General features: G+C 45.0%; 1 protein-coding gene across 1 annotated transcript; it reads left to right on the top strand.

Annotated features, from left to right (window-relative positions):
• The first annotated feature begins 23,355 nt into the window (after window positions 1-23,355).
• Window positions 23,356-135,666, top strand: LOC119437758 (uncharacterized). Its single transcript, XM_049660848.1, has 4 exons — window positions 23,356-23,390; window positions 115,790-116,013; window positions 129,943-130,077; window positions 134,128-135,666. Exons 2-4 carry the CDS (start codon window positions 115,819-115,821, stop codon window positions 135,391-135,393), a joined length of 1,596 nt encoding a protein of 531 aa, XP_049516805.1. The 5' UTR covers window positions 23,356-23,390; window positions 115,790-115,818; the 3' UTR covers window positions 135,394-135,666.
• Window positions 135,667-144,179: the final 8,513 nt, after the last annotated feature.

Here is a 144,179-nt window from a genome sequence, read left to right as displayed (position 1 = left end):
TCGTCTATCTCCTCCGACTTCAGTCTATTCCTGCCACCTTGCATGTGAATATACCCTATGTCCGATTAGCCTTGCCACCGCTGCTTACGTCTATTTCTTCTCCTACAGACTCTACGTTTCTTGAATCTTGGCTCCTCTCCGGGTCCGTCTTTATCTACACTGGTGGCCTCAGGGCTCTGGGTCCCCCCAAAATAGCCGTAGCTTGGCGCCTTATCCTACTACCTACCCTCCTGCCCGTGGCACCACTGTAGTGAATGCCATCCTGTGCAAAAGGGTCGGAGCCAGACTCGTGCACGTCCAGGTTTATGTCCATACCCGTCGGCTCAGACCCCTAATGACCCGGTTAGCCTCAACCACACTCCATTCCATCCCGCTTGCCTGGCCCTGGACCTCTGGGATTGTGCATATGGTCACATGCACATTCGCAGAGGCTTATCTGAGTTTACGGAATCCAACCTCTAACTGTCTGTTTTGGTTCTGACTCCTTCCCTTCAGCACATCCTTGAGACCAGCATGGATAACAACCAGATTTTCGTGCTCAATGGTGTCCCATACCACCTTCTTAGCTTTTGTCATTGCGTCAACCATGCACTTTCCGGACTGGGCCTCCACCCTCACCCGCCTTCACTTTTGTACGGACGCCCTGCTCAACCCTCGCTACGTTGGAGTCCCCCACCACAAGGACCCTTCGCTCTACATGTTCGCCTCCCGCCTGCGATTGCTGTCCTCCAGTTCGCGGTAGCTGGTTCTCCACCCGCCGTGCGCCACTGACACGCGGCGACGGGCTCCCTGCTGCTCGTCCTGTCTCACCCAAAGCCTGCGGCGTTACATCGCTGTAGCGTTGTCGAGCCCCCGTGTTGCTGCCTGCTCTCGCCCGCTGTTGTACGGCCCCTAGGTGTCCCTCGTTGCTCTCATAGCATGCCTCTACCTGGGACTCCGCGCTGTCCCCGCCGTCAGCCTGTGCCATTAGCGCCTCCACCCGCTCTTCCAGCACGGCCCGCTTTTCCCGTTCTTCTTGTAGCTCGCCAGCTATTCGCTCTACCAGGCTGACCTCAGGCCCCTGCCCATCAAGCAACTCGCCGATCCGAGTTTCGAGCTCTATCCTCCGCTCTCGCTCCACCTTCAGCTCCCCTTTGAGCTCCTCCACACTAGCTGCCCATTCCCCTTCCATCCGCACATTGCCCCCTTAAATCGTTCACACAGCCTGCACGCGAAACTGACCTCCTCAGCGTCGGCTAAGCTTGCGAAGTCCGTCTCGTCCAAATAACACCGACGTTTGCGCTCCTCGCACTGCACCAGCTCGACATTACCCCTGACTTCCCTAGCATGCCGCTCCATCGCCCGCCCGACCACCTGACGAGAAAGCCCGCCAAAATACCTGAACAAAGTCCCACGGTAAGCCCTACGGCAATCTCGCTATCCGGCTACCTCCGCTAGCTTCCCTTAACACGGTTTAAAACTGCCGCCCTACACTGCTTTCACAATGCAACACGTGCGCCACGACCCGCTTCCAAAAAATATTGCCTACAAACATCCAACCAAATTACCAAGAAACTAAAAAAAGCATGAAAACAATATATAATGATATCTCGGTCAACCTAACACTTCTATCAACCAAATAAAATAAACAAAAATTGAACTTATTCTTTGGTATGATGCTCCTGCGACGCTGAGATCCACCAATGCCTCCTATAGGAGGCGTTGGATCCACTCGGCCACCGATTCCACTCGATGGATGGATGGATGGATGGATGGATGGATGAATGGGGCTGAACCCTTTCAATCGGGCGGTGGCACGCACTTAGCCATGACTATTAACATATTTTGTACTTTGTGTTGGATGAAATTTCACCCCTGCCTTGATTTTAACCACCAATCAGATAACCTCCGTTCAAGGAGGATAATTTTTTTTTAATCCTCCTTGCCTCCGTTTGGTTATTTCTACCCGCTTAAAGTCTGTTTTGTCTTCACTGTCCCTAAACCCCAATGCTTTGAAAAAATCAGCCCCATTGATTTGCACTGTAGGGTTAAGCCCTTTACAGGAAAGTATGAGGTGTTCAGCCGTTTCCTCTTCCTCTCCACACGCACAGCACAACTCGCGAGTTTCCGGGGCCTGGTGAGGCGCCCGATGTGGAAAAATACTGTGGCGGCGCTGCGATCGAAGTGAATTGGGCCGCATCAAGGTCTCGCCGTTGGAAACTGCTGGCGATACTGCTCGGCAGGGTCATTCGTACTACTTTGCGCGCTGGTATTTGCGTTCAGACCTCTCAAATGGTGTTCATAATTGCATATGACATGTATTTATGCCTTAAGAATAAATTCCTTTCTTTTACTTATTTTATTTTTTTAATACCGCTCGGTGACTGCGCGTGCATTGCGGCCACAGTGTCGGCTTTCATTCTACTAAGTTATTGTACGGTTCCCTTTCGAGAACAAATATTTATGTCTTTCTTCAAGCCGCATGTATCTCTCGTGTGTGTTGTTGCGCATATAGTTTTCCATCAGTATTTCTTGCGAAACGCAGACGAAGAAACATATGTAACCGTCCTGCTTGCCGCTTGAAACAAGTAAAGCATATCTGCCTCATCCGGCGCCTTGTACTCAGATTTACGGGAAGCATTGTTATAGATAAAAAAAAATAAAGAGTAAACTGCAGCGCAACATTCCATTCAAGTTTCTGCCTTCCTCGCGTAACGGAATGCGGAGTAATTTGTACGGGGTCATTGATTGCGGTCGGACTTCGAGCGCCGAAAGCGGTTTTAGTTTGTCATTCTATATGCTAATATTTAGCCATACGCCGTACGTAGAATTTTTCTTTCTAGACGATACTTCAAAAAGGAAAAAAGAAGAAAAGAAAGAAAGCCTGCGCGGTAGCTTAATTAGTGGCTGTATAGTGGATACGGCGTTGCGCTGCAAACTGGAGCTCGCGGGTTCAATCCAGGTCGCGGCATTCGATGGGAACGAAATGGAAAAACACTCGTGTGCACGTTAAGAATGCCAGGTGGTGAAAACTAAACCGGGTGCCTCATAATCATATCGTGGTTTTACCACGTAAAACCGAAAAATTTAAAAAAAAGCAGGTGGCTGCGTTCATAGGCTTTTTTTAGGGGTGTCAACTTATTCTTGAGTCTGATTTCCGAGAAAAACATGTTACGCTTATCCTATATTTCATACATAAATGTAATGCCATCCCCAAATGTATGACCGCTCAACTCAACAGCTTGTATATTATAAACGGCTGCTCGGAGTTATCTCGTGCATTAATAACGACCATAATGAAACAATTAAAGGAACGGTATGTCTCACATACACGTAGAGATATGTGCAGGTCTGTTGCGTTCGTTGAAGATAAGTGTGGTACCACATGGGGCACCCAGTTTTAATGGGTTGCAAACATGGTGAGACTGTCAAACAAAGTTTTCCGTGTCTGAATCAAGTTAGCAGATTTACAGGTGGCCCCAAAATGACAGCTAGGAACGTATTAAGCAGCACTTATTAACACCCGTGTGTTAATTCTCTCAGGAACTGCGCCTCTGCGCAACAGCCACGACGGGCATTTCCGCTACCACATCCTAAACTCACTAGACCACAATCGTCGGCCTTTCACATGCTCCAAACGGGGTCGTTCCCCTCCAGGGGCCGATTCTGTCACTTCGCGCCTAAAGTCCCACTGTCCCCACTGTCCAGGCTGTGGGGAGGCGTACTGCTCTTTATCTCATATGCTCTGGCAATGCCCTGCGTTACGCAGCTCATCGCTTACCACTCTAACGGACTGGGAGGCAGCTCTTAAGAGCGGCGATCTCTCAGAGCAACTACGGGCTGTCCAGAGGGCCTGCGACAGGGCGGAGGACCACGATCTTCCGACTCCGACGTGGGTGCGGCCCGCGACGGCTACGGGGACTCCCTGAAAAGGGAGGTACCCTAAAGCGGTTCCTCAGGACCACCAATAAAGTTCTTTGTCCGTCCGTCCGTCCGTCCGTCCGTCCGTCCGTCCGTCTGTCTGTCTGTCTGTCTGTCTGTCTGTCTGTCTGTCTGTCTGTCTGTCTGTCTGTCTGTCTGTCTGTCTGTCTGTCTGTCTGTCTGTCTGTCTGTCTGTCTGTCTGTCTGTCTGTCTGTCTGTCTGTCCGTCCGTCCGTCCCGTCCGTCCCGTCCCGTCCCGTCCGTCCCATCCGTCCCGTCCGTCCGTCCGTCCGTCCGTCCGTCCGTCCGTCCGTCCGTCTGTCCGTCTGTCTGTCTGTCTGTCTGTCTGTCTGTCTGTCTGTCTGTCTGTCTGTCTGTCTGTCTGTCTGTCTGTCTGTCCGTCGTCCGTCCGTCCGTCCGTCCGTCCGTCCGTCCGTCCGTCCGTCCGTCCGTCCGTCCGTCCGTCCGTCCGTCCGTCCGTCTGTCTGTCTGTCTGTCTGTCTGTCTGTCTGTCTTGGCTGACTGGCTGGCTGGCTGGCTGGCTGCACAATCATGCGGAATAACAGTCCTCACTTGCATCGGTCACTCACCTTTGAGACTAAAATAGTGCTGTTATGCGTTACATTTGAATGGAAACGACTATTCGGCGGCGTACATATATCTTACCATCTTATATATATATATATATATATATATATATATATATATATATATATATATATATATATATATATATATGATAGTTTTGCCTGTTATAAATATTGTTGCCGCGAATGAGACCTTTATGTGCAGTATTCACTAATACGTGTGTTTGATACTGCAAACACGTGCGCTTAGTTCTCACTTTCTCAATAAGTGCATTTAGAATAGTTGTTATTTTCTCCCTTACATATATATCGTGAATATATATATATATGTCTATGTACCCTTTGATTTAGTTACCTAGAAATAGATTGGTCATTCTTCGCGCCACGCAGTTAATAAACCTGGTTTATTTCACTCTGATATTGTTTTCTTCTATTATTGTCCCTGATCAATATCCACCAACAAGAAGCGCGCGTAAAATGACACGATATCAATCATAAAATTTGCTTAGTAGCTTCATGTTGCAGAGATACCAGTTACTTTCAGGAGGCAGTGGTAAAAACAGCAGTTCACTTGGCTAAAAATACATTTGGTACCGACCGTCAAGAGTCATGGGCGCACCAAAGCAACTAAAACATAAAAAATGTACTGCACAGCCGTTCTGCGATAAAAAACTGGGCGTGCGCGCCAGCGTCCGCGTGGCGAACGCGCGCTCGCTTTAGCAGACGACGCGCTTGACAACGACAGCAAAATTGAACACGTCGCGTTTTATCATCCATGCCTCAAATATATATGTTTGGCAAAATGGTGTAAACATAAATTTGCAGTTGGAATAAAGCACTTATTTAAGAGCGTACTATGAGCAATCGGCGTCAGCGCCCGCAGCGAAAGTACGTTGAATATGTCTCGGAGCGCGTCTCCGCCCCAATCCGGTTCCACGGCCGCTACATTACACTCTAGCTACATAAAAAAATCACAGCATATCGACGGGGTGAATGATGATGAGTGGGCGAAGCTCCGGAGGGAATCATCGGTAAACCGTGAATCTTCCGTGTAATTTGCCCAGTCGATCATCATGTAAAGACGTGAGAAACACTGTGTGTATATATACAAAATCAACTTTAATTTGTTCTTAGACGATGGATAGCTTGCGTTGTCCCTTCATTATGACGGCTTTATGGTCCGTGAAATGAAGGGAGAGCGGTTCCTGTATGGGTTGCAGTGGACAAGGCTGCGGAGCTCGCCGCTCCGCAGCCTCGTCTGCCTCCATCCGGTGACTCCGAGCGAAAGTGAAAGCGCGCCAACAGCGAGCGGGTTTTATTACAACGCTCCCCTAGCGTACGTCGCCGCACTAAATCGAACGATTGACTTCCACCAATGACAAGCGCCGTATGTGACGTCATTCCTATTTTATAACAGCGCCCTTCATTATAATTGCACCATCTCCCACTTAAGGGGACGCTAGCACCAACGCGTTAGAAACGTGCAGTACTCTCTAGTAAGGGGGAGAGGCCACAGCGTCTTACGCAGCCGTTTACAAATGCCGGAACGTGCACCGCGTTTGCCGACGCCATCACATGACTGCTGAGAGAGTATAACCCCCGTATTCATAAACGCTCCTCGACTTGAACTTGACTTGCCACCGCCTTGGGCAGCGCGTTCGAAACGCGTTGAAGGCGGTGGCAAGTCAAGTTCAAGTCGAGGAGCGTTTATGAATACGGGGGTAAGGCGGAGAGGCCACAGCGTCTTACACCAGCTTCTTACACGGGCCGTAACGCGCTAGCACAAACGCGTTAGAAACGCGGTCTTTCGTTAATGTTGGGTATTTATTGTCATCGTGGTGCGTGTGTCCATGTGCACTTCGTGGCGTAGTGGCTAGCGCCGCACGTTCGGAAGCGAGGGGTCCCTGGTTCGATTCCGCGCTACGGACACAACTTTCGGAATCTTTTTCTTTTTCATAAAACTAGACGTGGCTACCTACTACGACGACGACGACTACTACTACTACTACTACATACTACAGAGGAGGGACAGACCCACACCCTAAGGAGCTTCGCCCCTAAAAAAGGTGCGGCCTGCTGCGTGGCGCCAAGACGGCATCTCCACGGCCGCCTGGATCGGCGCGCGCGGCGGGGTTGCTACGGCCGTCCCATTCGACGCGCGCCCCATTGAAAAAATGTAATTGAGGAAGTTGCCCCGCGCGCCGTAAGGCAGCGCTGTGCTCCCACCACAGCTACGGCCAAGCTACGGCTTTTTTGGGGGGACCCAGAGTCCTAAGACCACCAGTGTAGACGAAGACGGACCCAGAGAGGCTCCAAGATTCAAGAAACGTAGAATCGGTAGAAGAAATAGACGTAAGCACCAGGGGCAAGGTCATTCTGACATAGGCTACATTAACATGCATGGTGGCAGGAATAGGCTGAAGTGGGAGGAGATAGACGAGCAACTAAGGCAAGAGAAGCTGATGGTATACGGGTTTGTGGAGACACACCTTAGGGACATGGAGCAACCTCCCTGTAATCCTGACTATGCATGGGAATATTGCAATAGAACAGAGGGCAGCAGAAAAGGGGGTGGAATTGGTGCATTCGTTCATAAAAGTATGAACTGGCAAAGGGTCAAACAGGAATGCAAGGATCATTTATGGCTAAAAGGGAAAGTTGCAGGAGAGCAGACACTCCTTGGCTTTGTATACCTGTGGACAGGAGCAAATGCCAAAGAGGAAAACAAAAAAATGCTGGAATGCATATCAAGTGACATTTATGAACTAGGAGAAGGGTGCGAGATTATTATACTAGGAGATATGAACGCACACATAGAAGACATGGACGGGTACACAGACTCAACAGGCAACATGATGCTGGATATGTCTGAAATGCATGACTTAGTTGTATGCAACAGTACTGAGAAGTGTGAAGGGCACATAACATGGGAGGTAGGGAGCCTGCAGTCGACGATAGATTATGCACTAATGTCACATAGGATGCACGATAGGCTAAATGTAATGAGCATAGATGAATATGGCTCCAGAAGTCTAGGTAGTGATCACAAACGTATTAAGGTGAGTTTTGGATGAGAAATGAAAGTAGGTAGGAGGCAAGATGAACAACCAGGTGGGATATTTTACTCGGAAAAGCAGCTTGAAATAGCAACCCAGCAAATTGAGGAAGTAATTTCAGAGGATACAAAAACAGAATGAACATATGAAAATTAACACGACCATTTGAGCTAGAGCTTACTAAGGTACGAGTCAGGACAAAAGGGAACAGAAGACGTAAACCCAAGAGCTGGTGGGATGAGGAGGTTAAGAAGGCCATAGAGAAACGTCAGGAAGCATCCAGGGAACACAGATATTCAAAGCTGAGGGGTGAACCAGAAGCTGATGTAGGCAGAAAATGGAATAACTTTTTAAACTGTAGAAGGGAAGCATCCAATGTCATCAATGAGAAGATCACAAGAAAGGGGAGCCAATGGTTGTCAGAAGTAAACAAAAAGGATAGAAAAGCAGCGAAGAAATTTTGGAAACATCTCAACTCCTTGAGTAATAAGACTAGCCTAGAGCAGAGGTTTATAGTTACAGCTCAAGGTGTTCGACTAGAGGGAGATGAGGCAATGGAACATATAAGAACAATGATGACAGAAAAATTTGAAGAGCGAAACATAGCATGTGCTCAATCAGGTGAGGATGGACTAGTCAGTGCAGTGGCTCCACTGGCACAAAGCGAGTGGGAAAGGGCAGAGAAGAGGGTTCCTAGTAACACGTCGACAGGTCCTGATGGCATCCCAATTATGTTGATAAAGATATTGGGCCCAAAATCTAAGAAAGCATTAAGAGAGGCAGTGAGCAAAATGATAATGGACGGTAAAGCCCCCGACGGGTGGAGACTGAGCAGGATGAGCATGATATATAAGGGAAAGGGGGACAAAGCCGACATAAACAACTACCGTCCCATAACAGTGACGTCAGTGGTTTACAGGGTGGTGATGCAGATTATAAAGGACAGACTGCAGGCTTGGGTGGAGAGCGAGGAGGTGCTGGGGGAACTACAAAATGGGTTCCGAAAACAAAGAAGGTTAGAAGATAATCTGTTCTCATTGACACAGTGTATTGAAATAGCAGAAAAGGAACACAGGCCCCTATGGTATGCCTTTCTGGATATCAAGGGAGCCTATGACAGTGTAATCCAAAATGATTTGTGGGACATACTGGGCACTCTAGAGGTGGAAGATGGAGTAAGAAATCTTTTAAAAGATATCTATAAAAGTAACAAGGTGCTTATAAAATGGGAAAACCAGGTATCTGGGCCTACAGAGATACAGCAGGGGCTTAGGCAGGGGTGCCCTCTGTCACCTCTGTTGTTCATGCTGTATTTACAAGGATTAGAGAAAAAATTAGAGAGGAGCGGACTTGGCTTCAACGTTTCCTATTTCAAGCAAGGAGAATGGATTAAACAGTCATTACCAGGACTGATGTATGCGGATGACATTGTACTTATGGCTGACAGCAAGGAAGACTTGCAGAGATTAATGGACATCTGTGGTAAAGAGGGAGATAGCTTAGGTTTGAAGTTTAGTAAAGAAAAATCGGCAGTCATGACTTTTAATGATAATCAGGGCAGCGAGCATAGGATACAGGAGGTTACGCTGGAGGTGGTGGATAAGTACAAATATCTTGGAGTGTGGATGAACAATGGGGCTGAGTACCTAACGGAACATGAAAAATATGTGACGGCTAAAGGTAGCAGAAATGCAGCTGTGATGAAAAATAGGGCACTGTGGAATTGCAATAGGTACAAAGTGGTGAGAGGGATTTGGAAAGGGGTGATGGTCCCTAGTTTTACTTTCGGCAATGCGGTCCTGTGCATGAGATCATAGATTCGAGCAAGGTTGGAAGTTAAGCAGCGAGGGGTAGGTAGACTGGCTCTGGGAGCACACGGAAATACACCAAATCAGGGGGTACAGGGTGACATGGGATGGACGTCATTCGAGGGCAAGGAAGCGAGCAGCAAGATAGAATTTGAGGAGCGATTGAGAGAAATGGCAGAAAAGCGGTGGGCAAGGAGAGTTTTCAGTTATTTGTACATGAGGAATGTTGATACAAAATGGAGGAAGCTGACCAGAAAACTGTCAATCAAATATTTGGACTGCAGGAGGGGTGCAAACCAGGAAACAGCGGTTAGGAAAAAGGTTAAGGAAACAGAGAGGGGTCTGTCGAAAACAGGGATGCAGACGAAATCAGCACTGGGAACATACCGAACTTTCAAGCAAGAAATTGCCAAAGAATATATCTACGATAATTCTAGGGGAAGCTCTTTGTTGTTTGAAGCCAGGACGGGAGTATTGCGGACTAAGATGTACCGAGTCAAGTACCAAGGTATAGACACGTTGTGCTGTGCGTGTGGAGAAGAAGAGGAAACGGCTGAACACCTCATACTTTTCTGTAAAGGGCTTAGCTTTGATTAGATTGGTGTGGGTACCAGGGCATAAGGGCCTATTTCTAAACGAAATGGCAGATTCGTTGGCGAAAGCGTCCCTGAATGGCCCGGTAATTCATATCCTACCGATTTCAGCTTTCATCATAGGGGCTAGATTTCGGAGAAAAATGATGCTGCGTGAATTTCACGCCCCTTCTTTAACAAACTCGTCAGATTTTCAGCACTTGTCGCATTATTGGAATAGCGAACTCTGTCAAACGCGATCACTTGAAGTCGCAATCACTAGACTACGCTGCAGAATTCCATTTTTAAACTTTTACCTACACAGAGCTGGTCTGGTTCCCTCACCTAACTGTCCCTATTGTGGACAACATGAAACATTAGATCATTTTTCTCATTATCTGTCAAAGATATTCTGAATAGCAAAAAAGAACCTTAGAAACACCGTTCCGCCTTCTTAGATTAGAATTAAATGTTCAAAATTTACTATCATTGGGGGCCTCTACCCTTGGGCACAGCGACGGGAAGGTTGTCGATGCCATCCAGAATTACATTACAGGGTCAGAAAGATTTAGATGACAGAATCACGGCTTAGGGTACCAAAATATTTTTACAAATTTGATGACTTGCTGTCTACTTCTTTTTTTTATTCATCATTTACTCCTTTATTCTATTCAATTCATTTGATATATTCTAATTATTCATTCTCAGGTGCGTATACATTCCCACATTTATGTTTGTTTTGTTTTATACATCTCCCTTCTGATTGTTATTTCAAACTACCCGGTTCTTGGCCAATCCCCCAGAGTGGGTTTGTGCCAGTAACTCCAAGGCTCTACATCTACATCTACAACCCTACAGTGCAAGGCAACGGGGCTGATTTTTTCAAAGCATTGGGGTTTAGGGAGAGTGAAGGCAAAATAGACTTTAAGCGGGTGGAAATAACCAAACAGAGGTTATCTGATTGGTGGATAAAATCAAGGCAGGGGTGAAATTTCACCCACCACAAAGTACAAGATATGTTAATAGTCATGGCTAGGTGGCGTATGCCACCGCCCGGTTTAAAGGGTTCAGCCTCATCCATCCATCCATCCATCTTAGGGTGCCTCGATGCCAGCGCCGCTTTACAGGGTGGGGACCGCCTTTGAACCGCCCCGCTCCGTCGCTCTGGCTTTTCGGCGCCATGTTGGTTCTTTCGCACTGGCTGTCGAGCTGAACGGACGGCGCTCATTTGCTTTCTTTGTGGCGTTGTGGTGTGAGAGCTCGTGTTTTGTGTAGTGGCTTGTGATGTTCGTGCTTTTTAACGAAACATAACGGGCTGCTTTGTCGCTCTGTGCACTGGATCGACCGCAAAAAGCCGCGGGTACTTGGTTACCACCGCGACATTGAACGAAGGAAGGGCAGCACAAGTAAAACGTGACAGCTGGGTACCGACGGACACAATGAAAATATGCGAGTGAGAATCATGATTTTGTTAAGGATAATGTCCCTTTGTAATCCTTTTCATTTTCACAGAGAAGTTGCTTAGATATGCTGGCGTGCCTTTTCTAGAGATTATAAGGCTGCAGTGTGGTGTGATTGCCGTGTTTGACTTGTTGCAGCCGGCGTAGGTTTATTCCAGACGTTTGTGAATTGACCTTTTTGTTGTAGCTAGAAGTACTGAAGCACTTGTAAACTCGTTTCCTGGATATATATATATATATATATATATAGAGAGAGAGAGAGAGAGAGAGAGAACTTTATTTGGCTGGTAAATATTTTAAGCAGCGGTGGTAGGAGCCCCTCAGTCCAGGGCCCCACTGACCTCTGCCACCTGCCTGACCTGGCTAATTAAGGACTTTTGTCCTGCCAAGTCAGAGCGGGCGAGCTGTGCCTCCCACTGCTCCATTGTGATATTATTAGATGGCCTATGAGGGTGCTTAGTACACTCCCAGTTTACAGGTATTAATGTAGGTATGCCACCGCACCAAGGGCATATGGCCCCATAGCGGGTGGGATACATGGCGTTTAGCAGTTTTAGATGGGGGAATACCCCGGTCTGTATTTTGCGCCAATCGGCGGCCTCTTCCCCGCTAAGTTGTGGGTGAGGTGGCGGGTATTTTCTGCGGACTCCACGCTGATGAGCAAGGATGTCTTTGACATTTAAATTGATGGGATTTTGTGAGGGATAGTGTGAAGGGTTGGGGTTCGAAGAGGACGACATCGCTCGGTTAGTAGATGCTCGACCTAACGCATTAGCCTGTTCGTTCCCCTGTACCCCCGCATGTCCCAGGCACCAGAGTAGGCGATGGCGGTGGTTGAACGATTTGGGGATTATCGCGAGGCTAGCCGCAGTCACGTTCCCCTTGAGAAACATCCTGGATATGCTTGAGAAACATCCTGGCAGGATTCCTGGATATGCGATCGATGACAGTACCTAGCTGGTCGATTTTTTCTCAGCTAAAATTAAACAAGCACAAAGCTTCACTCAGTCAGAAGAGAGTGATGAGAGAAGCGACTTCATTCTCGACTTGGAGGAAGTTTCTTCTCTTAAGGAAGATGTGCTCGCCCACTTGGCAGGATTTTTGTTAAAGCCGATTATCCGCACTGTGAAACACTGCTCTGCATGCTAGCGGCTGAAGAACCTGGACAGGAACACCACCTTGATCAACTAAATTAATATGTCCAAGGAGGCAAATTTTAATTTACGAGCAGGTACGAGCGTGCAGTAGGGCAACCACATTTTAACCATGCAGATAACCTCGCTGAGAGCTTATAAAGTGGATTAATTATTGCTTACTTTTTTAAATAAATTGTTTTTGACTGTTGAAAACTCTTCTCAATGCATTTTTCTTCTTCAGCAGGCACCTGAACTGCTGCAGGCCTACTCACGCGACGGCTCCTAATTTTTCACCCAATTTCATAAATATGACGGGAAAACCATAAGAAGCAAGATTACCATTAAAGGAGCTTCAAACTTAACATTTCATCAAGTGTACAATTCCAGTAATATTTGTGGGTCGTTTACCAGTGATATGAGTAAATAAAAAAGGGGGTAACCTCGCAAACATATCGTGCTACCTTAAGGTTGCGATACACGCGAAAAGTGTCGGACAACCTCTTTTGAAACGAGCATCCTATGCAAGCAAACTGTTTATCAGATGGTAAAGCGGAAAATCTGCATTTAAATCTCGTCGGTGTCGTCCCTAGCACGCCCGCCGCCCTTTCTTTCTGCCCAATGGTTAATCCGCAGCAGCCACACGCCCAGCGCCTCCGCATTGGAAAGAACCAAGATGGCGCCGAAAAGCGTGGGTGTCCCCACCCTGAAAGCGGCGCTGGGCATTGAGGCACCCTAACCCCTCTGCGATGAAGGCGATGATGCGCTGCGGTACATCACAGACGTTATCAGGCATAACTTCGGTACGAGAAAAAGCGTAGTTCATACAACAGATCCAGCAACAACAGAGAGGCCTGAGAGATCAAAATTCAGCATAGAAAGCTTTTATTGGAAAAAGGCAGCAGAAAATGTCCCTAACAACACGGCAGCAGGACCCGATGAAATCCCAATACAGCTAATCAAAAACCTCGGTCCAAAAAGCAAGGCACTGCTGACTAATGCCATAGAGCAAGTGATTAGACAAAGAATATTCCCGTTGGATGGCGTGAAAGCAAGATGAATCTCATCTACAAAGGCAAAGGAGATAAGGATAAGACGAGCTCGTACAGGCCAGTTACAGTAACGTCGGTGATATATAGAATGGCAATGCAAGCCATAAAATTAGAACTGTCGAAGTGGGTGGAGGAAACGGTGTATTGGGGGAACTACAGAATGGGTTCAGGCCAGGCAGACGCTTAGAAGACAATATGTTTGTACTAACTCAGTGCATAGAGATTTCAGTAGCTCAGAAAAGACCTTTATGGATAGCATTTCTAGATATTAAAGGAGCTTATGACAACGTAGACAGGGAATTGTTGTGGGATATTCTTCAATACGAAGACATAGGTGACGATTTCGTGGAGCTGCTGCGGGAGATATATTGAGACAACCAAGTACAAGTGGCATGGGAAGGCCGAAAAGGAAATGAAATGGTGGGAATTCACCAAGGATTGAAGCAAGGATGCCCTTTGTCACCATTGTTGTTCACGCTTTACGTCAAGGGCATAGAAAGACGACTGGAAAACAGCGAATTAGGTTTTGATTTATCCTACATGCGTAATGGACAAATGGTGCAACAGAAGATCCCTGGACTGATGTACGCAGACGGCATTGTGCTACTAGCGGACAATAAAAAAGATTTACAGATACTTGCGAATATCTGTGGGAACGCAGCGACAAATCTAGGCCTTAAGTTTAGCACAGAGAAATCAGGGATTATGAGCTTTAATGAGCACACGAGTAACTTCGTGGTGTCAATTCAACAGCAAGTAATACCCATAGTGAAGCAATATAAGTACCTCGGCGTACACATAAACGAAGGAAAGAATTACTCAAGCAACCACCAAGATAATCTGAAAATAAAGGGGAAGCGGAATGCAGCATTAATGAAACACAGAGCACTGTGGGGCCACAATAAGTATGAGGTGGTGCGTGGAATCTGGAAAGGAGTAATGGTGCCAGCGCTAACATTCGCAAATGCCATTATATGCTTAAAATCGGATATATTGGCGGGTTTGGAAGTTAACCAAAGATCAGTAGGCCGGTTGGCTTTGGGAGCACACGGTAATACGACAAATGAGGCAGTGCATGTGAGACATGGGTTGGGCCTCTTTTGAAGTCAGAGAAGCACAAAGCAAAATTAGTTTTGAAGAAAGGCTCAGGAACATGGATGAAAATAAATGGGCGGCTAAAGTGCACAAGTATCTCTACATGAAAAGCGTGGACACAGAATGGAGGAAGAGGTCAAGGAAGTTGGCAACCAAGTACAGGATAATCGAAACTTGTAAATAGACAACCAGGGGTCATCAGAAAGAAAGTGAGAGAAATAGAGACCGTGAATTGGATGCAAAGAATGGAAACGAAAAGGACAATGGAGATTTACAAGAATGAGAAGAAAGAAATTAGAAGGGAAAATCTGTACGATAACACAAAGGGCAGTGCCTTGCTATTTGAGGCTCGAGCCGGTTGCCTAAGGACGAAAACATATCGGAACAAATATTCGGAATTAGATGAGACATGTGTATGCTGCAGTAAAGATCCAGAGACCACTCAGCACATCCTAATGGAATGCGACGGGATCCACCCAGCGAGAACCGTAGGTAACGTGCAACTCCCAGAAGCGCTTGGGTTTAAAGTGGAAGGAAACATAAACAGATCAGCCGTAGAGATCAGCAAGAGACGATTAGAGTACTGGTGGAAAAAAAGTAGGGAAAAGATGGATGCGACCTGATCTCTTAAAATCATAGGCAGCGGTACAAGGTAAATTTTTGAAAAAGAAAAATAATGATAGGTATACAAAAATGCAAGATAAAGAACATGTATAGTATACCTGATTAAATCAAGCAGGCTAGGTGACTATTTGTCGCCGCCCCGTTTCAAAGGGGATGCCAATAGATCATCATCATCATCATCATCACCAGCCTCGGCGGCAAGGCGCGTACTGCCGCTGCTTCGTCTTCCTGCTTGCATGTGCGGTTGCGCTGTTTTGAAGGCACGATTTTTGTTCGCGTTTGTTTCATGAACTTGTGCTTGGCTATTGTCGCCACGGGCCCTTGACGAAAGTGGCAGCGGCCTTCTGAGGGGCGTTTGAAATGGCTAGAAAGTGCTTCGTTCCGAACTGCAATTCTGGATACCTGACTTGTGCGGAGCGTGTGCCTTTATTCAAAGCGCCGTCCGACAACGGTCGTCTAGAGCAGTGGCGCCGTGCAAATCTGAGGGCAGACCGAACTCTAACGCCTACCCACCATGTCTGCACCAGCCATTTTTGAGAGGATACGATATCGATGGCATATTACGCGGAGCGCTCGATAAAAGAATTCCCACCTTATTTCCAAACTGTCCAAAGAACCTCACACGGTCAAATAAACCTCGAAAGCCGCTGTGGAAGAGAGAACATCCTGTGTGCCGCAGTAGTTTGTGCAAATTTTGCTGCATGTACAAGATATATATGGTTGGTTTACTATCATGCACAAAGATTTGAAAATATGTAAATGTCTCGTAGCTGGACAGAACCAAGGTAATGTTGTCTGCCGTCGCTTGGAGATACTCAGATTATTTTTTATTTCGCTTAATTAAATAATTATTTTCATAATTGATTAATCAACTTTTTAATGCTATAATTGGATAAAAAGTGTGAACGAGAGAATTGTACAGCAGCATGGAAAACTCCCAATATAACTTTCTGTTGCTCAATACGTGATACATAAATGTGTTTTCCGAGAGCGAACGAAACTCGCGAATACAGCAATATTGCTGCGCGACTGGCCGCTCGAGGCACTCTGCGTGTATTCGTGAGCTTCTTTCATGCTCGGAAAAACACTTCTACGTAGCGCGTATTCAGCAATAGAAAGCTGTATCGGGAGTCTTTCATGTTGCTCTACAATTTTCTCATTGACACTTTTAATCTAATTATAATAATTGAGAAGTTGATCAATAAATAAGACTAATTATGTAATTAGGCGGAATGTAAAAAATAACTGAGTATCTCCAAAGGACGGCAACAACATTACTATGGTTCTGTCCAGCTACGTGACATTTGCATATTTTGAAATATTTGTGCACCCTGTAAAATACTGCTGTTTTCTGTGCAGATGTGTGCCTGATTTTCAAATTTGTTCCATCCTGGCTACTGATTTTTTTTCTACAATGCGCGTGCGGCGTATATTACACGCTTGCATGTTTTTACACAACATTTTTCCATTGTGGGAGTGTATGAGACCGCAAGCTTCTGGGATGGTTATGACCTATTAAAATTATCGAGCTGCTTCATGCACAAATTTTTTCGTATTGTGTCTATGCAGAAGAAAAAGGTCTATGGGATTATTGTGTGGTGGGTGTAAGTGTATTTGTGGACAGGCTGTAGCATGCATTGTCAAACACGCTTACATTGGCACATTCTCATATGCAATTTAAGAAACAAGAAACTCACCTCTGTTTTTTTAGATCTTGCAAGAGCCACTCAGACCTGAATGGACGAAAGCCCAATGAATAATATGCACGGTCTATGTTAAGCGGAATTGGAATAAAAAAGGCATTTGCTCAGGTTTTCATCAGTAAACTGTGGTAGTGATGCTCTAATTCAAGATAGACGCCTGCCTTCGTCCCGCCTAATAAATTCCCATTTGATAGAGCTTTTACATAGCTGATGTGCATTCTCATCTTAATTTCTAGCCATGAACAGCCACTTTGCTCTAGTGCATTGCATATCGCAAGCTTGCGCCGTTTCATTTCTCCCACTGTAATGCCTGTAATCCCCCACTGTAATGCCTGTTAAGGCGCCGTGGGTAATAAAATAAAAAAAATAATTAATTAATTTATATCGCGGCCACATTGAATTCGCGCAACGATGATTGAACGGTTTTCTGAGTGTGAATGGAAGCAGCGATAAGCATGAAATACATTTTCTGGTGCAGTCACTACTTTCTTCTGATCGAGGGGTAGCACGTGGGCTAACACTTTCATTTTTTTATGCTTGGATGAACGGCTAGACCGGACGAAACAAATTTTGCGCGAGGGTAACTTCAGTGGGCTTTGAGTGCTGCCCGATTGATCCGTGTTCACGTCATCCACGCCCTGCACAAGGAACCTTCATGTTAGCGAAGCCTGGTACACTTATCACTTTAATGTGAAATAACGACTTTTTTTCGCGCTTTGAGATTTACTCACTCCACTATGAACGAAAATTTAGCGGGGGCAGAGGAATGCCAAGCCGCCGGCGCCGCTAAGCTGGGACCGCTGGCCGTGGCGCCATCTATCTGCTCGCAGCAGAGCTACTCGGTGCGCCCGCGCGCGGCCGAACATAATCTGGACGCTCGCTCGCGCGCAGTGTCAACACCTAAATATTCTTCCACCGTGGTCCATAGCAACCCTGCCGCGCGCGTCGATCCAGGCGGCCGTGGCATCTCGGGCCTAGTTCTCCTCGCGCCCGCTCTGGCGCCACTACTCTGCTACGGCCGTTCACGGAGAAGCACTTCCACAGCCGCGTTGGCACGCACGACAGTGTCTCTAATCAGGCCGTAAATTTATTTATTTATTTATTAACACGAAAGTGTTTTATGCCGGGGTCCACCAAGACTTCACTGACGTATTTCCGTCACGGATATGACGTTCTTACAATGTACACGAACATAATACAAAGAAAGAAACCAGAAGAAAAAGTTCCACAAACATGCAAAATTTGGAAATCGAACCCACGACCTCTCGGTCCGCGACGATAGATCGCCGAGCGTTTAACCCATTGCGCCACAAACGCATTTGCAGAGAGCTACACAGACGCGCCTTATATATCTAACACTCCTCCGCGTACCCGCGCTCTTGCTCGGGGCGGTGCCGCCGCCTACGAGCAGAAAAGAGAAGTACTGCATTATGACACTAACGCGCACCGACAGTGAACGCTTCGGTGGTCTCAGCACTACGACGCCTCGATGCCAGCATTCGAAGGGACGCTGGCATCAAGAAGCACTACCAACGCCACCTAGGTGGCGTTCACCGTACTCAGCACAGCGGAGCGTGGCCTCCGCAATTAGCTCTGAAAATGTTTCTGAAGTTGATCGCGGAGGCTGCAATTACGACGCGCTGTACGCGCTGATTTGACTCGGTGACGATTCAGTTATGTGCTTTGTCTTGCGCGTTGTATTAGTGTGTCAGTTACGTGCTTCGTCTTTCGCGTTGTGCTAGCGTGTGCAGCGTAGTGCAGCTTCCATATGCACGACGGTTGCTCATGGTCATCGACGTTGGTAGTCGTGATGGAGGAGACGTGCCACCAGGCGTCAGCGTGGGTGCATCAACGCCTAAGGGCGCTTTAGCCACAAAACACCAATAGACATTATATATCAATGTGCAATAAACATTACACTACTTCTGTGAAGACACGTTTCACTTTCGTGTTCTATACCGATTCCTATATAAGAGGGATCAACCACATTTTTTTTTATTGATACCTCAAATGCCCCTGGTATGGGGTATTACATGAGGGGTGGGTTACATTAGTACGAGTTCTTCGATGAATGACTTGAAGTGGCACGGGTCGGAGTGGTGCGCAGCGTCGGTGGGCAGATGTTTCCAGTCATTCGCTGTTCGAATGAAGAATGAGTTGAGGTGCGCAGTAGTGCGAGCAGGTGGTCGGTATACAGCTTTAGAGTGACTTTTGCGGAGCGAAAGGCGATGAGCAGGTACGATAATCGAGTGAGCAAGAGACGAGTGATAAAACTTGTGGTAGAGGGACAGGCGCGCTATTTTTCTGCGTGACACAAGACTGGGAAGATTAGCCGTATGTTTTAGATAAGTGACGCTAGAATAGTATGAATAATCTGAGAAGACAAATCTAATAGCACGGTTTTGAATAGACTCAAGAGATTTCTGTAGGTTAATCTGGTACGGGTCCCAAACTGCGCATGCGTATTCCAGCTTGGGACGAATGAACGTTTGGTACGTTAGCAATTTTACGTGAGGAGGGGTAAACTTAAGGTTACGCCGGACATAGCCAAGGACACGGTTAGCTTCATTTGTTATGCTTCCTATATGATGTGACCAGCTGAGGTCATTAGTCACTGTGATACCAAGGTACTTGTACGATGAAGCTAAAGATAATTCGGAGCCAAAAATGACGTACCTATGTGCTTGGTAGGAAGCTCGGCGGTGGAATGAGATCTGCGAAGTCTTCTTGATATTTAAACACATTAGCCAAGTTCTACACCAGTTTTCAACAGTTAGTAAATCGTTTTGAAGGGAAATGTTATCGTGGAAGCTATGGATAGGACGATAAAGGACACAATCGTCTGCGAAAAGTCGAATACAGGAGGAGATGTTTGTCGGTAGGTCATTGATGTAGATTAAAAAAGTAATGGTCCGAGGACGGTGCCCTGAGGAACTCCGGATATAACAGGCGCTAATGAGGAAGTATGCCCATTGATACAGACGAACTGTTGCCTGTTGTGTAGGAAGTCACACAGCCAGTCGAAGACAAAGGGGTTAAGATTTAGGTGTGAGAGCTTAAGGAATAGTCGTTTGTGTGGTACCTTGTCAAAGGCTTTCTCGAAGTCGAGGAACAGGGCGTCTATGGGAATATTGCGATCAATGCTTGAGCTGATGTCATGAGTAAATAATGCAAGCTGGGTCTCACAAGATAAACCTTTTTGAAAACCATGTTGCTATGGGTGAAAGAAGTCAACAGAGATTAGAAACTTGGTTACATGCGAATAAATGACGTGCTCCATTAATTTTGAAGCCACGCACGTTAATGAAATCGGTCGATAGCTATTATGTGATGACGAAGTACCTTTCTTTGGGACTGGGATGATCTTGCCCACCTTCCAATCCTGTGGCACCACTCCTAATGACAGGGACTGTTGGAAAATGTGAGACAGGATGACACTTGTACTATGCTTGGTATTTTTTAACACCTTGGAGTTAATTCCGTCGATGCCTGCAGAAGATGACAATTTAAGATTGTCAATGAGTTTGCTGATGCCATGAGGGCTGACTTGTATATCGGGCATAGTAGGGTAACTAAATTCAGAAAAATTGGGCAGTTCATCATTCGGTTCGAGAGTGAATACAGAAGAAAAAGTTTCATTAAGTACATCAGGAACTACTGCTTCAGGAAGAGGGTTATTGTGATCGTCGCATAAAGAAACAGTTTTATGGTGGGCTGGTTTAATTGTTTTCCAGAATTGCTTTGGATTATTACGCAACATTGTAGGCAATGTAGTAGAAAGGAAACGTTGCTTGGCTTCCGCTGCACAGCGCTGAAATGTTTTTTCAGCCACCTGGTATCTTTCCCAAGCGCATGTGTTGTTAGTATTTTTGGCGGCTCGGAAAAGTCTCTTCTTTTTGTTATTCAGGCGTTTTAAGTTGTTATTGAACCAAGGGGACGATACGCGCTCTGTAACATAAATGGTTGGTATATATCTATTAATTAGGTCACGCATTTTGTTTTTAAACAACGGCCAGTTTGTCTCAACTGATCTATCCAGAAAATCAACTAGGAACCAAGTGCAGAACTCAGTTAGGTCTCTATTCATGCTGCCATAATCTCCTTTATCGTACAGTGTTAATAATTTCTTTTCTTTTTTAGGGAGTAATAGTTTGCAATGAATGGAACCATGAACTATTACGTGGTCACTCAACCCAGGTAAAATTGTTAGTGACGAGACATTATCAGGGTGTGACGTCAACAAAAGATCTAGTATGTGTGCGCTTTTATCAGTAAGTCTCGTTGGTTCCAAGATTAGCTGTGTAAGACCAAATGTGAGGCACATGTTCAAAAATTCGCATTCTTCGTTATTCTTTGATAAAGATGATAACATATCAAGCCAGTTTATGGAGGGAAAGTTGAAGTCGCCGTATAAAATGGTGGAAGCGTTACGGTGTGTGGACGTTATAGAGCAAAGTAATTCGTGTAGCGAAACAATGAAGGAAGGTTCAGCGTCAGGAGGGCGATAGCATACACCTAATATAACAGGTGGATATGAAGTTTTACAAACCAGGAATAAGGCTTCGATTGGCGTAGCAATGTTGATTAATGAGCAGTTAAGACTACGGTGGGTAGCCAGCATAACACCACCGCCCCGTCTACCGCCTCGGTCGTGACGAAAAATGTCAAAATCGGGGAAAGTGCATAACAATAAATAACGCGTTTTATAGTTGCACATTACAGGTTGAAGATTGAAGTCGTTATTAGAAGTGCCGATTACCCTACATATGTGAAAAGTCTGCCCTAGGAGTGCCAATCTTTTGTAGAGTGGGCCTCAATGCTCCCCATGAACGCTGCTCGCTCAACTCACCTGAAATGAAAAGAACTGCTCTATTACGAATTATCGGGAGTGGATTTACGTGTTTCTTCAAGACGAAGCAGTGAGTGATGCAGGCCCTGAGGAGGGTGGCCAAAGGGCCCTGATGCCTTTTCTCCTGAAATATAACTTTTCCTCTATATCTCTGTTCCCTGCAATCTTACAAGTGCACCTGGTTGGGCAGGTTAGTTAAGATGCATGACTTGAAATCAGTAGCGCGTAAAGAAACGGTGGCAAAATAAGATACGTAGAACTGACAATTTAGCGCTTCTTCTGTGTACGTTTTTTCCTTCTGCCTCCGTTTTCTTTTCTTTCTTTTTTTTTTTACGCGCTGCTCATATCTTACATATATGTTGCCCGTGTTTCTGATATTCTTTTTTTGCATGTACTGCGGATAACTGGGAAACACAGTGTGGACCGCAGTCGGAAGCAAGAGCCTAATCTTCGTGTTCTTTTTATAGTCATTTTCAGTAAAATGTAATGAACACATCAGCGACCTGTCGCTTGGCTCCCACTTGCTTCCTTTCCCTGACGGCCATTGGCGAGAAATATTCTTCAGCCACGCTTCTCGACGCTGTAGATCGCAGGGGAATTTGTGGTACTTCACAGTAGCGTCTCTTCTCGCGTTCGAGCTGCACATCGGCACACAACAGCTTCGCGGCATCACACCGCTAAAAAAACCGTCTGCCACACATGCGCACACCAAGGAACCGTACTCAAGCACAAGAAACATGAGGCAAGCTGCTCACACACACGATCACACAAAAAAAGCACACGAGAATGCGCACGCCAAAGCACACCAACACGCATATAAATCCTGAGGCAACCACATTGTAGCACGAACCGGCGTCTGCTTTGCGTATCGGAGCAGTGGCGTCCTCACCAAAAGCAGTGGCCGCAACCGTCAACTCAGCCAAGACGCGCTCGCCCATTGACAGCGACGCAACGCAGCAGGCCACACTTTTTGCAAATATTTTACAACTCTTCGTCGAGTGAAAACCGATCGATACATCCAACATAGTTCACAACACATACACACACCGCGGCTGATGATGCGCGTCGCATTTTTGCACATCCGAGAGAAATTTCGATCCAGATACTGTAGCTACTGCAGCACCTAAAGGAGTGGTTGTTCGACGACCTCGTAAGAACTGACATCCCGTAAATTGCACTCAGAACTAACTAAAACACCTGCGAATCGTTCCGCAGCGCGCGACCGGCAACACATTCAAACCGCGCCGCGCCGGCTCGCACAAGCCAGAGAGGAGGACAGGCTCGTTGCGCGCCTTTTCCTCCTCGCCCGATGAAAGGGTCTATGTTTTCCTTCCTCCATGAGGCGCACGCAGGTCTGCCGTGGCAGCGCCTCCTCTCCGAAACCACTGGCCGTGGTTTCGGATTTGTGAGCAGAGGGGCGTCTTTCCGGTTTTCATCATTTCCGGCGTTTTTCGCTGCTGCGAAGTCCAACCGTGCAGCTAGAGTGACCTAGTTCTAGTACACTCTAGTGCAGCGTTGTGGATTCTCCGGCTCCTGTCAAAGGATTGCACGGTGAGCTCGAATGAACTTGAATTCTTTGTTGTGTCAGAAAGCTGTTCACCAACGAATCACTGATCCACCGCCCGCTCGTGCGCCTGCCTTAACCTCATGCGAGTGCTTTTGTGACGTTCAGCCGTCACTGTTCTTCACCGAACGACGTAGCTTGTTCTATCGCCCGTGGGAATTTAAATTTTGTAGCCAAATCGCCGGTGGGTGCTTGTCACTTCGTCTAGCCGCTCACAGATAGTCGATCGATATATGTAGTTGACGTGCCTGTGCGGTGGTGATTTGCATAGTGTGTCGTCGCACGCGTTTGTACCGGCATTGACGGGGAGCTCGTCACCTGCGTATACCTCACAACTACTAACAATAACAACGCGCGAAAGCGCGGCCTGGGATGCCGCCCGCGCCTTAACACTGGCGCATCGGCGTTATTTTACGCGCCGCTGCTCAGGACGCATTCGAAAGAAAACAAGTCAGCTGCGGTTATCACAGCACGATTATCATTTGTTGGAGCATCGCACATCGTTTCCAACGCTGGCGGCCGACGAGGCGATGCATGGTAAGGCTGCGGGCAAGGTTCTGACTGGTATTGCAGAAGTGAGGCTGCACTACTTCGACAAAAACACCACTCGCAGCGGCGCGCTAGCCGGCACAGATTAGATATCTTGCTGGAATCGGCACTGCGAAGACGACCCGATGAATTCCTTTCGTGCGAGGGTCGAACATGCCCTGAGCAGCGGCGCGCCCGACGCGTGTTCTCGATTACAACGACGGCGCTCGAGTAGCAAATGCGTATGGCATCTCTGGTCTCTCGCTCGCATATTGTTGCTGTTAACGAATCTCAAGTATCTACTTAAACGTTATAGAGAGGCTCGAGGAACTGCTTAGGTCCGGTTGTGAGACACTTTTTTTTTTTTACAGATGACCTGCAGAGAAATCGTCGATGATTCCCCATATTCGATCGATGCAGAAAAGCGGGCCCGTGTCGAAATTTTGGTTTGCCCCTGTGAACGATCCTTGTGATAAAAAGACAACCTTATTAATTTAAAAGACTTGCACACGCTCAGGAATATTCAGAACGACGTTGTGCTCGATTGAAAAATTAACGTGCAGCATACCTGCACTATCCAGCATTTCATAACTGCTAAAATAAATGAAACCGCCTCTGACCAGCGGATCTCGTCATTCATACAGCAGGACAGGAATCGGTTGAGGGTGTTCACGTAAGAACAGAAATACAGGTGTCTCAAATATATTTTTGTTCTTGAATCAAATATTTATTTGATTTGAAGATAGTTGGGAAACAATCGCAGGCACTGACTTGCAACTAAACTTTCAAGCCTGTATTTAACACAATGCAGCAAAGCCCTGTGTTAGATAACACACATGTGCGAGAAGATTAAGAAAATATAACGGGCTTATGTTTATATTCCTATGATGTACCCATGTGCCCAGCTCTTGGTTCTTCCATAATTGCATTTTATGCTCTGCATTGTTTTTTTTTTAAACTTGCAGGGATGCCATTGGTTGGAAGGCTGAGCAGCATACCCAGAAACGCAGCGCTGCTGCTTACATCGGTCGTGCACTCGAGCACTGGGTATTACACATTGCTGGACTGGAGTTTGAAAATAATGCACGTAGAGACCAGTCTCGGTGACAAGGATGCTGCATCGGTCGGTCTTATCCTATTTCAGGATAAGGAAGCAATATCCTACTTCCAAGATGATCTTGGCCAACTCGTACAAGTGCTTGAGGTAAGAGCAGGTGTCAACACGCATGCATTGTAAGCAAATAGTCACATGTGCGCAAGGTTTAGTCAGTCCTAATGTATGATAATTCCTACAGTAATTACTAGAGGCAAGTCTAGTGCTGCAATCGTTCAGCCACCATGGGAATGATGGGAAGCACATGGATTTGTCTGATCTTTGTGCTTGTGGATTCTGACATTCCTGCGGCTTTGTTTATTACGCTTTATATGCTATCATTGTCGTAAATTTCAGAGCAATCTATACTTTTCCAACTGCAGAAGACGCTACGAACACGCACAATCACTACTAATTGCAACAGTTCAGCTTGCCGAGGTGGCCAAATTGATACACGGCAAGCGTCTAACAGCACTTGCTTGCCCGCAATCAGTTCATAAGGGTGGCCCTGGCATCATGGTTTCAATATCAGACTTCTATGCTAGAGGATCTGTGTTCGAATCCTGCCATGGGACAATTTTAATCATTTTTATTTAATTATTTATTAAGCAGCACTTTGTTGAAAATGAAGAGAGTTTGCAACTTCAACTAATGCCTCACACTAGAAGCACGGTGATTGAGGCAAATATTTCTGCTGTTGTAGCAATGGGACTGTGAGGCTAAACGTTATACATTATTGGATCCACAAGGTTGAATTTTCAACACCGAAACTGGAAACACAGTCAGTAGATGGTTATCCAGGCAGGGAAGGTTGTGTGTGTTACTTGTGATGTAATTCGCTCAGTTGGGTGTAGGCCTGTAAGGCTCTGCCATGTTCCACCATTCTTTCTGACCTCAGATGATTGGTTACATTTTACTATTGATTCCCTAGTTGTATCGCAAAGGGCCTCTTCATGAACCTTAGGCAAACAGGTCAAGCTTACAATTATAAGGATTTGAGCACACAAGCTGATCAGTTTCCTAAAGCGGTGCAGTCATAATGAGCATGCTGTTCTGTTTTGAAACAATCTGGATAAATGCTATATGGTTGCTTTGTTCCTAAACTGTTTTGTATTTCCAGCACACACAGGCAGGCCCATTGACAAAATAGAGACCTAATAAACAAGCTGCTTCTCTCGTATGCACTTCTGGATTATAAAAACCAGACATGCATTTGTAGATTATAAAAATAAGTACAATTTCTGCCTCACGGACAAGGTTTCCTGGTCCAGACACTAACAGACCTACAGCACATGTGTTTCAGTAGGAACTAACCAACATTTCACATATAATAAAGTGTTTCATTCTCTAACATTTTATCTGTGATTACTTGAAGCCATGTGGTTGCACTCTGTTGTATCAGGCATAAACAGAGATAACAAGCAATTTTCTTGACACCCTGCTTGTTTGCCCAGTCATAGTTGCATTCAGTGAGCTTTCCAAGCCTTTTTTTTATTTACCAATGTTATAAAATATGTCCTTTACCAAAAGCCCAAAATGCACTGTTCATCACGAAGAAAAGCAAGTAACTGCAAAGGCCGTGAGCAATTTCCTGAATGGCTACACAGTGTATTTCACCAAATGCTACTAACCAAAATCACCGTAATATATCTAATGCCGATTACGCAGCTGTGGCTTCTTGATGGCCCAATTACAGGAGTTGACTTGTTTGGTAGCTGCTTACCAGCCCGACCATCGATAACAGACTAAAAATAGACATAATTGCAACAAAGCATTTAAAAATGGCACCTGGAAAAAAAAGTAAAACCTCAGACTACGATGAATTTCTTCAGCAGAAAGCTGGACTGATTTATCTCAACTTAAGATCAGTCAGCGCAAATGACTAGGCATGTTTGTGGCTTGCCTGTCACGCTTCTTGGTCTATGCCATGTTCTTAAATGAATAGTTTCCACAGAGCAGGCTTCATGCACTTGGTAATGTTGAAGCACTTGTTACTACACTCGTATGTTTCACCTGAATATGTTCAAACAATTCAGAAGCTGTCACTTTTATCAGGTGCCATTTCATCAGAGTTGAGAGTGTACAGGTTTGTGACTAATTATGAAAATGCGCAGCTAGTAGTAGATCGATGTGATGCTGCAGCAGTTGCTGGCACTGAGTATGCAGACCCTTATTAGGGAGAGGATCTCCATCATCCAGAGTTACCGGCACTGTTCGCCACCAGTGATTTACCAAGAGGCTTTCGGCCCATTCGTCAATGCTGTAGCAAGGTGGAGGGCACAGGGGTCTCGCACCTAGGTACTCTTGACAAAGCTAAGACTTGAGTCTTAGCTTCGTGGTTACAAAAAAAAAAACAAGCTGCGTGATGTACTTTGTTCTTATATAAATGGTCTGTAACGTAGCACTGCATCTCAGAATTTCGTGGTTATTTATGCAGCAGTTATTAACTTTAATTTAACATCATTGCAGTTAAGCATGATTACTACAAATTGACCTGAATAATGAAAAGAGCAGCATAGCTTGGCCAGTCTTTTAGTGCGTACATAAATGCATTGTGGATTTCAGTACACGAGAACATCTTGCAATGACTTCAGGAAAATAACCTGTACATTCCTTATCGTGTAACGGGGCTCAGGAAAAACACGAGAAGGCCCATGTACAGTGAGCAAGCAAAGTTTAAACGCGGTGGACACGATGAACATACATCTATTTCACCTAGTGAATCACATCCCCAAAATTATAAGCTAGTGCTCCAACTAGCGCAAAAATAATAAATTTTGTTTATATGTGCTATAAAGTGCTTTAAAATTCAAAGTTTTGTGTTCCAATGATTCCTCCAAACTAGTTTTTCAGTGGAAGCCCAGTTAATCATCGTGCAACCACTTTAGTTAAATGAAGGAGTTGGAGACAAAAATCTGTAGTTTGAAGATTTGCCTCACAGAATGGAACCTTTACAGATAGGACGTAATGTGGTTTGTCATTTAGTTTCTTGGCCATAATGTTGTCGGTACATTGCTCAAACACTCAATTGCCATAAAGGTTTATTTTAAAAAATGTGAAATGTCTTCAAACTAATGGAATATTGTTACACGAACGGAAGGCGTCAAAGAGACGTAGGTTGCAGCTTGGGATGGTGAGTGAACAAAATCAATGCAGCACAGGTGTTTCGGGGGATCACAAACAATGTCAGGTTTATACGGGAGCTCCATTTGAAGAACACCGTCCACGCAGTCAATAAGTGCAGAGTGGGCAGACAAGAGATCCTGGCCAAGGATCACATCACGGGGACACCGTTTAAGAGGGACAAATAAAATGGTAGTCTCGTGACCACTGTTACTGACAGGAACGGTGCGCTGTGCAACAAGCACGAGAGCTTTCCTCAACTGACTGTGAAGGTTAGCCTTCTTGGCTGGTAGCTGAGCGCCAGTGTTGATGAGGGCAGATAAGTGGGAACTTGGAGAGGATTTTCATTGTTCCGGAGACCTCTTAGCTAAATGTTTGTATTTGATTATTTTTATTTGCACTCCCCCACTTCCAGAGAAACTATTTTCTGATCTGCCTGTAATATGATAGTCAGATTTTACTGAAATAGCCTGGTTCAGGTCAACTCCTTTCATATTAACTTATGGAGAATAAATGAGTCAGTGTGTATCAACATAAAATTGTATGTTTCTCACTGTAAATCTGCTTTTTTCCAGGTCAATCCATCTTTCAATGCACCTGCCATCTGCTTGTGGATAGGGAGCTTATAGTACCAAACATTGGCTTGAAGCTGGCTACTACACTGGTGTCCACTACACTGTCCACTACAATGGTGTCCACTACACTGCTTGAACATCAAATATGCTGCACGTGTAGGGGTGACCCTTGAATTTTTTCAGAGGTAAGTGCCTCTTGGTTCTTTGGACATTTGGAGAAAATAATGTTCCAGTAACAAAGCAACTCTCTTCAAGACACCACATAGCCTTAGTCTAGAAGAGCACATTAAGACGTTATCATTCAACAACGCGAAACACTTCCATGAGTGCTACAAACAGATACATTCAAATCAAAGCTGAGCCTTTCGAAAACGAAAAAAAAATGTGCATCTATTTTGGAGTGTATGGTAGTCAAAATTAGCAGAGTTCGGTGCAACTAGTAAAAATTGAAGTTCAAACACGCCACATATTTGTAGTCGGGTTTACCGTGCTTACCGTATTTACTCGAATCTAGGCCGACTCCGATTCTAAGCCGACCCCCCAAAAGTTCGAAGTCCGAAAAAAAAAACTTACCTCGAATGTAGGCCGAACGAAAAAGCGGGGACAGCATTCGCAAAATGAAACAGCATTTATTAAATTTGAACATGCCGAGCTCATTCAATGTCACCGTCGCTGCTAGCCTCGTCGCTATCTTCCTTACTGCTGACATCTTCAAACAGTGCGCTATATTCAGTACCACCCAGCGCATTAGAGATGCTGCATTTTTGGAAGGAGCGCACGTTGCGACGCACGCAAAAACCATCTCCCGTGGCCCCCTCCAACGACAGACCGATGCCGAAGTTCCGCCCGGCTTGAACGTTTGACGACGCCTCTACGGCTAGCTCAACTACCGTATTTACTCGATTCTCACGCTTCCTCGATTGTAACGCGCACCCGTTTTCCGTGAGGAAAAATTTGGAAAAATAGATTTCCTCCCGATGCACAGCTGTTGCGATGAATAAAAAAAGTCGCAGTTTCGCCCGAAAGGCGATGCATCGAATGCGGTAGCAAATTAGTAGACCGCTATTAACAAGCACGGTGTCACGCGCGCTCAAGCAAACATGAACACACCTCGCTCGTTGACCGCGGAAACGAACTGTCAAAACGCTGGAGACGAAGCGCGCCTTCGTGCTAGCATGCCTCTCGCTTCAACGCGGCGAAAACACGGCGCGCGGCGGACTTTACCAGTCGCAGATTGCTTTCAAGATAGGGCCAAGCCTGATTGTATCGCCGGAGTGGATCGTCGCAGATTACGTCCTGCTTCGGTCCACTGAAACCGTTCCGCATTGCTTTGCTGGCGAAAATCCTCTCCTTCTGTTTGCACCAGTCCCGCTCGCAAGTTTCGGATTCTCCAAACGCCCGTGATGCAGCCCGATTTCCGTCCGTCTCCGCACAGATGATCACTTTCCTTTTAAATGCGGCATCATGATGAACTCGGTACTTCATGCTGATAAATAGAGCAGACGCTGAGAACGTGAAGACAGACGGTAGACTATTGCCTAAGCACGTGTACTGCAGTACACGGAGGAAGCTTCCGCATGCTACGGTAGCTAGGCACGACGCGCGTGCGAGGCAGCCATTTTGAAATGCCGACGCAGAATTAGGGTCGTGTTGAAAGTGCGCGTTAGATTCGAGTAAATACAGTATTTGTTTAGAAAGCGGCACTATATAGAAATGGGCATCGCCCATTTGGTGCCATTACGATAACGCCACACCGCGTGCCGATGCTGCACCATACCGATACTACCGATACGACGCAGATCAAAATGGCGACGTCGCTCGTGTACTTCAGCTGGCTACTGGCGCGGCTAGCAGCGGCTGCGATACTGACTTTTCTAGATGGCGCTAACTATGCACCATATTTATCAGTTTCAGTTAAAAACTGGCGCGTTTTTTATAATCCTCGAATCTAAGCCGACCCTAGAGTTTCGTATGTGATTATTTGAAAAAAACTATCGGCCTAGATTCGAATAAATACGGTACTCGCATAATGAATGCACCCCCCACTTTTTCCTTTTCCTTGCATAATGATAGCACCCTGAACTTGCTGCCGTGAAGTAGGTGAGACACGGTAGGATTTGGCGTCCAATAGGCCGTCCGGCAGGTACGGTTGTATCGGACGCCGAATCGTACTATGTGTCTCCTACTTTTCTTGCGATAGCAATCACATGGCACTCCAGTTGCATTTTTGCCATCGGCACCAACGATTGCAGATCACTCGCAATCGGTGAATTATACTGCATAAGCTGTACGTAGTGTACGCATTACAGTGTGTGCTGTCAGCTCCAAAAGTTTATTTGATGAAGGCTTCTTGGAAAATATGTTTTTACAGCGAAGCCGTTAGAACCTCGCTATAATGACCATTCCGTCGTCCACAGCTTCGCAAAGCTGGGGGAGAGAGAGTGAAAACAAAGTATAAAAATGGCATCGCACAGCATAGCGGATACGAGGTGGAGAGGAGGGGTGAGGCAGGTGGTAGTGGGACGCGTAGAGCTGCTGCCAACACCAACTGCGTTTCCCTGCAGTTCGCACCGAACACGCCCGGTGTCCATGGCTGCTGCCGATGCCTCTGGCAGCAGCTCGGCAGGTTTCTACCAGAGAACTGGACACTCGTTGCTTCCGAAAGGCTGAAGCCAGAGCTATAGGGAAGCGGAAGCCAAGTGTCGCAGTAAAGAACATTCAGAGTTTAAATTGAGGGAAGCCGAGAGTTCGTGTAGGCGAACAAATGAAGATCCGGAGGCTCGTGAACGTGGCTAGTTGAATTCATTGCGATACTATGCAGAAAATTTATGCGTGGCTCTGCTATCGCAAATGCCAGAGACCAGTGGAGATGGCAGAAGCCCAGCAAAAGTTAGACTAAGTTTGTGGTTTGCCACTACTTTACTAGGCTTTCCCCAGCTCTGCTGGTCTCTGGTGTTTACGATAGCTGAGCCACGCATAATTTTTTTCCACACACCTTTCGTAAGCAGTGTGTAAAAGAGCAGGGCGTTGTGTTGGTCAGGTGTACCAGCACACTGTGCGAGTCCCAGATGTGTACTCAGACGTTTGAAAAAATCTGCCTTTTCAGTGATCTTCTGCTTAGTAAACTACTGTAAGGTAATGGATTGCATTAGTATATACATAGTGTATTGCAGTTGGAATTGGAGGTTTCAGCATATGCCGAATTATTGTTCTTTGCAAAACCTCGACCGCTTTTTATTGTTGCCATTGCAGAATCTCGGCTGTTGATCTCGGATCTTCCGTTGCAGAAATACTGTGACCATATTAGAGGACTGGTTATGAACTTATTTAAAAATGTGCGAAACGTGCGGTGTGTGACTTCTATGACCATACTATTTGCTTAGTTTTCACAACATTTGCTGCGAAGAATGAAACTGAGTGTGCACACAGTAAACTTTCTTAATTTTCCAGACTTCCAGGTCATTGGGCTGCTTGACGGAAACAAGAATATCTAGGCCTGAATGGCACCACAGTCGGCCAAGGCTGCCATCTTTGGTGCATTGCTTGGGTGCGTGCTGACTTATTCTCACATCTGGTTCTTACAATTTTTATAGCAAAGCTTCCTTTGTCCCTTCCCACTAAGTGTATTTTGGCTGTCTTGCCAAGCAGATGCCGCCAAGAATTTCACACAAGCTGTCACTCAATGAAAAAAAAAATTGCGTAGGCGATGATGGGATTTGAACGGGTGCCTCCAGCACAGTAGTGCAATGCTCCATCCGCTAGGCCACACGCACATTCATGGCATGAGAGAATAACTACGCACCTTACCAAGTGCTTTGAGACGGTGGATGTGTCACATCACATAGCAACAACTTGATTATAAAAGCAAAAGCCTGTCAGCTTTCCCCTGTCCTTCCCTAGTGGCTGCTAGTGCTTTGACCTACTATGTTGCACTGCACCCTCATTGTGATTGGCCCAGTTTACAGAATCCATTATTTTGGGATCAGCGTAATTGTAACGGAAGAGGTTGAAAGGTTTCTCTGCCGAGGTTTTGGTGTGCTTTAAAAATTCCAAGTGTTAAAATTATTTCAGAGCACTCTACTGTGGTGTCCGTCATCCCCAGGGTTACTTTTGCAACGTTAAGGGGGGACGCGGCTTTCGCATCTCTAAAGATGGCCAAGAAAATAAATTTTTTGGCGATCACATTTTCAGTTTCTACAACTCTTTTTCTAATTCCGAAATATCATTCCTGAAAACCATGTAGAAGTGCTCTGAAAAACTAGTTGTATCAGCCAAGGTGCCACAAAATTTTGCGGAAGTCACGAAAGAACAGCATTTTTGAAGCCACGTTATCTCCAGAATGGCACATCTGAGCGCCGCCATCTTGGTCTCGTTGGAAAGCGCACTTCTCCATCTTCAAATTTACCACTTCAGCTATCTCCTCCATACAGAAACAAGCACACAAACAGCAAATGATTCGGAGTCTGCAATTGGCCGCACCCACCACGTGACTTGAGCACGGTTCGCCATTGGTCCAGCGCTCGCTGTCGTCTGCTTTGCTCTGCATCTCGTGAGGTCTGGACAGTCTCCATGGCTGTCAAAATGGGTGCTACGCGAACATTTGCAGTAGTGTGGCCGATCCCTCCGTTTGTAGACGTCTCAGACCCGTGGCTAAGCATTCCGAGCACTCCGACTTTGTGACCAAGCTTCGTGTGCCAAGTCCTCGGACACGTGGCTAAGCCTTTCAGCACTCAGTCTTTCAGAATTCGTGACCAAGCACATTGCGCATGCAATCCTCTCACCCATGGCTAAGCATTTTGCGCATAGGGGCCTCCGACTCGGCAATCAAGCACATCGCGTGCGTACTCCTTGGACCCTCGCTTACGTGTATCAACTCACGGCTAAGCACATCAAGTGTAGACTCCTCGTACCCGCGGCTAGGCATTTCGCACATTGGCACCTCGAACTGTGGGCCTAAGCACATCGAGCGTCGACTCCTTGAGCCCGCAGCTGGGCATTTCGTACGTAGCACCTCGGACCCGCACCAAGCACATCGAGCGTCGATTTCATTGTCATGATGTCAAGATTTCTCGTGACACTGTCTATTATACCACCCCTTGATAAAGTGAACCTCATCATGAGCTCTGTTCACTAGGCCCCTTGGGCTGGCACAGACACCTGGCTGCAAAAGTGAGGCATCATACAAAAGTACAAGCTGGAAAGCACCTAGTAGCTGCATATCTATCACTGGCTCTCTGATCCCAAGTTCCACAGCCATTGTCAAGGGAAGATGACTGGGAAAGCTGCTGAGAGCCTTTATTCAGCAACATGGTCGATTCTACCAAAAGCAAAAAATGCCTCACTGATTGCACTGGAGAATACTATCAATGAGGCAGTCTGCAGGTACAACACTGAAGCTATATTCATGCCTACACAGAGCTCTGCACGTCACTTGGTTAGAAACCCAGGCACCGTGCTCTCTGTAGAGCAGCAGCAAAGACTGCCGTACAAAAAAGGGGGGGGGGGGAATGAAGGCAGACCAGACTGGAGGCCACATGTCCAAGAAGCTGCACATCACAATGCACACTGACTGGAAATTTGGTGCCTTCAATAGAACTGAAGAGAAGGAGAAACATTGAGAGCTGTTTTCTCAAAAGTGCTTTTTTGTCTTTCTGCTCAGTTTTGGGACGCAATTTTTTTTGTTACCGTTTAGCATATTTTGACTTTCTTTTTTTTGGTCAAGTTCCTTGGGCTGCAGTGCAGGTCGTGACAGTCTCACTTTTTTAATGTTGACTGTTTATAAATTTATGATGTGGCTATTCGTTCACTCCGAAATTTGGCTTGATTCGAAGTTAACGTAAAAAATGACACTACAAAAGATTTGGGTTGTGGAAAAAAATAAAACTGTCAGAACCTTCAGCACGCATTTAGTTATGCAGTCAATACTTGTCACACACCCCGTGAACACAACCCGTTAGGCGTCAACACTGGGCCAAATTTCAAAGCTGACTTATCAGCTTCCGAAAATAATCCCACAAAAGCAAGGACAATTAGTAAGGCGCCCTCTGGTGCGCCAGCGAATGCCGGTTGCTATCCAAAGACCGAGTCAGAGCCCAGAGTTGTCAAAACAATAAAATATATTCTTCCAAACAGTGCAGTTACATACACACATGCACACTTAAGCTAGACACATCACAATAAAATTCAGATGGGTATTCACAAAACACAGGAAAATAATTAATGACAAGCACTAAGAGTCCAACACGTAAAGTACAAAATGAATTGGAACACTAAGTGTCCAGTTGTATTAACCCATGCTGGTCTTGAGCCGTACGATCTCGGCGTAGCTCAAGGCAAATCTCGAAGGAACTTCTTCCGGAAATGAAGACCCTCGATGAACTTGTTGACTAGCTTGCCAGGGAATCCCCTTCTTCCGCAGACGTCTTCACGTCACATCTCTTCACTGGCGCGGTCTGATCCCCCTTCTGATTCCCACACGACATTTTTATAGCTTTCACAGGCGTTCTCAAACCTTCCTATCGGAGTCGTGCTCCTGTAGCACGACTCCTGAGAAGTTATTTCTCGCATTTTCAGCCACGGCCGTCGGCGCGTCGTCAAGGAGGGTGGTTACTCATCCGCACGCTCACGCTGTAGTACTCTCTCGTTAACGTCGCTTTCTTATAACTTGCCAATGCTTCTAGACTCTTGGTCGCGTCGGCTGTTTGAGGCATATGCGCTCTCCCCCTCTGTTGAAGCTGCCGCGGGGCGGGCGTGCTTCTTTCGCTGGCTTGCGTGACACACGGCGCACGCTTAGATTATGCGCTGAGCCTTCCATTGCATTCTTTAAGCTCCCCAGGTCCCGCAGAAAGTTCAAGGGAGAAAAATTCTGCTTAATAAAATGTTCTCAAGGTATCACTCAAACTTTTATGAAAGCATCAGGGAGACATTCTACACATATGTGCCAATTTTCATCAATATCCATGAAGAAATAAGGAAGTTGAGTTTCAAAGCCACGTCCCCCCTTAAAGGGACCCTGAAACGATTTTGACAATTTTGTACAAAAGTACTGAGTTGTTAGAGTAGGTATTTCTGATCATTAATTGACGCATCTAAGTGCTCTCCATAGAGCGTGTAATTTATTACAAGGTTTTAAAAAGGCTCATCGCTACCGATTGCAGCACGCCACTTGGATGAATTTTAAGCCGCCCCTGACCATTTGACCAGATTTGACCATATGACATCAGGGCGCTCTATCCGATTGGTTGCCCAGGGCGCATCATCGATTATTTTTTAACTTCATGTGAACAAATGTTCGTAATAGTTTAAATCTTAGTTAATTTGTTTCTATAAAAAGAAAGTAACAGAAAGAGAATGCACAAGGACAGTGTATCACTACACTCTTGAAAGCACTTCCGGCACACAGCAAGTGTCGTCTGCTTGTGTTACAACGTGCTTCGTGTTGACGCGAGCTGCCCGGTCTGTGTTGGTCTCAATCCCATTTCTTTTGACTTCCACTCTCGATTATACTTGTTCGTAGTTTTCAGCACACTCCTTGCCTCTCCACAAGCCACACGTGCAAATCATAACATTGCATACCTGTTGTTCCATCCAAGGAGAGGTCATCTAAACACACAAATACCTCGTAAGTTAAATTTCTGACTCCAGGTGGAGCAAATGTCTCGGTGCTCTATTGCTTTGTCACACCTGGGCAGCCATGGCAGGTCTGTCTGCACTTTGACAGGCGAAGACATGAATACTTGATTAAATATGAATTAGAAGAAGCTGATGATGGAGAACCAGGTTCTACATAGAATGAAATGTTGGCTGAGTCCACTAGGGAAACAAAAGTAGCAGGGACTGAGTGTTGGAAGGGCAGTCCCGGCCATTATCAGCATGGCATATCCGTCTGTCCGGACTATGACAGGTGACGGAATTTATGAATTGTTCACAAAATGAAGTGCCTTGTGCTTTATGGTTTCTGTTAACTGGGCTTTGTTTGCAAAGTCTTTCAAAGACTGTAAGATGACCTAAGAAGTGCCAGCTAGCATCAGACAACGAAGAGGTTGAGTGCTTTCTTTCTGGTTATCATGTGCCGTTATCATTAATCCCACGCTCCGTGTATACTTCCCAGTGCAAACCAGCTTGCTTCTACATTCCTATGTGCCACCCATGCCTCGCATGGAATGGCGTTTAGCATCTATGAAGGCCGTACGCCAGCGCACATTCAATGCTGTTTAGACACTTTGGCAGATATCATTTTGTACTGAACTTTAAGGGTTTCAAAATTCTTATAAAACCCATTAAATGTACTATTGCTTTTCTTTTCTGAGTCTGAAAGAAAGCTGGTCTGGAACAGACAGTGGCTTCCGAGACGAAGCAAGACGCTCGGACAGCCACATTCTATTAGTAATTGTCTCCGTTGACCACAAGGCTCCGGGAACTTGGAGACGCGAGCCAGTGCAAGCGCTCGTATCTGACCGGTGTAAATGTCCACGGATGCACAAACTCGCTAGCAAAGTGTGCGTGGAAGTCTGGGCTCTTGTGAGCCATTTAGTATTTTCACATGAGGCAGACCATTGTGAAATGTTTACTTTTGTTTCATGTTTGTCATGCGTCCTAAAAAATTCAAGTGTGCACAGTTCATGACTGAACCGGTAAGACAGGGCATTGCCTGAATGAGAGGCTAAACAGCATGATTAGAATATAAATACACTAATTTCCGTTTACTTGGTTAGCCAAAAATCAGTGTAAACTGATGTAGTGGCAACCAATGCTATTTACAGGCTGAGTGACGATAGCGAAAGCAATTCTTTTGTCAGCCTCATGGAAAAAGAATTGCACTTGATATTGCTCGCTCAAAAATCCTAACAGAAGTCGACTGTGATGCCTTTGAAAACCTACCCTGTTGCACACACTTGACTCTTTTGCACTTTTTGTGATTTTTTCCCATTGTTTTGATACCATTGCCAATATTTATTCAGAAGCATGTCAGAACTAAGCTGCAGTTGTTAGTTCAGGGCCTTGTGACCCTGTCCCCTATTTTAGTATTGCATCAAGTTCAGTATGCATGAAAGGAAAAAAAATTGTCATCCACCTGACTTTAGCACAAAGCTACAAAAGAAACCCCGTATGGCTTTCTAGGGCAGAAAGCTTCGCAGTTGAAAAATAATTCGTCCTGGATTGGGATGTACTGTAAGAACGAATTTTTCTTCAAATATGAAGCTCGCTTCTTGCGAAACCCACAGGGGTTTCTTCGTGCTGTGGTCAAGTGGATGACAATTTGGGCTTTGCATGAACTTTCCTCTGCCTTGGGCTTCAGCTAACTGATATGCTATATTCAGCATGCTCTGAACGCTTAGCAGCTTGCTGGCATTACTTGCATAGTTTGCTTCTGCTTAATTACTTGTAGGTGCCACATCATCATCCCCTAGTCACCAACCTACAATCGCTCTATGCCTAGATGTTGTCATATTTAAAGAAATGCATCGAAAGAAACGATGGGATCAGCATTAGCAAGCTGCCGGGACACCTTGCCTTCAGAAGTATGTGCCAAACTTGGCGGTAATGAGGCCATTCGGAGCTTCATAAAAAAGCACCCCAAAGTGTTTCTGATTGACAAATCTGGTCGTGTCTTTTTATGGCCACCGTGAAGGTTTCAGCACCTACTGATGTTGCAACATGACATTGCAGTCCTTTGCAACATGACAGGAAACGTGTTGCGCATATTCCCAGCTTTTGGCTTTATAACAGCAGAACAGCCTATCAAAATGACTGGTAATTTTCACATTAAGAGTTTTGAAGAAAATCGCCACACTACTCTGACACCCTCTGACTTAAGGGGGGACATGGGTTGTGGAGATTATGTCCTGCATCTTATGGCCAATTCTGATGAAAATAATCAGGCTTGCTTAGTTTTTCGTGCTGATTTCAAATATGCAATAATTTTTCTTGTAGGTCCATTTGTTCAGAAGATACACAAATCTGTCGCTCTATTGTTTCAGGAGACAATGGAAAAAAAACTGCTCAGTAGAAAGTGAATATTATTTCATAGCTAGATACTATAATATGCAATAAATGCAATGCTGCAAAAATGTTTTCAAATTAAATAATAATTAGCCATTTTGCAGGTGATCAAATTTATTTCCTTGTCCTATGGCTACCACAACAAAAGAAAATTAATAAATTAAAAATATACATCTGCAGAAATTTGAAATTCTGCTCTCAGCACTTTGTAATATGCAGATTAGGCTTTCTGCTAAGGAAAGAATTATTGCTCTAGCTGTTCTAGGTCATGAGATATCACTCCGACAATCTGGTGAAGTCACCCAAAAACAAGTTTTGAGAAAAGTGAGAAAACATGCAAAACCTTTTTATTTGCAAATTTACAGCTGGAACAGCTCAGTAGGCAGCAGAAATGTAGTCCTGCTGACTTCCAGCCCCTGTGTGCCGCTTTTTCGGGGACTGGCGCAAGTTTTCTGTTGCTTTGAGCACGTTCAGTTCGGCGTAAAGTTCGCGAATCGACCGCGCGCAGTTGCTCGTCAGATTACGCGCCGCGCGATCGTCCGCGGGCGTCAGCTTCGCCTTCACGTAGCTCTGCCACGTTTTCGTGTGAAGAGCCCGACGGCTGATGTCCATCAACGAGAAAATGTCATTGAACGCGGTCTGTCGGTTGCCCGTTGCCTGCATGGCACGCGTAGCCAAAACGTTCACAGCAAAGGAGTTCATTCGCTCGGCACTATCAACGCGCGGCGAGCTCGACACCGACGTAGTCTCTCCACAGTTAGCGCACCTAAAACGCAGGTTACAGCGAGTCCGTATTCCCGCTCGTCTCGGACGATTTCGAAATAACCACTGCAGTTTTTGCACGTCGCAAACGTTAATAAAGTGTTCACTGCACTCAAATCCACAATCATAAACGTAGTCCCATCAGCCGGGCGAAGTGCATCGTTGGTACTGTCACCCACGAACTCGCGTTTCCTCTCCGTCGCTGGAGCGGAAGATAACGCCGATAGATTCGCTTTGGCTTTCGCCGCTTCCTCCTTCAGCTCGGAGGGTTGCCGGTAGATCGTATCTTGCCGCGAGTGAAGGTCGAAGGCTTGGCGGCAGATGGACTCTGAATCGCAGCAGCCGCTGCGGTCGTTAGGCCTACCGTTGCTGCATCGACGATTTGGGCATCAAACGCTGAGGTTGTGGCGTCCTGGTCGTTTTGCGGCGTCGAGCAGCGCACTTTGCAGTTTTCGATGAGCGTCCGTCGCACTTTTTTAGCACCAAACTTGTGCCGTGTGCGAAATTTGCGCACCGTTTTCGACAAACGCGGCACGCTTTCTCGCTGACACTGGGGCAAGATGGCGCGTCTCAATGCGCGTCTCGAAGCGCGCAGCAGACGATGGCCATGCCGTTCCGCCAATTGGGAGGCAAGCTCAAGTCACGTGCGCCAAGTGCCGAATAGGAGAGCGTTTTAGTACCTTTTTTTGGCGCGCAGTTTTTAAGTGGCCAATAGCTGAATGGGGCCCGTTCTGGCGGGAATTTGAAGGCAAAAAGCGGCTCTTTGAAATGAGACCAAGATGTCCGCGCTAGCACACGTGGAAGAGCAGGTGCGCGTTTCGGAAAATGTGCCGTTTCAGCGTCAGTTTAGCCTGAAATTCAGCTAGTACATGTCGTATAAGGCATCATTGCGGCTAAAATATTGACATTATCGGTATGAAATTAACAATATAGGTGCAATAATAGCTGTACATTCCAACAATGCAATTTTAAAAAATCGAGTTTTTTCGCGATTTTTGGTCGCCACAACCCGTGTCCCCCCTTAAGTGAAGGCGACTGTGTCCTCTTCGATGCTACCAAGTCAGTTGTACACAAGGCTTGCTTCAAAGCGACATGCGTGGAATGTATCGGAATGAAGGCTGCCGGCACCTTCCTCTGTGTAACAGTCGACAAAAAGCCGTCGGTAGAGGGGGATGAGAGGCTCCACAAGAAGTCTGGCATTGTACACACAGTGAAGCCAGACTTTGGTTTCATTACGTTTGACCCGCAGAAAGAGGACTGTGCGGTCTTTCACAGCAGTGTCGTGGACAAAGCACCTACCAAAGGAAGCAAGAATTTGACTGACTTTCTCACAACGAAAGACAGGTGCACCTGCAATAGCCCGTTTTGACACAAGGCCACACAGCAAAGGCGCAAGTGGTGCAAGTGGAAGGCCACGAAAGTTTGGTGGCCTTCCAATAGTGTTCCTAACTCGGAAGGAGTCAGTGGGGATGAAGTGTTTATGTCTCAAGATGAAGCAGACCTCAAGCTCAGGTATGCTCAATGATAACAGTGAGCTGGATTGACCCAATGTTGATGTTTAGGATTACCCTGTGGGTTGTCCTGACAGGGAAGATTATTCAAGAAAGCCACTGAATCCAGGTGACGAGCCATTTGCAGAGCAGCCCGTGGCATTGTCCGCTCGCCGAAAGCTTTTGGGAATCAAAGGCATCTTTTTCAAGGAGTCCGACAAGGCTGGTCATATCTTCTGGCTGGATTGAAAGGCTGCCACACAGGTGGTAATCACCATTGTGTACCACATGGGCAGGCAGATCAAGTCCTTCGACGAGCTGCCCCGGAATTTGGTATTTCGAACTAGGGGTGGTGATGGGCTCTTGATGCCGTTGAAAGCGACGACACCTAGATCGCAACGCTCGTGTGGATTCGTGATTGGCCGCCCATACTCTATATAAGCTACAGTGAAAACTTCAACAACGTGCTTGCTCTAGCAATGGACGAGACGTTCACAAAGTACAAGCACATTGTAGCAATTTGTCAGCCTGCAGCACCTTCCAACTCCTAGCTGTTGGTTGAGGTCTTCCCAGCGAGAAAGAGGGTGTTACGGCAGCACAGCGCATAGCGTGGCGCAAAGTGTGGGAATGAATCCTCTGGTGCCAGGCAACTCAAGTTCACTTGCCTCTACAGAGATGGCATGGCACACACAGATTGTGCAGAGAAAATTCTGCAAGCGGACGACGTGGTCTTTGTTGACTACAGGGTCGGCACGGTCCACGGTAGAGAAGAGATGCAATGTGTTCTTGCGTGGCAGGGGCAGAAGCCATTGGACGTTGCTTGTTTGGACCCGGAACACTTTGTCAAGCTGCTGAATGCCAGGGCAGCTGAACACAGCAGCAGAAGCAGCAGCCCTGAATAGTCTTTGTAAGTACTTGATGGTTCAAAAATGTGGCAAGTTAGCTAAACTGCAGGCAGTGAAAAATGTTTGTTAAATGGCAACTGCAATGAAATTTCACTTTAACTAAATTGGTTGTAAATGAGTAGTGTATACATTTTAAGCAATCCTAGGAAAGCTGCAGGGCTAGTAATAGCCGAATTTTCTCATCAGCCTTTGAATAAGCAGACGATGCATGCAACTGGGGGTTAGCGGATATGACATGAATTCAAGCAGATGGTTGCATTCCGCTTACATACACTCTTAAAAAGCTTGCACCCTTTAGGGCTTATCTTGTCCCACAACAATAATTGTTGACTATCTTGCTCGCATTTCCTTTATTTAATGCTGCACACCCAGTACTTCCAGGTCACAAACAACATGCGTTTTATCAGCGTGACAGCATTCTCAACAGTAAAATAGCAAGTGCAATGTTTTCAAAAAAGGAAATGCGAGCAAGGTAGAGGACGATTATTGCGGAACAAGTTAAGGCCAAAAGGGTGCAAACTGTTCTCAAGAGTGTCGCATCCAGGAAAAAATATTTCAGATTCTTAAGTATACATATGAGAACACTCGAAAGTGTGCCAGAAGTGTATTGGAAGCATATCGGAAGCGAGATACTATCACGTTGCCATTTTCAGTGACTCTGACAAATTGTTTAAGGTCTAGATAAAAAATTGCTGCCTGCTACACGTGGTGTTAAAAAAATAAAATAAAACGCAATTCCTTCATGGCTTACTGCCCTGGTGATAGAAAGTTCATACAGAACGAATGCATCCCAAAAGTTCTTAACTTCATTATCAGTGAGTTTTGGTATATGGGATTACCTGATATATGAAGCTATTTTTAGTACTTAGTCTTGCTCGTTATTACCAGGTTTGACTGTACAGTAAAACCTCGTTAATACGTAGTTGGCAGGGACGTGGAAAAAATATGTGCTAACCGGTTATACGCCTTAACCGAACACGACGATTTAGCCGCGACTTACTGTTCAAAAGTGAAGAAAAAGTAATGAGTAATGTTCACAGTACTCAGCTTGCTTTATTCAGAAGCAATTGACCAAAAGTCGGTAAGTGTCAGTTGCCGCCGCGGAGGCCTTGTAGCGACAACAGCATCCTCGAATTCCGAGAGACCGCGGGCCAACTTCGGCATGAGACCTTTTTCTCGGCAAATGCCCTCATCACAGCCACGGCGTCAGCAACTGCCATCAGAGATGGACCTGGATCCGGATCCGCTTCGACGTCGTCACCATCATCATCATCATCTTTAACTTCACAAGGCACAACAGCGGCGACAATCTCGCTGTCTGTTAGGTCAGGAGATGTTGCCACGTCGCTGTCTAGGTCACGAAAGGATTCAAACTGCAGAGCCTCGGTACTACCTTGACGCTCCAACACCTCTGTGAGCAGGCTGTCGCAGTCGTCGGCTGTCTCTTCGTTTTCGCCAGTGCTCACGCGCACAATGAACTTTGCTCGAGCGAAGCAGTTCTCCACTGTGCCGGACTCCAGCTGCTGCCACGAGTAGGCTAGGAGGTGTATTGCACCTAACATGTTGATGGAGTACGTCTTGCCGCACTCCATTGCGAGCAGCATTCTGTGCAGCAAGTTCTTTTTGTACAAATGCTTAACTGAGCGAATGATGCCCTGGTCGAGGGGCTGTGCAAGCGCCGTGGTGTTCGGCGGCAAGAAGAATAGTTCGATTGCGCTCAAGTTATCGAGCGCGTGTGACGACGCGTTGTCGAGCACAAGGAGAACTTTTCTTTTTTCTCCTGCAAAACGGCGATCCAGAAGCCGGGTATATTCTTCAAAAAGCTTTGAAGTCATCCACGCTTTTGTGTTGCTTCGGTATATGACGCCCGAGGGTAGGTGGGCGCCTTTAAAGCACCTCGGTTTCGCAAACCGGCCGATAACAAGCAGTGGTAGCTTTTGGGTTCCTGTCACGTTGACCGTGAAAGCAACTGACAGCCTTTCTTTGGCATGCTTGCCACCAGTGCAATTTTCGCCTTTGAACGCCAGCGTTCGGTTCGGCAGAAGTCGGTAGAAGAGTGCCGACTCGTCCAAGTTGAAAACGTCTTCCATGGCATAGTTGGCTAGAGTCGCCGGCAGCGGCCCATTCTGCCATTCTGCGGCACCTTCATGGTCCGCATGTGCTGCCTCTCCGCACACCACCCTCGCACTTACGTTGTGGCGCGCTTTAAACCTTGCTAGCCAACCGTTGCTGCAAGAAAAGTTTTTGCAGTTCATTTGACTGGCAAATATTTCTGCCTCTTCGGCGAGTAGGCGGCCGCTGACTGGCAAGTTCTGCTCCCTGGCTTTTTTTAGCCATAAAACCAAAGCCTTTTCAACCTCGGGAAAGGCTGATCCCCTCAAGCGGCACCTCTTAATGTTGGATGCAGCACCGGTCCTTAGCTTTTCTCGTACATTCCATATGCCGCAAACTGTTGTTAAAGGCAGCCCACACGCACGCGCGACGGCAGGTCTTCATTGTTCTATTTTCAATACTACGAAGGATGTCCAACTTTTCCTTCACGCATAGCATGCGATTCTTTTGTCGAGGTTTTGGCATCGCTCCCGTTCTCCGGACGAAGAAATATTCTGTCGATGATAAGCAACCACGAACGACACCACTATGCACGCAACACTCCTAGGACGAAGTCACATGCGCAATGAAATATCCAGTCGCCGCTGAACAACCACGGTCGATGACACATGTGGAATGCGATGACACATGTGGAATGCGACGACACACGTGCAACCCAGTTGCGAAGGAGCAGCAGTATGGGCAGGTCGCAGCACGAGAGTGATAGTTGTGGCGATGGGCTTTAATCTACGCTGCGGCTGCGCTCTCCAGCATTTGGCAACTTGATCTAGAGAAGGAAGCCCAATCTCCAACACCATCACCAACATGGCGCCGTCGATACGCAGCGTCGATCAGTGCCTCAAAGTACCGAATGAATTGCGGTTTCCACGTTTCTTTTTCAAAAGCGAAAAAAAAAACGCATTTGCGGCACAACATGCTGTTCGCCCTACTGTGACTTAGTGAAAATGGTACGCGCTAACCGGTACGCATTCTACAAGCCACTACGCCGTAAGCGGTCAGTCGATACATTGGTTTCAATGAGGGCTCGGCCGGGGAACTGTAGCAACTACGTGTTAACCGTAACTACGTCGTAAGCGGGTACGTATTAACGAGGTTTTACTGTATTGTGAAGTGACAAAAGTTATTACATCAAAATTCTTTGGGAGCAGGAGTCAAGAGTCGCGGAGCGGAACGCCTGGGGAATTGTAAGGGTAGGCTTGTGCGAATAATATTTTGGTTCAAAGCGAATAGTCCTTGGGGTCGAACAAACAAGTTGTTCTATGCAAAAAATCTTTATTTCTGAGATTACATCATACAAAGGCATCACAGAGAATGCTGTGATAACATATCTTAACCAGTAAAAAAATTTTCTGTATATAGACTAATTGAAGGGCTCCCTTCTACACAGATAACCTACAACACACACATGCATAAAACATCACAGAAAATCATTTCCTAACAAATTTCAAGCAAAATTTTGGCATAAAGACTAGCAGCTCCACATGCAGTGAGGAAGGCACTCCCTTCTACTAGTTAAAACGCTACATCACAGAGAGAAAATAAAAAAAAAGTAACAGAAAATTGTTTGACACATGTTTCAATAAAGAAATATCACAGCTACACATGCAAGTAAAAGGTATTCCTTTGCACAGTTAATAAAATTAAAGTAAAAATTCTCATGCAGAAAAACTAGTTGCTCCACATGCTGGGGAGAAAAGTGCTCCCTTCTGCAGGTTACAATGGCACCCGCTGTCGAAAATAACCTTTCACTTGTTTGGGTTGCTGGCACTGAAAGGTACCTGCAGCCTACCCTTACAAGGGACGGGTGAAAGTGGCTGCCTTTGCTCTTCCACCATTCGAGTGGGTCTTCACAGTGAGGAAGGAGGGGAGCTCTCTGTTAGCTCTCAACATCATCTTGGATTGAAGGACCAGACTTCATAGAACCATCTGATCCAAAGGTTGCAAAGGCCCTCCACACAGAAGCATCTTGAGAGCTATCTAAACCTGTACCACTCTCACTTGATGTTTCACAGCATACAATGTGCAGTGTTCTCTCTGCTGCTTTAGTGAGAACAGCGCAGGCCCACTTCTTCTCTGCCCTTTCCGTATAGCAGGCATCCTTAAATCTTGGATCCAGCAACATGGCTAGGGCTGTATCGTCGGATGTCTTGACACCAGGAAACCTTGCCTTACTGCTGCGTGCCAGACTTGAAGCAATTGCTGACTCATCTGATTGAGCTGTGTGTCGAGCAAGTACAATGCCAGTGCACTCCAGCAATGGAATGACTTGGTAAAATGTGGGATATTTGTCCTCAGATAGCTCTGTTGTGGCTTGAGTAAGTGGATCCAGTACCTTCACAGCGGCAGTTATCAGCTTCCATTCAGCTGCAGTGAGGTTATCAACTCCATCACACTCCAAAAGCTCCATGGTGATCAGTTTGCGAAGCTTGAGCAGCCTAGTCATCATCTGATGCTCGCTATTCCAATGCGTCGGAACATCTTTCACCACTTCCAGGGCATTCATCTGCATTTCCCTTTGTACTTCCATAAGGCGTGCCCGAGCCGTTGAGTTTTTCTTATAGCGGCCAACGATAGCCCAGGCTTTCATGCACAGTTGGGAAAATCCAGATATATCCCACTTGACATCACTCACGCACAACTGCAGCGTGTGCTCGAAACATTTTATGCCTACCCAAGGCGACTGAGTAATTGCTGCAGTGATATTTCTCCTATTATCTGTAACAACGTACACTGGCACAGTAACTGGATCAGGAAGTGCCCACTCCTCCATCACGCTTTTCAGAAACAGTACCAAGTTTCCGGCTGTGTTAGCGTCTGCAATTTCTGTACATGCCAGTCTGTGCACATGCAGTTGAAATGAGCTGTCCATGACGTGGGCATGTTACCGACAAGTAGCTTTCATTAGCACTCGATGTCCAACTGTCCGTCATTATTGAAATTGCCACTACTCCACTGTCAATCACCGCCTGAAAGCTGTTTATTAAGTTTTGCTTTTTCGAAGCGTAGAGCTCCTGAATTATTGCTCTGGAAAATGGTGTTTGCGACGGCACAACGTACTCACGCATAGCAGCGATCATAACGGCCACAAAGCCCGGCTCCTCAACAACATTGTAAGAATGCATCCCGTGCACTATGAATCCGGCAATAGCCTTTGTCATTTGCTGTGCTTTTGGCGCCATATGTTTCAGCTTCGGCTTGAAACGGCCAGCTACTGAAGGCTGTTGAACATCAGGCACAACGTTCCTTTTTGTATGCCATGAAGACATCCGGGTGCCTTTTTAAATGCGTCGCCAGAGTCGTAGAATAGCATGGCATTTCAGACACTGAGCTTCTTGGCCTGGCGGGGCCTTTACAAAAAAGTTCCATATCAGGTTGGCACCCGTGGATGCATTGGCCATGTCACTTGACTGATTGAAGGAACTGATGGACACTGAAGTTTAAACGCGGAGCGCGATCAACACCTGCTGACGGCACGCATGCCGCACGGTAACCAAACAATGAAACAGGAGCCTTGACGAACGTGCACGCGTAAGATGGCTACGACAACGCTCTGAATGTGGCTTAGCTTGTCTTGGCTCCACATGTAGTCAAGACAATGGCACTGCGCCTTGCCTAACGAAACCGAAACTCCTGATAGTGCTTGCACACAGTTTTGATATTCGTTCACCCCGAGTACTTTGAAATATAGAACATTTTACATTCTGATCGAAGCGAATTCGAATACTGTAATATTCCTTCGAACATTCGAAGCGCTCGAATATTCGCACATGTCTATGTAAGAAGCATTCATAAAGTTCCTAATTATCAGTAGCATGAATTTAGAACAGGCGTACACATAGGTATCAAAATAAGCGAATGTATGTTTTGTTCTAACAGAATATAAAAATTACCTGCTGTATAGTACCCCAGAACACAGCTAGGCACCAAAACAACAATAGCAGTGTCCATCAAGAAAGTTGGTTGAAGCACAAGCAACAATCCACTTTCTTCAATTGAAGGGACCCAGTGGCAAAGATTCACGCCAAGCTGGTGGCATTCTATGATAACAATGCCCCAGCTCATGACACTGTCCTGAAATGACGCAGACAGTTTCAGTGCTGTCGAACAAGCCTGGACCATGAAGTGGCCAAGTGTCATTCATGGCCAATAGTCCATGCAAACTGATGTGCTAGTGGAGACCCTAGGGTTTGCTGACTGGCTGATAACTGCTGAACAAATAGTTCAGCAGGTTAACGTGTGTGCAGACTCATTAAAATCCTATCCAACTCTCGTTGCTTAATCCCTGTGCATTCGTGGCAATAATACATATATTTATAGTGGCCCTCGTACTATCACCGTCAAAGATTCATTGGGCATGCATGGGGTCTGAGAAATTGCCAAATATTTACTGCCTGAACACTTTACTATACCCACGGGCAACTTTCTGTGCCTATGAAGGGAAAGCTGCAGAGCCAAACGACATGCAATGTGGCACTCGTGAAAACAGTACTACAGTCTCGTTTGCATTAGTTCAAGCTAGGGAACATAAAACATTAAGCATCTTATTCAATATCACACTGAACAATAAATAGGACATTAAACCACTTGTATTTGAGTTTAGTTTGTTCGCTTTACTCTTCTGCGATTCGGCATATGTGAAAGCTTTTCAAGTAGAAAGCTACGCTGATTCAGTTTATCTTGTCTTAGAAGCAGCTACAGATAATGCTGTCAAACTCTGTTAGTCTATTAGCATAGTATCCGTCACGTGCGTAGAAGCTCCAGCCCCATAACTTTACCTTCACTGTTGCAGTAAGTTGTCCACAAGTATATGCGACCAATATAGTTTTGTGCGGTTCTCCTGGCTGCAGGCAAAAACTGTTTGGAGATTTAACTTTTGTTTTTGTTGAATCCATGCACCGTGAATTTTTGATGTCCGCTGCACTAGCTTGGCCATTTAAGTTTTCTTCTCGTTTAAGCTCAGCGGCAGTGTTTGCCGCCTTACGATCTGCGCAACTCAGGCCCAGATATGCAAGTCAACAGAACGGTCGCCAGTTGCTTTCACTAAACACTTATGCAGAACAGATGGGCGTAGGGGTCAGTAATGAAGGTGTAGCTCTTCAACAGACGCAGGGTAAATCGCGTTTGAGTTTATTGTCCATTGCAGCAGCAGGCAAACGTGAAGCGGTAAAAGAAAATGGCAGCGTAGCTTGTACTTGAGAACGGTGCAAGCACAGAGGTCCTTACAATATGGCCTAAAGGAAAATCTGCTGCCACCCTCTATGCAAGTTTTGTAATGGATGCCGGGCCACTACAGGAATGCTGGTATGTGGGTGCACGAGGCTTGTCTTGAACATGGCTTGGCTTAAAGCATAACCATTTCCCCCTCACAAATCATGCTTTCTTAGAGTGAAATCATTGTATAATGTTTGTTTGCCTATAGTACATCTTTTCATATTTTAGTCACACTTAATACTTTAGCAGCCACCAGTACTTTCTATTTGCTATAGTTGTGCAACCCTTTACGAGTTTTTATCGGTCAATTGAAAAAGGCTTAAGTTTATTTTTAATCGGATGACGTTTAACTTTGTCTTTAAAAGTGGAATGCGATAGCGTCATTGATCCGAATATATCGCACGTGTCTCAAGAGCAAGTGCGCGGCGCTTTATGCCCTAGCGCCCATTAAGACAGACCTTAAACGGCAGCTGGAAAAGGGGTTTGTGTTTTGCGTAACAGAATGATGTTTTCTCTTCTGTTCAAATTACAATCCGGTGCTATCATGTCTGTAGGTTGCATGTAAGTCGTACATTACGAATTTTCGGACGCATTTTACTCGGAGAAATTCAATTAGTTCAGTAATGCCTATGCGTCACGCAGAGGACCTGCATGGTTCGACACCGGATTTTCTCCGACACAGGACCATTAACGATGTTGCTATACAATCTGCATTTTACAAGCCATTTTAGTACAGAGTAAACCACTGTGACAGACTGAATGCTGCCAGCCCAATGCACCTTCACATTGTCTTGGCCCTCTGAGAATGATGCCAAATCAAGGGCAGCATATCCTGGCATTCCTATGTGAACAGCAGCAGGGCAGTGTCAGTTTGTCTTTTAGATAATTATAAAGAATTTCATGCATATAAGCACCGAGTGTTCAAATTGTGTGTAAGGAGTGACGGTACAGACCATTTGCCATTTACATGGCAAGGCCCACTGGTAACCAGGGTGGAAGGCAGCTCATGTAAGCTGGTAGTATAGGTACAGTTCCACCTTCTTGCTTGTAATCAGGGGACACCTGCAAGCTCCAAAGTTTTTTCATTTAGTACTCAAAACCATAAGGCATCTGCTTTTGGCCACTTTTGGCCACTGGGCATTGTTTTGCTGAGGATGTGTGGTTCGAAGCTATTATTGCAGCTGCTGCAAGTACTCCTGCAGAAAAGCTAGAAATGGTGTTACACATTCCTTGTTCACCTGTTTTGGCTGTTACTGTCACAGCAGGTAGCACAAGTGTTTCTTCTAGTTTACCTTGTTTGTTACTCGTGCCATCCCCAGTTGCTTGGCATCGGGGACTTCCTCAATAGTAGCATGTTGTCATGTCCTCTGGATTGACCTTGTGTCTTCATTGCACAGAAGTTGGTCCTTATTGCATCCAAGCTCAGGAGGCTTTGATTTCACGGCCTAGCTAAACCAGTTTAGTTGTCTTTTACACTCTTTCAGTGTCACCCAGAAAACATTATCATCTGCATGGAGAATGTTCCAAGATGCTTCTGGATATTTGTTGTTTCTTTGGGGGTCTTGCAGACTCCTTTCACACTGTATAACAGTATCTCCCTGCATCAATGAAGACGCTGCGGGGCTGTTATACTTGCGGTCAACTTTCTGTGGCAGTGAAAGGGAAGCTACAAACGCACAGCATGCTTATGGAACAGAGCACCTGAGAAAAATTGCCACATCCTCATCTGCGTTTGTTTAAGTTGGGGATAAGAAAACAATAACATCTGACGACAGCAAAAGAAGATACGGTTTGACTTATTTATATGCTTTTATCTCTGTTTGCGCAAATGCAAACCTATCGCACGTAGAAGCTAGGCTAATTCAGTATCCATTTTAAGAGACCAGAAGCACTGTCAAATGCTGCTGGACTACTTTGCGCAGTAACACGTGTCGTTTGCAGAAGCTTTGCTCCTGTAGCTTTCCCTTGATTTCCACAGAAAGTTTTCTGCGAGTGTAGGTTTGCCTGTGTACCTTTCTGGTGTTGCAAGTATGCATCCATCAATCGTCTTTTTCCAGTTTGTAGAAAAACTTTTTTTTCCAATTTTTAGTGTGCAGGTGATGCATTGTAGTGGAATCACCTGTGGTAACAATCTTAGAATAAAATTTATGCACGAAACATTTCATATTGTGGGTCATTAAAGGAGAAAGCATGTATTCATGACACATTAGTTTTGTACCATCCTGTATGAAGCTTGAATTCATGCTTCGTGATCTGTGCATGTGTTCAAAGTAGTATTGACATGCATTTTCAAAGTTCTGGAATCTGTAGCACCCGCTTCTTGCACATGGAAGGCTGGCGCTTAGTGAATAAATACTAAAGCTAGTCTCAAAATGATGTCATGACAGAGAGCAAAATGTGCTGACGTTCATGTGACAATTAGGCTAGCTATGGTGACGTTGCACATCAAAAATAAACTTTTGCTGTGCACATTTTTTTCCCTCCTGTTTGTGTTCACATTTGGCAGCCGCATCGCTTGCAGAAACATAGCAAAAAAACTGAAACGGCATGCAAAAAAAGCCAGGATCCTAAATATGAGCATTTTTACATTTCAGCTGCTGTGTCTAAGCAGGAGGAGGACGCCGCACTGGGCCGCATATTGCCACATCTCAACAATGCTGTGAGTGCCGAGGAGGGTGTGCCTCTTCCAACTCCCGCCATCGATCCGGAGCCATCTCGGTGCAACAGCCGAAACCATACGGCTGGTCGCAAGACAGTCTCCTGGCAAAGTTCTGGTGGGCTCGGACAACAGGGTGTACACTTCTGCAGGACTTCGGACATTCACCAAAAATGATACAGCAACGATCCCCAAGCCACCTTACAAGAAACAACTCCTGGCAACCAAAGCTGGTTAGTAGAAGCAAGTAAGGGTGTGCTAATATTCAAAAGTTCCAAATAATGAAACGCCTATAGTGTCTTGTTTGATTCATACTTTGAATCAAATAGGCACTACTATACGTGAATATAAATACTTTTAATAGTTTTTAATATTTTAAAATATGAAGTGTGTGCAAGTAAACATAGAAATGGCACAAAGGCACGATAAATTTCTTCCCCACAGGCATAGTATGGGCATAAAACGAGAACTTGCATAGTGGAGCAGCCTATATCACTCAGGGAGAGACTTTAATGGCTATACAGTGATCATTCGCACTGGCGGAAGAATCCTGTTGATGCAAGTAAAGTAATTATATGTACCTTAGGCTCCATTTATGCTTTCAACTAGCAATTCTTCATAACGGGCTGTGTAGCGATATAAGCTTGCCATCGTTATGAATACTACGATGTGAAGATAGTTTCATATCAATTGTGAGAACGGCTGTTCATTGTTCAAAAAGTATCTCAATATTTGATTTGACTCTGCCACTATTAGTCTCACATTCGATTGGTCTCAAAACTTACTATTCACACACTCCTAGAAAAAAAGTGTTACCGTAAATTTCATATTTAGGGTGTTCTGATTATTATCACTAATATTGTAGGATTTACAGAGCTTGCACCTTTTATAGCTTGAAGAAAATGTCAAGGTGTCATGTTGGCACTCTTTTAAAGCAGTGTCATAAATAGACTCTGGCGATGTCAGAGGGATCTCATGTGACACACCCAGTGGCGCTGGTAGTGCTTGCGATTCCCATGCACTGCCCATGAAAGAAAACTTCCCTTCTCCCCACCCTGCCTGACACGTGTGAGCCCGACGTGATGTTCACTGCGCATGCGACGGTCGTGGGACCCGAGGATTTCCACAGGCTTTTTAAGAGGCAGGGTCTGTACACCTCCTTAAAGACCCTTGAATTTGGAAAAAGAGATCCAAGAGCCCTTGCAACTTCATGAAAATAAATGTGCACCATGAATTACTGAAACCTAGACTTAGGGGCGACTTTCAAACATTCAAAGTAACATAGTTCGCATCGGGGCTATGCCATGGACACTGCCTATTTGGAAACTTCCTAGATATTGTTTTTTCAGAGTGTCGCTAAGCGATGCAATGTGGCATGTCCACAGCCACCAAAGACAGGGTTGTTTAAATTGCCATTGACGTTGTGGAGCTAGGCAAACACAGATAATGTCACCAAGCCATGCCACTATTTTTTTTTGCCAGTTGGTTCACAACCCAAACATCATGGCTCCATTTCTGAGCCCTGGCGGAAAGTAAGTTTCAGCCATTTGGCTTTAACGCGATGAGTCTTTGGCTGAAGCAGGGCACTGTTAACTATAATTCTAAAGGTGATTGACATCATTACAATGGGAAAGTCAACTTTGAAAAGCCACCCGACGAGTTTGAAGTGTGTGTCCAAATCAGGAGCTGCTTAGCTGCAAGAAACTGCAGCTAACAAGGAGATTTCACTATTTTACCGTGTGTGTGTGTGTGAATTGTATGACTAAGCTTTGCTTCCCTCTCCTTGAATTTTGGCCTTTGACATCCTTGAATAGTCCTCAAATATTGGAGCTGATGTTCTGTACGAACCCTAAAGAGGAAGCTGTACTTCCAGGAGCAGATAGAGAGAGAAAGCTCTTTATTGAAATGCCGAGAATTCTGTGGGCGTCTGCTTAGGCAAAGGGGTGAGGAAAAGAGAGAACCTAGGAGGAGGAGGGTGGGAAAGAGAAAGAGAAGCAAGAAAATAGACATTCATAGTATGTACAGGTGCGAAAATGGTGATTGTGTTCATGTGATCAGACTTGTTGAATAATGTCTTCTAGGAATGTGCTCTTTGCTTTGAACGAGAAGGCATAGGACATAGTACTCTTCCTAGATGTAGCGGTTCTTGGGAAGCAGAGCATATTCTGCTGAACTAAAAAGTTCTCTTGTCCCTGTAATCTGTACATTACAACAAAACGCGTCCCACAGTTTCTAATGCACCACAGTTATCACAGTGCGGGGTGGTGGTCAGTCCAAAGCAGCAAAGGTAGCGATTGGTGAACCTCGGAAGCACCTCTCTCTAAATGCCATGTTTACTCGTGTAAGTATCGCTCTTGTCAGGTGCTGCACTCCTTAATTTCAAGATCAGAAATTTGAAAAGAAAGAAAATTGCAGTGACGTTTCACTTCGTGAACGCAGGTGACACGCAAGCATAAGTGTGCCATAGCGCACACGAAGCTATCGGCCCTCAGTGCGCCTAGATGCCTGGACTGTCCGCGTCTCGGATCGCTTTCAAGATAAAGCTCGCACGGCTGCACCATATGCAGCAGCCGCCAGAGTAAACCCCCCCTCCCCTCAATCAGAACATGGTGCGCTTTCTCCCCACTTTCCTCGCTTGCGCGTGCGAGCTTGAGCCGCCATCATTGGCTCACCGTCACAAGCTGTCATCACCATTTGACAGCTTAGGAGAGCTGGTGCAGATTACATTGTCACCCACCAGGCAGTGCCACGAAAATGCTACTGATGAGCTTACGGCCACAAGCCTTAACAACCCTTAAGCGTTTGATTATTTTGACCAAGAGTAACCTTCTTTTGTTTTTGTTTTATTTTATGGCTTATTTTCAAACTTCACTCCATCGAGAACCCTTATAAAACATTTTCAAGCAATTTTCTTCATGTTTTAAGCTTGAAATTATCATTTTACGTGCTCACTATGCCATATACAGGGTGTCCCAGCTATCGCGCAGCACGATTTTAAAAACGAGGAACAGTGTTACGCGAAGCAAACCTAGTGCGTATTCTTTCCAGTACAGTGGAGTAGCCGCCAGTACTTTTTTCGTTACTGAGATTTAAATAATTAATTGTAATTATCTAACTCGAGAAGTACTGTCCTAATTATCAGTGTCAATGAGAAAGTTGTAGAGCAACATGAAAAGCTCCCGATACAGCTTTATGTTGCTCAATACGTGCTACATAAAAGTGTTTTTCCGAGCTTGAAAGAAGCCCGTGAATACACGCAAAGTGCCTCAAGTGGCCAGTCGTTCGGCAATTCTGCGTGTATTCGCGGGCTTCTTTCACACTCGAAAAAATACATTTATGTAGCACGTATTGAGCAACAGAAAGCTGTATTGGGACCTGTAACGGCCCTTATATAGTGTCACCTAGTGTCAGGTTAGTGAAGTGAAGCTCAGAGACTTGAGCAGTAACCAAAGAGTGGCGCTCCAGCGCGTTGAAAAAAAAAGAAGTTTTTTTTTCTTCGGTAACATCAACTTGAAAAGGAGTGTGCCGGCTTCGCGGGCTAGGCTAGCTGAAGCAAGCGGGCGGATCAGGTTTGAATGAAGGGAGGGGGAAAGATCACGCCCGCGGCGGCAAGATCGCCGGGTTGAGGGATGCAGGCCCGCCTCGTGCATGCTCGCACACATGCACACGTGTGCTCGCTCGGGCCTCGCAGTCATCGTGACTTCAAGCATGCCAAGCGCGACGCCACCGCTTCGCATTACGTCGCGGCAGAGAAGGTGCTTCCGGTTGCTGCTCGTGCAAAAATGTCAAAATTTGGGGCGAAATCTCTAGGTTGTTGGCGGGAAAATTCGTTATTTCGAGGGGGTCTCCCACTGCCACTTCGTTAGGTAGGCATCTCAAATACATGTGCTTCTATGGAGTAACGGCGGGGAATAGAAAAACTTTGTTATATCCAAGACGATGAGTAACACGAGAACAAGGTGAGAGCAGGAGCCAACGTTTCGACAAGTGGACTTATTATCACTAATATTGTAAGACAAGTCCACTTGTCGAAACGTTGGCTCCTGCTCTCATCTTGTTCTCATGTTACTCATAATCTTGAATCGCCATTTCCCGCATTCCCCTTGTTTTCCTTTCGTTATATCCAGGAATTCGTTATATGGAGGTTCGCTATAAGCAGGTTTAACTGTATCTCTGTTGTGTGTGTATGACTGTGTTTATGTGATCACTGTGTAAATTATAATTATCTGCCAGGCTAACATCCTAGCATATTGTTAAAACTTTTGTCTCTCATTACCCGGAGACATTGTGCCAATGTGCAGACACACATTGTACATATGTGATCACAAATCGGCTGAACATCTGCTCTTTCCTGCTTCCATTATCCGCGATGGTGAGACCGGCATGCCTCGAAAGTCTGCCGCACTGGCGTGCGGCAGTTTACGTCACACGAAGGGTTTCGCTCAACTGCGTGGTCAGGTTTCGATTTCATTTTCACGCTTTTTTGCTTATTTAAAATTATTTTCAAATTTATGGAGAAATTTGCCTATCAAATGCATGACAGGAGGGTGGGTCTCAGCAACATAAAATTGTCATTGCCCTGACATGGTCGAAAAATCACCGGAGTGGCCCTTTAAGGACCGCACCCTGCAAGAAGTAAAAAAAACAAAGTGCAGGCCTTGCACGAATAAGCGCAATATTTACCCAGTGACATTGCCTTCAATTCCTAAGTGACACTTTCCCACATTGCAGTGTGTTGCCAAAGTGACACTCGCTGCAACAGTGCACTTGCTCAAAGTAACACTAGATTTAACCATCTGACCTGGGCATTGATTGTAACCTGAAAGTACACCAGCAGTAATTCCAGCAGGTGCTGTGAGAGCATTTCATATTCATGCTGCACACAGTTCTAGTGTAGTAAAAATAGACCTAGAACAATGCTGTCTATAGATGTGGTTAGCCGTTCCATGCCGGCTTGTAGAAAGAAGTCAAAAAGGAAAGAGAGGTATGAAGGGATACTAAAGAGGGAACATTATGTTCAAGCTGAGCCGGTAAATTACACTTCTCAAATATCAGAAATGTCAATCTTACCATGAGCGGAGTGTTGACAAGGGGGAGAGCACTGAAAATTTAATGACTGGGTTGAATTTCCTGTGCTCTTCGTGTTATTGTAAGAGGTGGACTGTACCTGCTTGGTACTGGTTGATAGTTCATTAATAAACAATTATTTTGCATTTAAAAAAAACCATGCTCTCAACCTAATCAGTTCTGAGAACTTTTTCAACGGTCGAATGTACTTTGAAATCCATGACATCATGCTAATCTATTAGCACTGCAGGTCAGGCTTGAAATTTAAGAAAGGAAAATTTCATCAGCCATTTTTTTTAAACTAGCATTCTTCCGGCAGGGCCAGATGAGCTTGACACAGCTCCTAAAGACACAGTTGTTTTGCATTCAACAGAAAACAAGGTATCGGTTGTGAGCACCAGACGGTGCCATTGTAGATGCTACAGTTTCTCGGCAAACTACTAAAACGGAGATACCAGGCATGCTTGAAACACCAGGTGGAGCACTTGCAGACGTTACTGGTCTGCAGCGAACTTTGGAAGACGAAGCACCTAACCTGTTGGAAATGCTGGACAGTGCAAGTGCCATTGTTTCGAAGCTAATAGAAAAAGTGATCCTAATGGCTGCCAATGACTCAAGTTTGCAAACCGCAGCTACATTACATGTACTGGTCGAATATGACAGCATCTTACCACCAGTGCTGTCCGGTACATTAAAGGGGCCCTGAACCACCCCTCGGGCTTGGTGAAATAACATAGTCCACGGGTAGCATACGCTGCTGTGAACATCTCAGCCAAGTTCTGCTGTCGTACGTGGTCCGTGGAGCTCACAAGCAGAACGCGAAGTCACCTTTCTCTCAAACGCTCTCGTTTCAAAAGACCCCATGATCCTCGCTCTTTTGTGTGTGCTTTATTTCATAAAAAAGCACACTCCAATACACGACTGCTATTGGTCGCTGTGATCGGCTACACCGCGAGGTGCCACCACGAGTACAGTGGCTAAGTGCACTGCGGCTTGCTGAGGACAACCGCATTTGGCTTACGTTTAGCACTTCGTAGGCACCAAAATCGCAAGTCCTAAATGAAATTTGAACTGCGCGCCATGGTGACGTTTTGCAGGCAGAGCGTTGTGGCCCCACACCACTCCGCCGTAGCCTTCGCAGTGCAAGACATTGAAGGTGGAAGGGGAGCACAACACAGGCCGTGTACGATTGCCATTAACTCCGCTTCTACTGAACGCTTTGATGTACTTTTTGCGGCAAAGTGATTCTGAAATAGCCTATTTTCACTTTGAATGTCTTTCTCCACTTTGATAAAAAGTGGTTCTGGGCCCCTTTAAATGTTTACATGTGCGAGGTGTTTATAATGTAGAGGTAAAAGGGGCCAAGTGGAAATGGCGAAGGTTAAATGGATGTCTACTGGGACCGTGTCAGCAAGGCTATTCTCTCATATCCTTGGACCCAGTTTCTTTATACTAGTGCCTTTTCTTTGGTTCTTAGTCTGTGACACTACTGATACCCAGAAGTCATAAGAGGGATAGTGTGAAGCACAGCCTTTTTATTTGTTTAAGCAAGGAATTTTGCATGGTTTTGTATGTCTGTATGCGTGCTTCTTTTTAGATGTTTGTATCGAGAATGGATATATGTGAATTGTTGAATAAACCTTTTTGGAGTTTCCTGCTTATTGCACCTTTCGTTACCACTATGCACTGCGAGATAAGAAATGGATGGTTCTTGAGCTAAGACTCTCAGTGTGTTCTTTTAGTGCATGTTGTCCACTCTGTTTAGTGTCACGTACCAGGAACATCCTTAGTTGTCAAAATAAAGGCCAGTGGCCAAGGGTTTGCAGTGTGACTCGAACGTACTCTGCAGTGAGGTTGCTAAGTGGAATGTGTTCAGGTGAGAGACATTAAATAAATAATCCCATGGTGATATTAGGGGAGTCAGGTGCCTTTTAAGTTTGATGTTTTGAAATGTGAATTGTCCTATTTTAAAATAGAGTACTTTATGTGTACGTGTTGAGGGAAGTGGTCTGGAACAGCAGGGTGAAAAAAAGGATGCCAGGGCACGTTGTACAGCTATACTTTAAGATCATAAACAAAGTCAACATGAAGATTTCGTAAGTAATCTTAACGGTTGATATGTGTGCGTGTTCTGCCTGAAGAAAGGGGTTGGATTTTTCAATTAGCTTGAGGGCATAATGTACTGATCGCCCTTCTAGCAACAAAACATAGTTACAGTGCCTGATGTCAATCCTCTAAAGAATTTGATCTGCTCTTTTTGTGTTGTGTTCTAGACCAATTGCTGTAAAAGAGATTGACATCTGGAGTTGTGAATTCAGGCACTTCCAGTAAAGTACTTTGGTGGCTCAGTTTTTCTCTATCTAGAGCTAAACAGTAATAATAAATGGATAAAAAAAAGATTCGTGTTTGACGTGAATGCTTTTGTGAAATGTTGTTAGTGCACCACTTGAAACAAGGACTAGAAACGACAGACACAACCGCAATAGTCTTCGTTCCTAGTCCTCGTTTCAAGTGGTGCACAAATAACATTTACTATGAGGGTGAATCCAGATAAGAATGAACAGGTGGTCCTGGTCACCATTCCCAATGTTGATGAAATTTTCTTTAGGCGCAGGTTTTGGGCCCAGAACAACGATTCTGAACTTAGTTTTGTTTTAAAAAGTTGCTCATGTGAAAAAAAATGCACATATTTCGGCCATCGAAAACACTTTTCCACACGTTTTGCGGTTTCTGAACTTTGAGCGTGCATAGAGAAACAATCGTACACTTCTCGATCACAATATTTTTTTTCCCACAAAGAACAAGCGAAATGCTACTTTATGAGTATTTTATTGCACTTGGCTACAGAAGGAACTTCCAGAAAAAAAAATCGCAAACATGGTCAACGGACCAAAATACTTGTAATTCAGGAATTTATTGCTCTAGGCTAATTAAAGTGAGGATAATAAAACTCGATTCACACAAACTTTTATGTTCTCACTTTCTTTAGGAATAATTTTCATGGCTTTGTCGTTATAATTAAAAATTGCACTGAAACTTAAGTGGTTTGCCAAAAACATTGAAATTTGCAAATAGTTTTCTGAAAAGGGCCATTTTTAATTTTTTTGAAAATCACTCTGGTTGAAGGCAAGGACGTTGTCTACCACTGTGCATAAAAAATGTTACATTATTTGAGAACCGAACAAGTTACAATGCGTAAAATGTCAGCCTAACGGCCGCAACACTTATTTCGTGCATTCTGATTTTATGAGCTATGCAAGAACTCCTTCAATGTTATATTCATTGTTCAAATATAATGCTGCCAACAAGCGATGCTGTCCTGTGTGGGTTACAACCTTTTTTAACCGCACAGTTGCGCATGTTGTATGCCAATGTGGCCGAGGAAGAAGGCTGACGGTACTACTAAAGCCCCTATATTTATAAAAGTAGCGCCATCCACTTCCCTCCTCCTCCGTTCCACTATCGCGCTCGGCGCGACCAGCGCGATCGAGGCGCGATATCGACAGTGGCGCCGCCTGCGTCGGGCCTGCCGTGGCAGACGACAGCTGACGCGCTACCAGAGGAAATCCGAGGAAAACTTCGATCGCTCCCTGCGGAGACGTTTTTGAGGCGCGATTTTGCTTCGTCAGTCAGTAACTGGTCTTATAATGCCGTTTTGGAAGTATCAACGCGACGATGCGAGACGGCGCAAATATCAAGTGTGCAGCAAGCGTTTGCGCACGCCGGATGGTAAACAAAAAAAGCCTTTTGCCCTCGCCTTGTCGGTTGCGGCAACTTAAGGCGCAGCAGCATGCCATCACAACGAAGTTCTTGTCCCTAACACGTTTGATCCGTTTGTGCGTACAGCACTTTCGTCGCACAGGCCCGAGAATGGCAGTCGGAGCGCGCTGGAAAGAAAAAAATATACAAAAGCGCGACGCGAACTTCCATGTGACACGGATTGGCCAATGGGGGAGCGGAGGAGGCTGGGGCGACAGGAGGCGGCTAAGAGAGGGCGAGGAGGAAGCGCCGGGGTGAGCGCGGTGGCGGCAAGATCTAAGAATGGTGCTACTTTTATAAATATAGGGGCTTTAGGTACTACTACCATGGGGTTGTATTTCATTAATCTGGTCTTGCACCTTTTTAACAACATGTGACATTCGATTTCACTGCCGAAGAAGTTGCTTATCCGAAGCAACTCTTCTTGCCATGAACAACTGCAGTTCCGAGTTATGGGTCTGCTTGCACTCCCACATATCCCACGACTGAATGACTGAATACCAGGCCTTGCAGGAACCGCAACCCATTCTCTTGCCTTCAATCGCCTGAAAAATTCAATGGCAGCTTTTGGAGCGTAAATAATGTAACCTTTGGTAGCTTAGGAGTAAAAACTTGCACCATATCGGAAGCAGACTTGATGGCACATACTGCCAATTTTATGTTGGCAGAATACACACAGACACATACTTCCTGTGTCAACGTGGGAGAAAGAGTAGAACTTAGTCCGACCGATTGCAGTGTCAGGATGAGCTTCCTTAAACACGCAGCAAGTTTCTCGTATAGAGCGTTTCATTACACGTTTTGCAATAAATTCGTTCTTGCCATCCAGTATACCATGAACCACATCCTTCTTATTTTGGGCTTGGTTGGCTACAATTAAACTCATCTTCAGTGTAATAGGGCAATGCTGCTTCGAGATCTATCTGGTTTATCTTTTATTGCGATAGCAATTATATGGACACTTCAACTGGATTTGTGCCATCGTCGTCGCCGTGAGGTTCCGTATAAAGTCCAAGGGCGATAAAATCGTCGCTGCGCGCCGTATACGCGAGTGAAAGCGCACGGGGGACGCACGCTATCACGGAGAGCGAGCGCACAGCGGAAAGCAAACGCGACTGTCGCGCGAAAAGCCGTGAGGGTATGGGAGGGAGGGAGTCGGGGATGCTGTGCTGAGGCACCAAATGCGTATCTTGCAACCGAGCTCAAGGGGAACTGGCCACTCAATCTCCAACGCGAAAGCAAGAAAGTGGGAAGGCAGTGCGGGAGGGAGGGAGGGGGGACAGCTTCTATTCTGGCGACAACTGGGTTTGAACTTTGCCCGCTTGTGGCGGTCGCCCGCACCGTCACTTATCTCCACACGGCTCTGACCTTCGTATACTCTGTGCATTCGCCGCTCAGTTTCTGTTGAAGCAATAGACCGCACGAACCTTCACCCGCTGCGGTGGCTGCACTTGCTACCAGCGTTCTGACAGTCGTCGTTGTCTGTGGTCATTCATTCTGATCTATTCATGTTTGCTTGTGCACACCGACACCACGCTTGTTAATTCAGTTTGTAAGCGAATGTGTCTAAGTTTATGCAGCCGATAAAACTACTATCCCTACTCCGAACAGCTCTCTACTAATTTGCTATCGCAATTGATGCTTCGCCTTTTGGGTGAAACAGCAACATTTTTTTTCTTGTGTAAGAGTCAGGGCCGGGCCACACACCATGATTTTCTTTGTACTTTCTGGATTTACAGATCATGTAGCGTGTCGCTGCTGGAATAACATGCTGTATCTCTTTGATGTCACGCGACTTTGGCAGCAAAGTTAAAAGACGACAACGCTCACTGAACGACTTCGAAGCTTCGAAGGCTTGCTTTAAGTTGTTCAGCCAGTCCGAACAGGTATTTAAGCTTTCTGTCGATGTCACAGGCTGGCTTTCTGTGTCGTATGCTGTGATAAACTGGACCTAAGTGTCTTCTTGAGACCATGCTCAATTTCTCCTTGCTTTCGCTTGGCATATGAGCTTCGATGTTTTCTTTTAATAAAATATGGAGGTTTTAGTGGCGAAACATCTGGGCACCGCACATAGCTATTGAGCTCTTCAGCAGCCGCTTGTTTTGTAGCGAACACTTCCTGTGACGTAGATGCTTCCTCAGACTCAGATGAAACGTCATTTCCAGATGTTTCAACCAGTGTCGATGCATTCTCATGTGTCAGTGTGCTCAGGAGCCGGGGAAGTTGAAGAATCCATGGTCAGTGTCTTGAAGCAATTGACACAGTTCCCGCAGAGAAAATCTGTTTCTCGAACAGGAACACTTGTGTCAGGCAGGTGTTTCCTTAATTGAACAATGTGCAAGTCCTCTACGCTACGGAACTTCCGCTGATACAAAATTTTCTTGTGTCTCTGCAGATAGCACAAACCACGCTATACAAACCAGGCTATACTTTGTGGCTTCAGCCATCACAGCGAAGGAAGAAACATTCGTCGTGCACTGGAGGCGTGCTCAGAAACACTACCGGCAGACCTAATATAATACCTCTGTCACACGAGCAGGCAAAAACTCTTTCACGCAAGCGGTCTTTTAGCAAGTTCAAAGACTTTTTAATGAAGAGGTGTTGTGCAGCAGACACAGCACCGACGATCTCATTTTAGTGTTTCCTTGTGGACACACTACCAAAAGCATGGCACTATTGTTCGAAACAAAATTAGCCAAACTACACTGATGTATCTCGAAATATAAAGTGACAACTTATTGTATTACATGTTTTTCAAATAAATTTAGCAATGCCAGATTAAGAAACATTAATAAAAAGATTTAGTGTAGTAGTTTACAGAACTAGCAAAGTGCACATGCCTATCTGGCAACATTGGGCTTTTTTTTCTAGCATTACTGCGTTTACTACAGCTTCTGCGACACTTAAAATCATTTTTTATGATGAGCCAAGGTAACAGAAAATACACATTTGCTCATTTTCTCTAATACATATAATTGCTGGTGCCCACTGGTTTTGAGGCTACTCCTTTTCACCGTAACGGAGATTGACGAACTCCCCGTCCAGAAAAGACCGCTTCTGAAGAAGGTATCGCTCCCTGTCGTGTGTCTGTGGGCGGAACATTTTTGGCAGAAGTCTTTTTGCTCAAAAGACTTTCGAGTGCCCATGTGATAGGGGTATAATATACCATGTTGACGCACTGACAGCTTTCGCCTTTCAGTTTCTACATTCCTTATCTCGTTCACTCTCCGAACTTCGGTGTCACGTGCAGGTGGACTCCACTTACAATCGAAGCTGCACTGATGAAACGTGAGCGGCATCAAGGACTAAAGATTGCTAAGTGCTTGATTGGAAGACAAAGTTTGAGGCCCCATATGCAACCTGGCGGCGCGTTTCTTTTCTATTTTCTTATTTTTATTTTTTGAGTGCTTCTTTATGAGTATGTCGGGTACAATTATTTATAAACGACCTGCGTCCGACTTGCAGCACAATATCAGTGGCACGGCCGCTAGGCTGAGTGTGGTCACATTTGATGCATTGTAATTTGTTCGGTACTCAAATAATGCAACGTTTTTTTTACACACAGTGGTAGACAACGTCCTTGACTTCAACCAGAGTGATTTTCAAAAAAATTAAAAATGACATTTGTCAGAAAACTATTTTCAAATTTTGATATTTTTGGCAAACCACTCATGTTTAAGTGCAATTTTTAAGTACAACGGTGCTTGACAAAGTAACGAAAATTACTTCGAAACAATGTGAAGACTTCAAAGTTTATATGCACCGAGTTTCATTATCCTCACTATAATTAGTCTAGAGCAATAAATTCCTGAATTACAGGTATTTTAGCCCATTTACCATGTTTGTGATTTTTGTCTCAAAGTTCCTTCTGTAGCCAAGCGCAATAAAATACTCATAAAGTCGCATTTCACTTGTTCTTTGTGGGAAAAAAGTATTCTGATCGAGAAGTGTACCATTGCTTCTCAATTGTCGCTCAAAGTTCAGAAATCGCAAAACGGGTGGAAAAGTGTTTTTGACGGCCTAAATTTGTGCATTTTTTATCAAGCGAGCAAAATTTTTTAAAACGAAGATAGGTTCAAGAGCACTGTTCTCGGCCCAAAGTAAATTTCATCAAAATCGAGAATGGTGACCAGGACCAACTGTTCCTTCTTATCTCGATGTTGATCAACCATGGATTGTTACGAACTAGCCCAAAGCAGTACGCTTTTGCGAAGACTGCAAGTATGTGGCACACTGATATATCTGCCAGTGAGTTGTTTCAGAATGAAGGGCCCATAGTCGGGAGAAAAAAATGAGCGTTTAATTACGCTATCGTGATGGCCGACAATTTTGATTTTTGAACTACATATGTGGAAGTGCGGTACAAGTGCGGCATAAGTGCGTCCTACATGACGTCCGTTTCAAATGAAAGCTTAAACTCGCAAGGGTAATAAATATTCGTATTACATTACTTAATTTAACCATAATTTAGGTTTTGGTATTGAAACCGAAATCTGATACGCGCCGCTAATAACCAATACATGACGTGGACGCGCTTCGGTCCGAGCCTGTGTCCACAAGTCCCGCATAGAACACCCATATAAACCGAGTCCCGTGCCCTCGTAGCCGTAGTAGCTAGAGTCACAGTTTTCGAACGCTATCGATCATTCTAGGGCTGTGAGCACCTCCGAAAGAAGCTGTCGATCGTCTCTGATTTGGTAAGTTGCTCTTTATTTCACACGACTCGCGTACTTACGGTGGTGCAGATGTCAGCGTTATGCCTTTTTTTTTACCCCTTCATGAACCTCAACCAGTAAGTTCTGCCATTAGTGCAAAACTTGATTTTATGGAAGCAGTGATCGATCGCCGATGCCAAACTCAAGTATGACCCAGATGATCGCCTTTGTCCTAAATTTATATATCTAGATCGCGTTAATCAGTGAGTGTAATTGTTTGCGATCGCATATAAACTACCGGCGAATATGTGACTTCATGGCGCCTCGGACGCCGAGGCCTAAGTGTGCGTTTGCACTGTTAATGCACGTGCACTTTGTTGAGGCGTAAAATGTCCGCGAAACGTTTTAGTCGCTCTTAGACGTGGCATCAATGCTCGGAAGGGTTTTCGAAGGCAGTTCAAGACGTGTGGCACGAAATCGTCACCGCATTGGAGACAACGTATCCCAATGTTACTAGGCTAGCGTAACACTGGAACGCGTTCCTCGAAAGATGGCATACGCGCTTTTGAGCCCGAGAGCTTCTTTCTCGTACTTGCCCGACCCTTGCGCGCATGCGAGAGAAAAATCTGGACACCCAAGTAGTATATTTCCTTTTTTGATGCTCAAGCATTCTCGATTGCGATCGAGCGCAATCGGTATTCAATATTTTGGTATCAATTGGGTCCTTTGCACCAAGTCCAGCCATTGCTATCGATAAATTCGGTCGCGCTTTGCACAGACGCAAAACGGTTATCGCATATAGGCATCTTAGCATTTAGATGCACATTTTTTGGGAAAAAAACAGGAAAAAAAACGTGGTCGTGCATGCATTATATAGTAGAGCAGTTGTAGACAAAAAATAATTATGGGGTATTTACGTGCCAAAACCACGATCTCATTGAGGCACGCCGTAGTGGGAGGCACCAGGAATATTTGGGAGCACCGGGGGGTTCTTTAACGTGCATCTAAATCTAAGTACAATGGTGTTTTCGCATTTCGCTCCCATAGAAATGCAACCGCCGTGGCCGGGATTTGATCCCGCGAAGTAGGGCAGCTTTAATTCAAGCTTGAATTGGTTCTCTCAAATTACCTAATCCCCATTGGATTTGTTTAAGATCATAGGAAGTGCTTGGTTCAAAAGTATTTGTTTGTGATTGTTATGTATAGTTTGCCCGTGTCAAAGCCTCCAACTCCCAGCAGTCGGCCTTGTGGGCTTTTCACTCAGACGTACCCCAATTTGTAGCAGAAGGTTATGAATGCTGTCTCATCTAATTTGCCATCATTGGGTACTTATCCTCCCTGTGCCTCCCATATGTGTGTAATATGACTGTGTTTTATGGATGTATTGTGAATTTGTTTTGATCATTGCAGTGCAATAAGCACACCTGTTTGTTTGCTACACTTACAGTCGAGAGAAATTAGCATATTACTCGATTCTAATGAGCCTTTGATTATAATGTGCACTTTAGTTTTCATACTGCAATTGAAGATGTAGTGTGCTCAAATTGATTGTAATGTTCACACAGATTTTCATATACTGAAAAAGCACAAAATGTAATACCCTTTAGTGTTCCCTCACGATAGACTTTCATGGTAAGAGAGCAGTAGCGATTTGTTTGCACTAAAAAAATTCATCTTTGCAAGCCCTAGGCACGTTTCGTCAACACTGTCCGAGGTGGCATTTGAGATTGAGCGTACGGGATTTGGGAACCACCCACTGTATTTTTTGTTCATGTCTTGATTTCAACACACACATCTTGTATTAGCTAATTTTGCTGGGAAAAAATTTATGCTTTAGAATGGAGTAAGTGGGGTGCTTTGTGCAGATTGAGCACTTTCTTCTTTTGATATTGGCAATAAGTCAAACTTTGTTAGCATTTTTCTTGCTTAATACTTCGTTCATTTTTGCGCTGTCTTAGCAGATATTTACCTTTTTTCGTTTACTGATGTACCCCTTTTTTTACACTATTACTTCTATTTTAACTTGCCTCTCTCTTTTTTTGACACCACTTTTTGTCGAAGTCACCAAACACTTCAGGTGTCCACAGAAAAGGAGAAAGTTGCAATGTCTGTGGCTTTTCCATTGCCCCTTTGGCCCTCCTCTATAAATACAACAAATTGCGACTACTATGCTTTGCACTTTCCTTTCAATTGTTTTCAAAGTTTTAACGACAAGAATAAATGGATAAAAAGGCTGTTATAATTAGCCTTTTTAAACTTTATAGCAGTACTATTTGATTGCTGTATTTGATAATTGCTGGCTACATAGCAACAGCATTGTGCTAGATTTCCTTCAACATGCAACATATCATTAGTTTTGTACTTTTTTTGGTGCAACCAGTTCAAAACATGCGCTAAATGCAGGTGAAAAAAAAGGAAAGAGCGTAGGAACGATGATTCACGATCAATCAATAAAGTTTATTTGACAAAATATTCTCATCATCTTCGTGTGTTGTTGCTGCACTCTAGTTTTTATTTTTCTATAAAGAAATACACCACCAACCCAACTTTCCATCCTTGCTGTCACCAAATGCAGCTTGACTTTTGAGGTAGCTAGGGTGCGGTTGCGACGGTACATATACACGGCCACAAAAATAAAGGGAGGAAGAGGGTCGCAAATTGCCGACGCATTTGCCGGTCTCTGGTATACAATTGACCACTGCAAGCTGGATGAGGAATGCATGTGCCATTCTCTCTGCTTTTACTCTGCGCTTCTTCACATACGGCACTGGGAGCTTGGTCTGGTCCTATGCTGTTGCTTGTCTCGGAACATACCGCCACCTTTTTTCCTCTGTTAGCACGTCTGTTATACAAAGCTTTTGACGAGATGATGAAACGCAGCTTCGTTCTTCACACCCACCCGTGCACCAGTCAGATCACATGACCATACCGCCTCATTTTTTGTATGGGAAGGAACCCTTCTAAACGCACCCGATGCCGAAAATGAGTGCTCTGTTTGTCTTGCACTATAAGTCAATTGCAATAAAAGTTGGTATAATTGGACTTCCTGTGAAACTGAGAAATTTAGGCCCCATATACTGCAATTTTGGAGACAACTACTAATGAAACAATTTTTTTTAAATGCGGGACAAGTTCTTGCTGTACTCCTTTTCATTCTCATCAACCACTCAATCAATTCTTTTGACTGTGATATTGACAGCTCAAGGTAATGAAACCTTTAAAGAATATACTACCTAGTGTATCAAGTGGATGCATATCTACTATTGTTGGTATAGGTTGCATGATTGTAAAAAATTCTTGCTGCTGCAGTTCCCACCCTGAATGAACATCGTGGCAGCTGGTATGTCCAAGCAAGATCAGGACACGGTGCTGCACTATATGTTGGCGCACCTCGACAACGCTTTGAGAGCCGACGAAGGCGTGCCTCTCTCCAGGCTGCAAGGCATCCTTTCACAACTCCTGCCATCAGTCTGGGGCACATTCGGTGAAACAACTGAAACCATACGGTTGGTCACAAGACTGTTTCCTAGCACAGTTGTAGGTTCGGACAACAGAGTTTACACGTCTGCACAACCTTGCGCCTCTATCGAAAACAGTGAAGCAATGAGCCACAACATGACTGAGGCACCCACTGAGCTTCGCATTGTCACTGGGAAAATATCAAAAGTGTTACCGCTTCATGGTTTCACCCCCTTGTGAAACGTGCTTTCGCTCTTGCTACAATTGTATGATTGTGATATATTGTAATTCTGATATGTAGTCTGTTATTCCATATAAATCCTCAGAAATAAAAAAAATAACTAGCAAAACACACTGAGTGAAATTCCTATGACCGCACTACTTGCATGGCATCCACAGCGTTGCCTGCCAAGTATAAGTGGAGCGTAGCGAACATTAACACTTAATTTCTGCCATTAGCATCTGGCATAAATATGCCTAGAGTTGTCTTCACAGATTTTACCTTTGTCCTTTACACCATGTATACACAGGTTACATGGCTGGATGAACTTCAGTCGTGAGGGAGCTTTAGCTGTGTTATATGTGGCCTGTGTGGCCGCTACTCCGCTGTGGGTGCTGAAATACAGGCCTAACATTTTGGTGTCTTTTCTCATATATGTAAACATCCTTGACAACAATCTGTGAAATCTGAGTACGTTTGTGAATCTGTTTGGTGTGTGTGAAATCTGAATGTGAGCTGTGAATCCGAGAGGTAGATGCTGTTTGAGTGAGACAGTTAGGCCGAGAGAAATAGTATCTTCATCCAAGTTTGAAAATCAGAGTCCTGATGTTGCGGCAACAATTCGACTTCTTTCTCGGAAGCCGAATCGGCCTTGAGATACCGTAACTCTGATTTTTGAAACATGGATACAGGCTTTCCTTTTCCGTGTTTGTGTGCTTTTTCGCTTTTGAAACTTTATTTTACAGCCAAATACAGCACAGTGGTAGCCCATTGACATTGAGACATCTGACATCGCAGCAATCACAGACAGAATAAGTTAGAATTGTTGTGAACTCTCATTGACGCCGCTACTGTTCCAAGCTGCCGATAGGAGAAACGGTGATTCGCGCATATCAATTCAAGAAGAGCGGCGTGAAGCGCTGGTTCGAAGCTACTTACCTCCTAACCAATAAAACGAATTGTGGCAAATATTTTCTGCTAGAGTCCTTTAGATCTAAATTTTATAGTATTACGACATGCAGAGTAAACTATATGTACTCTGACATTCTTGCAACCGTCTCATGTTCATTTTCCCTGCGAGATGGTCATCATGTGCCTCATTCATTTTTCCATTCCACGCCAAGTGGGCAGGGATAGAAGGGGGATAAATGTGGAGCCAGTGTTAGAACCTGGTTGTACTGAAGTGTTCATTTCGAACTTCCACAATGTGTACTATTTCAGTTTTTAGAGCGCAGCTCTTAGGCACCCATTCCTGCGAGCGAATGAGCACAGCAAAGGATGAAAGAACCAATGCAGAGTGCAGTGGCGCATGAAAAATAGCTTGAGCGATGTGAGCATGAGGGGGAAAGCGGAGGAGAGTATGACGAAATGGTGAGGAGGAAAGTGGAGTGCCGCACGAGATGTGCTCCACGGCGGCGACCAGGAATATGGCAAGCGCGTCCGCCGATACCATATATGAAAACAAAGCGCTGGCGTGGGCTTTGGACCTTTTGCGCATGCACTACTTCACATGCGCCGCCGCCGCTAGAGAATACTCTTCGGGCGAACCACGCGTTCCCGTGTTCAGGCTTTCTTTCTCAACAATGAGTGATGCAACCGGTGAAATCCTTGTCTGCCGCTGCCCGAGCAGAGGCTTGGCGTCGATGTCGAGAGGACCCTGTCGTTTGGAATCAAATTTTTTGACACTGTATATCACGAATTTAAAACACCTGAACAGCCGCGCTCAAAATTTGCATTAGGGAGAGTCATAATCGACTGTGAATTTTTTCTTTCCATTTCCGCATGTATATTTCTACAAGAAGTTAGCGTGTGCATGCATAAGTGTCTTTGCAGACTTCACCGCCATACGCTGGAATCGAGAAAATGTGTTGACAGTGGGAAGCCAGGGGACGTATTCTGAAACGTTCCACTTCGGCGATGGTTCGCCTTCAGGCGTGCGATGATTGGCTGGTTAAACAAAATTGAATGACGTCGGGCTCAACCAGCCAATCGGCTCATCCAATTTTGCTAAAACAGCCAATCAGTGCGCGGCTGAAGGCGAAATTGTCGCCTACTCGAACTATCCCAGAAGTGAAACGTTTTCAAAATACGTCCCCTGGTCCTGTTTCATGGTGGAACATGTGTTCAGTGGTTCGCGAGTGTTGCAAACAATAATAAATTAGACTAAGGAATGTGTTCGGTTTTCATTCGCTGGCACACTGCATGATAACATGCAGAAGCCAGCGCACTGAATAGCGACACTCATGCAACGAGGCAGCGAAGGTGAAGAAACTGAGCCGTGAAAAGAATGGAGGGCGTAACCGGCAGGGGAAAGGAGAGCAGAGGGTGAAAGTTTCTGACATCACACGGTAACTTCTGTTCTGTTTGTGACTTGCCTTTAGAGCTGGATGAGTGTTCGCAACTTTGCCATCCGCATGCCTGCTCGTCTCTCATTGGCTGGTCCGAGGCGGAAGGCGTCGTACGTCATCACAGCAAGCATTGCACTTGCTCGAAGTGAAGCAGGGACGTGAGGCCTAAGCTACAGCTGTGTCTGAAACAGTCTGTTAAGTGCGAAGCACTTTAGGGGCCTGGGCTGTCGGCGTCTAATGTGATGTCATGTCGTCGTGGTCATGCACAAAAACACGATCTACCAAAAGCGCACTTCTCGTTCACTTGGTATGTACCAAACTTTGCATGGAAGGGTACGAATGTATGACTAGCATGACTCGTAGATCATGACATCAATAACATCTCATGCTCGTCAGTTACATTACAATTAATGATAATAAAATCATGTGGTGCATACCCGTATTGAATATGCAGGTTCGAGCCTGGGATATGCGGGAAATAGAAACTCGTGAAAATCGCTCCCGAAACGCCCGTCTTGTAACAGAGCAAGAGAGGGCACCACCACCCTACAAGCGCTTTATTCCGCCTCACTTCTGCAAGAATAACATAAGGGAAACACCGGTGCATCACTGCTTTGCACTTCCCCAGGTTTCCCGTTAGTGGAGGTGTATTAGCGCTGGATTTGAACTACACAATCGCAGAATTTAAGCAGGATTTGAGCTAATTAAGCACAGAATTTGAGCAAGGTTTAAACTACATAAGTGCAGGATTTTTTTTGCTCGTTATTGTTATTTTTTAGAGTTATACAGCACCCACAAAGATAGTAATCGAAGGCAGGCAGCCGGTGTACCCTTCCAGGCCTCATCAGTATGTGCGACCGCCGACAGAAACCGACGAAGCGCCGAAAGTGTGGTGTTACGCGAGAGTCAAAATAAACAGTTCAAGCCTTCGCCTTCGTGATTTCTTGTGCCATGCTTCGCATGTGCATTGCAAACAAGAAGTCAATCACATACACGTGTATTCTGCGTACGACACATGTTGAGAACGTGGTGAAGTAAAAAGTGTCCGTTCGGCATACCCAGTGTACGCCACTTGTATATGTTCTGTGTATGTGGTTCGTTGCTGCAAAGTGATGAACGCCAGTCCTTTAGAACCTTTAGATGTGATTACAAGATCAGTAGCGATAAGATTTATTGTCTCGTTATCGCTGTCCTTCCTCGTGTGCTATACTGCGTGTGAGCCGTTTTGCCAGCTGCGATGCACCGTGGTGACTGCGACATCCGAGCTGTATTTATGCTGTTATGAAGTGTGTTAATTCGTAAGATACGAATCGCGATCTAGCACAGCGGTAGTACGCGTAAAAGTGCTCGTTTGATTCAGAGCTCTGGCAATACAGAATCTGCGTTGTGTGATCCGTGTTCCTTGACAATGCGGCGGTGGTGAAGATTGAAATGTCAAAGTGGCGTAGCACCTCGGCAGCGCAGTTCAGCGAACCACGATGTGGCGTCGCCGTGTCCGCCTTTGCTTAACGAACGTCCAGGATGTGCTGCTCTCTACAAGTCACAAAAAATGTGACTGCATCGACCGCCCACGGTTCAGCACTGAATGTGTGGTTTGAGTACTGTGCTTGAAACGAGCGGTGCAGCTGTTGGTGCCCTAATTTTGCACAATTGAGACGCGTACTTTTGTGCAAAAAGGGCAACAAATCTTATCTTAACCCGCTGAGGCAATGCTACATTGTCAACAATGCTGTTGAAGTTTATTATGATGGTAGTCTCTACAGGAAGCATGTTTTAAGCGAGCAAGCGTGCACTGCAGCTATGCTGTGAATATAGCCTCAACTCAAGAATGTGGCGTTTGCAGAACCCTTATGTTTGTTTTTGCTTTCAAACAAGCTGTATGTTGTTAGGATTCTCACTTACTGCTCACATGAGACAAGGGGTCCATCGTGTGGGTTGAGGCTCAGCAGGAATGTGTGGTGATGACGGGGTGTGGAATTGGTGGCTGTGTCAGGTGCCTCACTGAATTTTGTAATTCATTGGAATAGGCTCAATGTAAAAGGACACACTGTATACCTGATGGCTCACTTTCACGGATATTACCATATTGGCATGAATATGCCTTTTTTCTTTGAAATTTCCAGCCTCAGGACGCGCCTCGCATTATATTCTTGTTCATGACACATATAATCACAATAAATTTTTCTTTAGGAGAGACCAAAAGCCGCTCGTTGCATCATATTTGTGGTCGTGTTACTTACATGCAAATCTGGCAATTTCAGTGCCCATTGACTGACTGAGGAGTGCAGGACTGTGGCAGTGGTAGCAGCACCAAAGCAGCTGCCCAAATGGTATACCCTATAGTGTTAGATTTCTTGTGCACATGGGTGTACTGTGAAAACACGTGAAAGGAATTCCACAGTTGCTGCAGCATCACAGTCTGGATCTGTGAATCACTGAGCGGTTGTTTGATCACATGTCTGAATTTCTGTTGTCACTGAGTGGTTCTTTGATCATTAGCTTAGGCTGTCTGTTTTCTACATATTATATTACAGCAGTGGTGTCAGAGCAGCTGCAAAAATGGGATTTTGCTGTACAGTTGCAGGTTGGTTGCTTTTCTGACTGTTGCATTGCTCTATTTGCTGCTACTGCCACCAAATGTTGCTTTACCATGTCTGGTGAATGCCTTGAACGGGAAGCACATTTGGATGATGCTTGTGAAAGTATGACATGTTCCGTGTATGTAAAGAAAACTATCACACCGGTAGGTGTGGTGGAGTCACTGATGAAATACAAGTTGAAAAATGAAAGTTTCTCGCAAAATCTGGAAGTGTTCATAGCGCTTGCCATCAAATATGTGTAACAATCCAAGCAAACAGAAAGATAACCTACCTACCCTGAAGAATATGTAAGTGATACTTCAAGTTGTCAACTTAAAGCTTAATATACTGATGCCGATCAATTAAAGAGTTGAGATTATATAGAAGGATTCAGTGCAATTCATGTTTAATCAGCTTGGCAATCTTGTCAAAATGACCGAATAATATTGTGACTTTTAAGCGATTGCCATGATAACATGATGAGGTTGCTGGCATTAGTTGGTGCTTGGGAAACAAAGCATCACAGGTATGTGGTGATTGAGCTTCTAAAAAAATGTGGTGTGTCACTAAAGATATCTAATCAATTGAAAACATAAACCACTGAAAGAAGTTGAGTCTGCAAAGGCAAATGGCTACAGCTATATTTGCAAAGTAATAGAAAAGTGGTAATCGGGCTGTCACAGACCCTGTGAACGAAGCGCAGACGCTGGACCAAATTCCAAAGCCGACTTATCAGCTTCCGAAAATAATCCCACAAAGGCAAGGACAATTGAGACTGGGCCCTCTGGTGCACCAGCGAATGCCGGTTGCTGTCCAAAGACAGAGTCAGAGCCGAGAGTTGTCAAAACACAACAAAATATATTCTTCACACAAGGCAGTTACATACACACTTGCACACTTAGGCTAGACACAACACAATACAAATCATATAGGTATTTACAAAACACAGGAAAATAATTAATGACAAGCACTAAGAGTTCAACACGTAAAGTACAAAATGAAAAGCAACACTAAGTGTCCAATCGTATTCACCTGTGCTGGTTGGTTTTGGAGTCAGATGATCTCGGCGTAGCTCGGGGCAAATCTCAAAGAAGGAACTTCTTCCAGAAATGCAGACACTCGAACTCGTTGACTAGCTTGTCATGGGAATCCCCTTCCGCAGATGCTCGGTCTTCACGTTACATCACTTCACCGGTGTGGACTTAACTCCACTACTACTTTCTCGCACGGCGGTTATATAGCTTCCACAGGCGTTCTCAAACTTTCCTATCAGAGTCGTGCTCTCGTAGCATGGCCAAAGCCTGGGAATCTTCGAGTCTTCTCGCACCTTTGACTGCCGCCGTCGGAGCATCGTCAAGGGGGGGGGGGTGATGACTCATCCCGTTAGCACACGCTCACGCTGTAGCAATCTCTTTCTCGACTTGTCGGGTGAGAAGGTGTCTCGGCGGGCGCGTGTGTTCTCACTCTCTCTCTGGTTACCGTCGCCTCAACGTCTAGACTCCGTTGGTCACGTCAACTGTTGAGGCGTATGCGCTCTCCCCCTCCGTTGAAGCTGCCGCGGGCCCGGCGCGTTTCTTTCGCTGGCTTGCGTGACACACAGCGCGCGTTTTGATTACGCGCACTTTTGTGACACGGGCTGATGGTGCACAGGTGATGAATGTACTTTATTTTATTTATTTTACAAGTACTGCCAGCCTTGTTACCAGGCCTTAGGCAGGAGTGGGCGTTTGAAACAAAACACGAATATGAAATATAGTCAAACAAGATAGCAGACACTGAACAAGAATCTGCATAACAAACAACACAAGAGAAACCTTTTAACGATCATGATTTGACGGGTAGAGACGAGGGATGAACACTATGGTTTATTCACAAAGTGCAGAAAGAAAGGATGAAACTGTTGGACAGTCAACAGTTGTGGTGGGTAATGCGTTCCATTCGGAAATCGTATGCAGGAAAAAAGAATTTTTAAATGTGTTGGTCCTGCAGGAAGAGTCTCTAACCTTTTTGTTGTGATAAGAGCGTGTGCAGCGGTGGCTAGCCGGCAGAATATATAATGTTTTATCTATTTCTAATTGATTATTATAGAGCAAGAAGAAGAATTTTATTCTGTCCCGGTAACGCCTTATTGAGAGGTTTTCCAGTCCTGCAGCTTCTAGAAGAGATGATGGGGATGTGCGCCAGCTGTACGAATTGAAAATAAGCCTAGCTGACTTTCTTTGGACTTTCTCAGTTTTAGTGATGTTGGTTTTTGTGTGTGGATCCCAAACAATCGCAGCGTATTCTAGAAGGGGTCGGATGAATGTTTAATATGCTAAAAGTTTTATTTCAGGTGAAGTGTTTCCTATTGATCGCCTTAAGAAGCCTAGTTTCTTCATTGGTTTTATTATAAATGTATGTCACATGTTCATTCCACCCAAGATCTGATGTTATTACTACTCCCAAGTGTTTGTATGTAGACACAACAGATAAAGACAGGTTGTTAATGCTATAAGTAAATGTTAGGGGATTCTTTTCGCTAGCGAGTAATGCTCATTGCAACAGTCTTTTTGAGGTTGATAGTCATCTGCCATTTCGAGCACCATGTTTGTATAATAGACAGCGAGGTGTTTAAAGCTTCTTGATCATTTGAATTCCTTATTTCGTTGTATAAAATGCAGTCATCTGCAAAAAGCTTTATCTTGACGGGTATGTCACTGATGACATCGTTGATAAAGACAAGAAAAAAGAGCGGCCCCACCACTGATTCCTGTGGAATACCCGATTCTACAGTTGTGGGTGTCGAAGCTGCATCGTTGACTTGAACACATTGTTTCCGTAATGAGAGGTATGCTTTAATCCAGTTAACTAAGGTGTCATTCTTTAAAATGGGTTTTAGTTTAAGCAGTAATGTGGAGTGAGAGATGCGGTCAAGTGCTTTTTCAAAATCGAGAAATATTAAGTCGATTTGGCTTTGTCTATCTAAAGCTGTCTCTAATTCGTGAACTGTTTCTACGGGCTGAGTTACGGTAGAAAAACCTCGCCGGAAACCATGTTGTCTTGCGTCAATGATTGCGTTGTCGTTGCACGAACCACTCGAACCACTGCACGAACCACTCGAACAACGCGTGACATATAAGAGTTTGCTATCAGAGTTTGCTATCACTACTTTCCTCACGACAATGTGCTTCGCGAGCGGTGGATTAATGCTATCCGGCGTGACAACTGGTCCCCGAGCAAACAAGCGGCCGTGTGTTCATCTGATGGCCTTCAGATTAGCAAAACCATACTTTCGTAGGCACTTGAAGGCGGATGCCGTGCCGACAGTGTTCGACCAGACAAAGCTGAGCCAGCCGCCAGCGCCACGATGCAAAGCCGTCAAAAGAAGAGCGGAGGTATGTGAAGGAACTTTTTAAGTGGTCATGTAAATATCAGATGGTAGCACAATGCAGCAGAAAGTGCCCATCTTATGAGCGCACGAGTATGTGATGTTGTAATTACTCGCATTGATGTCACTCACGCTCATTCGTTTACCATCAAACTTGATCGGAGTGGAATTTTTTGATTGAAATAGAAAATTATGGCTGCTACACAGTGCAACTATCTGTATCCGGTCGGTTGAGCTTACGGAGCTCAAAGGTACAGACAGCGCACGATCACGACGGATTGCGATTGAGTGGATCCGGATCGAGCGAAATAGAGATCGAAAGTGCACACATGTAGAAGCACTCGATCCAAATCATTAGCTACTTCGTGATCGGAGCAGTATTTCCGTGTGATAGAGGTATATATACACCATCGCGAGTGGTCAGCAATACCATACAATACCACGAGATTCACTGCCGTTGTGGTTTGGTTGCATTATTTTCTAACCCTGTCGAGGCGACTTGTACTCGCAGCTTCACTTGAAAAAACTACTAATTTGCGCTGCGTACAAGTATGTGAAAATGATTAACCAAGTGCTGCAGCATCAGTAGGATTATCTCTGTAAAAAAAATAATAATAATAAAAAAATATAAACAAACACATTGTCTAGCTCACAGTATATTTCAGCATCATTTCTATGTTCCTTTTTTTGTGATACTAGATTGCTCCATGTTCTCAACTCATAAAAGCAAGAAACTGGTAATGTGCCCATTTGCTTTTTGCGCAAATTATTGAAAATGTGCTATGTGCACACGATTACTTTAATACAGTGCTTGAGTATAGTGTGCTATGGAGCAAGGATATCTATAGCTGAGTGATGTTATCAAACTTCAGATACAATGCCAGTCTGTCGAGGAAGCCCCATAGGTAGTGAGCTTGTGCACCTGCAGCAAATAGCTCTAGGCACTTTATAAGATATGTGGATGGTCGAAATTACTAAAAGTACTTCCATAAATACATTCTGTTACATTTCAACTAAAAGAGATACTGGCGTTATGTTTAGCTTCCAATCCAATTTCTTCTACACTGCCTACATTTTTTTTTGTATGCAAGCATGATGTCCAAGAAGCACTTGGCGTGGCAGAGCCGGAGGACGACCATGCGGAGAGTAGCAATTAGTGTGACTTGAGTTGCCAAGCTGCCACCACCACACAGCACAGTGATGTGCAGGAAGCTGAGCCGCAGATGCGTGATGCTTATGTTCAAACAATTCCTCACGTACCGAAGTCAAAGGCTGTACAGACATGCATCAAGAACCCATCCGTTGGCGAGAGCATGACTGCTATTTGTTCTTCCTTATAAAAAATTTGACAGTCAATGAATGTGTCTTAAAAACTTGTTTTTATTGTGCAGGGGTCCAGGCCAGCCCATTATCTGTTTGTGACAGCTCTGTTCAAACTGAAGACAGGCTGGTATACAGTGAAGAGGTACCATCAGAGTTGAGGCCGTTCTGCTCTACGCCGAGACATGATGTTGATGCACCAGGTCTCAATCTATACAGGTATGCAATCTGATTCATATTTTGTATGACACGTGCAAGTGATTGTGCATAACAATTGGCACTGTATGCACTTTTACCAAATTTTTAGGACGGACTACCTCAGTGATGAGATGTCCAGCTGTGATGACTCTGACTTGGATATCATGTAAGCCTAAGAATACCTTGTTTATTTATTCTTTTTTTTAATTCACACTACATGAACACCTAGGCCTTGTAAAATGTACCTCCTTGATACATAACTTCGGCTCGATAAGCAGATGTAACCCTGCCAAGAACATGAACGTAAACTTGATAACTTTCCAGCATAATGAGACATGGCTGTGTCAGGAAACAGTGTTGTAAGTGAACATTGTCCAATATTTTGTTCTGCAGCTTGAAAAATTGTGAAATATGGTACTAAATGCACAGGCGCCTGCTGTTGCTAAGAGCTGCACTATCCCTATAATTACATCAGCCTAATGTTACTTCCTGTGCATTATTGACCTCAATCTTACGCTACAAAAATTACTGCACTGTTTCAACTAATCTGCTAAAAAATCCTAAAAGCGTTAAGAATTTGAATAATATGAACAACACTATGAAACAATGGGAGTGGTTGAATTCCTTTCTAAACAAGGATGGGTGTGCAACGTTACGGTAATTAAAATCAGTTAATTGACCAGCCTATAGCCTCGCATTGTGAATTGAAACGTACTGGTTTCTCATTTTATCTCTTTTCCTGGCACACTACACGAGGTGCTCGCTGTTATCCATAACCTCAAGAACACTGGCACTGGATTACATAAGAGAGACCCCAGCTGGTCCAAATTCTTTCGGAGTACCCCCCCACCATTTTGGTGAACCTCATAATTAGATCATGGTTTAGGCACGTGAAACTCCAGAATTTAATTGAGTAATTTCTTGAACAGATTTCATTCAAAATGCTATTGATTCTGTATATTGTGTTGGTTTTATATTTTTGGTTTCTAGTAAGGCTACCGTTAGTAATAAGGATACTGGGTTAACCATAATATCCTCCTTGACAAACTTGAAACTTATGGTGTCACTAGTCCTCCATTAAAATTTTTGAAATCCTATTTACTGCATAGGTATCAAATTGTTAGCTGTGGGGGCTGCTTTTCTGGCTTAAGAACATTTGCCCAAGGCATGCCTTAGGGCTCCATTTTAGGTCAGCTACTGTTCATAATGTACATCTCTGAATTCTTATTACATTCTGGATTGGTAAGTATCGTGATCGTTTGCATATGCATAATCTACAAGAGCTTCTCTTACTGATGTTCCTTTGAACTCTTTACAGTGACTACACAAATGACTCGTCATACGTCTGTGATGAGCTGAACGATGAGGACAGTGACCCTGAGTAAGTTTATCATTGCTTTTGAGGCTCTATTTCAGTATTATAAAAAGGTGCAAAGGCTGGCACAGTACCTGTGCACTATCTTTGTGTGCACAACTGCATAAATTGTAACAGTAATTAGTGCCTAGAAAGACTCTGCTGTGAACAGTTTGCTAACCACAATTGCTGAGTCAACAAGATTAACCAGCTTCGATCACGGGGCTCTTTCTTTTTACATTCGGGGTAGTGGGCGGTTTCCACAAATATCTACCATGGAGTCCATATCGAAACTCTCCTGTGCAGTTTTTCACTGACAATCCCTAAATGCACCACAGGTCAGTAGCGATTACCAAGGGCAGTGGTAGGGCCACTTTCACTTTAGTGTAAACAACAAAACTGACATCTCAGGAACACCCAGACACCTTCATTATATAGTCAAATTTATTGCAGGGATCTTCAGTATAAAGGCATCAACAAAACTTATAAAAGATAGGAATTGGGGTGGAACATACTGAATAGTCGACGTCCGATTTCCCGGACCCTCAAGGGACCGCGAAAACGTCCGGAAAATCGGGCAGTCCAGAAAAACGAATGCACGTGAAAACGCACCTTTTTGGTAGGTATTTTTCGCTGACGGAGAGGGTCACGGCCGGAGTACAAGATTCCCATTGCTATTCAGCCAATGCATCGTTTAGGTGGCTCTGAAAAGAGCCGTTTATAAAAAAAAAATTACGACGTGGCCGGCGCTACCTCATAGGTCAGCACTTGGGCGCAAAGAAGTCGCTTATTTTCTTTTGCACGGTCCGCTTGCCCGCGATCATGTCTGCCTCAATTTCAGTCAACGTCATGTTGCCGCTGTACACCGATGACAGTGTCATCAGTGCTCGCGTCAACTCCGAGCTCGTTGGTTGTGTAGGAGCTGGCTCTTCGTTCTCGGTGTCGGAGTCGTCGGAATCCTGCGTAACTTGACGAATGATTTCGTCATCGGTCAACTCCGCACATAGCTCGAGGTCTTTGTCAGCGTCAGCGAAGCCCTCAAAGGTTATCCCGGCTGGAATCGACACGCCGGCAGCACGCAGATCGTCGAAGGCAACGTCTGCGGATGGCAGTTCGTCACACACGCTGTCCACTTGGGGCGAGACGGCCGTCTCAGCGTCGAGTGTTTCTCTCTTCTCCATCGTGAGATGGAGAAGAGAGAAACACTCGACGCTTTCTCTTCTGTCTCTTCTTTCTTCTCCATTGTGAGCCTACGAGGGGGCTTTGTGCGCTTCGAAGGCGCGGATGAAGACGAAGGAGCAGTCGGTGCCATCGCTGTAAATGGCGAATCCGCTCGACGAAAAGCGCAGCACGAAACAGCTAGGAACTCGGTGGATGCTGAAGGTCGGGAAACGTGATCACTGAAGATAGCGCGCAGCAGCAAACGATCAACCGCAGACACGACCGCAGAGCTGGCAGAGCTGACAAAACAACACGTGAACGAACACAGTGAGGTTTGGCTTGGCTAAGCTATGGCTGGCAACGGATTGACACGTGCAGTTTCGAGGTTACGTCGGCGCGACGCGGTGCTGCTGGCCACACCTGCGATGCGAGTATGGTGGGTTCGAGGATATAAAAACAACCAAAATGGCGGCGGCGGTGGTGACTTTGGGTCGGTGGTTAACAGTAAAAAGTCCGGGAAATCGGATGGCGAAGGCTATAAGCGTCCGGAATTTCGGACTTTTTAATACATTGACTCTATGGGGAACTTGACGGTGCCACAGATGAGTCTGGGAAATCAGGCATGTCCGGAATTTCGGGTGTCCGGGAAATCGGACGTCGACTGTACTTCATTATAGAAGTCATTTCATTACAGAGGCATTCAGCTGTATTTGTTTCCTGGTAAGAAACATCCACATAGAGAATTCTAGCTCTCATGTATTGAGATCCATGAGCCACTATTTGACAAAATGTTCTGGGTCAAAATAACATTGTGAGAGACTGAGACAAATGCACAAAGACACACACAGTGCTGACACATGCAGACTGTAACTGCATTTATATCGGCGAGAGCGAAAATTTTTAAAGACAGTTGAAACACCACATGAATGATGTCAGAAAAAAGAATGTTGTCTCCAAAGCACTTGCGGAACACGTGGCAACTTCTAATCATAGGGTTGACTGGGCCATGGCAGGCGTCATCGCAAAAGAAAGAAACTGGTGTTCCCGTCAGTATCTGTAATTGTTTCTTATCCAGACTACGAAAGTGCTAAACAGAAATGATGGTAACCTTCCACCTGCGTATGCTAGGGGCCTCGGTCACATACTGAAATGGACATAAGCTCGCCTTCTCAAGCCACTTTATGTGAACAAGGTTTCTGTGCGGAAGCAGAAACGTCTTGCAGTTTTTTAAACCTTTCCATCTTTGGTCTGCGTTTCTCTGGTTTCCTTTAGACTTCATAGCTTATGAGTCATGAAAATACACCTGGTCACACGACACTGCCCATATAGGAGTTATTAGTAACAAAACACATAACTTTGATGAAAGATGATGGGCCACCTGCACCAGGATAAACTTCGAGTTAACTGTGGCGCACCACTTTTCAGGCGCATGAATGGGTTTCCTTTGTAACAATTTGCTGCAGTGAGTTGCTATTTCCATTCTTTTTGTTCTTTATGCGGTGAAGGGTATGACTATAGAGCCTATAAAAAACAAAAAGATTGGCATTCTATGGTTAATCAAGCAAACATGTTAAATTCTGATTCGATATCTCAATGTTCTTGCATAAGGTGAAAAACTGCTAGTAAATGTGCATTTTCTGTGATCACTGCAGGCCACCTGTACAGGAAATGTGTGCTGAAAATGGAGTGACTACGAAGAAATACATTGTTTTTGAATCCTGCTTGATGGAACTGTTGAAGCGTTGCCGGGTTTTTGGAGCATCGGAAAGCAGAGTAGACATTGCGGCAACAGGAACAATGATTTCTGCTACCATAAAGTGTGGCAAAAACCATGTAACAAAGTGGTCAAGTCAGCCGATGGCCAAAGGAAAGGCTCTTGGCAATGTGTTGTTGTGCTGCACCATTCTATTTACTGGGAGCAGTCCAACTAAAGTGATTCGCCTATTGTCAGTTATGGGAGTGCAGTCGCTGAAAAAGACGCAGTACTTCCAGTACCAAAGGTGCTACCTACTTCCAGCACTTGAGCAGGTTTGTATTGGCAATGCTGCCTACTTGTATCAAATTGCTAGTCTCTACAACTGTCATGAGCTATGTGCATGTCTTCAGGCTCACGTCTAAGTACAGCTGGGCCCACTCTAAGGGGGAAACCACTAATGCATGGCCTGCAGGCTGGAGAGCTCTGGGGATATAAAGCAGTGCAAAAAGCAAAGGCGCGTAGTGAGGAAACATAGGAGCCTAACACATGCCATCTGCTGCAGCCTCTGGTACGCCAAATGTTTGCCACTGCCGGAACATTGTTGGGGCCACAAAATTGCTTATTCTTTTTAACAGTGAACCAAGATCTACATAAGTACATGCAGTTCTTGTGTAATCATTTGTAGATGAAAAGCATCAAAGATAAGAAAATTACACAGAAAATGTTTGCACAAGGGTTTAATGCACTGCATTCAGAGCTTGCAGCAAAAATTCATTACATTCAAACATCCTGTTCTATTACATTTTTAAGGCATGGCAGTCCCAGCAGAAGTCTGTCATTGAAGAGGCCAGACACCAGCCACGCTCACTAGCAGGTGATGGCAGATGTGACACGCCTGGCCACTCCGCAGACTTTGGCACTTGCACATTGTTGGACACTCACCTAAACAAAATAATGCACACTGAGCTTGTCAAGGTAGGTCCTGTTTCATTTTTCCCCGATTATTTTGTAGCGTGGCATTTTAAGTAGATGACATGCATCCATCATAATAGGTGTCTTGGTGACCACGTGGTTGTTTGAAATTCTGTTGTCATGTTACCATCTCTGATGAGTGCCAGAAATCTATGGACCTAGTGAGGTTCAAATTGATGGTTTTCCATTTCTCAGCCGGACATAAACACCCAACCATGGTAGTTCTACTGCAGTGACTGAATAGTGCAAGCATTTTATGCAGCTTGATGCACATGTAGTGAAATGCACGATTGTTTGTGAACCTCTAAGAGGCATGCCCAAACTGGTGTCGGCTTTTGAAGAGTTTAAACAGTACGCAAATCACAAACAGCAATGTCACTGAGCTGGCACAGAGGCTAAGACAAATAAAAACAAAATAATGATGCAAGGTAAACTGCATGTGCACGTCGTGCCTTCTTCGACTAAGAATGCATACGTGGACAATGCCTGTTCTACCTGTTTTTATAGCACATTAAGTTTTTAATTCTCTCCTTACCGCTAGAAACATGCTTCTTTTTCATTTATGTTTGAACATTTCAAGACATCAGTTCGAACATATATTGTGACACCTAAAATTGTATACTGATCATTGCTGTTTTGAATGAAAGTAAAGCAGAAATAATTGCTCAGATAGCGTTTGCTAATGTTGTTAAAATTCAAAGCAGCACCACAAGAAGCATGAATGAAAGTAATACTTTGCTGTTTTTATTATAAGTACTGAGAGTAAAAAAAAAGAAAATATATAAAATATTTGCCTTGGTTTTAGTTGCTAATTACTGCCAGTTAGACCATAAAGATTACGCAGATTTGGTAGCATGAATATTAGCCATAGTGTTGCCCATGACAGGCTGCTGCTTATTTGTGATTACATGTTTCATGTCCAAGCGTGAAAAGCCTATTTTATGCCTCGCGTCTTGTCTGCAACATTATTAGGGTCCTTCAGTCCTTTGCTGAAGGTCAAAAGCATGCATATTGCACTGCAGCAAAGCATTGAAAAAAAAAAATAAACTCCTGAATACTGCTTTGTCTAAGACACTGAAAATATCCTTTAAATCTATGACAAATGGGTCAAAAGCATGTATCCATCTATCTTCTTATGTTTATGTAACAGCTATTGAATGCTAGAAGGAATCAAATCATCAGTAATGAGGTTGCCCTTTTTAGCATATATGGAGAAAGACAGGAAAGTAATTTTTAGTGTAAGTTCTACATTGGCTACAAGAAAGGACTGTAAGAAGTGGCTCACGTTTATCTTGTGCATTTGTGAAGTTTGGCTGTAGCAGCAAGACTGAAAAGCTCCTTTGCGATATTGCAGTCAACAGAAGTTTCTTCAAGCAACAAAATGGAGAAAGAAGGTCTGGAGAGAGCCCTCGATCATCTGATTGAGCTGGGGCTTCGCATCGATTCCCTGGTGACGGATCGCCATTGTGAAATTAAGGCTTTCATGAGAACCCAGCACCCAATGATATGCCACTTGTTTGACCTGTGGCATATTGCAAAAGGTAGATCCATGTGTTTTTTTTTTTTTTGAAGTGGCCCAAATACGAATGGGTGCACAACTGGGAAGAGCATTATTGTACAGGGAGGAGCACATGTCATAAAATCGGTAAAAAAAATATTTCTTGCCTACTGCTGCACTGTTCTTGCTCAAGTTTCGCAGAAATATCTTATTTTGTGGTCTACTTCACCCAGTGCAACACTTTGCACAGTTACTTGTCTGATTATTAAGGAGAAAAATGCAAGGTTGCCTTTATTTATACGAATGCAAACTGCTGCTGAGACAGCACTTTCATGAACTTATGTTGCTGCCTGCTGGCAGCTGCAAAAGCAGTCATTTAGGTGGGTTTGCCACGTGTTGCCTGCTTCTCTGAAACATGAGGCAACATTTCCTGAACTGAAATTTTCTGCAGCTGCCAGCAGGCAGCGACAGATGTTTATGCTAGTGCCGCCTCAGCAGTCACTTGCAATCCCATAAATAAAGGCATCTTAGCATTATTGTTTTTGTTCTAACCAGATGAGTAACTGTGTCAAGTGTTGCATTTTAAACGACGTAGACCTCACAATTAGATGTTTCTGGAAATTTTGAGCAACAACTGCACAGCAGTAAGCACAAAATATTGTGCTTACTGCTGTGTTGATTTAAGGGGTACTTGTGTGTCCCTTTAGTTTGTATTGTTAATAGAAGTTGGATATACTTATATCTTACAGGCTTGAAGAAGAAGATGATCGCCCTCGGGCGGGCGGTTGAAACAACATGGGACTGTAATCGGGTGGCGAAAGACCGTAATTTGGCACCTTTATTGGTGTGCAGTAAACAGTCATGGTAATGAAAAGTTGTTTCTGGCAAGATAGCTGTCTATTCTCCGCCACATCGTGAATGTGCATGGCCACCCTGACCCGCTCCACCCATCCTGTTTTCACGGCGAGATGCCAGAACGTGACTGGCTGGTTGAAGGTAAGAACTGAAGTACTACCACAAAAGGTTTTGGGATTCATTTTTCTTCTTGCTGTTTTTTAAGCATCCGTAGTGTACTGGCTACAGCTTGAGAATTGAAAGACAAGTATCATGGCTACTTTTGACTTCTTGGACCTGGCAACAGTGCCTTGATCTTCCATAACTTGTTACTTTATGTTTCATTATTGTTACTGCATTGGCACAATTAATTTATCTAATTAATGTTTTCTGTATCGTCCTGCATTGATCTGGTATTCAGCAGCATTTTCATCCAAATATTTTTTGCAACTGGCCACACATGTAGCGGTTACTATGTTCTTTGTTAAGAACTAATGCAACTAAACTACTTTATTTTTGAAGGATCAGAGTCATTCCAATGCCTGAAAGTGATTTTGGCAGCACCACACCTTCTGCGGGACCTTCCCCGGGCATCACACAAGGCCCAGACGTTTGGCCTAGAGGCCTTTCATAGCCTGCTCATCCACTTCACTCCTAAGAGCAGCACGTTCACCTACGAAGGCATGCTGGCAAGGTAACACACCATACCCATTTTCAGTGCATTTTTGTAATGACAAAATTGCCCAATGTCTTGATGCTGCTTCTTTCAAATGACTTGCTTTTTTCAAGTGTACGGCTTGGAACATGCTGTAATGCAGTCTTTTAAACACATTATGCTACTCAACCAAGTCAATTCTGACTGCACCACGGTTGGGAAAGGCCGTAGCCATGCACTGAATGTGATGTATAGGATGATGATGACTTTTCAATGCTAAACTGTGCCTACCATATCACATATAGCACCGCTTTTAAGGTTAAAGGAACCCGGCAAAGTTTTCTTGACCACCCTCTGTAGCACTGGAGTGCATTTATTAGAGTATTGAGATCAATGCAAAGGAATGGCACATGGTCACTGAAGTTATTGTTCTTCAAAGTTCGAAATCTGAGCAGACGACCAAGTAAAACTTTTCCTTTCGCATTTAACTCTCCTAGGGACCTCACTGGTCACTGCGATAGAACAAAATAAATATTCCATCGCAGCATGTTATTGAATCAAAAGGGACCCCTTCACTGCTGTTGTGCCTACGAATATTAAACCTCGTTTAATGAGGAAGAGAGTGCTAGCTTCAGTCAATACAAAACATGTTCTCACCATCAGTGGGGCTATCTCAATTCATGTTCTTAACAGTTGTCTGTTTCTTTGAATGAATTTGGATTTCATGTGCGTATTTGTAATAAAACAAGAACAGCTGCACAATACTCTTTTGTGATTCCATTTATTGCAGAACAAAAATTGCCGCTCTCCATTACAACGAGAACAGCGGCAGGGACATACTCACCGACCCCAGTGCTGCAGAGAGAATTTCACAGAGATTCTCCCGAGGGGAAAAAGAATGGACTGTAGTGCCAGTGAAACAGAATGCAGGCTACGGTGAGCAATTTTTTTTTAATTGTTGTTTAGCAACAGATGCAAAAAAGCAAAGTAATACTTATTTTAGTACTTCAGTGTTTAGCGTTCAAATACTGCACAAACATTACAGTGCACACAGTTTTCACAGCAAATTTCAATGCCTAAAGAAATGATGCTTAGTGCGTCTAAATGGTAGAAGCTGCAGGGACTGCCTTTGGGATGCCTTGGAGCTGAAAAGAGAAGGACCAACTTAAAGTAAATGTCGTAAATTGAAAACTGCCTGTGTAATTGTTTACATTTGACTGCGCTTCTGCCAATACCCAGTAATGGCATCCCCACAGCTAGGCATAGGCAGCCATTTTCGAAGAGACTGTCGCATGTTCCTTCAAGGGGTTTGATGTCTCTAACATGCTCTAAGGGTTAGAGGGCAGTATGTGGCACAACCAGTTCTACGTTGTTGGTGCTGTACCATCAGGAGACTGCAAGGGTTCTCCAGGCCAAGTGCGTGGGTCCGTGTGCATTTTGTAATCCAATTCCAAAGAGTTATTCGATGCTCTAGAGAGCGATGACACAGATTAAAGATAGAATGCACGTGAAAGGCAGTTCTTCAGTGACAGAAAAGCTGTGCTGCTTGCTTGTTTCATGACTGTGTTATCTTTGACCTTAAACGGTAGAGGGTGGGGGTACTTGCTGGGCATTTAACAGTAGTAATAACACTTAGCAACGTTTGTGTACATGTAGTCAACATGTGTATTTATTTCAGGGTACATATCCGTCCTGTTAACCGTGATGGACTGCCTGGAGAAGTGGCCATCGTTTTCAACTGCTGAGCTATCATCTGTGCGAAGGCATCACGAGACGCTTTCATCTAAGTATGGCCCCAAACCACGAAAGGAAGAGGCAAGGAAGAAGCAGTACTCACGCTTTGCACCTAAGAAGTGAAACATCAGTCCTGCAGAGATCATAAATAGCGCTAAAAAAGAAAAGGACAGACATAAGAACAATAACACATGGCACTGTGCCATGTGTTGTCATTCTTATGTCTGTCCTTCTCTTTTTAGCGCTATATAGGATCCCAGTATGACACATCAACCAGCCTGAATTACCACTGTGATCAATCCAGCAGCCAGACACCCCATCACTATTAAACGGCCCTTTTCAGGGCCACCAAATGGCTGCCTTGGCGGGCGTGAGCAGAGCATCGATCCCATTCTGCCCTCTTGTGCTGTGTGCCATCAAAGTCACATGCTGGCGTTTCCTATGCGGCAGTCGGTCCGTCCTTCTCAGAATCCGATGTACTCTATCCCCAAGCAAGTATCTTTACGGCCGAAGCCTATGCAGTACTATCGGCAGTGAAACACATTGATAGATTGAAACTCCAAAAGGCTGTAATATTTACCGACTCTTTAAGCGTTGTTAAAGCGTTAATGATGCCGCAAAAACATAAACACCCTGTAATTATCAACCTCTACTCACTGATCTGCTCTGCTTATGCATCTAAACAGCAAATCATAATATGCTGGGTGCCTGGGCATAGAGACATTGAGGGTAATGTTCTTGCTGACCAAATGGCCACATCAATAACATCGCACGCTATTAATCCTACAGCTGCTGTCCCTGTAACAGATTTGAAACCTTTCTTGCGTAAGAAACTGCGAAGCCACTGGCAACGCTTGTGGGATGCAGAAACAAATAATAAGCTTCACTTGATAAAGCCACAGTTAGGTTTCTGGCCCTCTGCATCGAAAACACGGCGAACTGACGTCCTATTCTGTCGTCTCAGAATAGGACATACATATGGTACTCACAACTTTCTATTGAGTGGCAATGATCCTCCAACCTGTGGTAGATGTGGCGAGAGGCTCACCGTCCTCCACGTCCTCTTGGAGTGTCGGGAAGCCGAAAGAGAAAGAAAGAAACATTTTCCGCTAGCATATCGCTATTGTATCCCTCTCCATCCTGCTATGTTTCTCGGTAAAGAACCGCTTTTTGACACCAACGCAGTCCTCGCATTCTTGAAAGATGTTGTGCTACATGTTATTAGCCCAATGAGTTCATAGCGCATCCTCTCTCGAGAGGATGTTGCTGTGATAGTTTTTATAGCACATGCCTCCAGGCCCTTGTGTTTCAAGAGCTCTGTTTAGGCACTTGTGCTTCTGGCTAATTTTCGCATCTTTAATATTTTGTAAGTCGTATCATTCCTTTGCAATGCATTGTTCATGTCCATAGTACACATAATTAGTCATTGCCATAATCTTATTACGTATTGATTTTATGCACTTTACAGCGACTGTTTTTAGGCCTATTTACAGCCATGTCACATTTAATGTTCATATAGTCCACTATTCATGTACACTAACAAGCCATTACCATCGTCTTGGCGCGCTTTGGCCACCTCTGGCCCTTGCGCCAATAAACCACAATAATCATCACCTCTTGTGCTGTGTGCGTCTTATTAGCCTCACTGGATTCAAACATACATTTAGTATTGAGTACAACTAACAGTTTTGTGTTCATCTAGCTGATACAACAATACATCCAACCCCACCTTTGTGAACAGTATGCTGCAGAGCAAGGAAAACAATCTGCCGACAACTGCCGTATGTGAGGATCAGAACCACATGGCTTGCAATCCTTCGTGACCACCTGCATGCTCAAGCAGATAGGTACGCTATGTGCACAGACTGGCTTTAGAAGTATAATTGCCACATGCCCACAGAATAAAAAAATGTAGTAATTTTTGTTAACGGACTATATCATTGGTAATTTTCAGACAGGCCCTGCTGTCTGCTATCGTGAATAGTATAGTACTGGAAAGGTCAACTCTATCTCTAATGCTCAGCTTTGGTAGTCACATAAAATCGTCCCTCAAATATTTTGTATACCTGTGCCTACCTCTACTTCCTTCTCACAGTTCCTCATCTTGGAAAAGTGCTAAGCAGGAAAGTGATCTTTATGTGCGAGGCAATTTATGCATTCTCTTGTGTTCGAACTGCATCAGTAAGTGTGGATGGCTGGGCTAGTTGGTTGTGAGGAGCATTATGAAACATCGTTCCAGCGCACAATTAAACACGGACAAAAAGAGAAATACAACACGAACACCTGACGTCAACTGAATTTTATTCACGTAAAACAGGGCTTTATGTACACAAGGGGGAGGGGGGGGGCACTGCAAATGCACCGGACCACCCAAAAATATTTACTTGGTCCAGGCCACAATCATCAGAGGCGTCGATAACCAAAAAAAATTCCTTTTTTCCACTCACTGACACGTTACCATAGGATCTACCCAGACACCTACCCTAGTAACACTTGCAAGATCTGTAAGACTCGGGCAGCATCACTTCCCCACATGCTATGGGAATGTAAAGACCAATATCCGGCAATTAATACTGTGACCTCGTCGAGATGGGCCGCCGCCCTGCGCAGCTCCCACCTCAACGACCAACCCTGGGCTACCCAGCAAGCCTGCGAGGCGGCGAAGAGGCAAGACCTCGACGTCCCCATGTGGGAGGCCTAGGCCCAGCCAACTAATCTGTTGGTTTCAATAAAAGTTTGTTCTTCCTCCTCACATCACTCTTGCACAATCTTGCACGTCTCCTGCCTTACCTAACTGATGCAACACATATGTTTGCCCTGAGATAATCAAGTTCTTTTTTCCCGAGCACAACAGAAGGAGCACTGACACAGTAACGTTTTTATTAGAGATACAAAGAGCTTCAAGAATTTCCCGGTTTTTCTGAGTGCTAAATTTGACCAACATACGTGTTCGTTCGAAAAACGCCTTGCATGCTGGCTTGTGCGAGCAACGGCGAATGTGGTCGGCTAAATGACCAGCGCCACTTAGTGAAGTAGCATTCCTGCGTTGCTCTAGCAAGCACTCATTCAGACAGTGCCCGGTTTGGCCAATATAGCATTTCCCACAGGCGAGGGGGAATACTACACACCACACCAACCTCACATTCAACTAGGGCTTTGGTGTGCTTTATTTTGCAGGCTGGCTTCTTGGTTGGCGTTCGTGTCCGGCGTTCGTGTTGTCTTTCTATTCTCGTCTGTGTTTAATTGTGCACTGGAACAATGTTTCATAATGCTGAACTGCATCAGGACACTTCCAAAAATTACAGTGAGTGTGCTAGCTTCCCAATTGGACCAATACATTTTTAGTACTAGGTACACTATGATGTGTAAGCAGGCACTAGTGATTAAATATTTTCGTCTCGTTAGGTGCACCATTGAAAGTAGTTTATCCTCATGTTGCCTATCAACACTTTCGCAGCATAAAGGGGGCAATGCATTGCTGTTTGTACCTATGTTGGCTTGGGCCGCGATTTTTGTAGTGATGCCTTCTGCTCGATTGTATGCGACTCTTATCATCCACCGTATCATCCACCATTCACAGCCAGCTGATCGCTTTGATAACGCGGGCAGGACGTTCGTCTGACCACTGACAAAGCATGCAAAGAAATATTATCGGAGAAGGAATCGCTACAAAATCGCAGCCTTGGGTGCCAGTGGTTTACTTAAAGGGGCTGTGAAACACTTTTCTAACTAATCATGCAATGGCCTCACTATCGAAGGGCATCACCTCATGAATGTCGTGCCACAAGCATTTTCAAATGCTTCAATTATAAGTTGAGTTGTTGCACAGATACACAGTCTTCTCTCTCTTTTCATCTCCACCAGCACACTGGAAGTTAGTTACACAGGGGAGAAGCCAAGGGGGTATAGACCTGCCCAAAAGTTGAGTGCCTCGGTGGCAAAAGGGCTCATCATGGCACCCCGTGACCCCCGTGGTAGACTATGCTATGCAGCATGCCACTTCTGTCTCAGAGGCCACATGCAGCACATGCAGCTACATGCAACTGTTGGGTGTAAACCAACAGTGCAAATATAAAAAGGATTTTGCTGTCTATTTGACATCGGAGACATATATATGTTTCATTCATTTAACTAAATATCAGCAATTATGTATTACTGAGAATGTTCTTGTGATGATGAAATCAGCCAATAGCTGTTCGTGGGTCCAGCTGCTTGTGATGATGCTCATCACAACATGGCAGAGGTGACAGCAAGCGAACTGTTGCTGTATTTGACACGAGAATGCAATTTCCCTGCTGCATGCAGTGCAATAATACTTGGCTCATGTTCACAGGAGCCTCTTGTATACATCGGTAAAGTTTTCTTCCAAAGTTAAAAAAGTCTTTCATTGCTCCTTTAAAATACGTAGAATTAAGTAAAGGATGTGAAGCTTTGTGATGTGAATGCTTTGTGAAGACAAATTGGTAAGCCTTTGAGATTAATAATACAGCAACATATTTGAAGATTGAAGCGCATGTAGTGGTGGAAACCAATATGGGACTGAAAGCAAGGGGCGGACGCACTTGTCTTCACACAAAAACAGTGCTGCATTCCCATTTCTGTGTCATCTTGTATGCTGTTTATCTGTATGCAACACTTTTTGTCAGCAATTATGCACCAACATGGTCATTAAGATGTTAGCGTCGTGACCTTTCCTACTTATGAAAGTTTCTCATTCTCGGTAACATTTGTTTGCATTACTGTGTCTTGGGTCTAAACATGCCCTTGTCTTGCAATGCTTTAACAGTAGCCAGAAAATTGAAGTGTTCCAAAGGCCAAAATAAAAGCATTATTCTGTTTTGCTGTGCATGGTCAACTGGCCTATATAAACCAGTTTTAATCAAAATACACTACTTGGTCTTAATTTCTTGAACAAATAGACATGCATGTACTTCATAGCAAAAGCAGTGCTCACCTATATCCAGGAAAACATCTCGTAGTTGCCTGATGGAAATGTGCTCCTTATTTTTCTTCGCACACAACCAGGCAGTGGTGGATGATTTCCTTTTCCCAGCCGACTCCACACCCACCAAACAAACAGTCTGTAGGCTGTATACCTGAGAGCTCTGAAGCAGTGTGAAGAAAAGCGCCACATATTAAGAAGAAATGCAGTGCTCATGCAGCCCCTCTTCTTATTTAGAGTGGCAATAACTGGCCTTGGTGGCGATCGCCTGCAAACTGTGGCTCCACCTTTATGCTTTTTAAATTAATTTGTTAAATGAATTCCTTGCCTGCTATGATATCATTGGAATTCAGGATGAGGCAGGAACGGCACACATGCATTGGGAACACAGTGCAGTTAAAATTCTGTATATGCAAAAAAAAAGACAGGAGGCCAGAGGTAACTCTGACATGCACACACACACACATGTAGGTGAAAACACGATACTTTAATTTGCGATAATTCCGTGTTTGAACGATAATGCTACAATATAAACAAGACGCATGAGGAGCTCATTACGTGCTTATATTGCAGCAGAAACGGCAACTTGGTCGTCCAATTAGCGGGAGGGTGCTAATATCTGGGGACATCTAATTACTGTCATGACTCCTAGCCCTCCCACCTCTGCTATCTGTAGAAGTGCGTTCTTGGTTGTGGTTGAGCGCACGAGTCGGGTAACTGCGAGCAGCCTGCTGCACGCCGCATCTCAACGAGCGTAAGCTTGGGCGAGTGATAAAACCACATTTCACGTGGTCCGATATTGCCAGTGCACGCGTGAAGTCACTGCCGTTCTAAATGTAAAAATAATGTTGCCGCACAATTTTACTAACTGAATAAATATAATTCATTACTCACCTGTTTCTGCCGGCGTGCTCTAGGTACGTCAGATTATAAAAGTGTAGTTGTCGCCTGTTTACCTCAATGAGGTCCCCATCCAAGCACAACAAAGGAAACAGGCGATGTTCCGTGGTGCAGGCCAGCTGGTCGGTGCTAAGCAGGTGCCGAATAGCTGGGATTTCACGGCAGCATATCTGCTCATCCCGAAGGACGGTCCGGCATTTGCCGCAAGTGCACCTGTAACAGCGTCACGATGCCATGTGTGATTTTCGAACAGTCGCACAACATTCGCAGCTACCGCTTACCCTTCGTCTCCACGTTGGAGTGGGAAGTGCTGCGCTGGGCCAGCAACTGGCTCCCGTGGTGGCGGATCGAACGCAAACGATGAATCTGTGCTGTAGATTTCCCCAGATTCACAACTGTCGCTGTTTGACAGATCCGAGGAGCTGGTGCAGCTCATACTGTCATTTGATGACATGGTACCAATGATGCGGCGTGGTCGTGAATCAACTGAGCGTCTGCTCTTCAGCGGTTTCGATCTCCGCGCTGACGAGACCGGCATGCATTGTGCGCCTTCCCCACTGTGATCCATTCATGACGTCACACGAAGTTGTACGCTCGGCTGCCTGGTCGAGTTTCGGTTTCGGTCTCACACTTTTTTGCTTATTTAAAATTATTTTCAAATTTGCGGAGCAATTCTACTATCATACACGTGACAGGGGTGCTTCAGGAACCTAGAAATGCCATTATCTTGACATGGTCAAAAAATCGCCGGAGTTGCCCTGTAAGAAAGGTGGAAATGTGTTTGAAAATTACATGTTCGAGGATTTTTGTGAATGTGCAGAGTAAAGATATTGGCCTGTAGGATGTGAGGAGAGACGGATTTGCTGTTTTTGGTATTGGGATGACTTTCGCGTACTTCCAGTCGATTGGTACTTCCGCGCATGACAGTGATTTCTCAAATATTAAGGTTAAATAATTTGAACACCATTCGGCGTACTGGGAAAGAAACGCATTTGGGATTCCATCAGCACTGGCCGATTTTTTAGCGTCGAGGTTAAGCATAAGTGCTAACACACCTTCCTCAGTAATTCTGATATCACCAATCGGCAGAATATGTTCATAGCTAGAGAACTGTGGGCTTATACCGTCGTCACGCGTAAACACTGAGCAGAAGTATCGGTTGAGCGCATCTGCGGTTTCAGCACTGTCGGTTAAAAAGGTATCACCAATACAGAATTTGGGTGCAGCTTTCTTTTTTGGCGATAAGTGCTGCCAGAACTTTCCTGGGGATGAGACAAGGAAATTTTTTAGTGTTAATTTTTGGTAGTATTCTTTTGCTTTTTTTATTTTATCAGCTAATAATGTACGCAAGCCAAGAAGCCGATCGCTTGCGGGAACAGTTGGGCGTTGCTTGAGTTGTTTTCTTGCCTTTTTCAGCTTCCGTTCTATTCGTACTATTTCTTTCGTTACCCAAGGATTGCGCGTCTGCAGCACTTTTCGCTTCACAGGTACAAAATCACGGATAGACTTCAGAACCACGAACTTCAAGTAGCCCCATATATCATCAATAGAATGTTTGTTTGATTCACACATGGGATGAAATTCCAAAAAAGCACCATTTAGTGCGTCCAATACATATCATTAATAGAATGTTCGTTTGATTCACACATGGCATGAAATTCCGAAAAAGCACCGTCTAGTGCGTCCAATACATCAATATCACTGGCACAGGAGAAATCTGGGACAATTCTTTCGTGATTTTCAGTCTGTGGAGCAAGATTCACTTCCAACGTAAGGTACACAATTTTGTGCAATGATATACCTTCGAAAACCTGAATTTGTGGGTTGCAGCAGACTACGGCAGTATTTGCAAGGAAAAGGTCCAGAAGTGATTGTGTATTGTTTTGAATATGGGTAGGTTCTTTGACAAGCTGTGAAAGGTTGTGAAGCACTACTGTATCTACGAAAGGCTCAGGGAAATCGTTATTCCAGTTTACAGAAGGAACATTAAAATCGCCCACAAGTAGCATACTGCAGCGCTTATTAGAGGCGCACAAGAACTCATTAAAATTTTTAAAGAAGGTGGTGTTGCAATTTGGAGGATGATAGAACCCTCCTATGATTAGATTGTACTCGTTAAGAAAAACCTTCATAACACATTAAATTCCTGTAATATCAGGTAGTCTAGCAACACTCAATGTTTCTTGGAAGAGAATTGCAACGCTGCCGCCACGGGAATCCCTGTCATATCTGTAGATTCCGTAACCGTGAGGTGTTATTTCAGAGTAGGTGATATCACTATGCAACCAGGTTTTGTTATTATTAGAACATGGGGTTTGAGGGCAGTTACGATACTCTCTAATTCTGCGGTTTTGTTTACGATGCTCCGAGCATTTATGTTTATACACCAAAACATTTTTTTCTTTTTTAACACAAGAACAGGGTCATTGCAGTCCTTTAAGGTTTTCTTGATGGAAGGTGACAGGTATTCGTTTCATCTGAGCGCTGTCCCATCGATATGTTTGTCAACCTTTATCTTGTCGTATTGAAGCCTTACTTTGGCACCTGCTTTCCTATCGTCAGCTGTGCTAGCAGTCCCAAAGGTGTTTCCTTATCTGCCGTGTTTCTGCTGAAAAATCTTCCGAAATTGAAATATTTTGCCCTTTGAGCTTGTGGCAGTTACTCAGCACGGTTGTTTTTTCTTGGTGGTCAATAAACTTTAGAATGATAGGCCGGTGCTTCTTTGCCTGCTTACGGCCCATTCTGTGCAGTCTTTCAACGGAAGATACTCGAACACCTAAGTGCTTTAAAAATACTTCTTTTAATGTGGTCAATAGCAAATCCGGTGATTCGTTTGCATCTTCTTTGAAGCCAAAGACTAATAGGTTGTTTCGCCTGCTCCTATCTTCTAAGTCTATTAGTTTCTTTTCAAGATTCCGTATTGTTCGCTGCATGTTCTCGAAGTGTGCTCTGAGCTCCGCATATTTGGCTGCTATGGTTTCCACATTCTCAAGTTTAGACTCAATGGTGTTTAATCTTTTCTGCATACTCTTTTGGCAATCAAGAATTTCCCTCAGCAACTGTTCAGTAGTGGGTGCAGGATTGGATTCAATATCCCCACTGAGCAGCAACAACGAGAGCAAAAATGTTTTAATGAACATGCATACAGAACTAACGCTGGAAGGGCACGCCAGCAGGACTAGACAGCGGTGAGAGGTTTTGACGGAGGAGTACGTGTTACTAACCTGTGTGAACAACATGAACGGGTTGGTCATGGCTCTGACAGATGACCAGCTGGTGTGCCCACTGAAAGTATCCCGGGGCAGGAGGGTGTTTAAGTAGTCGGGTGGAACAGAAGTTGAGTGCGCTGGTTTCCGGTGAAGGCTTGCCCAAGAATCCAGCTGTGGCAGTGGGTATTGCATGTTCGAGGGCTTAATATTTCATGAGCTACTCATTTTTGTTTTCCTGTTTTGTTTCTGTTGTGAAAGTATGACGTCACTGCCGCACCCCCTGTTCGTACCTAGATAAACAGCGCGCGTTTTGGGAATAAAGCCATTCCTATTTCTGCTATCTGTGTAGCGTCTGTATTCATGCTACAAGTGGCGACGAAGATGGGATCCGAAGACTAGGCCGAGATTGCGCAGTACGAGAAGAATGGTGAAGTTTTTGGATTTTGAGCCTTTCGTCGATGACGGCGAAGAAGATTTCATGTCTTATGTTGAAAGATTTGGGCACTACTGGAAAGTGACCCAAAACAAAGATGACAACCTCAAGAAATCTGCCTTTATAACGGCCATTGGTAAACGCCCCTACAAAACGCTAAAGGACCTGTTGCTACCAGCGAAGTCCAAGTGCACTCTTTCAGATGACCAGATGATATCCGGCCCCGAGAGCTCGGAGCAGGTTCCAGTGCAGTCTACTCCTGGAACCTTAAGGCATAGTACACGAATACGCAAGGAACCTGATAGGTGGGGATACAATTAAAAAGAAAATTAATGTTGGCAGAAGTGTTGTGAAAGTATGACGTCACTGCCACACCCCCTGTTCGTACCTAGATAAACAGCGCGCGTTTTGGGAATAAAGCCATTCCTATTTCTGCTATCTGCGTAGCGTCTGTATCCATGCTACAACAGTTTCCATGTGCCTTAGTGAGTGGAATGCCTGACTGCAGACTCCCGCCATCATGTACAATTAATAGAAATAAGGTACATTTTTCTATGGAACTCTTTGTTTTGTAACTTCTGTTCAGTTGCAAATGATGCAGTTGTCCCTACTCTGCACCACGGAGTAAGATAAGACAGGAGCGCCGACTCAGCTCGTCTGGAAGGGACACTTTCTGCAACGCCGGCTCCTGCTTCATGGCGTGTTCGCCAGACGGCGCTACGAATGATGAAAAACTCTGCAGCGGAGAGGCGGACCCAAGAAACCAAAGGAGCAAAGGCGCGGGGACTCTCTTGTGGGACCTGCTTGTAAGTAGGGTGCATCGATGCCAGCGCCGCCGTTCAGGGTGGTGCCATTCTTTGACCGCACCCGCGCCACCGCTTTCTCGCTGCGACGCCATCTTGAGTCGCAGCGAGCGGTTGCGAGTGCTTGGTGCTGGTGCTTAGTTCGAGGCACAGTGCGCGCGGATGCTTCGCTGACGCTTCTACTTGCTGGACAGTGTTCAGCCGCATGTATGACAAGCTTGTCAAGTGCATCGAGTCGACATGACGGGCTGTTGTGTTCCCAAGTGCGCCGGATCGACGCGTAAATGGCTTCGTTGTTTACGCTTCCCCCGGGACCCAGAGCGAAGGAAGAGATGGGAAGCCCAAGTAAAGCGGTATCACTGGAAGGCATCGGATAGCTCCTACATTTGCGAGGTAAGTGTCAAGAAAGTTTAGACTATCGCATCGTGTTTTTCATAAATAAGAAAGTATTCTCTGATCCTCGCTCACGTACCTACGTTCGCTCACGAACTAAGCACTGCACCGATGCTGAGTAGCCTATGGTTTACGAGCGCGCGTCGCATAGGCTTTTGCCATTTTGATCAGCGCAGTCTATGCGAGTAGTACCCTTATTTTAAGAACTGACGAAAATGCTTCGCCACGAAATAGCCTTACATTAGCTACAAATCGTCATGTAAACCACCTATTTTACTTTTTCACGGGAAGCACACATCGTGTGTCTCTTGTTTCTTTTTTTTCCCCTCAGTTTCTTTTTTCGCTACTGGTTATTTGGGACTAAAGAACGCAGTGCTTCTTCTGGGGAGAGCGGCTGTTGTGTACGTGGCAAGCGAAGCATTGTGATTTTCTCTATTCTCAGCAGATATCTTGCGGATCTCAGGTTGTTACGTTATATAGCTGATTTTTTAGACTAATATATTTGTAGCGTGGTGCTCGTAAGCCGATGGTCATTCGTGCTCATTCCCGATCGTAGTGGGTACTGTGACGGTCTTTAAATGCCTGTGCACGGTATGCCCAGGTGTAGTAGAGTTAAGGGGCATCATGGGACCAAAATGTTTCGGCGCTTTCTGGCATGGTGTCTGTTGTAGCCTGTGCATTTCTTCGAAACGTGTGAAGCGAGGTAATACAGCATTACTTCTGCGAAAATTTATTTTTAAGCACTGTAATGGGTTCTCTAGTTGTATTTACAAGGCAACTTTTCATATCAATAATCACTTTTGGTGTTTTACTTGTACTTAGAAACACTTTGAAGAGGACCAGTACGAGGGAAATCGACAGGATGGGCGCCGTCTGTTAATGTCAACAGCCTTACATCATCATGGACTATATTTTCGAAGTGAAAAACATTGCTAATCTGTATTTGACTGTCTTAGTTTCATTTACGGTTTTTGTACGCGATATGTATGCAGTGTTGTTTATTTTTTCAATGTAGTTATCAGTGTTCTAATGGTTATTTATAAAATGTTCTGTACTCGCCATCGATGTGTTTGGCTGATGCGACGTATTCGATGGTAGCTGATGTATTCTGGCTAGATATCTTTATTAATATTACCCGCGGTTGCGTTTTCTTGTTTGCATTCTTGTTTTCGATTTATATTGTGTGTAATAAGGTTGATGTACTCACTTGAACGCCCCGCCCCCCATGTAATGAATAAAAAAAAAACGCACTATCTCGAATTGTGTGTCGAGCCTACCTTGCGAATTTTTTTTTTATCTCGTCTTTCAACATAACCTTCAGGCACCACACAGTACATATAATTTTTCATGTACATATCTCTTTCATGATTGATTGCACTAGACATTATAAGTAAATGTATTTTGTGCATCGTTTGGTTTCTTGTGTGTACTACGCAAGATTGACACAGACAAGTTACGTTACATGTTCATCTACAGCACTAACTAAACCTTATTTTCACATCGCAGTTATTTTTACAGCAGCTTAATCCTGTGAGAACACAGTTTTGTGGGCAAAAAAAAGCAAAATTGCGCGTAGATATCGTCAAATAATTGCAACGAACGCGAAGAGCACGCGCAACGCAAGGGAATCTAACCACCGTGTGCGAGTGGCTGGCTACGGTAAAGGAGGCGTGACGTGTAAACCAAAATACAACAGTGAAAAAGAAAAGCTTCCACACACAGGGGGTCGCAAACTTTATATACCAAGCATCGAAGCGCAAAAAACAAAAATAGTGCGTATTTCAAACATACACACGGCATGTTAAATGTAAATTGAATTAGGCAATTTGGGGCATGTTCCCGGCGCCATACATTTACGTCTTGGACCTTCGACGAGTTAACGGCTATTGGTTATAAAGATGTGCAGATGCGATACCGATAAAAAAATCCTCATCAAGGCAAAGCACTTGGAAGTGCGCCGCGAGTAACACTATTTATGAACGCAAGCGTAGCTGAGTTGTCTCCACCCTGGACGGCGGCGCTGGGCATCGAGGCACCCTACTTGTAAGCTGCTCCGCGCACGCCCTGACGCCTGTAGCGCGCATAGCTCTTACGGTTCACGGAGTGACGTTAGCAGGAGAAACAAGTCATGTATTATTTTATTCAATTTATTTTATACATGCCAAATGCAGGGCATTTGTCAGGTGGCCTACGTGGAACTTTACAAGGCACAGGAACAGAAAATAAACAAATTACGGAAACAGCTTCAGCCCACGTATTCTTGCATTAACAACTGCGTTTTATAGCGTGAAACTCTATGGAACCAATGCCTCCTAAAAAAAATCACAGCATATCCACGGGGAATGATGATGAGTGGGCGAAGCTCCGGAGGGAATCATCGGATCTCCCGCTTAAGGGGACGCTAGCACAAACGCGTTAGAAACATGCAGTACTCTCTAGTAAGGGGGAGCGGCCACAGCGTCTTACGCAGCCATTTACACATGCCGGAACGTGCACCGCATTTGCCGATGCCATCACATGACTGCTGAGAGAGTATACCCCCCGTATTCATAAACGCTCCTCGACTTGAACTTGACTTGCCACCGCCTTGGGCAGCGCGTTCGAAGCGCGTTGAAGGTAAGGCGGAGAGGCCACAGCGTCTTACACCAGCTTCTTACACGGGCCGTAACGCGCTAGCACAAACGCGTTACAAATGCGCTAGAAACGCGGCCTTTCGTTAATGTTGGGTATTTATTGCCATCGTGGTGCGTGTGTCTATGTGCGCTTCGTGGCGTAGTGGGCTAACGCCGCGCGCTCGGAAGCGAGGGGTCCCTGGTTCGATTCCGCGCTGCGGTCACAACTTCGGAATTTTTTTCTCATTTTTCTCAGACTGGTTACCCACTACTACTACGACGACGGGGACGGAACGGGTGCCGCTATAAGGAGCTTTGCTCCTAAAAAACTATGCCTGGGACGTCGCTTGCTTTGCCATTGGAGGTACGCTGCCGCGCGTTGCGAGCGGCCGCCGTGTATTGGCGCTAGCGACTATACTGCCGGAGTGACGCTGTCGGCAACGCTGTGTCGGCGCAGCTGACTACGCGTTGTGCAGGTGGTTGCTTGCGCGCTCGTGGCGTGCATTGGAAGTACGGCGTACAGCGCGCGCCTGCTGCGTGACAAAATTTTTCTTCGAAAGAAGACCAGCTCTGGGCCGTCCGGCCGAAGATGCCGGCCGAGTCCAAGTCCTAGCTTTTTTATAAGTGTTCGGCCGTCTTTCGACAATGCCGTGTAATGAGTTTTGAAGTTTTGAGCATTACAGTCACTTGGCGGATTTTTGAAGAGTTAAAATTTTGTCAGGATTAGTTCGTGGTAAAAAAATGCATGGCGAAGAGAGCTACGCTCAAAATTTAACTCGTACTTAACTCGTTTACAGCGTCGCGTCGCTAGCGCGTTGGAGATGCGTTTGAAGAACGCTGGCATTCTTTCTGCCGACGATCAACCGCGCATGCTGTGTTCGCCGCTGGCGAATAGTTTCGCCAGAAGCTCGCTTATGGGCACAAGTTCGTCCAAATAAAGGCTACTGTTTTCCCAAGTCACCTTCTCTTTTTGCCTACTGACAAAGACCGCCACTTCAACGGGACAATATGTAGCATGAATGTCGTCTGGTGAAGCAAAGGTCACGGCAGGCAAGGGCGGGCGTGCGTCGTCTACTCGAGTTACCATGGCGCGGCGACGCGCCGCCGCCGCCGCCGCAGGTGTGTTGCAAGCGTTCGCCGCGAGAGGCTCTAGTGGTTGTACCAAGTGGAGAGGAGGAAAACAGAAAGGGCAGGGCAGCGCTTCTCCGGCTCACGTCCCAGGCATAGTTTTTTAGGCGGCATTGACTGAACACGCCGTCGCATGCCGTCGTTGCTTGGCGCCACCATCGCGCCTTCTGAAAAGCACGTGCCTAGGATCGAGTCACGTGAGGGATTTTTGTACGACATTTAGACCACGAGGAGGTCGTGATTTAGACGCACGCGCTTCGGTCGAGCCTGTGTTCACGAGTCCCGCACAGAACAGCCATATAAGCTGAGTCCCGTGCCTTCGTAACCCATAGAGAAAGAAAAAAAAGTTAAGAGAGGACACTCCGCGAAATCTGGCCTCAGGAAGTACGTCACGACCACGTAACAAACTAGTGCTCTCACCAAACGCCAGAGGACGCAAGTGCGAAAAACAAAAAGTTATCATCAATTAAACAGAATGTTTTTTACAAAATAATAATTATGTGCCTATATTTGACATGTTATTTATACATAAAAACAATTTATTCAACGCACCTTACGTGGTTATTTTTGTTCAGCTGCACTGCCTAAGCAGCATCTACGATTTCGCGCCGAGAGTACTCGCCATACCAGCATGCGACAAGCCCAGGCATGACCATAGGCATGACAGCGGGAAGGTTTCGTCAACGTCGGCTGCTTCGGTGTTTTCGTGTGTGAGACAGCAGGTGAGGTACGTTTTCAAGCGAAGCTTGTTGAATTACATGTTGTTGGGCTAGTTGGGTCATTGAATCAGAAAAAGGTTACAACTGCGCGAATAAGACGCCATGTAAGGAACATAAACACGCCCACACGCGTTGCGCTTCGTGTGGGTGGGCGTTTCTGTGTTTCTTACGTGGTGTCTTATTCGCGCAGTTGTAATCTTTTTCTGGAGCTTGTGAGGACGGCGAGGTTTGCTAAAAAAACAGTTTGCGGCTGTATGCGGCGGCAAGACGTGAACATTGTGCAACGTATGCAGAATCGCGTTCGGCTCGATGGAACGGAACGCCTCCGTCCCATCGTGGAACGCGTACAAGAACGCGTACAAGATTTCGCCCTAGTATAGCAAACTGGGGCACGGCATCAAGCCGAGGCGACGCGTGCTGTGCGCTGAGCTCGGTGCGAAACATTAGGGAGTTTTCGAATAGCGTAGGAAAAGCTTGCGGCGTAGCAGCGAACGCGTCGTACGCTCGCGGGCTCCCCTTAAGTGAAGCCCGCAACGCTACGCCCGCAAGCTTTGCTTTCGCTATTCGAAAACTCGAAAACTCCCTGTTGAGGAGTGGTCGCTGGGCCTCGCATGCTTCACGACGCGTTTCCCGAAGCCTCGGACCACGAATAAATCCTGGTGTGCATTTACTGACATTTTCAGACCGCGCTGATGCCATGCCGTCCGGCGGTCCAAGCTACGGCAGCTACTGCTGTGTTTCGTGGTGCTTGAACAATGGCAGAACCCACAAGAAGCCAGGGACGAGTTTCTTCCGCATACCACGGGACGGCAGGTGCGCTAAAGCTTTTGTATGGTTTGCATGTCTTCAAGGTTACTTTTCGTGCTTGCTCAGTGAGGCTAACAATAACAAAATCACTGTTCGAGCACTTCGCCTTCAGCTGATAGTTCATTGCCGATGCAGGATGACAGCATGGATGCAGTATGCCGGACGAGATGATCTCCTGAGTAAGCCGGCCAGCCTATTGTACGCAACGTACAGGGTTTGCAGCGACCATTTTACTGCTGAAAGTTTCATGGACCCTGGGCACACAAGGCTTACAAGAATGGCTGTTCCCAGTGTGCAACCAATTGCACCATGTAAGTGATTGACAGAAACTCATTATCTGCGATAGCAGCCACTTCTTTTGAATCAGTGGTGACAGTTAACCTGGAAGATATTTGTAGCCGATGGAGAAACCTCGCTGTAGAAGTAACACTTCGAAAGTCTTAAATTTTGTGAATTGTGGGCTATTACCTTCCTAACAGCTTTACATTCCTGTCATTCTTTTATGCTATTGACCTGTGCAACTTGTTTTGAAATACATTGAAGGGCCATTTAACGTTAACTTGAAGCCTTCATGCACATGTACACATATACCTCGTATCAAAGAAAGCTGGCACTGTCGATAATTCCACAAACCACAAATTGCTTGTTTCTCTGTTGATGCATTCTCTTTTCTTCCACCTACCAATTCATGCGTTTGAAAGGGCGGTTTAAATTTCCCTGTGCTACAAGCTTTGTAACTTGTACCAACTACACATATATGCAGGTTCTCTGAGCATCGCTTCAAGTAGTGACTGGGACATGACTGCAGAAGCCGCACTGCAAGGTGTGAATGTGCTTCAGTTTTTGTTATTTTAAGCCTCTTACTCACAAATTGTTGTTGTTTCATTTCTTTAGGGTCTGCGGCAGAGGCTTCGAAAAGCGGCTCCCACACATTGAAGTGCCCCGAGGAGCAGGGTGTGTACAGTGTCGACTTGTCTTTTTTTTCGAACTGAGTTGACTGTTGACCAAACCTCTACAGGTGGCAGCTCCCATGTAGCTGGTGAAGGAGTTCCTGCTGACTGCGTCTTGCTGGAGGAAACCTTGGGCAGTCGCTCAGTTGTCACAAAGGGAACATGTGTGACTGGTGAGTTTACTGTTTGCTTCAACACTTATGTTCACTTCAACAGACTATTGATATAGAGACTCGCAAGATTGTTCCGACAGCAGTGTCCGAGGTACTGAACAAGCTTCACAAGACTCTCCAGAAGATGTGTCCTCCAACAGCTCCACGCCTGAGTGCCCTACAGCAAATGGTGATTATGCTGTTATTGCAGCTGTTTTCAATGTGCAATTTTATGTTTAGGACATTCTGAGCAAACTAGCACCAATAAAATGTCATGGTGGGCTCTCAGTGATTTTCATTATTAGGGTGCCATTGTTAATGTTTTTTTTTTCAATTTGTGGAATCGAAAACTTTGCACCACAGAAAGTTGGGCACCTTGGGTAAAAAAGAAGCGAAGAAAGCGCTCATACGGGATTAGTTGCTGTTCGCTTTTAAATCAATTTTTGTTTATTGCAGTGCTTTCCTGTGTGCCAGCTGCAAGGTCTCCATCAAAGAAATACAAGCAAACCATTCGACGTCTGCAAGCCAAAGTAGCAGCACAGCGGAAAACTATCAAAAGACTGCTGAGGCAGCCTCACCGAGCACCGTCATCGACTTCAAAGGCCCTTGGCATTATCCGACCGCACGTCACCGAGGAGGTTTTTAAACTTCTTTCTGCACATGTTCGCTTGAGGCCCAAAGGCAAGGGCAAGCGGTTTCCCGTGTGGTTCAAGAAATTTGCTCTTCACTTAAACTTCCGTGGTCCGCGAGCATACCGATTTCTGGCTCCATATTTTTCTTTGCCCTCCCGGCGTTCATTAAGGAGGTGGCTAGCCAATGTAAAGATGACTCCAGGCACAATTCCAGGAATCATTTCTTCCATTGCAACAAATACTCAAGCTTGGAATGAACGGGACCGAGTGTGTGCTTTAGTTTTCGATGAAATAGCACTCAAAATGAATTTGTGTTATGATGCTGCACGGGACATTGTCCAGGGTTTTACAGATGATGGCACTGATCGCACTTCAACCATTGCTGATCGAGCAATGGTAGTTCTTCTTGTTGGTGTTTTGAAAAAGTGGGTTCAACCGGTTGCTTTTACTATAGGGCACACATCAACACCATCATCTGTTATGCATAACCTGCTGGTGTCACTCATTGTGGAGCTTAGGAGCATTAACATTGCAGTGAAAGCAGTCATTTGTGACCAGGGCAGTTCAAATGTAAGTCTCGCTAACCAACTAAGAGTGACTGTAGCAAAGCCTTTTTTTGAAGTTAATGGTGAGCGGGTATATTTCATCTTTGATGTTCCACATTTAATTAAAACAACGCGCAATAATGTGCAAGCACACAAGTTATATATTGGGGATGACATCGTTGACTGGTCTCACATTGTAAGCCTTTACCAATCCTCACATGAGTTGCGGTTGCGATTGGCTCCAAAGTTGACTGAAAGGCACATTCATCAGAAACCTTTTTCTAATATGAAGGTCAGCAGAGCAACGCAGGTCCTCAGTGCATCAGTTTCGATTGCTATCAAGGCATTGGTGTATGCGAAAGTGCTGCCTGCCTCGGCCATCACTACAGCACAATTTTGTGATCATACGGACAGGATTTTCGATGCCTTGAACAGCTCGAGTAAAAAGAAAACTTCGCAAAAGCTCCGGCATGCAATCGTGAAAGAGGATTCAGAGCTGATTGACTTCCTTCGAGGCCAGCCTCCCTGGATTGCATCATGGACGTTTGATGGCAGACGTCAACCACAAACCGTCGTTGGTTGGCAAATCACAATTCAGGCTATTTGTCAACTGTGGGACGACCTCTCCAAAAATTACAATTTTGAATACCTGCTAACACACAGACTTCAACAGGATCCTCTGGAGAACATATTTGGCCACATAAGGCAAAAGCAAGGTTGCAACACCAACCCCAATGTAGCACAATTTATTTGTGGCCTGAAGCACATCTGCATAAGAAAACTCTTCAAACTGTCAGAATACGGAAATGTCGAGGATGATGAATGTGACCTCCTTCAGGAGCTCTCGCCATTCTCCCTCGCTAGTGCGTCTCTTGTGGATAATGAGGAGTGTGCACAGCCACAGCCTGACGACTTTCCCGCTCTAGACGATCTCACTGAACTTGCGACCAACATTCACTCCCATATTATTGATGACTCCGCTACATATTATGTAGCTGGTTTTCTCATCAAATACTTTCTTCGGAATGCACGTGATACTTGCAGTTGCCCACAGATATTGATAGACGACAGCGAGACACTAAAGGGGACCCATCAGTATTTCACAATGCTCAAAGCATACCACGTCCCCAGCAAACTTTTCGGAAATCTAACTGTGCCATCGGAAGCAGCTTTTGAATACGTACAACAACTTGAATGTCACTTTCTTGCCATTATTGAGGCCACTGCACATCACCTGAAAGTGTCTGATGTTTTGTATCACCATCTCTCAAGTGTTGGCGATTTTCATTTCTGCTCTGCTGGGTGTCGCGAGAAGTTTCTGAAAATGTTTTGCCGGGTTCGTTTATGTTGGCATGTGCGTTTTGTGAACCGAAACTTAGATAGGGTTAGGTTCCAGTCTTCAATTTCAGGTATACAGCTTGACAAGTTCAAAGCTTAGCAATTAGCGGCTGCTTTACACAAAAGCATTCAAGTTGAACCGAATCCTGCAATAGCTTTGTTATAGTCATTACTTCGTTACATCAGACCTCATTATGGCCCTCTATCAAGTTCAACGGGACTAACCACTCCTTCGTTATGTCCATTCTTTTGTTTACCCACTATGAAGAGTATGACCTTAAAAAGAAATTATGCTTGGTAGCCTCTCTGTATTTTTGTAGCATATGCGGGCGAACTCAGCACGTTAGTGTGGGTCGTCGGTCACTATGTGCACTTTATCTCTCCAGCTCAAGTAATATAACGATAGCAAAAGCGCGTGTTGAAATATATTCAAGCGGGTAAGGAACACAGTATGAAGTGGGCATGGTTCACATTTTCATGCCTTTCGTATATTAGCTTCTCGTCAACCTCCACACCACGCCCATCAAAACTTTTCATAAGATTGTCCAAAACTGCAGCTGTTGATGGGGTTGCGGACTCTGCCCCTTTATTATCATAGCTTGTGAGTCATAGCGCACTGTGTACAGCCTTTGTGAAAAATAATGACAGTGTTAACGCACTGTGTACAGCCTTTGTGAAAAATAATGACAGTGATAAGGCACTATGTACAGCCTTTGTAAAAAAATGATGACAGTGACAATGCACTGTACAGCCTTTGTGAAAAACAATGACCGTGATAATGCACTATGTACAGCCTTTGTGAAAAACAATGACAGTGATAAGGCACTATGTACAGCCTTTGTAAAAAAATGAGTGATAACGCACTGTGTACAGCCTTTGTGAAAAACAATGACAGTGATAATGCACTATGTACAGCCTTTGTGAAAAACAATGAGAGTGATAACGCAATATGTACAGCCTTTGTAAAAAATGATGACAGTGATAACGCACTGTGTACAGCCTTTGTGAAAAACAATGACAGTGATAATGCACTGTGTGCAGCCTTTTTGAAAAATAATGAGCGAAAGTGGTTTTCTTCGGCTGTTAGCCCTCTGATACCGCTTTGTAGCACCAATTAAGGTCCACAATTTTGGATAAGTGATGACTACCATCTATTTCAACTTGGAAGCGTCACAGCAACGCCCAGACGCAAGTAACTTGGGCTCTAAGTTTTTGATGAGAGCGACACATAAGAAGAGGCAACAGGTCTGCAAGTGTTGTAGCATAAAGTCTGTCTTTCACATTGTGGGCAAGCTGCCCTACCTTTCCGAGGACGAACAGGCAACGTTGAAGCATCAAGTTCGCTTTTTTTTCTCATTTTGGGCAAGTTGCTCTTAAGAACAGCCAACACACTGTATTTTTGCTTTTCTGATATATTGTGTCGTGTGGTTTCTGTACGCTTTTTCTTTTCTGTGCATTACTTCTGTTAACCCGAGTCGTGACTCGGGACTTTATTGCTGTGTATATGTCACTTCTTCCTTCTTTATCAACTTTGTGCGCTGAGTTTTTGCCATAGATCCATATAGATCCTTACCCACTTGCCCAGTGCGTCATTCTTCACCAGCTTGTCGGCTACCGCCAACTCTAGCGATGTGTGCGTTGTCTGTGTTCTCACTCTATTTGTTAGAATTTATTTGTAAGTCTAGATGCATTTGTTGTCTACTTTGCATTTCTGTGCGATGTTCTTCTCATTTTGTGCTTTTTATATGCTCAGCCTCTACCTTGCCTTGGAATAAAAACATTGCGGGTACTCTGTCTCTTTGATTGATATATAGATTGACCGCTTGTTCCAAAAGAAAAGCGCGATGAATAAAGCCGTAGTGAATTATGATTACCTGCATATCTTTCTATTATAACTTAGTCGAAATAAAGATTACGTCATGACCTCAATTCGCACGCACAGTTTTGAGCTAAAACAAATAGGGAATCGCTAAATCAAAACGACAAACAATAGCATTGCTATTTGGGCGGAGAAAAGTGGTCTGAAATCATTAACTTTCGCCATAGCCAAACGTCGGTTGCGCACAGTAATCCAAAATTCGCGCCAGTGAAACCGAAACGGGAAGCGCAGGCCAGTTGCTCTCACCAACCACCAGGTGCGCTAGAGTCGATTGGGCCGCCGGGGTCTATGGGAGTCTCCACTCTTTAACTTTTTTTTCTTTCTCTATGCGTAACCGTAGTGGGCCCAAGGTTCTTTGGTCTATGGTGGGCCGTAGTAGAGCCGTAGTGTGTAGTGTTCGAACGCCACCATTTCAGAGCTGTGTGCACAGCCGAGAGCAGCAGTCAACTCTTCATTGGTAAGCTTCTCTTTGATATCACGCGACTTGCGTATTTACAGGTGGTGCAGCTGTCAGCGGTATGCGTTTTTTTTTATCCCTCCATGAACTTCATCAAGAAGTTCTGCTATTAGCGCAACACTTGATTCTATGGTAGCCAGGCCATATAGTAGAGCCGGAGTTTTCGAACGCAGTCATTCCAGGGCTGTGTGCACCGCCGAAAGAAGCTGTCGATCGTCTTATTTGGTAGGCTGCTCTTTATTTCACACGACTCGCGTGCGTACGGTGGTGCAGCTGTGAGTGTTATGCGTTTTTTTAACCTCTCCATGAACTTAATGAACCAGGAACTTCTGCTATTAGCGCAACACTTTGTTTTATGGGAGCAGTGATCGATCGCCACGCTGAAGTATGATCCAGATGATCGCCTTTGCCTTAAATTTATATATCTCGATGGCGTTAATCAGTTCGTTCGCGATCGCGTATGAACTACCGGCGAATATGTGCGACTTATGGCGCCTGTGTGCGTTCGCTGTTAAGTCACGTTCGCGAAACGTTTTAGTCGCTCATAGACGTGGCATCAATGCTCGGAAGGGTTTTGGAAGGCAGTCCAAGACGTGTGCCGCTAAATCTTCACCGCGTTGGGGTAAAAATGTCCCAATATTTCTTTTGCCCTTTCTCGTACTTGCCCGACCCGTGCGCGCATGCGAGAGAAAAATCTGGAGACCCAAATATTATATTTTCTTTTTTGATGCTCGATTGATCGCGATCGAGCACAATCGGTATTCATTATCTCGGTCTCGATCGGGTCCTTTGCGCAAACTCGAGCCATTGCTATTGAGAAATTCGATCGCGCTTTGCACACACGCAAAACAGTTATCGCATTTAGATGCAGATTTTCTGGGGGGAAAAAACGAGTACACGCGTGCATTCAGCTGTAAATAAAAGTTAATTATGGGGTATTTACGTGCCAAAACCACGATCTGATTGAGACACGCCGTAGTGGGAGACACCGGAATAATTTGGAGCACCTGGGCAACGCCTCCTATAAATAAAGTCTTTATAGGAGGCGTTGACCTGGGGTTCTTCAACGTCGTGCACCTAAATATAATTACGCGGGTGTTTTCGCATTTCGCTCCCATAGAAATGCGGCCGCTGTGGCCGGGATTTGATCCCGCGAAGTAGGGTAGCTGTAATATAAACTTGAATTGGCACTCTGCAATTATCATACCTAATCCCCATTGGATTCGTTTAGGATCATAGGAAGTGTTTGCTTCAGAAGTATTTGTGATGTTATGTATAGTTTCCCCGTGTGAAAGCCTCCAAATCGCATCAGGCGACCTTTAGGGCTTTTCACTCAGATGTACCCCAATTTGTAGCAGAAGGTTATGAATGCTGTCTCATCTAATTTGTCATGAGGTCCTACATGATCATCGGATATTTATGCTCCCTGTGGCTCCCATATGTGTGTAATATGACTGTGTGTAAAATGGATGTATCGTGAATTTTTTGATATTTTTGATATTTGCGTTATTTCACCATTATGGCACATCAATACAGACAAAAATGTACATAAATGGTGAGGATAGTGGGAAAAAAGCAGCTTTTTAGCAGATTGACTAGCCCTGCCACCCTCTGCTTACGACAGCAATGGAACGGAAACAAGCTCACAGAGAACAATTTCAAGCAATGTTTTTTTTTCTTCAAGCTCATACAGACTAACTCAAAACAATTTTCATGTTTAAAGCACAAAAAAATTCAGGATATCATAGTTAAAATAGCACTTTTCGATAACGTGCGTAAACCTTCATCTGTTAGTTTAAACTTATTTAGTGTGCTCGGAAGACAATACTGTAATAGTTGCAGTCCATAATTTGTTCGTGGCCGGGGGATATACCAATGGTTGGTGTGTCTGGTTAAGCGTGAGGAGGGATTAAGAGTTAAATTTGCTAAAGTGCGAATGTGGCTGCCTTTCTGAATTAATTCGGACCTAAAAGCTGTCAAGAGGTGATATTCGTATAGGGTTGTAACTTTTAAAACATTGAACTTAGCAAATAATTCGGACGTGTGCGCAGTGTACGACAAACCTGCAATGCAATGCAAGGCATTTTTTTGCAATGTAATTAAATTGTGCAACAAGTTCTTGGTACCAGTAGCCCAAACTAGATGGCAGTAACGCAGATGAGGAGAGAAAAGAGCGTTATATAACATAAGCTTTTGTGGCACTGGCAGTATGCGCTGACATTTTCGCAGGATACCTACGGTTTTACTGAGTTTATTTCTTATGTAGTCTGTGTGGTGTTCCCAGGACATATACTAGTGAAACACAACTCCCATTGTCTTTGCAGACGACGAAATTTCTATTCTAAGATTATTTATACTTAGGGAATTAAGCATTTTGCATGATGTAGATTTGGCCCCAAAAAGAACAGCTTTTGTTTTAGCACAGTTAATACTGAGTGAATTCTTGACTGTCCAAGTGTGTAGTCTGTTTAATGTGTAATTTGCTGATGCTGTGATGGTGTCGGCATTCGTTCCTGTAAAAAATAAACTCGTATCGTCTGCGTAAATTACGTATTGTGCTGAGGTATCGATACTTACAATATCATTTATGAAAATAATAAACAGAATTGGACCGAGTATGCTGCCCTGAGGTACACCATATCTAATTTTTTCTAGCGCCGACAGTTCTTTGTTTATGGACACACTTTGGTATCTATTGGTCAAGTAGCTTTTAATTAATTCTAGTACAACACCATGAATTCCGTAGAAATTCAATTTTTGTAGTAACGTTGCATGATTTATGGTATCGAAGGCCTTAGAAAAATCTACGTAAATTCCTAAAGTTATTCTTTTTGCCTCGATATTGTTTAGGATTAGTTCTTTTTGATATAGTAACGCGCTTTGTGTCGAAAGACCAGGTCTAAATCCATACTGTGATGGCATTATAACTGAGTGTTCTTCAAAAAATTTTGACAATCTAGTAAATAAAATTTTCTCCAGCCACTTTGAGAGTATTGGCAATATAGAAAACGGCCTATAGTTACTCAAATTATTTTTCTCACCTTTCTTATGTATTACAGTTATCTTGGCAGTCTTCATACGCTGTGGAAAGGTACCGGTGCTTAAAGAGAGATTATATATGTGTGTTAAGTATGGACTGAGTAGGTCGATAACAAAATTTATAGGCTGTAGTTTTAAACCATCTATGTCCTCACTCTTGCTCACTTTAAAGCATCTAAACACATTTATTACCTCGTATTCATTAGTTCATTTGCTTTGATTATTGCAGTGCATTAAGCACACCTCTTTGTTGGCCACACGTAGAGTTGAGAGAGAAATTACCATATTTACTCAATTCTAACGAGCCTTTGATTATAATATGCACCTTAGTTTTAAGACTGGAATTAAAGACGTAGTGTGCTCCTGATTTTAACGTGCACACAGATTTTCATATACTAAAAAAGCTCAAAATGTAATACCCTTGTACTGTTCCCTCACGATAGACTTTCATGGTGAGAGAGCAGTAGCGATTTATTTGCACTAAAAAAAAATTTCGTCTTTGCCCCAGGTGTGTTTCGTCAACGCTGTCCGAGGTGGAATTTGAGATTGAGGGTGCGAGATTTGGGAACCACCCAATGCAGTTTTTGTTCGTGCTTGATTTCAACACTTATGCTATAGCTAATTTTGCTGAAAAAAAATCTGTGCTTTAGAATGGAGTAAATGAAGTACTTTGTGCAGATCGAGTGCTTTCTTCTTTTGATATAGGCAGTAAGCCAAACTTTATTGGTATTTTCGTTGCTTAATACTTTATTAGTTGTTATACTGTCCTAGCAGTGATTTTCCTTTTTTTCATTTACGGCTGTACCCCTATTTTTTTTACAAAATTAATTCTATGTTAACTTGCCTCTCTCTCTATTTTTTACACTGCACTTTTTTTCACACTACTAGACACTTCAGGTGTCCACAGAAAAGTGAGGAAGTTGCAATGCCAGTGGCTTTTCCATTCCCCCTTTGGTTCTCCGCTATAAATGCAACATATTGCGACTACTATGCTTTGCATTTTGCTTTCAATTGTTTTGAAAGTTGTAACGACAAGAAGAAATGGATGAAAAGGCTGTTTGAAGCACTATAATTCGCCTTTTTAAACTTTATAGCAGTACTATTTATTGCTTTATTCGATAATTGCTGGTCAAGTAGCAACAGCATGGTTCTATATTTCCTTCAACGTACGACATATAATTAGTTTTGTACTTTGGTGCAATGAGTTCAAAACATGCGGTAAATGCAGGGGTGAAAAAAAGCGTAGGAACGGTGATACACAATCAATCAATCATGTTTATTTGACAAAAGATTGTCATCATATTTGTTTGTTGTTGCTGCACTCTATAGATTTTTTTTTCTATAATGAAATACGCGACTAGCCTAACTATCCATCCATCCTTGCTTTCGCCAAATGCAGCTTGTCTTCTTGAGATAGCTAGGGTGCGGTTACGAGGGTACCTTTACACGGCCACAAAATCAAAGGGACGAAGAAGGTCGCAAACTGCCGACGCATTTGCTGGTCCGTCTGGTATACAATTGGTCATCGCAAGCTAGATGAGCGCATCTGCCATTGTCTCTGCTTTTACTCCGTGCTTCTCCACATATGGCACTGGGAGCTTGGTCCGGTCCTATGCTGTTGCTTGTCTCAGTATGTACCGTCACCTTTTCTCCTTTATTAGCACGTCATGCAAAGCTTTTGATGAGATGATGAAGCGCTGCTTCGATATCCACACCTACCCGTACACCAGTCAGTTCGCATGATCGCACCCCCTCATTTTTTGTATAGGAAGGAACCCTTGTAAACACACCCTACGCCGAGAAGGAGTGCTCCATTTGGCTTGCACTTTAAATTAATTGCATTAAAAGTTGGTATAATTTATGGCTTCTTGTAAATCCAGGCCTCATATACTACAATTTTGCCGACAACTACTAATAAAACAATTTTTTTTAATGCGAGACAGGTTTTTGCAGTACTCCTTTTAAGTCTCAACCACTCAATCAATTCTTTTGACTGTAATAATGACAGCTCAAGGTAATGAAACCTTTAAAGAATATACTACCAAGTGTATTATTTGGATGCATATCCTTTACTGTTGGTATAGGTTGCATGATTGTAAAAAATTCCTGCTGCAGTGCCCACCCTGAACATTCTGGCAGCTGGTATGTCCAAGCAAGATCAGGACACGGCGCTGCGCTATATGTTGGCGCACCTCGACAATGCTTTGCGAGCTGACGAAGGCGTGCCTCTCTCCAGGCTGCAAGGCATCCTTTCACAACTCCTGCCACTAGTCTGTGGCCCATTTAGTGCTACAACTAGAAGCATATGGTTGGTCGCAAGACGCTTTGCCAGCACAATGGTAGGTTGACAACACAGTTTACATGTCTGCACAACCTTGCGCATCTACCAAAAACAGTGAAGCCAAGAGCCGTGACGCGACTGAGGCACCCATTGAGCTCCGCAATGTCTCTGGCACAATCTCAAGGCGTGCCTCTCTGAAGGCTACAAGGCATCTCAAAAGTGTTACCGCTTTATGGTTTTGTGCTCGAAACTTACTATACCAGGAAGCGGCGCTACTCCCTTTGTCATTGTTTAACAAGCTCTTGTTGAAGTCCCAGGATTGGAACTCTTTTCTTCGGAGGTTAGCGATAGAACGCTGCCGGATAAGTGAATTTTTTTTATTCACTCGGAAAGTCGTACATTGAGAAGGGCTGGCAACAGAGGCTGTCCGTATATAGCAAGGGTCCGTGAACTTGGTCACACATATTCATTCTATTCCTTAATATGCCAGTCACTATTTTTGCAGCGAACTACTGCACGTCTTCAATCCACCGCTCCACATTTTGCAGCATGAATGGAGCACTGTGCGTGAGCGAAAACCCAGTTGCATTTCTGACAGCTGATGGCATAGAAACAGGCCAGAAGCGGTGACGATTTTGTATTCGTGCGCTTTCGCTGAGGCAACGTATGGCATGCCGCCGAAAGCGCCATCTCGTTTCTTGAGAACAAACTGCTCCGTGAAAAGGGTCAATAGTGTGCGCTGACAAAGAAATAAGTCGAACCCGGATATGTCGCACCCACATAAACGAATCATTGTGTATATTAAAGAGCTGCAAAATCCCCTTGAATAAAAGGGCAAGTTTGCACTCGGTCGTGTAAAGCTTAGGCACAGCGAAACTGTCGATCCTCAAGTCTTTCTGGCTGCTACTGCTAGGTAATAACTTGGTTGCTGCTAGGTCTTAACTTGGTTTAACTTAACTACGCAGGTAGGGAAGGCATTCTCGAGCGATCATTTTCGGAGGTACCTTTCTTTTCGCGACACTTCGCGTGACTAACGCTGGACACATCGGCGCCAACGAGCGACAGCGTTCCTGGCATGCCCCAAATGCAGGCAGGCGAACCAAGGTTGGCACAGTGCCAAGAACGCTGTTGCCTGTCGACGCCGAACGCATTGGAGGCTAGCCGCTCGATAACTAGCGAAAGTTGACATGACTAGGCTGCCCCTTTTATGGCAAATTCCGAGGCCAAGCGCATGGGCACTGGGCGAAAGCTATGCACAGTGTACAGGCGGCGCATAGCGGATGACATGCCGGGAGGACGTCACTGCGCATGTGCAGTAGCGCGCAGCTGGCAGGTGCTCGGCGGAGCCGTGTCTGTGTCGGGCGAAGCGAGCGTGCACATGTGCTGGCAGTTACTAGGCAACGTGAGGTGACGTCCTCGCTACTGCTTGGGCGCATGCGCAGTGTTGGGAACGGGTAGCGTTTAGGCCGGTGATTCTTCAGCCAAAGGGATGAGTACGTCCGGGAGTAAGAGCGATAGAAAAAAGGGTTTATTCTACATATTTACAGTGGCTCCAAATATGGAAGCCACTCTATGGGAGAGCACTTTGAAAGTCTCAGCTCACTACATGTCTGAGCACATATCAGAACACGTCAGGGCACACCACTGCACTCAGGGTGTCTCCTTATAAAACATCGGTCTTCCCTAGTTGACCTGACTAGGGAATCAGATGACCTTGATGCGGCCAATCAGACGGGCCGTCTTGTTCGCTGAACTCCGCCTCTAATGTTGCACTTTCGAAGCAAGGATGAGGCAATCTGGAAACCGGGGGTTGACACTCCTTCCACGAAAGTTGGTGACTTGTTTCTTGCCCTCCAACAGTCATCTTGCCAGGGTCGGGAGAATGGCGTTCACACTAATCCCTGTGTCTAACGAAGGGTGGCGGTTGTGGTCGGTCGCTTCTAAGTGAGCTTCTTTGTCATCGCGTCACTGCCGGTGTCGGGCACTGTCGCCGTCTGGGCGACACTGCTGAAAGGGGTGGCATCAGGGAAAGCACCCAAAGAATGGGCACTGCCGAGTTGGGGCGCCTGTTTGCCCGTCTCGTCGGTGTCTGGCACTGTCGCCGTCTGGGCGACACTCATGAAAGGGCCTCCCTCGATGGGAAACAATCAAAGAATGCGCCCGGCCGATTCGAGACGCAACAGCAGCTAGGCAACGCGGACGGAGTCGGCATCAGCTCTGCGCATTGCCTCGGTGCTGCTGCAAGTTCTTTCTCTATTGCTCTCATTTTCTCTTCCCTCTCCCGAGCATTGTGCATGGTGCACGCATGCTCTTCTCTCTCCTTAACTTTTTACGTACCGTGCCCTTTGGCCAAGGTTAGCCCTCTATCGATGGTTTCAAATGCCGCTTTCAAGACCTTCTGCACCGCTCACGGACATACTGTGCTATCGGACGTGAAGGAGGAAAACTATATTTTAGTTTTCTAAGCAGCTGTTTTTTGGTATTTTTTTTCCCCACGAGGCGGTGATCTTTAAACGCGCTTCGAAGTTTCGCGATCGTCAAAGAACGAAAAAATGGCTGCCCGCTATCGATGGTGGATATAACAGTGGATATAAAAATTAGGCAGGGCGCACATTGAATACATAAGAATACACTTAACAGTGCTTCACTAAAACAAAGTTCAAAACAAACGATGGCATACGTGTGGCTGGGCAGCAGCAGCAAGTCCATAAACCGTAAAGTCGGCACGCAGAGCTTTCCCGAATAACGCTGGCAAGCCGATCTTGTTGAGGTGGATGCGATTGCTGAGCAGCATTTCCCGGGAGTCTAGATCTGAGGACTTCCCTCGAGCAAGTTGAGCTACCTTGAGGGAAACTACAGTGAGCTTCGTTGCAAATGTTGGTTGGTTTGTCTCTTTTGTCAACTAGCCACTCGGATTTCCGACGTGGCTAGGCGGCCCAGGCGATACTGGATGGCACTAGCAGCTCAACTGTTTCTCCGCAGATTATCGGCCCAGCTTCTAGACTGATTAGCAGGGGCTAAAACCTGCATTTAAATCAAGGAGAATAAAAAAACTTTTCAAACCACCTTGGTTTAAATAGTGTCTCCTTTCTTTAGTCCCCTGGGTCGGGGAACGGCAGATATTGATGACGACCCAATCACGTTCACCCAATTGTTTCATGACACCTCACAAAGGTCTTGCCCACGCCCTTTTTAATCAATGGCGAGAGAAAGGGTGAATCCCCCACTCCCCGCTGTTAGAGACACGCACGCACACAAGATACATGCACCCCTTTGGGTCGGTGGCTGACCTCTGTTGTTCGTTGACACGCACAGAAGTAACAGCAACAGCCGGCCATGCGGCTTGCTTGCTTGAAAGCCTTTATTAAAAACAAGAGAGGTGGAGCCCTCAGGGGGCTTCGCAATTCCGGGACCCCATTGTTACCAGCCGCCAGCTTAGCCCTCCGAACCAAGGCCTTTTGGGCCTTAGGGTCTGAGCAACCATGCAGGGCCGCCTCCCACACCTCTCACGTTGGGTTAGGGTTGGGGGAAGAGCCGAGTTGAGCTGGCAAGCCCAAACCATGTGGTAGGTGCCAGCCACCTCCCCACAGTATTGGCACTTGCCAGTGAAGGAAGAATCAAAAGGTTTTAAGATTGCCGGCCACAATAAAGTGTTAGTGAAAAGTCGGAACAAGTTGCGTTCATCAGCCTTGCCCAGCCCCCTTGCAGGAGTTGGGTATTGGCGGTGCCTGTCCTTGTAATAGGTCTTGATGTCTTTGAAATAGCCACCTTCGGGTTCCAGGTACTCAGGTTCTAAGTGGGATGCCTGGTGGATGAGTGCTCGGGCCGCCGTGTTCGCAGCTTCATTCCCTATTAGGCCCTGGGGGCCTGGAGACTAGACTAGGCAACAGGGGGGTAGGATCGATATCCTCCATTGCTATAATTCTGCAATATTTGTTCCACTAGCGGGGTGACCCAACCAGCTTCATATTTTCGACAAGCCCCATGCGAGTCGGTTATGATATATTGAGATCGGGAATCAGAGGCAGCTAGGGCGATAGGTACTTCAGCTTGAATTGAGTCTGGGGCTTTGAAAGTGAGCCCATCTTGCTCTTCCTCGTGGATGACTGCTGCCGTATACCACCCCCCAGGACATGGACTGGCCACATGCACGTAGAAGACTCCGTGTTTGTTGCCATAGTGGCGTTGCAAGGCGTCCGCTCTCACCTAGCGATGACCACTATGGTCTTCCCTATCCATCTTTGTGAGAGGGTCAAACTCTGATGGCGCGTCTCCAGAGTTTGGACACTTGGGCCCGCTCCTGATTATGAGTCATGTTTCAAGTAGAGCCGGTCCAGCAAATGCGGTCCCGACTTTGAGCTAGATGTGTATATTGGTTGATGAGGTGGGCTTCCTTTAGCTCCTGAAAGGTGTACACCACTCCCAAAGCAAGAAGTCTCACGTTGGAAGTTGTGACAGGGAGGTCAAGGGCCCTCTTCATCACTTTGCGGAAGATAACCTCGACTTTATCTTCATCATGCTTCCGCAGATGGAGTTAGGGAACCGAATATAGAATTCGTCTGATTATGAATGCATATAAGCTGGCTGCACAGCGTCCTTGCTTCGTAATCCCCCTCTCTTGTTGGAGACATGTCGGGCAATTCGGCCCACTTGGTCCCCAACCTTGCGGAGCTTTTCTAGTGTTGTGTCCACTCTTTGATTGTGAATAAAAAAAGTCCGAGAATTCAGATCTCCTTGGCCTCGTGTATGGGCCACCAGCCAAAGAGAGGCGTATTTGTGTAGTGTCCTTAGCCAATGGTCTAAGGTGCACAAATTCTTATTTGTTTGGTGCACACTGGAGGCCGCAGTGCTCCGCGTAGCGATCCACTACGTAAGCAGTTGCTTGCAGGCATTCCTCCATGTGCCCTGTATTTCCCTCTGTAGCCCAGATGGTGATATCGTTGGCGTACAGCGTGTGCCACACGCCATCGATACCCTGTAGCTGGGCTGGGAGATGTACCATTGCAAGGTTAAAGAGTAGAGGGTAAAGTACAGCGCCTTGTTGCATCCCCCTAGTACCCATTTCATAAGGTCCATATTTATTGTCTTAAATTCTGACGAGTGCGGCTCGATCCGTCAAAAAATCCTTGATATAGGTGAATGTGTTTGTGCCACAGTGGGTTTCGCTCAGGTGTCCTAAGATAGTGCTGTGATTAATGTTGTCGAAAGCTCCCTTCAGATCTAAGGCCAGGATAACCTCATTGTTGTGAGTGTGCTCCGCCGGTTGTAGTATGTCATGATTGAGTTGTAATAATATGTCTTGTGCCTAATTGTGTGGGCAGAAGCTGAACATGGTGTCTGCAAAAGTGTTAGATTTTCCAAATATTCGGAGAGCCCATTTCGCACCATCGCCTCCATTAGTTTGCCCGCACACGATGTGAGCGAGATAGGTCTCAGGTTGTCCGCATTAATTTCCTTCCCTGCTTTAGGAATGAAAGTGACAAGTGGTGTTTTCCAATCGAGGGGGACAGGAGTCTCCCCTTTCCATATCACATTAATGTAGTTAAGAAAGGCCGTATACACGCGATCGGGAAGGTTGGCCAGCAGTTTCACTGTGACCATCTCCCGACCGGGCGCAGTGCCTCTCCATTTTGGCTAAGACTGCCTTGAGGTCGTAGAGATGGAATGGCTGATCCATCTCTGGATTATCTCTGCCTGCATAGAGATATTTCTGACCTTGAGGGTCCTGTCTGGAGCAGAGATACTTGTCCCTTAAGGTCTCAGCCAGCTGTGTTGTTGTGCCCTGGAAATTGTCTAAAGCACGTTGTACGTGTTTCTGTGTTTCTCCTCGTGATTGAGTGGGATCGATCAAGCTGCGGAAGAGCCTCCATGTATTCTTCCCTGACATCTGTCGGGCTGCCGTGTTGCATCGCTCTAACCAGTTGGAATCGGCTAACTGAGATGGCAGCCTGCTGGGTCAGATCTGTTATACGTCTTTTCAGCATTCTGTTGTGTTTTTGTTGTTTCCATAGTTTCGTGAGACTGTGGCAAGCTTCCCTGAGATGGAGTAAATGATTATCCACTGCTGGGGGCAGTCTTCCGCAGTCTGTATGCAAGTCTTGTGTTTATGTAGTGTTATCATAAGATTTTGAGCCCAAGAGCTGTAGTCATCAAGAGTATTGGCTTGCGGCAGGGACTTGCAGAAAGCAGTTCAGTCTGGCAGTTTGGCCTGAGTTAGTGGCCTCTTTAGGGACCCGTTATACATTAAAGTAGTTAGGATGCAGTGATCGCTTCCTAGCGTGTCTTCGGTGTTGTACCACTCAACGTGTTGTATCTGTTTGGAAAGTGTGAGATCGGGACAAGTGTCCCGTGTCACGGAGTTTCCTACACGTGTTGGCTGTGCTGGGTCGGTCTGGAGGGTGTGAATTCTTGTGTGAACCGAATGTCTTAAAACGGGGAATTCGGCCCGGTTATTAGGGAGAGCGATGGGAGATTGATGAGAGAGAGGGAGTCGACTCCGCAAGCTGTTGGCGAAATGTACATATGTAAATAAACGCGTACGTATGGAGTTGTTGCGAGCCTTGTATGCAACGTGTAGCCTGACAACGAAAGAAAGATTGAGGGCTAGGAGCCCGAATCAACAAGGGTGCCATCAGGAGCGACGGACCAGCAACGGCCTGAACTCGAACGGTGGCACCCCTGAAATAACGTAACTGGTTTATACACATACACTTCAAGCCACCTCCTGAATTGTAATGACAATGTGAACAGAGCACTCGAGGTACACATTGGACTGGTCAGGCGGCACGTGTGGGGAGGGGGCTAGAACCCTCGACCCCCCCCCCCTCGGTGCGCCACTGACCTCATTCTCTTTGACTTTGGAACGCAGGGCACACCATCATGATTAGAATCAGGGGCAGTGACGTCGTCATCTTCAAAAGACATGACTCGCGGTAAGGACGAAGAACATAAACACAGCGCCGACCTGTCGGCAGATGAAAAAAACCATGCGACATCTCGCACCTACAGAGAGGAGGCGAGATTTTCATGCTGTCGCGTGACTGCCGCAGTGGCTCGGCGCCAGTACGTGTGGCCGCAGCTGCGGTTTAACACTGGCGGCGTGCCGCGCGCTTTTTACTGCTAGTGTGTATAGGGATTTCTGCAGTGACGATCGCTTTGGGATAGCTGCAGAGTAGCGTGCATCGTCTCTTCACTGATGACAACATCGATAAGGTATATGGCACGGCGGCCGCATTTCGATGGGGGCGAAATGCGAAAACACCCGTGTACTTAGATTAAGGTGCACATTAAAGAACCCCAGGTGGTTCAAATTTCCGGAGTCCCCCACTACGGCGTGCCTCATAATCGGATCATAGTTTTGGCACGTAAAACCCTATAATTTAATATTAATAAGGGAAAAAAACCATGCGACATCTCGCACCTACAGAGAGGAGGCGAGATTTTCATGCTGTCGCGTGACTGCTGCAGCGGCTCGCCGCCAGTACGTGTGGCCGCAGCTGCGCTTTAACACTGGCGGCGTGCCGCGCGCTTTTTACTGCTAGTGTGTATAGGGATTTCTGCGGTGACGATCGCTTTGGGATAGCTGCAGAGTAGCGTGCATCGTCTCTTCACCGATGACAACATCGATAAGGTATACGGCACGGCGGCCGCATTTCGATGGGGGCGAAATGCGAAAACACCCGTGTACTTAGATTAAGGTGCACATTAAAGAACCCCAGGTGGTTCAAATTTCCGGAGTCCCCCACTACGGCGTGCCTCATAATCGGATCATAGTTTTGGCACGTAAAACCCCATAATTTAATTTTAATAAGGTATGCGGGGAGCACGTCAAAACAAAGCACTGCATGAGCGGAATTCTGTCTACAGCAGTACTGCATGAGCAGAATTCTGTCTGCAGCAGTTGCTCTGAATCGCTCCTATGCGTCACCAGCGCAATGCCCCTCGCGATCTGCCGATTAGCGAGTTGGTCGTGCCACTTCGCTCCATTTGCAACGTGCTGTATGAGACAGATTGTCCACGCCAGCCAATATATAAAGAAGTGAAAACACCTATAGAGCTGCATTCAAATTTTGCATTAGGGAGTATTGTAATCGTTGGTAAATTTTTTAATGCATAAGCATTATTTGGCGAGTACCCCAGTCCCCTCACTCAAAAATGTAATTCCTTGCATCTGCACAAAAATGCGTAATTTGCAAAGCTAAAACGTTTAATCCTCATAATAGTGTAAATGTGGATGATTGGTAGCTTTATAAGCATAAAGGACGAATTTAAACAAAAAAAATTAAAAAGAATACCCATAGAGATACATAGGGCTCCATAAAAAATGTGTGGGGAAGTTTATAGTGGGGGTGGGCCAATTTGGACTGGTGGTCCTACCAGAAACTCGATTGTACAGAATTTCTCTCAAATGGCATATGTTTACTTTCCTTCCTGTTCCGATGTTCTTTCCAGAACACGACGGAAGTTTGGATTGGTGTGGAATGTGCGGTTGAACTCATTTGTAGCGATTCCATATATAACAAGTTATTGGTTACAACGACCACATTTCACCTCATTTACAATTTTCTGACCCTGCCTATTGAAACTAACCAGATATAATGAACATTTTCAAAAGCACATTACTTATATGAAACACTTCTAACCTGGTTGCGGTAAAAGGAGGGCACACATATAGCTTCGAAGCACGGAAGCGTGACCCTGATCCAGTCCAACCATGACACGCCCGAATTTCAGAAGCTGCGAGGAAAGTCTCTTGCTTTTAAGCATGCTAGGGTAACCATGCTTGCAAGGCATGTCTCCAGCGTGCTTCAGGACAAGGCAGTGGTACGGTGGCTGTGGCCTCCAGGCGCGCATGCCACTGCTATCTCGGAAGCCATGACGGCAGCACACTTGTTTTGTTTTTGCACAGTTCTCTATGCGGCACATCATGCACTATGTCTATTATGAAGATTTAGACCAACATGTTTCGTGTGTTGACAGAGAGCGATGGGTGGACAAGGCAAGTCCTCGTTTATTATTCCGTGCTGCTTTTTATACTACACATTCTGGCCAGAGTTGCCAGACCCTATGACGATGCATCATCCTTTCTTAGGGCACTGCAGTGAACCGACTGTAATAAGCAAAACAAGACGCCGAAACAAACTGCCGAAATTCAACATAGACATGAAAAAAATTTTTTTTAAATACACTCGGATAAGCTACACAATTTGTTCGAAGTCCTTTGCGTATGACAGCTTCGATGGCGGGCGCTTGATGCGAGTCGATCTTCTAGAACTCTGTCCCGTATCACTGCACGCCCCCGCCACACCTTTGTCATTTGCCTGGTTGCCACTTTCCTCGGGTTCTTTCTCCTGCATCACACTCGGATGGTGAACAGTGGTTGATGACATAGCATTGTCGGTTGCTGGCGTCATCTCATGGAAGGTCAACCATGCTTGCTCTGGTTGAGCCTGGCTGGAAGATACTGCTCGATAGAGGACCTGTCGACATTGGTTGCCCTGCATCCTGCGCATGCACACCGTCTTCATATTCCTCATCCGTGTCTCGCAGCATGAACCTTTCCTGTGTTTTGAGGATGTGCTGCCTATTTTGTCTTATGGTGCGGCCTTCTTCGGTCCTTAGCATGTAAGACCTGGGATCGACGCGGTCTTGAACTTGGCTTTGATTGTCCACCCAGAGTCATCTAAAGTGCGCACGGTGTCTCCACTGTCCAAGACTGGAAGTGAGGAAGAAGCCTTGGGTTTCTGCATGTGCTTCTTGACCTCTGCCGCAGGTCGAACATTGAAGTCCGGCAGCCGTCCATGCAGCCACCTCCCCATCAACAGCTCAGCCGGGCTTTCGCTGCCTTCCAGGGGAGACAGACGATAATTCAGGAGAACCACGCAGAACGCCTCGCTGGCGTGCTTCGTTTTCTTCAAGAGGTGTTTTACGACCTGCACTCCCTTTTCGGCCAGACCATTCGCTCTCGGGAACCTGGGACTAGAAATCACATGTGAAAAGTCACAGACCCGCGCAGTTATGAAACACACTGGAGGTGAATTGCGGGCCCCCGTCGGTGTGTCGTGCCTTGCAAACATCATTTCAAGTTTTCTTATGACGCTTTCACTCGACGTCTGTGTCAAACGCTCTACTTCCGGATAATTTGAATATGCATCATACACTACCACATACGAAACCCCCGAGTGTTCACACAGATCTACTCCAAAGCTTTCCCATGGAAAACTTGGGGCAGGGCTGTTGATGACTGGCTCAGCCGGTTGGCGATATCCAAACTGGCAGCACATGCTGCACTTCGCACTGAACTGTTCGATCTGTTTCTGCATTCCTGGCCAATACATAAGAATCCTTGCTCTTGCTTTCGTTTTGTTGAGCCCGAGATGCCCCTCATGCAGGAGTTCCAGCATTTCCCTGCGCAGTTGCCTCGGAATAACCATTTTGCAACCCTTCATTAATACTCCATCTACGTACGACGGCTCTGATTTCACTGCAGCGAATGGACCCATTATTTGACCTTGTTCTAGGCATGTTATGACTTGCCTCAGCTCTTCGTCTTGTTGCGTCTCTGCCTGCAGTTTTCTTTTCAACTTGTCACTGACGAGGCTTTCCAGGACTTGAGCAGCATGCATGCTGACGCCCTCATCTTCGCTTGGCCGAATGTTGTCTTGAGCTGGGATCCGGGATAGCGCATCGGCTAGTAGCAGTTGCTTTCCTGGCACAAAGTGCAAGGTAAATTCAAATCGCATTAGTCGCAAGAAGAATCACTGCAGACGTGGAGGCATTTCACAGAGTTCCTTTTTGGCTATTGCCAATAGAGGCTGATGAACAGTCTCTACTGCCATCTTTGTGCCAGTAATGAACTCGCCAAATTTTTCGTACCCAAACGTGATTCCCAGCGCCTCCTTTTCAATCTGCGCGTATCTTGTCTCGGTTTCCGTGAGCGCACGCGATGCATACGCCACTGGCCGCCAGCCTTTATCATGAAGCTGCATCATGTTTGTTGCGAATACTTTCCCACTTTCTGGTGAACGCTGCTCCATTCGAAACACGCACTTTCACGCATTAAACTGTGCAGCACCGCTGTTTTTTCAGACAAACAAGGGATGTACTTTCTGAAATAATTGACTGCGCCTAGCATTCTTCTTACTTCCTGATTTGACGTTGGGGTTGGCATGTTGGCGACACCCTTCACGAGCTCTTCATCCAGTTTGATTCCTTCATTCGAGATAACGTCTTCAAGAAATTTGATTTCTTGCGAGCCAAATATACATTTCTCAGCGTTGAGCATGAAACCGGCTGAATGTATTGCTGTAAGTGCTGCCCGTAAACGTCTCTCGTGCTCTGCTTTTGTCGTTCCCCATACCAGCACATCGTCTATGTATACACACACACCAGGGACCCTGTCTAATGCGTCACTGATTTCTCTCTGAAATATTTCCGAAGCAGAACTTAGACCAAATGGTAGTCTGAAGAATCTGTATCGCCCGTACGGGGTACTGAACGTGCAAATTTTTGACGACGCATCGTCCAACGGTATTTGATAAAACCCTGATTAGTGTCAAGTTTGCTGAACCACCTGGCTACTGCTAAATCTGCCTCGATGTCTTCCCTTCTGGGAAGCTCGTACCGTTCGCGTTTGATGTTCTCGTTTATGCGCCGCGGATGCATGCAGATTCGAATTCCTCCTGCCTTCTTTTCAGCAATGACCAGTGGACTCACCCACTCTGCCGGTTCCTCCATTTTCAAAATGATGGCTTCGGCTTCCATGCGCTCCAGTTCCTTTTGCAAAGGGGCCTGTCTCGTGTGTGGCACTCGCCTTGCTGGCACCGCTACCGGCTTGGCTTTGTAAATCATTGTGATCCTTTAGGGACGTTTGACACAGCCGAGTCCTTTGAACAACTCCGGAAATTCTGCCGTTATCTGCTCTCCCAGACTAGTCTGCCTTGAAATGGCGTGGGCGCGTGTCACTAGGCCGAAACACTCGCAGGTTGAAAGTCCCAACAACGCTTGCTTGCCTTTCTTAACTATAAAGAATGTGACCTGCTGCACTTTGTTGCCCAGCCGCAGTGGCAACGATGCTGTGCCGAAATGCTCAATCAAATTTCCTTCATAGCTTGTCAGAACTGTCTTGCTTTGGCGCACTTTCGGAGCTGTTTTAAGCCTTGCGAAAAGCGAGTGAGGCAGCAAGTTTGCCTGCGCACCAGTGTCGACCTTGAATGTCACTGCTTTCGTGCCTATTGCATCAATTGTCCAGTCGCGACCCACCGTACTTGCCACGCCGCTTATTTGCACAGCCAGAATTTGGAATTCATGTTCAGAATCTTTGTTTTCTTCACGTGCTTCACGGTCCACCTCATTAACTTTTCTCGCTCTGCAGCAAATGGCAAAATGGGTTTGCTTACCGCTTGCTTCCTCAGGTCTTTTTCCAGGCTGGACACTTCCTAGGTGGGTGGACCCTGTTGCAATAGGTGCACTGATGGGTGGACTTTTTCCGAGGTTCGCTTCGGTCCCGTTTCTCCACTGCACAGGCCTGCGCTGCTTGCTGTTTCTTGTCCCACAGTTGGTCGTGGCTGGCTGCCAGCTCAGCTGCTTTGCAAAAGTCTATAGCCTTGGAGAGGCTTAAATCTTTTTCTCTTAGGAGAGGGGACCTGAGCTTCATAGTTTTCGTTCCACACACAAGTTGGTCACGCACCATTGAATCCCTCAGGTCTCCAAAGTTGCACGTCTGCACCGCTATCTGTACATCTCTCAGGAATTGTTCGAATGTTTCATCTTGCTGCTGCGAGCGGGAATGGAAAACATACCTTTCGTATGTTTCATTGCGCTGAGGCGTACAGTACTCCTCGAATTTTCGAACGATGAGCTCGTAGTCCTCCTGTTCCGCTGGAGCCAGCTGAAATGTGTTGTACATATCAATGGCCTCTTGTCCAGCCACGTGTAGGAATACAGCCACTTTTTCCGCACTTGTCTTGCTGTCTTTACCCGTCGCTTTGAAGTACAGCTGCGCTGCTTGAACCTTTCCCAATTTGCGGCGACGTTCTCCGAGAGGACGAGTCGGTCAGGGGGCGGAAGTGCTTCTATCTCGGTTGCACCGGGCGGCGCTGGATGATGAGCACACCGCGCAACTGCGCGCGCACTGCCTATCTGCAGTGAGCCACTTCTGACACCATGTTTCATGTGATGACAGAGAGCGATGGGCTGACAAGGCAAGTCCTCGTTTATTATTCTGTGCTCCTTTTTATACTACACATTCTGGCCAGAGTTGCCAGACCCTATGCCGATACACGAGGCAATTAAAGTGTTGTTGTTGCCGTCGATATTCACTCCGCCCGAGTTGGCGAGAACACACCGTTGTCGCACGAAGTTGCAAAGGATTGCTGACAACTACACCATTATCGAGAGAAAACGGTTTGTCGAAGCTTTGTTTATGTCATTGCTGATTTGGTTCGTGATGGAGTTTTACATTTCAAACTTTGTACTTTATTGGCCGAAGCGACATCGAAAACGAAACTTCCGGCTGTCGGCAGGCATGTGGCTCATGCGACCGTACCAACGTAGAATTTGTGTGGAGTCCACTACAGTGTCTTTCATAGTCCCTAGTGTTGCTTTTGGCTATTAAACCCCACGGATCAATCGGTCAAGGAATAAGGTTATGGTGCTTCAGCGTGTTGACATTGAGCTTCCTGGAGATGCTGGATGTGCTGTGGCATTGGTGCAATCCTACGTTGACAATCACGTGCACGGTGGTTTGCAGTAGGAATATTGACTGCAATTGTGTGCTAACTTGGGCAGGTTGGTACATACTTGTGCAAAGAAAGAACGCTAATGGGACACAAGCACAAGCGCTCGTGTTTGACGTCGCCTTTTCGTCCCGTTCAAAAGCACTGTTTTCTCGCATAAATTTTATACTGGTTCATTCCTAGGCTTAGGTTCTGATAGTGTTTCTGAACTGATAGAGCAATTAGCAATTCATATGTATATTGCTCTGCAGGTCAACTGGTGCCAACCACCTTTCGTGAAACCAGATCCACGGACAGTGGCACCGGCGACGAAAATTGGTTCCAGCTTGGATGATCTGCGAAACTACAAGATACCCAAGATAAGGCGACAGCAACCGCCAGTGGAGGTGCGTCAATTTTGACATAGCAGGCAAGCTGCGTTATGTAAGGCATTGTAATATGTCCTTTAAAAAATTTGGAGGCGACCTCATCGATGGTTCGTTGTGCGGTATCTAAAGCCAGAACTAGTGGTACGCATTAGCCGGCACCAGCGCACACCATTCAGCTTCGAATGGGGGAGTGTGGTGGCCTTTGTCAGGTGGTACTTGTTTTGTAAAACGAGAAGAAAGAGAACCGAGAGGCCCGATTTTTAATAAGCATATCTTAAGAAGCCAACAAACAATAACACCAAGGACAGCATAGGGGAAATTACTTGTACTTATTAATTGAATTAAAGAAATGATAAATTAATGGAAATGAAAGTGTATGAAAAAACAACTGTCCGCAGGTGGGGAACGAACCCACATCTTCGCATTATGCGTGCGATACTCTCACCATTGAGCTACCGTGGAATCCGTTTTCCCATCCACTTTCTGGGGTATTTATGTTCTTACAACTAGAACTAACCCTGGGAGTGTTAGCCAGCGCCACCACTCACAAACCATAGGGCGGATGTGGAACATCCTTTCTGCCGCAGGCGTCACGAGCACGTGATCTTTTTGGGTGATGGCAACTGGTCAATAAACCCACATATGCTACCTGAAGGCATCATTGTTTCCAGATTCGAGCCCTCGTTATGTAGTGAATGAGATGAAACCGAGGGGCCCGCTTTTTAATAAGCATATCATAAGAAGCCAACAAACAATAACACCAAGGACAACATAGGGGAAATTACTTGTACTTATTAATTGAAATAAAGAAATGATAAATTAATGGAAATGAAAGTGGATGAAAAAACAACTGTCCGCAGGTGGGGAACGAACTCACGTCCTCGCATTACGCGTGCGATGCTCTCACCATTAAGCTACCGCGGATCCGTTTTAAAGTATTCTTGGAGAATGTGATCTCGTACGGCTGGGCAAAGATGGGTGGGCCCGGCCTTTGCAGGTGCACCTGCTCGGTTACTCCGTGCTGTATGGATGGGTCTGATGGCGCTACACCGACCTAGAGGAAATATGGGGCTGCAAAAGAGAAACACCAGTTTACGCTGGCAGTGTTCTTTGTAAAACCCGTCTTAATTTATTTTACGGTTAGAGATTGATTATTATTGGAGAATGTGAAACTCTCTTTCATTTTTTGAATTTTGCACCGATACCTCACTTGCAGTATGTCAGTGTGATATTACTGGTTTCAAAATATAGTTTTAAATGCGAAGCATCTCTTGGCGAGCATTTGCCACTTTGACAGTATCTATCTATGTAGCCACCTACGTCTTGGAGCTCTCATGGTCGTATCGTTAACTTGATATTTACCAAAATTGGCATAGTGTGAGAAGAGTGTATTACGAACATAAATAATTGGTTATGAGATGAATATCGTGACTAGTGTGTCATGTAAGGTCATGAAACAGCTGCCTACATCTTAGTGCTCTCATGGTGGTTTCGTTAACTTGGTAGGTACCAAAATTGGCATAGTATGACAACAGTGTATGACAAACGTAAATGATAGTTCATGACATGAATTTCATGACATGCGTGTCATGTAGATCATGAAACAGCCACCTAAAATGATAATAACCCAGCGAAAAAGACATTAACACTCAAAAACCGCCGAAATGCGTTCTCACATGGTTACTAAGAGCAGAAAACCCTAAAGGATGATGGTATAAGTCACAGTCATGAGCATGACTCAGCAAAAATGACTGACTCAGCGAAAGAAAATTAACACCCAAAAACCAATGGGTTCGGATGTGGTACAATGTAATGGGTTTGGATGTCGTACTAAGTGAAGGAAAAGGCTGAAGATTGATGTCATAGTCATGATCCTGACTAAGGCTTTCGCCTTATGGTCTCTTAGGCCTAGCTAAAGGGGCTCAGGGCTCGTGACACGAATGTCATGGCATGTAGGTCATGAAACAGCCGCCTAAGTGTTTGTGCTCTCATTGTCGTTTCGTAAACTTGGTAGGCTCCCCGCACACTGCTTCGCGTAACTTCGATTCCCACAGGGCGTGGGATCTGCCAGGTTTTTTCATATGTGCTCCTTGCTGCTCAGTGAATGTTACTGAACTTTGCTGAGTGCACTCTTCGACTCTTTTAGTCCACGTCCAATGTTGTTAATCTGATTTTTGCCAATTAGAATTTAACTGCTGTATTTAATTAACTGTCTGGTCTAAATTCATGACGTCATGGTGAACTCATGTGAGAACTTCAATGTACTGCCGCCACCCATTTTTAGTTTCTTGTGTCCTTTCGGGCTTAATAAGCCCCCCACACGGTAAGCGTAGGTCTTTCGGTATCGTAGGATAATTTATCAATACAGATCATTATCGTTTTATTTATTTAGTGTGCCTTTAAGCTATGCCCAGGAAAGTGCCGTCAAAATCTCAAGAATCGCAAAAATCTTGTGCGGGAACGTCTAGGCAGTATCATGTACATGCTTATTTTTTCTCTTTCTTGGCTTCCAAAGCCTCCTTTCACAGTAGCAGTGGCTTTATTTGCTACTGTTGAAGAGTAATTTACTAAGACAGTGAAATAATTTTAACTTTAGTGTTTTTAAAGAAGACTGATACGTATATTTTGATCAAAGTTTTAGGTAAACCAGTTTAGATGACGAACATGTATTCCGTTTTTTTTTGCATTGTCTAGTTATGCTAATGGCAAAAGAATAATTTTTTTAACATGAGAACCATTGAGCATGACTCTCTTTCAGTCAAAAAAGATTCACAAGACAGAAAGTAAATGTGTATGTGCTTTGAAAAGAAATTCAAAGTTAAGTGTAAAACGGTGTACTTGTTGCCTTTAACTTGTGGCCAAGTTTACATAAGGCAATCTGGCTGGTGTGTTAATACCCGCCTTAAAGAGCATCTTCAATCAATGGGGAAAGATAACCGTTCACACTTTGCCGACCGCTGTAACGCTGTCATTGTGATCCTGTTTTCTGTGAGACATCAGTTCTGTTTGCACATAAAAAAAACTAACACGTGAAAAAAATGGCCTTTCATATCAGTAAACACTTATCTTTGTGCGTGAGTGAGCCATTCATTGTACTTGCCAAAAAACAATTCACCTTGTATAATAATATGTGACCTTTTGATTTTGTTGCGGTGAATGTTTTGCACATGCTCAGTGTAGTTAGTGGGAGTACTTATGTATAATCTTTCTTAAAATAAACAGAGTTGCGAATCAATGCTTGTTTGTACACAACCAGTGTCCTTTCTTCTTTGTGCACACTAGTTTTACTACGGGTGATTTACTACTACAGATGAAATCATTCCTCTCTAGTGTCCCTTTAAATTATTGTCCTGATTTCCTTCTGCGACCGAACAGCGCCGCAGATTGCAGATTCTTCCCTGGGCATGGCATGCTGGCTATTTATTTGTAAAGGCATCTGTTGTGCCAGTATGCAGCACACTGCAGAGGTTGTGGGTTTAGTTGATCATATATAAAGCATGCCCCTATTCACAGAGAATGGGGCAGGCTGATTCAGTGCAGTCAGTCCCTAGAAAACTTGCAACCTGCTATCGCATGGTGTATACACAGGTTTTGGCCTGTTCTATACTAAGATACTTTAGTGTTATACTTATAATAAAATTTCAGCTATGAAATGTGAATGGAGCAGACGCGAATTTCACATATGTTTGTTATTGGTGGTCTCGGCAGTACAAGTAATTTCTCTAATTCCTAGAAACGTGATTGAAATCCTACTGTAGTTCATTGTAGCAGAAGCTCAACTAGTTTTCTTGCGAAGGGGGGCTTTAACTTGTAAGCATAAGCTGTTGTGTTAACATTACAACAGCCTATGTTCCGTTAGCTTTGTATTTATTAAAAGAAAACCATGTATTTCCTTTATTACTAAGCATTGTGTAATATACTGGCTGCATGGTTGCCTTGGAAAATACTTTATAGCAAATATAAGTTGCTTGAAAGTAGCTCAATACGGTATTGTGATTGGTTGTATTAGCTGCTCATGGTTCTATCTGTGTGTACAACCATTAACCAAAGTATTCCATCATTTTGCAGGAACACGACCGTCACATTTCCAGAGCATCACCTGTTTCTCAAAGGAGTAAGAAACGTGAAGAACAAGAAGAGCATCGAAAGGGGCTCATTAGGTCCCAGAGCAGGAGCCCACTTGGTGGCAGGTCGTCTAGCAGGTGTGTGGTGAATAGAACAATTGAAGATATGAACAAGGCCTGCCCAAGGGTGCCCAGCGGCTACATTTCGTGCGGTGATGGCTGCCCTCTTCAAAATGAAGCAGGCAACGAGTTTCCCAGGAGTCCCACCATGCGCCCTTTGGAAGACGACTGGGGTATTAGTGGGAAGGTAGCCAAGTTGGCCACACTCGGTCGTATGCCATTAAGCAGCCACGTCAGGCAGAAGCAACAGACTGAAAAAGTGTGCGTTATGTGTAAACGCAGAGACATTTCTGATGCTGGGGGCCAAGACACCTGGATCAGGTGCTCCCTTTGCAAGCAGATCACCAAAGAACGGGCTGCAGTAAAAGAGAAGGGGGGCAAGGAACGGCTGGCTGCTCCCGAACCAGACACGCCCGCCAAACTGCACAAGCACCGAGCCTCGTCGGATGTCGAGAACAGGGAGCGGGATGCCAAGACACCCACCTGCCCACTTTCATCCAGGTCGGATAACAGAGTTAAAGTGGACACTGTGTCACCCCAAGGGAAGAAGCACCGGATTGTTTCAAAAAAGCAAGCACGTAAAGCCTACCTCACGAAGCCAGTCATCTCGTTAAGCGATGAATCCTGCAGTGAGGATGATGGTTGTTCTGCTACGGCTACTGCTGTTTCTGTGTCTCAACAAGTTGAGGTGACTGCATCGCCATATGTGCAGCCCTGGCAAGACGAAAACACGACTTCAAACGATAGTCACCGAAACGTTATAAAACACCTGCCTCTAAAGGATGACAGTCAGAGTTCAGAGAAATGTTTTAAAGCAAGTCGCACTGGTTCGAAAGTTAGCAGAGCCAAACCTGCATTACAAAAAAGGACGATTAAGGGCAGTAACAAGGAAAATCTGAGATGTGAAGTGATGAAACAAGCATGGAAAATGGCAAGCGACATAGATGACTTTTTGAGAGCGCTGAGTGAAATGCTGAAGGGCACAGATCCAATGAAAGCTGTCGCCAAGAAAGAGAAGAAGAGTGAAGCCTATGGAAATTGTGAAAGTGTAAAAGATGATCATGCAGATACAAAAACTGCATCCTTAGAGCAAACTGATGTTTCGAGGGATGCTTGCGGATTTACCTCAGACTTTAATCTCATCAGGTAGCCCAGCATTAGTTGCAGCATCAATCTTTAGTCTCACCCTGGCCGACTGGGAGGGTCTAAAGAATGAATGGATCGACGATGCCGAGTCCATGAGTGTCGGTGGCATGACTGGCAAGATTGCGCCTACTAGCACCTTGGTGTCAAGTGACAGTGGTCCACTTGGTGGTAACAATGGCGATTTGGCAACAGGCCCTGCAAAATGTGCTGCAGAGGCATGTTCGCCTCCTATCTTGATCTCTGATTTTTAAGATGACGAATTAAAAGAGGATTGCAATGCAGAGAATAAGTCCCTTATGGAGCTCTACCATACTTGGTCTGTTTTGAGGATGATGGTGCCATGTCTGTCACCATTCAAGAGGGAGCAAGTGGTTGTGGTCGAGAAATAGGTTTCTTTGTAAAGGAATCGGGTGCACTGGCAGAGCAGGCAAGGAAGCTGTGGCTTTCGATTCCTCTGACGTAGATTACCTGGCCGCGTTTACAGAGTGTTTGCAGAAGATCAGTAGCACTGTTATACCTGCAGGGGATGCTGAGAAAACTGGTTTAAAGCAAGGGGAGCCTGTTGCTGTTCCGATTTCTGCACCGGCACCCTCTCGTTCTGTTGGCAGCAGCATTTCGGTAGATACATCTGACACGAGTGGACAACACACAGACCATGGCAAATTTAACACACATGTACTCTTGGGGAGCATGCACACACAGGCTGCAGTGGCAGCAGTTACAGGTCTCTAGCGAGTCTCGCTGCACCTGCACAGTCATCGATGTGTACTGCAGCAGACCCAAAGGCATGGTGTGTGGAGATCTTGTGCACAGCCCAGGGTGCCATTGGTGGTGGCAGCATGGCATGTGCAGAGGACCCCGCTTTGCCCAAAGACCAGTTAAGCTTTCCGCAGCTGCTAATGTGGAGTCTTGTGGTGCAGATGGCAGTGGAAATGACTCTCCGCCAATCTTCATGGAATTTGATTTGCCGACAGTCAAGTCTTTGTCTGCCTTGGGGAATTTAGGGAACGCATTAAAATTTACATCTTGCATACAGCGGTGTCATGAAATGTGGACGCACCTGAGAGCACTAATGTCATGAACATTTCAGGCAGCCTTGATTTTTATCATGTGGAAATTGGTGTGAATAGCAGAAATTTCTAGACGGCAAGACGTAAATAATTTTATATTGTGATGCAAGTGGCTTGCATATCAAAGAATCCTAACTGGTCGGTTTTGGCTGGTGAGCCAGCACAATTGTGAAGACACCAGTGGCATAGTAGATGTATATATTATAATGTAAGGAGTCGATGCTTCCTTCTGATTCTGTACAAATTTACGTTTCCTGACAAAAGGCAATATACTTGTAAAAAAAGTAAAACTGAACAAAGGTATGGCATTATATGATATTCTCCTAGCAGCCAGCAGAATTGCACAAACGAAATTCTTCCGACAGTTCTTCCTCACTGGCTAGCCATGGTAACGTTACTAATGCAGGCAGAGTAAGCTAAAAGAAAGTTTGCTGTTACTTTGTAGATCCACCCTAATTCATTCTGTGGTTCGTGTCGTCCATTTTGGCACGAGCCTTCAGTGTAATGAAAACAACATTTATTATAGTGCCCACATAAGCTTCCTGGAAAGGGCTTTAGGTTGTATGCTCTTGTTGATTCTGCTGACAGGCAGCATTAAATAATGTGCCCCAAACTTACTTGTAGCTGCAAAGCATGCCCACTAAGTGTTTTCCTGGTGCTCTTTCATCTAGCTCTAAGCGTACTGCTAACAGTCAATCATGGGTGTAGGATATTGGATGCATTTAAGTGGACGTTCGTTGATCTTTACTTTGCACAGGCTACAGTTCCACTCATTAACCGACGAGTTTTCAAATGCTCTTCCAGATTGTGGAAACAGACGAGCCTCGCCTCTTGTCATTCTTTAGCATGTTCATGGCCACAGTGCACTGCGCCTGAAAATTGAGCTGCTATCACAATATAAAGGGTGCCTATTGGCTGTCATGAGAATACTTTGAACACAAGTTCTCACATATATGTCAGCATTAGTTATGTGATTGAAGCTACCAATGAAGATGAACTGCTGGCAAAATTTTCAAGCGACTCTGCTGGCAGAATGTGCCCCCTGTACTATATGAGCCCCACTGTTTTGGTCAGTGTGCTACATTTTTCTATTGACATAAATTCGCTACCCAGCCGGAGAAGATATTGTCAAACCATCAATTTTAGCACCATATACACGAACACTTCTTCATACTTTTCTAGAAATGATACCCAGGCTCAGCTGCATGTGAGAAAAAGAAATTGTTGCGTAACTAATGGAAATTAGCCCTGTACAAAATATATTACGTACTTATGTCTTGATTGTATAAGTTATGTTATTCCTTTGATGCACAAAGTAACATTTAAACACAAGATATATGCAGACCTTGCAAATATGTGCATGTGTGTGTAAATAAAATAGCACAACTTCTCCTATCAAGACGTCGCATCAACTAGACCCCATCAAAGATGCCTTATACAGTATTCAGCTGGCCTTATTTAAATTTTATCACATGGTGTAGTTAAAATATTTCATAATGCATGTGTAAACCAATTCATGGACTGCATGTGAGAATGCATAATTTAGATAAATTACAGTACCTGAGCCTGAAGACACAATTACTTTCCAGCCACTGGAGTTGCAGAAAGGGACACCTACTGATAACACTGCTACTGATACTTCATTGAACTGTATGGCAACAGCTCATCACGGCCACCCGAACCAGTTTGGGGTGGGAGCATGGCAGGTATGGTCGAGAGTTCTTCAGATTGGGCCGCTGATATCAACAGTACCATTTCACAGCCATTCGAGCCTTTAGTTACACATGATAACCATGTTTAAGAGCTGGCAGTGCACATTGGTAATGTGGTATAGAAAGTGTCAGATAAGTCTTGTACAATAAGGGAGCTGTCGAACTTGTCGGAAGGAGCAGACAAGGCTCCTTTGAGCTCTGCTGAATCCCACATTCTTCTGCCTCATAATCGTACTTCAGACAGGCTGCTGACTGAGAATAAAGAACTATGCCTGTCAGGAGAGCCCAAGGAAGCTCCTAACGCTGTCATTTCAGAGCCAGGAAATGAAAATGAGCCACCGCCATCAAACACACAAAATGATTCTGCAGACGGTATTGTGTCACAGGCAGGGCCAGATGAGCTTGACACAGCTCCTAAAGACAGTTGTTTTGCATTCAACAGAAAAGAAGGTATCGGTTGTGAGCACCAGACAGCGCCTTTGTAGATGCTACAGTTTCTCGGCAAACTACTGAAAAGCTGATACCAGGCATGCTTGAGACACCATGTGGAGCACTTGCAAACGTTACTAGTCTGCAACGAACTGTGGAAGACGAAGCAGCTTGCATCGAGAGCCCTCGCAAAGCTTGCATCGAGAGCCCTCGCAAAGCTTGCATCGAGAGTCCTCGCTGCACTCATTTAAGCAACTTTTCTTCTCTTGTACCAAACCCATTTACATCGTCGAGTTAGTCTGATAAATCATTAGCAATGAATTATGTTTAGCTATAACTTATCTCTCATTTCATTTACACCTTTTTTCCCCTTGAAAATGGTTCCAAGAGCTCGCCTATGGGCCCAAGATCATTCTCGAACTTAATTGCAACATTCTGTTCTCTAACAAAAAAGAATGATTTCATCAGCAAGGCACGAAAGGCAAGGCTCTGCCTGAGTGACATCGGCAGATATGACAGCAAATTTCCTATATTGGTTAATGACCACTTGACACCACAAAATAAGGCACTTTTTTTCCAAGCACTGGCGCTGAAAAAGGCCAACAACTGGAAGCACTTGTGGATGGATAATTGTCAGAATAAGGCTAGAAAGACAAATGAGAGCCGTGTTTGTCGCATTGCTGATGAGTCTGACCTATCTGTTTTCAACTAACTCTCGTTTTGGCACCCTTAAATGTCATTACCATCCACCATGGATTCTTACCTGTCAACATCTGCACTTAATAAGTTCATGTCCTGTGACTACCACTCAATCATTCACTTCAATGCTAGAATTCTCCGAAAGCATTTCGATGATTATCAGAACCTTTTTTCAACGCTTACCAACACCTTTTCAATAATATGTGTGTCTGAAACCTGGTTAAGTAATGATGACAAGGACCTATTCTGCTTTAACTCATATGTTTCTGAGTATTCTCACAGAGAGACGAGTAACCACGTGGTGCAGCTATATTTGTCTCATCTAACATTCCATACAAACGCTGGCATGACTTGGAGTTAAATATTACTAACTGTGAATCAGTATTTGTTGAATTTGACTAACCCGTCTTCGGTATAGACAACAGGAACTTAGTGTTTGGCTGCATTTATCGCTCATTCACCCTCTTCTTTAGTTACTGATTTATGAAGTGCCGTCGCTCGAGCCATGGAAAAGGTATCGCACGCTAACTGCAACGGCATAATCATGGGCGATATCAACATTAACCTCTTGGATACCACTTCATCTAATTCTTCTAAATATTCAAGCAACTTTCATAGTTTTGGGTATGAATGTTCAATTATTCTCTCTACTCGCTCTTCAAAAAGCAATTATATTTACGGACTCCCTAAGCGTCGTGAAAGCCCTGATGTCACTCTGCAAACACAAAAATCCTTTACTAACTGAGCTCTATTCCATCCTATGCAGAGCGTATATATCAAACCGGCATATAATTATATGCTGGGTGCCGGGTCATAGAGGCATTGAGGGTAATGTTCGAGCAGATCAAATGGCCACATCTGTTACATCTCAGGCTATTAACCCTACAAGTGCTGTTTTTGCAACAGATTTGAAGCCTTTCCTGCGAAAGAAACTACGAAGCCACTGGCAACGCTTGTGGGATGCTGAAATAAATAATAAGCTTCACTTCATTAAACCACAGTTAGGTTCCTGGCCTCCCATAACGAAAACACGACGAACTGATGTCCTATTCTGTCGTCTCAGAATAGGACATACATATGGCACCCACAATTTTTTGCTTACTGGTGACGAACCACCAACCTGTGGTAGATGTGGTGAAAGGCTGACCGTCCTCCATGTCCTCGTGGAGTGCCGGGAAGCCGAAACAGAAAGAAGGAAATATTTTCCACAAGCGTACCAATATCATGTCCCGCTTCACCCCATTATGTTTCTTGGTGAAGAACCGCTTTTTAATGCCAAAGCCGTCGTCAAATTTTTGAACGATGTGGTCCTGCATGTTATTAGCCCAACTAGTTCGTAGCGCATCCTCTCTCCAGAGGATGCCGCTGTGATAGTAGTTTTTATTTAGCACATGCCTCCAGGCCCTTGTGGTTCAAGGGCTCTGTTTAGGCAGTAGTGCTTCTTGCCAATTACTGCATTTTAAATATTTTAAATATAGTATTCTTCTTTCTCAATGCATTCTCCATTGCATAGTACACCTCATTAGTCATTGCCATGATTTTAGTACATGTATATTTTACGCACTATACAGCGATTATTTTTAGGCCCCTTTACAGCCACGCCTCATCTACTTCTCAGAATTCATTGCTCCACTACAGACTCACAAACACTGGCATGGCGCTCTTTGGCCATACTTGGCCCTTGCGCCATTAAACACCATGCATCATCATCTCTACTCGCTGTCCTAAGAATGTCGATGGCACCTTGATTGACCATGCATTATCGAACTTAACAGACCCACTGGAAGCAGGCATCGTTAAGACCGACTTTACCGATCACAACCCTATCCTTCTACACTTTCGCAGTCGCTCAACCTTTGGGAACACTTCATATTATAGAATTGTACTTGACAACGAAATGTTCCTTACTAATCTAACTAAAACTGACTGGTCGGAAGTTCTATCAACTAATGTCCCCCAGACAGCTTTTTCACAGTTTCTGTCGACACTTTCATCGCTTTTCAACTCCCACTCTCATAAACAAAAATGCAGAAAGAAGGTAGCATCACTGCAAATCCCATGGCTTACAGATAGCCTTCTGAAAGCAATGCGGTCTTGTGAAAATTTGTACAAAAAAACAAAGAAGCAACCTTTTAATACTAAACTACCCACCCGTTACAAAAATTTTTTCACTTTCTGATCAGTTGAGAATTGTGAAGAGGAATTGTAATGAACATAAAATTGTAGAATGTGGTAAGAACACTAGGAAAAAGTGGGAAATAGTTAACACCTTTTTAAATCGTAACACCCAGAACGTCATTTCGAGAATCATTCACAATAACAGGGAATACAGTATTCCGCTTGATATTGCAAATGCCTGTTGTGATGCTTTTTTCAATACCACTTCTGATTGCACTTCATGCTGTAACATGTCCTTTAACTGCCTACCTCATTCATTTTTCCTTTTCAAACTACGCCTGATGAAGTAATTTCAATAATTAGGACCCTTAATGCCACTAGTGCTGGCCTCGATAATATTAACGCTTACCATATTAAAATGATTGCACAACATATTGGTAACATTCTCTCTGCTATCATTAACCTGATTTTTAAAACCGGTGTCTTCCCACGTGCACTTTAACGCGGTCGAGTCATTCCTGTATTAAAAAAATGGTAATCGCACGCTCATGGAGAATTATAGACCTATTTGTGTTCTTCCATTTTTTAATAAGGTTATTGAAAAAATTATCGAAAAGCGTCTAACAAACTATTTTAATAAATTTAGTATTCTTTCCCCCAATTCAGTGATGCCACGGCTGCTGATTTATCAGTAACTCTACTGATTTTTAAAATTTTCTGCCGATTCAGTGATAAAGCGCTTGAATCTACTGATTTTCTTGCTTTTCTACTGAAACGAAAGCAAAAGCTGCTACTTTTTCTGTACAGAGTTTATATTATTAATGTGATGCCACCTAGCGAGCGAAAAAAAAAACGCCGGTTGGCTCCGAGGTTAACATACATTCTTGTGTTTCCAGATTCTCAAACGTGGCGCTACCTCTGTTTTTGAGTTAGGGTGCCTCGATGCCAGCGCCGCCGTTCAGGGTGGTGCCATCCTTTGACCGCACCCGCGCCGCCGCTTCGAGGCACCCTATTTTGAGTTAAATGGGGAAAAGGTGAGGTAGTGAATTTGAGAAAGTGGATGCACTACTGTACCCCACAACTATGAAACCACAACAACGAAACCAAAACTATCGAACCAGAACCAATGACACTCTTCATGCGGCGCTTCGAGCGTCTACTCTGTTCTGTAGGACAATAGGACCCCATGTACTTACGTTTTTAGTTTATTTGCGTAAGCTATAAGGGACTCAAGTTTTCTGATTTCTGGATCATCATCGTCCACTGCAGCACGGAGGCCTCTCCCAGCGATCTACAGTTATCCCTGTCTGGAAGATACCATACTCTCAAGCTTTCAGGTATTATCTACCATCTGACATCTTTGAAAAGGCCATCGGAAGACTTCACTGTTTTTAAATTTGTGCTTGAAGATGGCTGTGGATCCCCGTGTTTTTCAAAAGTATCGTCCCAGAATCTCGGGGTCGATATTTGTACAATTTCTTAGAAGCTACAATACTACAACAGAGTACTAATAAAAGCGCTGAATTCGTGGGCTCCTAAACTGAGTGCAAAAATATAATATAAAATCTACTGATTTCTACAGATTTTTCGCGAAAAAATGTACTACTATTTTTTTATGTGTCGTGGCAACACTTGTCCCGGGCCCTCATAGCCGTAGTCCGTGGCCGTAGTAGAGCCGGAGCGCATAGAATAAAGAACGAAAGTGTTCGAACGCAATCATTCCAGGGCTGTATGCAAGCGCTGAAAGAAGCTGTCGATCGTCTTATTTGGTACGCTGCTCTTTATTTCACACGACTCGCGTACTTACGGTGGTGCAGCTGTCAGCGTTAGGCGGTTTTTTTTTCTTTTTTTTAACCCCTTAATGAACTTCACGAAGCAGGAAGTTCTGCTATTAGCGCAGCAGTTGGTTGTATAGAAGCAGTGATCGATCGCTGATGCCAGGCTGAAGTATGATCCAGATAATCGCCGTTGCCTTAAATTTATATATATCGATGGCGTTAATCAGCGAGTTTAATTGTTCGCGATCGCATGTCAACAACCGGCGAACATGTGGACGCGTGTGCGTTCGCTGTTAAGTCACGTCCGCGAAACAGTTTAGTCGCTCATAGAGGCATCAGTGCTCGGAAGGGTTTTCGAAGGCAGTCCAAGACGTGTAGCGCTAAATCGTTACCGCGTTGTGGTAAAAATATCCCAATATTACTTGGCTAGCAGAACAGCGGAACGCGTTCCTCTAAAGATCGCGTACGCGCTTTTGAGCCCGAGAGCTTCTTTCTCGTACTTGCCCGACCCTTGCGCGCATGCAAAAGAAAAATCTGGAGACCCAAATATTATATTTTCTTTTTTGATGCTCGATTGATAGCGATCAAGCACAATCGGTATTCATTATCTTGGTCTCGATCGGGTCCTTTCCGTAAACTCGAGCCATTGCTATTGAGAAATTTGTTCGCGCTTTGCACAGACGCAGAACAGTTATCGCACATAGGCATCTTAAGTAACATTTAGATGCAGATTTTCTGGGGGAAAGAAAACGTGTGGACGCGTGTATTATATATACTAGGGCAGCTGCAGATAAGAGTTAATTATGGGGTATTTTCGTGCCAAAACCACGATCTGATTGAGACATGCCGTAGTGGGAGACACAGTAATAATTTGGAGCACCTGGGGTTCATTAACGTCGTGCACCTAAATCTAAGTACGCGAGTGTTTTCGCATTTCGCTCCTATAGAAATGCGGCTGCCGTGGCCGAGATTTGATCCCGCGAA

Source organism: Dermacentor silvarum, chromosome 1 (assembly GCF_013339745.2).
Source record: "Dermacentor silvarum isolate Dsil-2018 chromosome 1, BIME_Dsil_1.4, whole genome shotgun sequence".
Lineage (NCBI taxonomy): Eukaryota > Metazoa > Arthropoda > Arachnida > Ixodida > Ixodidae > Dermacentor > Dermacentor silvarum.
Note: the sequence above shows the minus strand (reverse complement) of the source record. Positions and strands in the feature narration are given on the sequence as shown.

Bases quoted from the DNA above. Each gene is read 5' to 3' on its own strand.
- LOC119437758 (XM_049660848.1), top strand. From the start codon at position 115,819: ATGTCCAAGCAAGATCAGGACACGGCGCTGCGCTATATGTTGGCGCAC. The intron at 116,014-129,942 runs GTAGGTTGACAA...ATTGCTCTGCAG, and splicing joins GACGCTTTGCCAGCACAATG to GTCAACTGGTGCCAACCACC. The intron at 130,078-134,127 runs GTGCGTCAATTT...ATCATTTTGCAG, and splicing joins GACAGCAACCGCCAGTGGAG to GAACACGACCGTCACATTTC.